This window comes from Spermophilus citellus, assembly GCF_964194105.1.
Source record: "Spermophilus citellus genome assembly, contig: SCAFFOLD_130, whole genome shotgun sequence".
NCBI lineage: Eukaryota > Metazoa > Chordata > Mammalia > Rodentia > Sciuridae > Spermophilus > Spermophilus citellus.
The window spans coordinates 536,945-681,123 of NW_027672818.1; the positions used below are offsets into that span (position 1 = coordinate 536,945).

General features: G+C 41.4%; 2 protein-coding genes and 2 pseudogenes across 4 annotated transcripts; 2 read left to right on the top strand and 2 right to left on the bottom strand.

Annotated features, from left to right (window-relative positions):
• Positions 1–4,830: 4,830 nt before the first annotated feature.
• LOC308640560 (rho-related GTP-binding protein RhoC-like) lies at positions 4,831–9,729 on the bottom strand (the record flags this gene model as incomplete). The annotated part of the gene is made up of 5 exons (XM_081312423.1): positions 9,486–9,729; positions 7,034–7,097; positions 6,267–6,516; positions 5,245–5,365; positions 4,831–4,979 (listed from the first exon to the last, which is right to left on the bottom strand). Exons 3-5 carry the CDS (start codon positions 6,420–6,422, stop codon positions 4,831–4,833), a joined length of 426 nt encoding a protein of 141 aa, XP_081168549.1. The 5' UTR covers positions 6,423–6,516; positions 7,034–7,097; positions 9,486–9,729.
• A 2,922-nt stretch (positions 9,730–12,651) lies between these two features.
• LOC308640561 (protein phosphatase 1J-like) lies at positions 12,652–73,484 on the bottom strand (annotated as a pseudogene). Its single transcript has 7 exons — positions 73,261–73,484; positions 14,720–14,804; positions 13,762–13,880; positions 13,498–13,561; positions 13,233–13,340; positions 12,938–13,089; positions 12,652–12,799 (listed from the first exon to the last, which is right to left on the bottom strand). The product of its transcript is annotated as a protein phosphatase 1J-like (transcript).
• A 120-nt stretch (positions 73,485–73,604) lies between these two features.
• Positions 73,605–92,802, top strand: LOC308640570 (amyloid protein-binding protein 2-like). The gene is made up of 3 exons (XM_081312428.1): positions 73,605–73,958; positions 92,380–92,468; positions 92,670–92,802. Exons 1-3 carry the CDS (start codon positions 73,821–73,823, stop codon positions 92,770–92,772), a joined length of 330 nt encoding a protein of 109 aa, XP_081168554.1. The 5' UTR covers positions 73,605–73,820; the 3' UTR covers positions 92,773–92,802.
• A 35,962-nt stretch (positions 92,803–128,764) lies between these two features.
• LOC308640566 (T-cell leukemia homeobox protein 1-like) lies at positions 128,765–134,255 on the top strand (annotated as a pseudogene). The gene is made up of 3 exons: positions 128,765–129,329; positions 131,457–131,658; positions 134,033–134,255. The product of its transcript is annotated as a T-cell leukemia homeobox protein 1-like (transcript).
• The last annotated feature ends 9,924 nt before the right edge of the window (positions 134,256–144,179 follow it).

The following is a 144,179-nucleotide window of genomic DNA, read 5'->3' on the forward strand; positions in this document are numbered from 1 at the left end:
CACTCAAGTGCAGTGCCTTGCCTCGCATCCTGTATCGTGACGATGGTGGACGAAGGGGGATAGCTGAGGCTGAACTGTGGCTGTATAGAAATATAACGACAAACAAGTTGGTAACACCCTAAAAGAAAGGCACGGGTAATCTGTGCAAGCCAGACTTGAGGTGAAATGCCATTACTCATACTAAGCCTTCAACCAGGAACCTTATCAGACCCAAACAGGTCAGGACGTTCCCACATGACCGTTATTGGCTGAATATGAAAACAGACACCACAAATCTTTCAAGGCCTTGTGAGCTCCTTCAAGGTCTTGTGAGCTGGCCTCTTTGACATGCACAAAAATCAGGGCTGGATCCAAGCCCTGGGGGCCGGGGGGAATCCGTGCCAGCAGTTCCCCCCCTTTTGTTTGTTGCACGTCAAAGGGAATCAAGTAGCCCCTGTCTTAGGTCGTTCACTGCCCCTACACTGCTTACCCGTCTTTGGGGAGGCCCCATTCCCCTGTCTTAGGTTGCAGTGCAAGCGTGAAAGTTGCCCGTCTCTGGGTACTACAAGATCAGCTTGTTGTTGCCAAGGCGTTCAGTGGTATCTATTCAGCCAGTCATTATTGGGTCTTTAATTGGTTCCGGTTCAACAAGGCATAGAGTAAAAATAAAGAAGAAAAAGGGGGCAAAAGGAGGAAGGCATGAAGCAGGGATCATTGTAGAAAAATCATCTTCGAATTGGTCGGAGACAAACTTCAGCAAGATCATCCTTGGTCTGCAGGCGTTGATAATGGATCTGTATTGGCTTAGAAGTCAGAATGTTAATTTGGTCTTTAATAAATTGTGTCATTCTCTTACCTAGGCAGGGGCCTACAGCAGCTATAAGGAGGAGACCGAAAAGCGGTCCCATTACAGTGGATATCAAAGGAGTTAACCATGGGGTATTTTTAAACCACTGTTCAAACCATCCTTGTTGTGCTTCAAACTCCTTTTGTCTTTTAGCCAATCTTTCCGTGACCTTTTCCATAGTTTCACGGATTACCCCAGTATGATCTACATAAAAACAACACTGTTCCTTTAAGGCTACACATAGTCCTCCTTCCCTTAGGAATAATAAATCTAGTCCCCTCCTATTTTGTAACACAACTTCTGAGAGGGAGGTGAGGGACTTTTCCAAAGCAGTAATTGACTTGGCCATGGCTGTTAAATCTTATAGCTGGGTAGAGAATAACATTTAAGATCTACAGTGGTATTAGAGGATAATTTAGACAGTATTACTACCCCTTCATAATAGGGCGGCCTGGAGGTCAAGCATAGCCAGCAATCTTGGGTCCTGTTAGGACTAGTGGCATTGAGAGCGAAAAAGGCTCCTTGGATCAAATCAAAAAGACGATCTCCAGTTCCAGGGTGTATGGGCCCAGGGGCACAATCAAAGGTTTGATAGCCCACAGTTATTGTTTGACCGCTGGGGGAAGATATTACTGCTGGGGCTATAGGCTGTTTGGGTCCAGATGGGGCCTTTTGATCTCCGAGCACCTGATTGGGTCCTATTAAACTTCCAGTAGGCTGTTCTGTGGTCAATTTAAGCCGAAAAAGCAGGCCAGGATTGTACTGTCCGGGGGTGCAAATACGCAGCCCCCAGAGATATCCTTAAGTCCAATCTGGCTGCTGTTTTCCATTGGAAGTAAACTGAATAGTAATATCTGATTCTCCCTCTATTGTTTGCCAGAAGTGGGTAACATCAGTTTGCCAGACATCATTGGTGTGTAAGCCTCTAGGATTAACACTTAGACTAGGGGAATGAATAAATGGAGCACACACTGGGCATAAGAAAACAATTTGTAGAGTCTGATCACGTGAGCACCCCGCACAGAAGCGTAAGGATTGTGCATTTAGATGGAATTTAGCATGGAGCTAAGGAGTTGATCCGTTTGTAATTGTTCCATGATAGTAAATTGTCTGCCAATATAAGGGGTTGCCTCAATAACTGAGGCTAAATTAGCAACATAGAGACTATCAGTATACACATCAAGTGGAATGGAATTGTATAATTTAAGGGCCATAATTAGAGCCTCAACTTCTGATATTTGGGCAGACAGTCTAGGAACAGGGTGTCGAATTACTTGAGATCCATCAAAAACAACAGCAAACCCTCCTTTTTGCTCCGTCTGTATAAACAGTTTGAGCTCCCGAAATAGGCATAGAATAGTTTATCTGGGTAACCTGCATGTCTTGTAGGGCCTTCTCTATCAGTCTTAATGATTGTAGAGCCTCAGGTGTGGGATTCTCTTGTAGGGCCTTCTCTATCAGTCTTAATGATTATAGAGCCTCAGGTGTGGGATTCCTGGCTGAGCTGGGGGAAGGGTCTCCTTGGAGGAGATCATACAGAGGCTTAAGTTCCTGGAAAGAGAGGAGTTGGCACTGTTGTCAAAGTCATAAACATACCTCTTAAGAGAGGGGGAAAGGAAGAAACCTTTAGCAACTTGACGTTTCTCCCAAGAATGATCCTGACAAGGCGTAAATGTTGGGGGGAAACCAAGATTAGGGGTACAGTAAGGAGAGGCCTTAAAATGAGTGGCATTATAAAGACTATTAGAAGAAGGAGGCACTGGGATTAGTACTTCGGAGATAATAGCCAAGGTAGTTATGTTTAAAGCAGAGCTATTTACGGGGGTTCCTGAGCCTGATTGTTCCCCTGAGGCTACTTAGCTCAATACAGCACTGAGAATGCTCCCTGAGACCTGACTGGACCGCAATGGGTCCTTCCAGTTAATCAAATTCTTGGTCTTAAGGCTAATACAATGAGCGTTCCCGAAGCCAAAACAAGAAACTCCTGTGAGATTAACTTGAGATTGATCAAAAATGCTTTCCACCTGAGTTAGTGTGAAGGCGGCATCCACTCCATAAGTGCGCACAGACTCTGCCAGGGTCTTCAATTTATCATCTTATGAGTTTAACATAGAAACCTGTGGAATCAAATTTTGTCTGAAAAAGATATCTTCCATTAGCATTTACAGGTAGGCATTTTTTTTTTTAAAAATACAGTTTCTGAGTAGCTCCGGTAGAAATCTGAAACGCAGCAGTACAGGTTAGTGGCTGGAAGGCGGGACTAGAAGTCCTGAGTGACTGTGGAGGAACCAATCGGTAGCCCCCAAGAGTGTGGGAGGTGGGACCAGGAAGCCGCTCTTCCGCCAGGCAGCCCATGGTTACCATGGTGATGCAAGCAACACGGAGTCCGTCGCTCACCCTCAGGGCAAAAGTTCCCCAAGATTTCCTAGCCGACCGCACCTTGCCTGATTTTGTTTGCATTTTTCCCCGCCTGGCCAAGCTCTTACTGCGGCAGCAGCCTGCTCTGTTTCTGGACCATCCCCGCACACTCCGGCTTCCGGGCCGGGGCGGGCTCCTGTTCCCTTTTCCCGGCTGCAGTGGGCGTCCCTGGGCATAGATCCCAGGGTCATAATTAATTTGCTGCTGCGGCACCCATGGCACAGCAACAGAAGGAACACAGAAAACGAAAGACACAGACGACAAAAAAAGAACACAGAAAACAAAAGTGAAAGTACACATAGCAGCTGCAATAAAATATGAGGCTCTCTCTTTCTTTGTAGAGGAGCTGACCCCGCTTTGGTCGCGGATCCCACTTACTGGGACTATCCCCGCTTTGGTCGCGGGTCCCACTTACCTGGGACTATCCCCGCTTTGGTCGCGGATCCCACTTACTGGGACTATCCCCGCTTTGGTCGCGGGTCCCACTTACCTGGGACTATCCGGTGCACCACCCCTGACGACTGAAAGTTCTGGTTCCCGGGTCTCGGCACCATTTGTCGCGTCCCCCTTGCCCGCAAGGAAGACGCAACACCGGGAATCTTCTTCCAGTCGTTTATTCTGGTTCTCGAGATCTCTTACACTCTACTCTCTTCTTCATCTTCTTTTTCTTCATCTTCTTTTCTCTCTCTCACCGAATGCTCCTACCAGCCTTAATAAAGTATCTCAAGCCCCAATGCGAAGCTGCCACGTGGAGCTTTCTCATAGGGTGTTAGAAAACCACGCACCAACTCTCCCAATTAAGGAGTTGTTTGTCACAAACCACAGCCGAGCCAGCGCCATCTTGTAATGGCGACCGCAGTCCGCAGAAACGGCTCACTACACAACAGTTGCAAAATTAAGGGACATTTTGGATTTTCACAACTTGGGAAAAGTGTTACTGGCATCTATCCTCTCCCACCTAGTCGCAGACCCTATGGTCCACATATGTTTTGCCTGAATGTGTGTTGGCTACCTCCTAAATGACTACTTTCTCCATCATCCCCCCAACCCATCCTCTGCCTGCTGTCCCCAGTTTAAAACCTTGCCTTATATAATTATCCTCTCAAGATAGTCTCTATTCCATACCCTGGCAGCTTCCTATAATGAACTCTTCCTCTGGTCAGTGGGCCACTTAGTGAGACCCTGAATAAGTCAGCTCCCTCACCCCCTAAGCCTTTCCATTGATGATGCCCTTCCTCCCCAGGTACACTGATGGCACAGTCTGCATACCCTAAGTGAAACATAAGCTGTCTCCCCGTGGACAAGGACTTCCTTATTCATTTTAGTAGCCCCAATTCCAAAGACAGAATAATAAACTGGAATAAATTAAAATGCCAAGTGACCTTGGACAAGTCGCCCACTTCATTCTATGATCATCTGATTTGATACTGAGGTTCCTTCTGGTTCTTAGCAGGGCACACACATGGGAGAGGAGGAGGTAGATATCACTCTGACTGCTTAACACAGGACAGTTGGCTGAAGAGAGAGCTCCTTTCTGCCCCAGACTGCAACCCCTCAGAGGGCACCTTCCTCCCCAGGGTTCCCCATCAGGCAGCCCCACCCACCTGCTTCATCTTGGACAGCTCTCTCCTGGTATGCTCATCTTGCCTCAAGTCCTTCTTATTCCCCACTAGGATGATGAGTGCATTGGGGCAGAAGTGCTTCACCTCCAGGGTCCACTTCTCAGGAATGTTTTCTGCACAGACATGTCCCAATAGGTACCTCAGTTTAAGCATGTGAGCACTGGTCTTCCTTCCCATAGCAGTCTAAGGCTGATGGTCTCCTTCATACCTCAAAACCCCGTCCCTTGTAGCATATCCTCCCCCAAGCCCTTCCAATCACCGGAGATGCCACAACAAAGGAGCCAGCAGAGCCTGTGTGGCCCTTGTGACTCCATCCCCACAGCCTCTGAAGATGGCTGACTCCAAAGCGTCTCCACCCTCTCTCTCCAAAGTCCTCACCCAGGCTGTCGGGGCTGTCAATGGAGAAGCACATGAGGATGACATCTGTGTCCAGATAGGAGAGAGGCCGAAGACATTTATAGTCTTCTTGCCCTGCTGTGTCCCACAAAGCCAGCTCCACCTGACAAATGGGCAATACATAGCTGACCCCAAGGGCCCCAACCTACTACCCAGAGATCCTCTCAAACCACTAGTCCTACTGTGTGCAAGGCACCATATTAATCACAGTCATAACAAACTCAACTGAGTTTTTCTTTAAAGTTCTAAGATGTAAACTGGGTATACTGCTGCATACCTATAAACCAGCAATGTGGGAGGCTGAGGCAGAAGAATCGCCAAGTTCAAGGCCATCCTGGGGAACTTAACAAGATGCTGTCTCAATTTGTTTAAAAAAGTAAAAAGGGCTGGGGATATAGTTCAGTGGCAAAGTGCTGCTGGGTTCAACCCCTAGTAACCCCTCTCCCACAAAAATCACTAAAATGTGTTTGATTTTTGTGATCTCAAATGAATTGCTATCATGAATGCCACTTTAATTCTCACATTCCTTTGGGGTAAGTCATGCCATCATCACCATTTTGTGGTGGTGGGGAGTTTAAACCCAGAAGCAAAGGGACTTGGCCCTGATTACACAGCGAGTATGTGGTAGAACCAGAGGATATATCCAGGTTTTCTTTGGGGTACTGGGGATTAACTCAGAACCTCACACATGCTGGGCAAGTACTCTACCAATAAGCCACACTCCAGCCCTTTTTATTTTAGATAGGGTCTGGATAAGTTACCCACACTGACCTCAAACTTGTGATAAATCTTCCTGCTTCAGCCTCCTGAGTAGCTGGCATGATGGGCATGTACCACCATATGTGACTATATCCAGGTTTTCTAAAAGTGCAGTTTCATTTCTCAAATTTTACTTGTTCCCACAGGAAAATAAAACAAAAATGTGAGTAAGTGGTAAGGAAGGACATACTACGTGACCAAGAACAGGGTTCCAAGGCAGGATAGGAAAGGGCTCTTGGCCTTACCTGCTTGCTGTCCACCTCAATGTCTGTAATATAGTTCTCAAAGACAGTAGGGAAGTAGACCTCTGGAAACTGATCCTTGCTGAAGACAATGAGGAGGCAGGTCTTTCCACAGGCACCATCCCCCACAATCACCAGCTTCTTTCTGATTGCAGCCATGGCCGGGGCTGGCAAACAAGAGGCAGTAGGGGTTTGGGGGAAAAAACTGGTAGTCCAAAAACTGCTCTGTGGCCTCCAAAACCTCTCCACAAACCTGGAAGAGAAAACAGAAAAGGGGGCTTGCTTCGGCACATTCTTGCCAAGCACCAATCCTGTAGGAAAGAGAGTTTAAGATTCCTAATTTCTGGGGCAGGGACAGGTCTTCTCCAATGGGTTAAAATATAGCAGTGGGAGGTGGAAGAACCCACTTGGGAACCAGAAAACATGACTTTCAACGTTATCCACTCAATTGGGGGGAAACATTCAGCAAGGTGTTCAGGAATGACTCCAGAAAAGCCAGCTTTTATCTGCTTTGCATATTGGAGTCATGAGACAGATTTCATTTGTAACAAGATTTGATACATTTAAGGTTTAATAATTGCTAAAGTGTAATCTAGAACAGATTGTCCCTTGGCTTGAGCCACGCCTGCCTAGTCAAAAACAAGGAGTCCCTCTACAAAACCAGATACTAGCATAACCACTTACTGGGTGGCTGATACATAAGAGAAGGAATATTTATAAAGCCCCAAGGTGCCCACACTTTGTTGGGTATTTTGACAAAAATTATTTACCTCAGTTTCCGGTGGCTTGTTAGGTGAATGGTGCACTTCCCATTTTGACCAACAAGGAAAATCTCTGAGGGTTAGATAATCAGAGTGTCAAGGACAGCACTCAAAGCAGGGCTATATGCCTCCAGAGTCTCTGCCTTTCTACATGTCACCTCAGAGGTGGAAATGAGGAGGAAAACCCAGACAGAGGACAGAGGCAGCAGCCAGCAGCTTCTCTGATCCACCCCACCTTGTCCCCAAAGCCGGGGTCACACAAAGGAGGCCCAGGCCAGGCAGTGCCCACAGTGCACATTCAGACAGCCTGCCTTCCTCCCCTCTTCCTCCTGGGCCTGGTGGCAACATTAGGTTACTCAGCCCCCAATAGGGGACAATGACTACACTGTAGGGAGTCACAAATCCACCACAGCAGAGGGACAGAATAATCCACTAGGGAATCACCTCCACCCACTCTGGAACAGCCCCTTCCTCCCTCTGTCGAGCTCACTTTTATGTCCTGCCCACCCCTCCCTGTGAATCAGGGCAAGAAGTCAGCTTCCCAGGGTTAACATGTGTCCCTCATCACCAACACACATGAAGGAGCAGCTCATCACACCTGCAGTTCATCACACCTTCATAGCTACCCTCACTTCCTCCTTCCCCAGGGAGGGGAGCCAAACTCCACCCAGCTAGATTCCCAGCCCTGCAGTCAGGGAGAAAGAGTGGGTGGGCTCTGGAGCTGAAATGAAATCTAGGCTGTTGGGAAGAGGGAGGGAGCTAGAGCTTGGGCTGGGAGAAGCCCCAAAAGAAATGACAAATGAGGACCAAGTCCCTCCACCAACTAGGCAGGGAGCACAGGGTATGGTAGGTAACCTGATATCTGCCTCAAACCTAGTTTTTCCTCAGTCCCACATCCTGTCATGCTGGGCTGAGCTCTTCTAGTCCCTGCATTCCACCACCTCACACCTGGGTCTGCTTTTTAGGAAGCAGAATACTCCAGCCCCAGGCTGTTTCTCTTCAACAGTGGGATGCTAGGCAGCCCCTCCCTCTCCTCCACTTACACCTTCAGAAAACTGGGATGTGGGGGAAGAGGACATGAGTCACTGAGAATTTATCAGAACCACTCTCCGGATCACAGAGGGGCTCTTGCTGATACCCCAAATGACAGGGAAGATGTGCCCTGCCAGCACATCCCTTTCCAAACAGGGGTTCATTGAAGTCTACCCAGGTGACTGACACTAGGATTTCTTCCAACTCCCCCACCTACTCCCATTAGTTCAACTTATGCAGCTGTGTAAACACGGGCTGGGGTAACTCCAACCCAGGGTAACTCCAACCCAGGCAGTGCGGATAGAGAACAATCACTACTGATCTACCAGTCACTTAGGCAAGAGTGCGCCACTGCCATCCCCCAGCAAGGCAACTGGCACCAGATGGTGGGAGGCAGAGGCCAGAACTTCAGAACAAGGACATGAATTAAGTGACCTGGAACCCCCAGCTCAGAAGACTTTCCCTCCAGGCTCTGGTTGGGCCAGAAGAGCAAGCAGCCCAGGCCAAGCCAGGACACAAGGCCCAAGGCCAAGATAGCATGAACAATAGTTCCCTGTGAGAGGAAACCCCAGAGGAACTGCCCCACTGACCCTAAAAGGGGCAACCAAACCCCACGCAGAGACTGAAGTGGAGCTGGAACGGAGCCTGGAACTTCTGGCGCCTCCCCTGAGACAAGATATGTGGGACACCTAGCTCATTCTCTTGATTTTCCCGAAGATCCAGTGGGCCTCCTACCTGGCTCACTTCCCCTGAAGTTTGGGAAAGACTCACTCTTCAATTGACACCTCTTCCTCAACTTTAAAGCCAGAACTGAGAGAACTCTGTGCCCCGAGCTCCCCAGCCGACACCCCTAAAATAAATCTTTAGCCTAGCTGGGGAGTGTGGAGGGTGGATTCCTTCACACACTCGCATGAACGAACACACAAACACACACGGGCTGGATCCTTCCCGGTCTCCCCTACCCCATGCCCCAAGCAGTTTCCAAGGACTGTGGAGGGCAGTGTTCAACCTCCACCTAACAGTGGCAGCCCCCAAGGGTCACACCGCGCCCTTATTCCCGCCATTCCACCGTCTGCGCCTGGAAGAACTCCCAGCCCATCCCCAGCACCCCAGGCCAGGTCCGCGCTGGGCCGTCTAGCCTGGGGCTAGCCAGGGCGTCTGGGCTGGGTTCCCTCGCCTAGGGAGATCAAGGCCGCTCCCTTGTTCCCTGGGGGGGGGGGGGGCTAGGGGAAACCGGGAGGGAAGGGAAAGGGCTCCGATCAGGGCCTCAGCAGGAGAGAGCCGCTGCCAGGCCGCTCCTGGGGCCCCTTGCTGCAGTCCGGGGAGGAGCCGAGCAGGCCGGACCCCAGCGCAGCCCGGACGCTGGAGAGGAGGAAAGTGTTCTCCTGGGAACTGGGACGCCCTTCTCCCCCTGCCCGGACCCCTGTACCTTCCGCTCTGTTGCCTCGAGTTGCGTGGCCGTTGCAGTAGGCTGAGACTGACCCTAGGAGCCGGGCCCCGCCCCCGCCCTCCTTCAGTCCTTGGCTCCGCTGGCCTCCGGCCCAGCCCCAGGCGGCCCAGGGTCGCCTCCGCTGTGGCGCGAGGATTGGGGGCGCCTGCCCTGGGCTGGGTGTGAGGCTGGAAGGAGAGTCGCTGCGAGCTGCCAGGACTGCAGAGGAGTGGGCGATGACCAGAGCGGGTGGGACCCCGGAGGACTAGGCCTCTGCCCCGCCTTCCAGCCCCTAGGGGCAGGTGGGCGTGGAGAAAGTTGAGAGGCGCTCAGGGTGGCGTCAGGAAGGGCCGCTGCTGCCCTCCCGCGGCCAAACAGCACCCGCTCCTGCCCCACCTGGGCGCTCGCGGGAGGCAGGACTGGGAAACCCGGGTGCCAGCGCGGGCGATGGAGTGGGACGTGGTGTGTGCAGAGGACCACTCTCTGCCACAGGAATCCTTGCGGACCTTCTGGGACCTGCAGACCCAGACCACCATTCTGCCTCATGTTCCCTTCCTTCCACTGCCTGGAATTTCCGAGTCAAATTCCTACCTACTTCTCCAAGGGTACTCTTGGAAGTGCTTCTGGATCCCCAACCAGGAATATAGTTCCCACTCCTATTGTATTATTGTGCCTTTAGTGACGCTTAGCCCCGTCTGATGTGTTACATACCGTATTTACCTATATGTAGATCTTTCTTGTAAAATGACTGAGGAGGTGGACAAAAAAGGAGGAAATCTATCAACATTTTATTGACTTGTATATTCTAGGAACTACATAACTCAACCTTTTAAATACTTGTCACAATTCTTTCGGGGGAAGTATACCCATCTCCTTTTGCCTGTAAGGAAACTGAGATTTGAAGACGCAGCTTAGCAAATGTTTGAGATTTTGGATAGCAATAATTCATACAGTCAGTCCTGTGTGACTACAATGCTGGTGCTGTCTTCTGATGACTACCGTGCTCCTCCAGTCTTCCCTTCCCCTCGTCTAGCACAGTGTGTGTCCCATGATTGATTTTTAAGAAATATTTGCCAAATGGATGCATGTTAGAAGTATTACAGACTTTAAAGATCTGAAGTACAGCCAACACATTTGGTAAATGAGCAAACTGAGTTCAAGAGCAGTTTGGTCCCCAGGCCTCTTAATCCACTCAATAGTTCACTCAGTATGAAGTGAGAGCTATGTGCTGAAGATTGATTTATGCCTTCAAATAATTTATAGTTTAAATGAGGAATACAGACAATCTCAAGATATCTAACGCTTAGGGAACCTGACTCTATATACATTAACTATTTCAGTCCTCACAATAACCTGATGGCCTAGTAGTGTTATCTCCATTTTACTGAGAAAACAAATGGGGGCTCAGAGAGATTACAGAGTTGATGTTGGGTCTGGTCCTAGAATTCAAACCAATGGACTCTAGAGACCTTGCTCTTAATTGCCATTCCCTATGGACAACTCTTGCAGGCGGCCATACAGGAGTCATTTGCTGTTGGGGGGTGGAGAGAATGCATTAGCTGTGGGATGCCCAGCCCTGAAGAACAAATGAAGTATTCAAATTAGGTTGATGTCTATATTTTAAATAACAAATTGAAGCTACTGCAGGCCTACAGAAGACAGTGATGGTGATGGAAGAAGAGGCTGGAGAAGGAAACAGAGACAGACCATGAAGGTCCTTATATGCCATGTCCAGGAGCTGACTGTGAATTTTGCTCAGGTACAGCAAGGAGCTGCTAGAGTTAGGAAACTAATATAATGAAAAAATAAGGAGGTGACAGTGGGAGTGAAGATATGTGGGAAAAGGTACACACACGGATGCATAAATGTATATATTCAACAATACAGTCATGCATCATTTAATGACAGGGATATAAGAAATGCATCATTAGGCAATTTTATTGTTGTGTAAACATCATAGAGTGTACTTACACAAACTGAGAAGGCATAGCCTACCACACACCAAGGCTATATGGTGTATACCATTGCCGCAGTCTTGGCTGGGCACAGAATCACGAGCCACCACACAGCTTTGTAGATTCAAACAGCAATTCTTTATTCCCGAACTCACACCGGCCTCCACACACGTTCTGGGGCAATCCCAGTTCTGCTGCCACCCAATTCACCTACTCCACGAGGCTTATTTCCTAAAAAATGCTCTCTGAATCTCACGAGAACTCCAAGGGAGCTCAGGTAGCAGGAACGCCCTATTTCCAGCAGCAATAATCCTCAACATCGAACTTCCCTAAAATCCAAGGTCTTAAACTGGGAACGCCTTAAACTTGTCTTAAACCGGGAACGCCCTAAACCCAAGGATTGGGATACTTCCTCAAACTGCAGGATACACCCTAATCCTGGATCCACCCTCGTCCTTGGGCAGGGTCACCTAACATGCAATGTCAACAGCGAAATTAACATGGGGTACGCTGGCAAGGAAATTTCCTACTTGGTAATGGCCCTCAGCATACCATCATAAATGCAGCTCATTGTCATCATATAGCACATGATGGTACTTAGTGACGATTAGCATGATGAAGAGGAAATTAAAGAGTTACCAACTCCAAGATTTCTAATATGAGCAGCCAAGCTGATGCCCTTTGAGAAGATGAAGTAGGAGAAGTAACATGCTGTGGGGAAAATAGTGGATTGAGGTGTGTTGAGGTGAAGTGTCAGTGGGCTTTCACGGAAATGTTTGGAAGATGATTGGTATGTATGAAACTAAAGCTCAGGAAAGATTTGGGAAGAGAGCCCAATTTGGAAGAAACATCAGCAGATGGATGAAGATACATAAGTGTCTGAGAACACTTAGGGCAAGTGAGTGGATTGAGGAGAGGAGAGGGCAGAAAGAAGAACCTGGAAAAAATTCATTTTTTGGGGGGGGGGCTGTCCTGATGTCCTTTCCATCACAGCACAGAACTTTTCCTTAACTTTTAGTTTCTAATCAAAGCAAATAAAGACACACACCTTTATCCATCGGGTTTATTTGCCAAAAGCTCTAATTCTGGGTCTAGTGGATATCCCTTTTTGGGTTAAACTGCCACTAAAGGGAGACAACTGCAGAATTTGGGCTGAGAGAGGGGTAAGCATGGAGAGGCTGGGTGGTGGTGGGAGGGATGGGTTGATCCCCTCAGGAGTAACTGCCCGGCCCTCCTAGGGGGATGACAAAGACCGAGATGTCATCCCCGGAGCCCAGCTTGTTGGTAGGGAGATGCCAGCCATGGTCCTGGGGGGTGCCCCGTGCCCCCAGGACCAGAGCATGGGCCAGAGCTGTATACCTGCCAGGAGCACATGTGCAGATTCATGTATAAGGGAAGATAGACACAGAGGCCCACATGGGGTCCCCAAGCATTGCTTCCCTTTGCCCTTTCCTTTGCCAGTGCCATCCCCTTACCATCATGTCATGCAACCCCTACCTGCTGGGGTCATTGGGTTCTTAGGCCGACAGCACCCTGTCCACACTGGCAGCTACCTCACAATCATTGGTGATATCCCATAGGCCATCTGTTCCCAGGACTAGCACATCGTCTGGGAAGTGCTCATACTGTGTCAGGTCATATACTTGAACCTGGTGGGGAAAGAGTATAGGGAGGATTGAGGTGTGGGGTTTGCTGGACAGGAAGCTTGGGAATAAAAGGACCCTGGATGAAAGCCAGCTTGAGACCCACAGAGGAGAGAAGGTATAGTTAAGGAGGGCCCCATACATCTCACCTCAGGGAAGCAGGAGAGGAAAGGCTTGATGGGCAGGGTGGCTCTGCAGATATTAAGGTTGTGGTCTCCCAATCCCTGGGTTACCCCAATAGTGGCCATCACTCGGGCCTGAGGGAAACATGGAGGGGGACAGCTATTTAGTCCTCTGCCAAGCTCTCTGAAACCACACAGCCCCCCCACACCTACCCTCAGGTAGAACCTCCACCTCTCTAGACAAATTGTGGTGGGTCCTCCTGCCCTCTCCCACCTCTACCATGGATTTTACCTTTTTGCCCTCTCTACAGACCAGAGGAAACCTGAAGTCCTCCAACTGGATCTTTTTGTAGGCCCTGGGGAGGGGGGGAGTAGAGGCATCACCTAGGCATCAAAGCCTTCTCTCTTCTAGGAGCTGGACACCCACACACAAACCCCTTAGAAGGGCCCCATCCCCCAACTCCCAGCCTGGCCCAGTCTTCAGCTTCCACCTTGCTACTGGTGAGGGACTGGTTGGGTTGCCATGGGAATGACCCAGCTCTGAGGGAAGTGTTACCAGCCAGTCATGTTCTGGTCCCGGTAGAGCATCCTCTGCCCCAGCTCCTTGGGCTGAGCTCTGCAGGAGAACTCAAGGTGGGTGAATTCACCACCCAGCAGCTCTGGTTTCAGGAAGCCCTGGGGTTGAGAATGGCCAGTCAGAGCAAAGGGCCAGGGGGTGTTACACTCACAACTACCCTAGTACAATATATAGATAATGTTAATTTTTTTCTTCTTTTGCAGTAATGGGGATTAAACTGAGGGGTGCTTTACCACTGAGCTACATCCCCAGCCCTTTTTAATTTTTATTCTGAGGCAGGGTCTTGCTAATTTTTTGAGGCTGTCATTGAACTTCTGCTCTTCCTGCCTCGGGCTCCTGAGTTGCAGGAATCACACGTGTGCCACACTGTATCTGGCTAGATGATATTTATTATAGCAGACCTTTAAGTAAAGATCCACATGCTACACCCTATTCTGATACACACATTAACTCAGTTACTCTTCAAAACAACCCATGGGGCAGGAACTATTACTACACAGAGAGGTTAAAGAATTGTCAAAGGTCACATAATTAGCAGAGAACAACAAACCAGGATTCAGTATCCAGGCAGTCCAGTTCCAGAGCCCAGGGGCCTTTTCTGTTCCCTCCCCCCACCTCTGATTTTACTTCCTTCCTCAGCTGGGGCCACGGTGGGTGCTGCAAACCATCTCAGGATCCTTCCTTTAGCATTATCCCCTGGGCTCAGCCCTGCACTCAAGAGCCCACACAGCCGCCTTCCCAAGAAGCTCCCAGTAGGGAGTGTTCTGTGTTTGGTGGTGGTGGTGGTGGTGGTGGTGGTGGTGGTGGTGTGTGTGTGTGAGAGAGAGAGAGAGACAGAGAGAGAGGGTAGGGTTGGGGGGATGTTCTCAGGGACAAGAGTGCTGAGAGGCACAAGAACCAGTAAACGATGTGGGTAGGAAGTTTGGTTCCTACTTACAAGCAGCTGAAAATGCTGGTGCTCAGTCTCTGAGGTAAACTCCCGGGACACTGGAATGATTTCACCATTCCAGACAATGATGGCCCTGCCCAGAGACAGAAAAGGCCTGGCTCTCCTCAGCCCCCTTCATGGATAATTACAGAGGGACCAGGCCTTCTGCTTAGGATTCCTTACCCAGGACTCCATCTTTCCTCTCCTTGTGGATATATCAGGCCTTTCTTTATATCTATGGTCCTCCAAGTTCCTTCAATCTTTAGGGTTTCTTTAAATATTTTATTTTTTTACAGTACTGGGGATTGAACCCAGGGCAGCTTTACCACTGAGCTATATCCCCAGCCGTTTTGATTTTATTTTGAGACCCAATTTATTATAGGGTCTCACTAAAGTTCTGAGGTTGATCTTGAGCTTGTGATCCTCCTGCCTCAGCCTCCTAAGCTTTTAGAAATGGTGCACTTCTCCAGGCCAAATGAGCTCAGTTGAGTTATAAATAATACCACAATAGCATTCTAAATGGAACACAGAATGATAACTCTATACTTTTATCCCCCAGTTAAAAATTACACCCTTGTTACTCACATAATATTTACCTCTTCATAACTGAAATAAAATTAAAGTCATTTCAAAAACAAAAGATATCATTTACATTTAACCTTATTTTAGCTGCTCCAGGATATTTGCAAATATATTTACTAATGTGGAATAGTTCATAAAAATAGTAGTTTTGTACAATAAACATTAAAGCTAGTAAATACAGAAACATCTAAAATTTGAAATTTCATAATTTGACATAGAATTTAGATATTTTAAGAGACTGTAATGGAAAAACAACAATTCTCAAACTAAAGTATTACCATAAAATTATTGAGAGTTTCTGCTTCCAGAACTGGTTATTACTTTGCACACACCATCTATTCTTCAATTAGATGAAGAGTAAATTTTTAGATTTTCATTACCTCTCATTTTTTTAGAATTTTTATTGGTTCTTTTCAGTTATACGTTAAAATAGAAGTTATATACTAGGATATAATTATAAAAGCAGATAATATAATTTGTTCTAATTCAGGACCTAGTACTTCCTTCTGTTCTTCTAATCTTTCTGCTATTTACTTATAGTTTTTTTTTAATTACTGTCACTTTTAGTGGAAAGACTCAAAGAATGGATATGCAAGCCCTTTTTAATACAAGTATTAAGATACAGATTCTAGATTTCTGGGCTGCCATAATTCCCAATATTACTTTAGTATAAATACAGAGCCATGGAAAGAAATAGAGAATATAGGTCTCCTCAAATGTTATGATACCAAAATATTAAGGGTCCAAGTGAAAACAGAAAAGTTATGTGCAATGTATATTATATATTCCAAACTAAAGGCACCAGGGAAATTCAACAATTCTGTAAAAATTTATTTAGGCATGAGTATTGTAAGTCATTTAAGAATGATTTAAAAACCACAGTAATGTAAACTGATACAAAAAAAATCTTTGAATAAATATTATATTTCCTCTCCATTTAGAAAGCTGTTTCTAATGCAGTTTTTCTGTCACTATGTATTTGAAAGCCCATTGTTACTTCCAGCCCCCACGATCCCCAAGTACTTGAGAGAACAGTGATACAAAAAGCATTTTTTATAAAAAATCAATATAATTCTTTAAAATGCATTCTTAGCAAATATTCATATAAAATGTAAGAAAAATATAGCTAAATTTTCAGCATTAACATCTTAAAACACAAAATTCAGAGCAAGAACATGAGGTTTTCTACAAAAGATCACTTTACCTCAATATGAGCTTCATAGCTGCCCCCCAACCTTTGCAAACAAGGAATCACCTGGGTGTGATTTTTTGATAGATCTTTAAAGCAAAAATGTATAAAAAATGGTGAATAGTTTTCTTTTTAAAACAAACTCTGTTTAAAGTTAATGTGTAACTTATTAAATGGTGTTTCTTGATTGATATAATTAAAATATGACCTCCACTTAAAAAAATAGCTTGTATTCACCTCTTTCTGCCTCTACTGCTGTGATTATATAAAATATTCAATGAAGTCACTCTTAGTTCCAATTCAGAGCAATAGCCAATACATCAGCAGAAACAGATAATAATTTATTATTTCAAATTGCCTGTCTTGAAGGCTGAGTTTAAAACCCAAGTAATGGCTGACATTTTTTTTTTCACCTGAACTGAAGCAAATCTATGATAACACAAGACAATATAACAAGATGCACAGTTCCATCTAGTGGATATCGAGGAGTCAAATACTAAGCAATGTTGTTCTTCAGTATGGAAATCACCAACAATAATACACTATTTATTCCCTCTACCCACAAACAGTGCACAGAGTTCTCTGGAACTTTAAAAAATTTTGAAAGTTAAAAAGTGTATATATAGGTTATTTAGAATAAGTTTGTCAGACACATTGAAATAAATTATAAAATTGATTTTTCCTGCATAGGTCCCACTTTATTCAGGTCCTCATAAACTAGCAAGCCCTTTAAAACCTTTACAGGCACTCAGACACTCAAGGGGAAAGACTGCCAGAAAAGCAGAGTCTTGGTATTTGTATCTCTGTTTCCCTATCTATTGTGTAAATATCCTCCTTGCTCTGGGAATCCATTTCCCAGTCCCTCATCTGCAAAACTCAGTGTAAGTCTCCAAACTTCAAATCTACTTCTTTTGAATATGCAGATTCCTGACACAATGTTAAACTAAATGGAGTCTCAATCATTGGCCTGTCTAAATACCTTTTCAACTACTCAACTGAAGCTTTGAAATAACTTTGCCTGCCAATCATTCCTGTGACTAGCACTACATGTATATTTTAAGGACATCAGCAATTTGGAAAGAAATTGAAGGTGAGATCCATCTATTCTCACAATTTCCACTGCCTGTTTCACTAGTCTCTAATACATTCTTGTATCATAGAGATGAAAACAGGCAAAATACAAGCTATTAGGACTTCCTATAAATTTTGTATTAATATGCCTTTATAGAGAACTTTTAATATTCTGTATCCTTCATTCCTGTTTTGTGCTCATCTAACTAATCATAAACCCCAAGATTTTGGTCTTTTTTAAACCCTTATTCCTACCCAACACAGTGTTTTTACTCTTGATGAATAGTTTTATTAGCCCTTTGCTTCATTAGTTAAATTTTGATCCTCTTCCACTGTGTTCACTTAAAAATTCTAGTCTTGTCCTCTTTAGTTGGGTTCTATAGTCAATCCGTAATCTACTATTTAAAAAATCACCTTAGAATGATAACCAGAAAATGTACTGAGCTCAGAATTAAGAAACTGGAGTTTAAATCTCATTGTTGTCATTGTTTGTACCCAGAAAACTCCCTTTAATTTATTTAAGTTTCAGGTTCATCCTCAAAACTATCATTTGGCCAGCATGTCAAACACATGCTGAAAGACTAGAAGGTTGCTAAAATTCGTTAAAATTCTGAAATTTCTGAACTTTTGATTCTGTCAATAGGAAAAAAAATATTCGATTGACAAAATAAAACAGAAACACTAAGAGAACAATGCAGAAAATAAAAATAGAAATTAAATAAAAGGTTATAATCATAAAAAAAGGAAAACAGTATAAAAGTAAAAGTCTTCATAAAATGGTTAGTGGTAGTAATTGAAGAGAAACTAACTAAAAATTCAGGAAGTAGAGAAATTAGAATGTCCTCTAAGGATTAATATAATTAATACAACGTTGTCTATATAATGTAATCTTAACTTCCAGAAAAATATTTTCTCTATAGCACTTTCCTGAACTTCTTGTTTATTAGAAACCATGAGGCCATAGCTCTGTGAGATTTTCCATAAAAGCTTTTGATATATTAAGAAAAAAACCTGATTACCAGTGGAACTGTCAATATCAGCACAAAATCTTGGACTATAACCTGGCTTATCAGGTAAAATATAAATCAGAATTAACACACAACTGCCTTTGACTTTCTAAATTGATGATACACAATTTGAAAGTTAAAATGTGAATATATATGTTATTTAGAATACATCTGTCAGACACATTGAAATTGAGTTTTCCTGTATAGGTCCCACTTGGTATCAACCTGTACAGTGGAACAACACAATGGAGTTTTCAGCCAGGTAAGACTACAGTATAAACACAGGCCTAAAACTTATTAATTACAAAAATATGGGACAAATAGTCAACCTCTATGAATGAAAGCTCTTTATTAGTAATTAACAGGTTATAATAGCACAGATACTTTAAAAGTGCTTATAAGACAACTTAAGTAAACAAGTGTTAACTGAATGTGGTATCTGTCCCAGACTAGAATACTCAACAAATCCTTCTACCTTCACTCTCCACTTAGTTAATAGACATTTTTAATTTAAAATCTATAAATTAATACCTTCTTAATGAGTCATCTTTAGAACTTGATTTCACTATTAAATAAAACAGTAAAATATATAATTAATCAAAAACAGAAATATAAAATATAAAAGTTTATGACTCTAATATTTTGTAATAAAATGTTCCTCCAGACCCATACTTGGAGAAATTTTTAGAATTAATATTAATTGTATTTCTGACAGGTAAGTAATGAATGCATTAACAACTCCTATGTCTCCCACTTTGTACTTATCAAATGTAAGAAAGAAACATGGGAATTATAAAATTTTAATACTTAAAAGTAAATCATTGTTTCTATAATCATAATCCTTACTAAAAGTTGCAAAAATGAAAGAAAACACTATTGTTGTAACATAAAGTAGCATAAATATATGTGTCAAACAAGGGGAGACATGATGGTGGATTAGCAGGAAGTGGCTTTTCTCACAGCTCCACCACATGGGACTCAGAGAGTGAGAAAACTGCTTCTCTGTGAGGTGGGTGATAAAAGCATGCCACTGATACTCAACATTGGAAAGAGAGCCTTGAAAACTGGGGAATTTGGGGTGTATCAGACAAAGATGAGAAACAGAGCTGGAGCTTAGGTTCTGATGTGAGTGGGGGAAATCAGTACATGAGGACAAAAAAGACAGAAAAGTGCTGCAGAGAAGGTGCTAGGGTTGTGGCTCAGTGGTAGAGTGTTTGCCTAGCATGCATGAGGCACTGGTTTCAATTCTCGGCACCATGTAAAAAAAAAAAAGATACTATGTCTACCTAAAACTATATAAATATATATATTAAGAAGAAGAAGCAAAGTGCTACAGACAGTCTTGGAATGCAGAATCTGGGACCAGAAGGTCAAGCTATTATACTCATTAAACTGTGGCATGAAAGTCACCCCCAGTCTGCCTGCTATGTACAGGGAGATATTTAAACATCTGCACCGAAGAGGCACCAACTCAGACTGGGAACTTAGATCCATATGTTGGGGCTCAGTTCGATACATAAATCTGGCAGACACCAGCCACAATACTTAAACTGATCCTAGCAAATCAGGAGAATTTCTGGCATGGACAGTATTTTTCCTGGGGGTAATGCAAGTCAGATAGGCCAAAGAGAGCCTGTCCTCCTCTCTTCCCTTGACACAGTTGTGCCCAAGATCAGTGGCAGTGGCTTCAAAATCTCAATGGGCAGGAGTGATGAGCTTGGCGCTTGAGGGCAGACCTCAGGAGGTCAGAAAGAACAGTACCCTGGAAAAACAGAACTGGTAAAGGACTGATTTCCCTGTCCCATGAATGTAACCCTAGGAAGAAGTGTAGGGTAAAGTCCTAGGTGTGCATTGATTTATTTATGCCCAGTAACTCCCCATGAAATGAAACACCTGGGCCAAAGACTGAACCTCATTGCCTCCCCTGAGAACATCTTGTAGAACCTAGCATGACCTGTACCCTGGGAGGTGGAGCTGACAGCACCTTTAACAGCTCCCCATATCATCCCATGGAGAATGGAAACTGAGAGATGGAAAGACACTTTGGAAGAGACAGCAAGCACATACTCTCAGTAACAATCCTGTTTTTTTTTTTCTTTTTAGTTTTCCTATGTGTACTGATGGATACATGAAGGATATTCATACACTTGCACATGTAAATATTTGTTTATTCTTTCTTATTTGTACTATTCTAAAACATAGATATTTTTCCTTACTCTATTGTTGAGGGTTAAAGTTTTCAATTACCATATTTTGGATTGACTTTGTATTCTGTTTCAAACTTTTTATTTCTTTTTGTTTCTATTTCTTTTCTCTTACAAACAAATTCCATTATTATATTTTACTCTTTATTTTTTTTTTACTTTTTTCCTTTTTTCTCATAAACAATACATTGTATATCACCTTTACTTCTGCCCTATTCACATCTTGAAATTGCTAATCCTCTTGTATCACCATTGCTTCTTTCTTCATAATCAACTCTATTTTTAATTTCTCCAAGCACTCTTGGTTTATAAAACTCCACACACCACCACCAATGCTAAAGCTACAATTAATACAATTGAAGCTTTAGAAAACACATATTCTTTTATTTTATGAAAGATATAATTCATGATTACTTACTGCTGTAACTGATATAAATTGATACATTTTTGTTTATTGTGCCAATTAACTTTGTGTGAAAATAAAAATTAAGTATACAATTTAGTTCTATATATTTTGTGCACAGCTGGTTGCAATTATTTGCCCCCCCCCAAATCTGAGAGCCACAGGATAGCTACAGGATCACTAGAAATGCACATAATAGAAGTTCTGTTGCTACAGATCCATTTAGATACATAAATAGACACACAAACAATATGAACAAGCAAGGGAACAAAGCATCCCAAACAAACCAGAATTACTCAAAAGCAGATTCCACAAAAAACACATTGAAGAAAATATCAGAGAAGGAATTTTGAAAGTTTATATGTCAAATGACCTTTGAGTAAAAGATAATGTAAAAAGTAAAATCAAAGAGAAGACACAAGAAGTAAAATATCAATAAGGAAATAGAAGTTCTAAAGAAAAATCAATCAGAAATTTTCAAAATACATAAATCAATAAACCAAATTAAAAATACAATGCAAAGCATCACCAATAGACTAGATGACTTGAAGGACAAATGTTCACATAATAAAGAAGTAGTGCATAATCTTGAAAATAAAGTTCCTCATGGAGAAAAGATGTTACCAGACCATGAACAGAATTTTATATATATATATATATATATATATATATATATATATATATATATATATGAAGAAAAGGCCAAATTTAATATTCATTGTGGTAGATGAAGGTATTGAATTTCAAAACAAAAAAAATGAACAATCATTTTAATGAAATAACAGAAAATTTCCAAGATCTTAAGAATGAAATGGAAAATCAAACACAGGAGGTATACACAACTCGAAATGTATAGAATTACAGCAGGCTCACTCCTATCCAAAATAGTATGAAAATTCCTAACATACAGAATAAGTATAGAATTTTAAAACCTGATAGTTAAAAATGATTGGTCATATTCAGAGGCAAACTGATCCAGATCTCAGCTGATTTTTCAACCCAGACCCTAAAAGTTAGGAGGTCTTGAAATAATATTTACTAAGCTCTGTAAGAAAATAGATTCTTGGGGCTGGGGATGTGGCTCAAGCGGTAGCGCGCTCACCTGGCATGCATGCAGCCCGGGTTCGATCCTCAGCACCACATACCAACAAAGATGTTGTGTCTTCCGAGGACTGAAAAAATAAATATTAAAAATTCTCTCTCTCACTCTCTCTCCTCTCTCACTCTCTCTTAAAAAAAAAGAAAAGAAAATAGATTCTACATAGAATACTAAATTAATTCAGATTTCAACATGAGATAAAAACATCCATAATAAACAAAAGTTTAAAAAATCACAAATAGAAATCTGGCATTATAAAACACAATAAATATTTTATTAAGAAAAAATAAAATATGCAAATAAAAACAAAAAGAAACTAAAATACAACTAAAAGAATAGTTAATCAAAGTAGAATCTATTTCAACTTGATAATAGAAAAAAAAACAAAATAACAGGAAACATAAATCATCTCTCAATAATAACACTGAATGTTAATGTACTCAATTCGTCAAATGACATGAACTGGCAGATTGAATTTTTTTTAAAAAAAAGAACCCAACAATAGCCTGTCTTCAAAAGACTCACTACTTAGGCAAATATATACACAGACTAATTGTGAAAGGGTGGGAAAAACATCATTCACATGGATCTTATAAACAAGGTGTTTCTATTTTCATATCAGATATAATGGACTTTGAGCAAAAGTTAATCAGAACAGATAAAAAAGTCCATTTTCATACTGCTTAATAGAGTAATACAACAGAAAGAAATAACAGTGGTAAATATATATGCTCCAAACTATGAAGCATTTAAGTAATCAAAGAGATTCTTCTCAATATCGAGAATCAAACAGATCACAACACAATAATATTGGGAACTTTAAGATATGTCTTTCATCACTAGAAAGATCATACCAACAAAAATTAAATATAGAACTAAAATTAAAATAAATAATTTAGACTTAACAGAAATGCACAGAATATTTTACTCATCAATGACTGAATACATTTTCTTCTTAGCTGCAGAGAGAACATTTTCCAAAATATACCATATTTTAGTACATAAAGCAACATTTCACAAGTTCCAAAAACAGAGCTAATACCTTGAACTCTGTCAGAACATAATGGAATAAAACTAGATATTAACAAGATGAAAATTTAAAAAAAACTAACACTAAGAGACTAAATTCACTATTGAATAATGAATAGATAGCTTAACAAATCAGAGTTTAAAAAAATTAAATGTAAATGAGAATAGTGATGCAATATTTAAAAACCTTTGGGGCACGATGAAGGCAGTTCTAAGAGATGTGTTTATAGCATTGAGCCCATACATTAAAAGAATAGAAAGTTACTGGGTAAAATCATCTAACATTATATCTTAAGGACCTAGAGAAAAACACTAAAATCATCAAAGAAAGAAACTAATAAAAATCAAAGATGAAATTGATAAAATCAAGATGTAAAAACTGAAAAAGAAATGAATCAATTTTTTTTAAATGAACAAAATTGATAAATATTAACCAAGCTATCAGAGAAAAAATGCAAAGTACCAAAATCTATGGTGAAAATGGAAATATCAGCACAGACACTACTGAAACAGAGCATAAATAGAAGCTATTATTCAAAATCAATACCCCAATAAGCTAGAAAATCTAAAAGACATCAGTAAATTCCAGGAGATATGAGCTACCCCAATTTAACCAGAAGTATATAGAAAATTTAAAGAGATCAATTTCAAATAAAGAGAACAAAAAAGTCATGAAGACCCTACCAACAAAGAAAAACCTAGCACCAGATGGATGCTCAGCCAATTTCTACTAAACCTTTAAAGAGAACTACCTATCCTCCTTAAATTGTTTCATGAAATTGAAAAAGAGGGAACTCTTCAAATTCGTTAAATGAAGCCTATCTCACAATGATACTAAGTCCAGATAAAGATACATCAAAAAAAAATTCAGACTAATATCCTTGATGAACATAGATGCAAAAATCCTCAATAAGATACTGATAAATCTTATACAAAAATATATTTTTTTAAAAAATAGTGCACCATGACCAAGTGGGTTTCATCCCAGGAATGCAACATTGATTCTACAAATGGAAATCAATAAATGTAATTCATCACACAAATAGACACAGAGATGAGAACACTTGATTATCAAAATAGATGCAACATCTATTTTTGACATAACACCCCATCCATTCATGCGTTAAACACTAGAAAAAACAGGAATGAAGGAATCATACCTCAACATTGTACAAGCTATACATGACAAACCCAAGGCCAACGTAATTATAAATGGAGAACAACTGCAGAATTTCTTCTAAAAACTGCAATGAGACAGGGATGCCCACTTTCACTACTTCTATTAGTACACAATGCAACTCTTAGGAAGTTCAAAATGTAGAGATAATACTCTGCAATCTATCGGATCATAATAGAATAAAACACCAGAATACCAAATTCACGACTGAATGATAAATAGAGAGCTGAACAAATAAGGTCCTTTAATCTCTAGCCAGAGTAATTTGGCAAAGGAATATATTTAAAGGGATATGAATAGGAAAGGAAGGGCTAAAACGAGCACTGTTTAAAGAGGACATGATTCTATATTTAGAAGATCCCCCCAAAAAAATACTCACTAGAAATCTTCTAGAACACAAAAGAATTCATCAAATTGCAGGATACAAAAATAACATTCATAAATTAACTTTATTTCTATACTCCAATAAAACATGAGCTAAACAAGAAATTAGGAAAATTATCCTATTCAAAATAGCATAAAAAAAACCACTTGGGAAAAAATCTAACAAAAACGGTAAAAGACCTCTACAATGAAAATTAGAGAACACTCAAGAAATAAATTGAAGGAGATCATAGGTGATGGAAATACTTCCCATGTTCTTGGATAGGCAGAATTAATATTGTCAAAATTACCATACTACCAAAAGTGCTATGAAAATTCAATGCAACTCCCTTCCAGAGCCCAAAGATGTTCTTCACAGAAACAGAAAAAACAATAATGAAATTTACTTAGATAAACAAGAGACCCAGAATACCCAAAACAATACCTATCAAGGAAAATGAAGCAGGAGGTATCACAATATCAGACTTTAAATTACACTACACAGCTATAAAGACAAAACAAATATGGTATTGGCAACAAAACAGGTAAGACCACCAATGAAACAGAAGACAGAGACAAACCCACATAAATACAGTTACCTTATACTAGACAAAGGCACAAATATCATATACTGGTGGAAAGGTAGCCTCTTCTAAAAATGGTGCTGAGAAAATTGGAAATCCATATGTAGCAGAATTAAATTGAAGGCTAATCCTCCCACCATGCACAAAAACTCAACTCAAAGTGGAACAATGACTTAGGTATTAGACCAGAATCCCTGCACTGGATAGAAGAATATGTAGCTGGGTTGAGTTTTTTGTGCATGTTGCCCTTCTCGGACTATTCCCTGAAGACCTTAAAAGAGCGTACTACAGGGATACTGCCACATTGATGTTCATAGCAGCACAATTCACAATAGCTAGACTGTGGAACCAGCCCAGATGCCCTTCAATAGATGAATGGATAAAAAAAAATGTGGCACTTATACACCATGGAGTATTACGCAGCACTAAAAAATGACAAAATCATGGAATTTGCAGGGAACTGGATGGCACTAGAGCAGATTATGCTTAGTGAAGCTAGCCAATCCCTAAAAAACAAATACCAAATGTCTTCTTTGATATAATGAGAGCAACTAAGAACAGAGCAGGAAGAAAAGATTAACATTAAACAGAGACATGAGATGGGAGGGAAAGGGAGAGAAAAGGGAAATTGCATGGAAATGAAGGGAGACCCTCATTGCTATACAAAATTACATATAAGAGGTTGTGAGGGGAATGGGAAAATAAACAAGGAGAGAAATGAATTACAGTAGATGGGGTAGAGAGAGAAGATGGGAGGGGATGGGGGATAGTAGGGGATAGGAAAGGTAGCAGAATACAACAGTCACTAATATGGCATTATGTAAATATGTGGATGTGTAACCAACGTGATTCTGCAATCTGCATTTGGGGTAAAAATTGGGAGTTCATAACCCACTTCAATCTAATGTATGAAATATGATATGTCAAGAGCTTTGTAATGTTGTGAACAACCAATAAAAAGAAAAGAAAAGAAAAAGAAAAAAGAAAAAAAAAGAAGAAGATGTAGGCCCAAAACTCCAACATATCAGCTCCGGAACTGACTTATTAATAAAATCTCAAAAGCACAAGAAGTTGTTGGTGGGCCTGACCTTGGATCTACATGGAGGAATGCTCATCTTTCTCATTGTGCAGCAGGGATGTCCTAACATACAACACTATGTTTTGGAAGAGAGTGTTGTCAGAACACTGGCAAGCACCATTTACCTGCTCCTTTGACAAGAAGTTACTCCCCAGTTGGTACAAGACAGTTGCTAGACTCTTGGTGGCAGGACTCCCATAATATTATATTTTGTATCCCCTCTGGCCTCTCATGACTGCTATATGTAAATTGGAACATAACCATTCTGAAAGCTATTTTTGATGCATAATATAGCAGAAACAATTATCTGCAACTGTCTTTGAAGGGGTTTCTGTATGACGTCAAGTTCCCAACTGTAGATGCTGAAAGGGCGGGCCCCTCAGCAGGAAGTAAAATCAGTTTTCAATAAATGGTGTTGCATCAAACTAAGAAGTTTCTTCACTGCAAAGACAAAAACCCAGGACGTGAAAAGAGAGCCAACAAAATAGGAAAAATAGCGTTGCCACCTGCACCTCAGAAAAAGCATTAACTGGGCTGGGGATGTGGCTCAAGCGGTAGCGCGCTCGCCTGGCATGCGTGCGGCCCGGGTTCGATCCTCAGCACCACATACCAACAAAGATGTTGTGTCCGCCGAGAACTAAAAATAAAAATAAAATAAAAAAAAAGAAAAAGCATTAACTTCCAGGATAGATAAATAATAATAATAATAACAACAACAACAACAACAAAAGCTTAAAACTAATGAAAACACAATCACCCACCACCACCCATTTAATAAATGAGCAAAGAAATTCAACAGGCACTTCACAGAAGAAATACAGATGGTCAACACATGTATGAAAAAAAATCTCCAGAAATTAGAGGAAAGCAGTAAACAGATCAGGGACAGAAAGCTTACAAAGACATTCCAGTGTAGGAGACAGCAAATATGCTAATCTCTTACTCCCAGCTACTTTTTCTATCTTATGTGTGGTACAAACAAAACTTTACCTCCGCTAGGAATACAAGTGTTGAAAGATGATGACCTTCAGAGTTTATGCACTCTTACCCATACCACATTGTCATAGGGAAATATAGAAAGAAGCACTAGGGAGGTAGCAGCAAGTTGTGATGTAGTAATAGCTGATAAGATAAAATATTTAAATAGGCCATGAACTCACTCATCCTTTCAGAATGAGCCAAACATTGTCTCTCCATAGAAGAGAAGAAATTCTTTCCCACTTCATTAAAACTATAAAACAAAACAAAATAATACAACAACAAACAAATAAACAAAAAACATGTGAATCTTGTGGCATTTACTCTGAGAGAATCTACTGGTAGGGCAGAGGAAAGAGCTAAGTAATAATGTATTGCATAGAATGAAGGAGCTCTGGCTTCAATCCCAACAGTGAAATAAATAATGATGATGATAATAACAATGATGGTGATGATGATGATGAGGAGGAGGAGGAGTACAAAAGAATTGTACTGTTAAAATTATGTAGACTGAGTTTATATTCACCACTCAAAAGAAGAGGAGTATTTCAATTAATGCATTCTATTCACATTCTAGTCTTACTTCACATGGCAAGTTAGATGTAAAAGACCTTTTGATGACAATTTTATTAACTATGACTTTTTTAAAAAATAATTTTTAGTTGTAGTTGGAAACAATGCCTTTATTTTATTTATTTTTATGTGGTGCTGAAGATCGAATCCAGTGTTTCTCATGTGCTAGCTGAGCACTATACTACTAAGCCACAACCCCAGCGCAAACTATGATTTCTTGAAACTTTTAAATTCCATAAAGAAGAGTTTATCTGGCCCCAGGAGAGCAGGATGGTCCATTTAGTACTGTGTTATACAATATGATGTCAATTTTCTCAATCCTCCTCATAAGTGGAAGATGTTTAGAGACTCCACACTTCTTCAGCATGCAATCTATATGCCCTCATGTCCTATACTGATTGGAAAAAAGTACTAAAAGTGGAAGACAACAGCTTTAAATATATCCCACTCACAGAGAATGTACCTCAATTTCATGATGTTATGGGTTCAATCACTGGCACCACAAAAGCACTGAGATCTATTTTTTAAATGTATTTTTCCCTTTTCTACTTAATTGTTACCTTAGTGATTCATGGACATTTATACATATTCATAATTTTTTTTCTTATTTGTAGTTTTTTTTTTATTTTTGGTACTGGGGATTTAACTTGGGGATACCCAACCACTGAACCACATCCCACTGCTTTGTATTTTATTGAGAGAAAGGGTTTCACTGTGTTGCTTAGCACCTAGCCATTGCTGAGGCTGGCTTTGAACTCACAATTCTCCTGTTTCAGCCTCCCAAGCTGCTGGGATTATAATTAAGTTTGTGCCACTGAGCCCAGAGATTTCTAGCATTTTTGAAGCAATTTATTTTTCATGGATCAGTATTTTGACCTACCAATAAATAAAAGTCCACAACTAGATAAATTCTCTGGCAATTCCTAGCAAACCCTTAAAGAAGAACTAACACCAAATACTCCTCAAATTATTCCATGAAATAGAAAAGGATGAAACACTTTCAAACTCATTCTATGAAGAAAGAATAACCCTGATACCAAACCCAAAGATACATCAAAGAAATAAAGCTTTGGATAAGTAACCCCAATGAATATACATGCATAAACTCTTAATGAAATACTGAAAAAAATCTACATACAAAAACATTAAAAACATAGTGCATCATGTTCAAGTGGGGTTCATCCCAGGGACACAAGGTTGGTTCAACCTATGGAAATTAAAACATAATTCATTAATAGGCTTAAAAAACATAACATAATTATCTCAATAGTTGAAGAAAGAGCATTTGACAGAATACAGCATCCATTTGTGTTCAAAATGGTAGAAAAACTAGGGATAATATGAATGTAACTGAACATTTTAAAAGCTCTATACAAAAAAACCCAAGACTAACATCATTCGAAATGGAAAAAAATGAAGCATTCTTTCTACAAACTAGAACAAGACAAGGGTGCCCTCTTTCACCACTTTATTCAACATATGAATATTGAAATTCTAACCAGAGCATTTTGGAAAAAGAAATTAAAGGAATATGAATAGGAAAATAAGAGATCAAAATATCCCTATTTGCTGAAAACAATATTTTGTATGTAGCCAACCCAAAACTACATTACAAATTTTTAAAACTCATAACCACACTCAGCATAGTAGCAGGATATAGAATTAACACTCATAAATCAATTATGGATCCTGTACACAAATTATGCATCAGCTGATGAATTACAATGGATTCAAAAATTTTTTTTAAAAATAAAATAATCAGGAAACAATCTAAGAAGTGAAAGACCTCTATTATGAAAATTACCAAACACTAAAGAAAGAAATTGAAGAAGACCGAAGAAGATGGAAGATTTCAAATGTTGATGGACTGGCATAATTAATGTTACCAGGGGCTGGAGATGTGGCTCAAGTGGTAGCACGCTCGCCTGGCATGCGTGCGGCCCAGGTTCGATCCTCAGCACCACATACCCACAAAGATGTTATGACCGCCGAGAACTAAAAAATAAATATTAAAAATTCTCTCACTCTCTCTCCTCTCTCACTCTCTCTTAAAAAAAAAGAAGGATGAAATTTGCATTTCTTTGCTTGCTAGAGATGGTGAGCATTTTTTTGTATATTTGTTGATTGATTGTATATCCTCTTATGAGAAGTGTCTGTTCAGGTTTTTGGCCCATTTTGTTGATTGGGTTATTGTGTGTGTGTGTGTGTTTATCTTTTTGTGTTCTTTGTATAACCTAGATATTAGAGCTCTATCTGATGTGTGAGGGGTAAAAATTTGTTCCCAGATGTAGGCTCCCTATTCACCTCACATATTATTTCTCTTGCTGAGGAAAAAAAAAACTTTTTAGTTTGAATTCATCCCATTTGTTAATTCTTGGTTCTATCTCTTTTGCTATAGGCATCTTATTGAGGAAGTTGGGGCCTAGCCCCATATGATAAAGATTAGGGCCTACTTTTTCTTCCATTAGATGCAGAGTCTCTGGTTTCATTCCTAGGTCCTTAATCCATTTTGAGTTAACTTTTGTGCATGGTGAGAGATAGCACTCAATTTCATTTTGTTACATATGGATTTCCAGTTTTCCCAACACCATTTGTTGAAGATGCTATCTTTTCTCCAGTGCATGCTTTTAGCACCTTTGTCTAATATGAGGTAGTTGTAATTTTGAGTCCTCTATCCTGAACCATTGGTCCACCAGTCTGTTTTGGTGCCAATATCATGCTGTTTTAGTTACTATTGCTTGTAGTATACTTTAAGATCTGGTATAGTGATAGCACCTGTTTCACTCTTCCTGCTTAGAATTGCTTTAGCTATTCTGGGTCTCTTATTTTTTCAGATGAATTTCATAATTGCTTTTTCTATTTCTGTGAGGAATGCCATTGGGATTTTGATCAGAATTTTATTGCTGGTGGGATTGCAAATTGGTGCAGCCAATTTGGAAAGCAGTATGGAGATTCCTTGGAAAACTGGGAATGGAACCACCATTTGACCCAGCTATTCCTCTTCTTGGACTATACCCAAAAGACATAAAAAAAACATACTACAGGGACTCAGCCACATCAATGTTTATAGTAGCACAATTCACAATAGCTAGACTGTGGAGCCAACCTAGATGCCTTTCAATGGATAAAAAATGTGGCATATATACACAATGAAATATTACTCAGCACTAAAAAATAATAAGATCATGGCATTTGCAGGGAAATGGATGGTATTAGAGCAGATTATGCTAAGTGAGTTTAGCCAATCCCCAAAAAATCAAATGCCAAAAATCTTCTCTGATATAAGGAGGATGACTCAAAATGGGGAAGAGAGGAAGAGCATGGGAAGAAGATTACCTCTATATAGGGAAGAGGGGTGGGAGGGAAAGGGAGGGAGAAAGGGAGTTGCATAGATGGTGGAAGGAGACCCTCATTGTTATACAGAATACATGTATGAAGATGTGAGAAAAAAAAGAATAGCACTACCTTAGATTAGGTAGAGAGAAGTGATGGGAAGGGAGGGGAGGGGTTGGGGAGATAGCAAAGATAGTGGAATGAAACAGACATTATTATTACCATGTGTATATATGTGAATGCATAACCAATGTGAATCTGCAACCTGTATACTCAGAAAAATGAGATATTGTATTCCATGTGATTCAAATGTATGATATGTCAAGGTCATTGCACTGTCATGTGTAACTAATTAAAACAAATAAAAAATTTAAAAAAAAGAATTGTAGTGCAAAAAATAATACATGCAAAATGGCATAAATTGACATAAACATACTTTATATTCATAGATAAAATTGTGCTTTATATGTGTAATAAGAATTCTAGTGCATTCCACTGTTATTGTGCATTTAAAAAATTATAAAATCAATAAAAATTTAAAAAACACAAAAAATGCTCAATATCTCTAGAAATTAGAAAATGCAAATTAAAACTACATTGATATTCCATTGTTGGCCTAGGCAAAATGGCAATTATCAATAATACAAGTAACAATAAATGCTGGAGAGAATGTGATTAAAAAGTTACACTCATACATTGCTAGTGAGACTGCAAATTGGTAAGCACTCTGGAAAACAGTGTGGAGATTCCTCTGAAAATTTGGAATGAAAACACCATTCAACCAGTTATCACCCCAGTTGATTCTTGATTTTATTTGTTGCAATTTAGAAGTCTTGTTGAGAAAATCAGTTCCTAAGCTGACATGATGGAGAGTTGTTTTATATATATATATATATATATAAAACCAAAGGACTTAAAATCGATATACTACAGTGACACAGCCACATCAATATCTACAGCAGCACAATTCACAATAGTTAAGCTAAGGAAACAACCTAGGTGCACTTCAACAGATGAAAGGTTAAAGAAAATGGGGTAGGTATACACAATGGAGTATTTCTCATCCACAAAGAAGGATGAAATTTATGGCAATTGCTGGTAAATGAATGGAATTTGAGACTATTATACCTAGCGAAATAAGCCAATACCAAAAAACAAAAGGCCCAATGTTCTCTCCGAACTTAAACAGAATAAGATATAGCCCATGTATGTACAAAATACACTATACAGTCATACATATCTAAGAAAAAAATAAAATAAAACCTGGTACTGAAAAAAAATTAAAAATAAGAACAGGGATAAAAAGCTTTAACCTAACACACACATTTAGTAATGGAAAGAAATGACTGAAATTCAGTGGTCTGGAAACCTTAAAGCAAGAATAGAAATAAACAAAGCAACTCTTACAGAATTATGTGGGTTTGAGATCTTCATTTATGCAGGTATAAAGTGTAGGTATCTCCCCTATATTTGCAGTCAGCATATTATTGACAAGTATGGAGGAACCACAACAGAAAATGCATTTCAGATACTCTACTGCCTATATCACTATTCCACTAACATGACTCCACTCTCACAACACTGACAAACAAAGTTGTTACTCAACAGACATAGGAAACTACAATAGAGACACAATTTTGAAAATAATTCAATATTACATTTTAACCAATAGCATAAGACACATCATCCAGGGAAAGCAATTTCCTAAGCAGACACTCAAATATATGTGGAAAAGATATATATCACTGAAGATGTACAAATTCCAATATAGAAATATAAGATAAAATGCAAGGTAGCATGACTGTTTCTTAGTGGATATACATCTAATGTTGATTAATATTGTAAAGTAAATATTTACACAATATTACCACTAGCAATGGCATAAGACAAGGCAATCTCTCCACAATTATCTGAAGCAGACACTTTAACACCACATTGAAGAAGCAGCTCAGCTATTTGTGTAGATTTATGTTCTACAGCAAACATGAGGGCAGTTCTAAAATAAGAGAGATAACTTCACTTTTAGGTATTTTAATAAATTTAGTTAAAAAGACATTGGAATACATTTTACCAATTTGATATCTAGCTTTATATTCACTAACAGAATATACATCTTGGAAGATCAAATATTTATCTTTCTAAATCATTTGTAAGTCTAAAAGGAACACAAACACATAAAAAAAATCACTTGTCCCAAAAGGGGAGAGTTACAAACTTAAAACCTTTTAATGAACATTAATTATGATGAGGTCATTCATCTGGAGTTGGCAAAGATTTAAATGAATAAAGCTCCATTTCCTTCCAAAGGTGATGAAATATATTGTACCTCCCAGTCAGCCAAAGGTCAAGGAGTAAAAAAGCTATTTGCAGGTATAACATAATGGTTATTATGTAGTAGCCCTGGTGATAATAATAATCATTGTTGCTTCAGTCATTCACTCTGAGAAGCATTTGCCAGGCATTAAATCAATGCTACATGTATTATCTTACAACCAGGTTTCAAGCATGTGTTACACTGTTTTTTCATTATAAATGTACAAAATTTGTCAAGACTAATTAACCCTCACTTAGGAAAAATCTGAAATCAATATTCTACAAATTAAGTAATTTAAATAAAATAGTCATCTGAAGGACAAAATAATTTTCAATGTCTATTTATACTCAACACAGCATTTCCAAAAGAAAACTATACCAGGAGAAGATAAAATAGTACAGAAATTTTTTAAAGTTCAATACTGAATAAAAGCACAAACTAAAAGTCCTTATTTTACAAAACTAACATGAAATCTGTAGCTAACACAAGATTATGTGATCAACAAAATTAAATAATAATCATCAGTCAATAATTATAAGGGCATGTGAATCATACTACGTACTCTTATTTGGTTGCTCAGTTTGAATAACAGCTTTTCTCCCTAATTTTAGTTTATGTTCATAAATTTCACTGTATTCCAATGATTATGTCATTACCATTAAGTTAATATTTTTAACTTGAGTGATTTTACTACAATATTAACCTTTTTCAAAAAAATAATAAAGTACTATACCTTCCCTTATCATCAACAGCATGTATGTTTGCTTTATTATTAATAAAAAAAATTCTACCATCATCTGTCTTTTTTTCTTGATGGCAAGTAAAATTGGTGTTTGGCCACTCTGAAAAACAACAAGTATAGTTTATTCACAAAATTACTACTTTTCAACTGAAGTTAACTTTATAAAATACTGTATGAACATAAACATATAATAATAATGTAAATTAAGAGTAGCCACCCTCTTCTCTTCCCATTCTGTTTCCATACGTGCTGCTCCTTCAATTTGAAATGCCTCTCCTCTGCCTATTGTGGCCATATGAACTCCAGTTATTTCCAAAACTGCTTCATACATTTACTGTTTCCATGGATCTTTGCCACTGTCAAGCATTCATCATGGCATCTTAGAGTTATGTAACAAGCACCCTCCTCAACGAAGAGCATCTTGAGGACATAAACTGTATTTTATATCCCAATAGCTCCATTTCCTAATACATATTAGAAAAAGATATAAGTATTATATTTCATTATCAAACCAAATTCTCAACTCACTAGTAGAGTGTATCAATCATATTCTGAAGAACATCTACTTTCTAGAAATATCAAGCTGCATAGAAAAGATTCCTTGTTTTACTGTTAGAGAAAATTTACACAACTGTGAATTGTATGTCCAGTAGTACAGAAATAGCCTTACCATTGCTTAACACATACTTGACACTGATTTTTCATATTAGATATTCACATGTGAACAATGAAGTTACAAGAATATATTTCTGAGAGCTTTCCAGTGACATGAAAGTTTTCTCCATGTTATACAAGTCCACTTGATTCTTTTCTATTTATGAAATCAGAATCCCAGATACCAATATAAGGAATTCCTGCTTCAAACTGATAGACTAAGAGTAAACTATGTTGCTTATTCATAATTGGTTCCTGCATCTTCTCTTGTTATAAGATAAAAGATATTTATCTTACGTGTCAGAAAGCTCAATACAAAAAATATATTATTTTTATGCAATTGGAGAAAATTTTGCCAACTTATCCACTGAAAGGGGATTAACAAAGGGAAATAACCAACTCAAAAAAATTAACACAAAGCTGGGATTATTATGCACATGTGAGGCCCTGGGTTTGATCCTCAGCAGCACATAAAATAATTAAAATCAATGTATTGTGTTCAACAACAATTAAAATATAAATATTTTTTAAAAACACAAAACAAACAAACAAAAAAACCCCACCCAGCCAATAATTGAGCAAAAGAACTAACAGAAATTTCTCAAAAGAAACACAAATGTCCTAAATATATATGAAAAACCCTTCTACATCTCTAGCAATTAGGTTAACAGAAATAAAAACTACACTAAGACTTTATCTTACTCCAGCCTCAATGGTAATTATCAATAACACAAACAGTAATACATACTGGTATGAATGTGGGGGGAAGGCACGATTTTACACTGTTGGTGGGACTACGTACTAGTACAACCACTCTGGAAAAGAGTTTGGAGATTCCCCAAATCTAAGAAGGGAACCACAACATGAACCAGCTATTCCAAAACAAAATTTGCCTAGTATAGAAATACAGTCACATTTGTGTTTACAGTAGCACAATTCACAAAAGAGTAAATTATGAAATCAACCCAGGTACCTGTGAATAGATGAAAGGATTAAGAAATTGTGGTACACATACATACAATGGAGTATTACTCAGCCATAAAAAATACAATATGTCAATTGTTGGTAAATGAGTTGGCATCCAAGAATATCATGCTAAGTAAAATAAGTCAAACTAAGAAACTCAAAGGTAAAATGTTTCATTTGTGGAAGCTGGAGTAAATTAAAGAAAAAGAAGGGAAGAACAGAATATCAAAAGATGTAAAGAAGATCATTAGTGTAGAAAAAGAAGATTGAGAGGCACAGAGGGAATGGGAAAGGGAAGGCAATGAAGAATGAAATCTTTAAAATTCATGTTATATGCATATATAAATACACCACAGGGAATTGCACCCTTATGTATAAGTAAAAAGAATCACCAAATATAAATAAATAGGTAAAGGGAGGTCCAGGAGAATAGGAGAGGGAGAATGGAGGAGGATGGGTAGAACAGGATGGAAATGAGGGAATAAGGACTCAACTGGAATTCCATGCATGTATGATTTTGGGGGGATGAACTCAACTACTATGTAAAACTATAAACTCTAATAAAAATAACATTGAATATGTATTCTCACTTGTAATGACAATTCTGGTAACATAATGCTTGCTTATTTACAAAATTCTTTTTACTCTCATCCACTTTAATTGCTACTTAAATTTACTTATAATTTTAGGCAAAATTTAATTCAGAAATTTTGTGTATCAACAATATTTATGCTGATCTACACAGATTACTTGTAGCATCATGAAAGACAATAAACATTTGCATTTCTAAGGAACAAAGCTGAAGACTGATACATAGTACAGCTGGCAAAATCCATGTGTTTTCTACTTCTAGCAATAATTTATCCATTCTAGCAATGAGTGACCTAATCAGCCTTTCAAAAATTCCAATGGGAACATGATTTTTATAGTATATAGAAAGAAAACTATTTAACTGTGAAATTCTAAATTCAAAAATTTAATCCCATTTGAAAGAGATTCATAATATATTATGTAGTCCGTATTCTTGTATATCAGTAGAAACCACCATGGAATCTTTATCACACTATATTAAAAAAGAGGAGTTGTGACCTCATTTATAGAGGCAGAGTAGGTGATCAGAGTAAGTGCTGCAGTTGCCAGTAGCAAACTGAAGAACATGTGTGTCCAACATGTGGGAGGCAATATGGAGGCAAACTAAATACACACATGAGCTACAAAAGAAGGAGGAATACAAGGAGAACTTCCAACATTTGCTAGTATTTTAATAAAAAGAAAATCTGCTTATAATCAGTATTTTTAACATACATTACTGTTAATCCTAAGAAACATTTCAAATATTTTGGAAAAATGGTGATTAAATTATATACTGTGTTTTTTGCTTCAATATCTGCATTGAATGAAAGCAGTTTTGTTGCCACTAATGTGTTCCTATAAAAGATAACCTAGTGGAGAGGAGTTTCACTCTTGTTGTTGTGAACATTTGGATTGGCACCATGTTCTAAAAGAATAATTGCACATTCCTCTCCCTCATATAGTAGGGCCTGTCGGTTTTAACCAAGAAATAGATTGTAAATTTTTGAAATCCCAAAAACATTTCACATTTTACTCATTAGCTATAACTAAATGGCATTAATCAATTTTTCTTCTAAGCATTTCATCAAATTCATATCCTGCAAATCCACTAGCTACATCTACCTTCATCAGTGGTGTGTTGCCATCACTGTCACACAAGTCAACATTACATTTCCTCTTCACCACCACTGATGGATTGCCATAGGCACAGGCATAATGTAGAGGGGTTCTATGCAAGTAAGAAGATTTGTTAGGAATTCATAAGGTATCTTTTGAAATATACAACTATTTATGCAATTATAAACATTAAATAGCTCATAATTCCTCTATTTTCTTCTGAAGAAGGTACAATATTTAGTAGCTGTCATTACTTATTAAATTAATGAATGATCAGCCTATGCAACTGACATTTTCTTCTTATTTCTTGTTTCTGATACTGCTGGGGATTGCACCCTGGGGCAATCAACTACTGAGTCATATCCTAAGCACATTTTTTTATTATATAAACAATTTTGATGCAGGGTCTCACTAAGTAGCCCACTGTGGTTTTAAACTTCCAATGCTCTTGCCTCAGCATCCTAAGTCACTGGAATCATGGGTATGTGCCACTGTGCCAGGTTCCATTGATTTTACTTATTTTTGTTTGCTTTGTTTTCATATTTCTGGGGATGGAACCCAGGCCTGAAGCATTCTAGGTAAGAAAGGGCTCTACCACAGAACCACCTCCCCCAAGCAGAGAAGCCCACTTGCCTAGAAATAAGATGGCCTTGAGATTTAGCTCATCTTCAGTTTGAATTCTACTTTAGGCTCTATGATGTACTATTTATCCCACAATCTTCCTATCCCTCAATTTCCTAAAAAAGTATGGATTAGAATGAGTATCTCCCAGGATACAAGCAGGATGCTTGATGGAGAAGCTATGTAAAACATCTGAAGAGTTTGTAGCACAAGCAACAGCTCCATAATTGGTAGCTATTATACTCAATACTATTGCTTTTTATTAACTAATAGTATTTCATTTAATAAATTAGTAGTATTGTAGTGATTTTTAGAAATATATTTTAAAAACTATGTATTTCAATGTGTCTAATATGATTTTTTTCTTATCATTTTGACAACACTGACAATGGATTCCCACTAATAATTTGGGCTGCATTACAACTATAATTGGCAGCATTTAATTTTTTCTTCATAAACAAAATAAGGAACCATCATTAATCATGATGCCTTTCCTTAAGTGTGACGTCAGACAAACAATAGATTTATGGCAGTTCTTATCACATGGATGGCATTTAAATTCAGTTTTAAAAGTATGATAGGTAAATTAGGCTGAATAATAACAGTGAAAGGCCAAACTTAAAGCAATCTTGATGCCAAAGGAAAAAGAACCCAAATGAATTAGTATGGTTAAATTATTTCAGTATTTATATTTATGGGATTTATATGAATCAGGTATTTTCAATGTTCAGTATTTAATACTGTGTCAATTTTTCACAAGGGACGTTTACAATTTCTTACCTCCATGAATACATGATTGAAAAGGAGGAAGAACTGTTTCATTTGAAATTGAGTCCTATCACTTCAGTTTTAATTAATTGGTCACACCTAGAAAGTTTTTATGTAAGAGTTCTCTGAGATAGTAGAATATGTCAAATACAAAATAGGTAGCTGTGCAGTTCTTGAGCATAAAAAACAACTTTAGTATTTTTAAGTGAAACTTTTATAAAGTAAAGCAATTCTTTTTCAGTAGTAATAATCTTTTATACTTGCTCTCTTCTATTCTCATCAGGGTGCAACCAAAACAAAATTATTAACCTATAATTGCATATGTAAAATAAAATATACATATATAAGAAATGTATGTGTAGTAATATCTACAATAGATGAAATGCACTGTAGGACATCTATATAGAAATGTACTAGAAGAAAACATAAATGCTTTCTTCATGTTGGCAAAGGCGTTCTAAAAAATAATGAATTTGAAAGAAGACTTCTTTTTTTCTACCTCTATTTTAAAAAATTTATTATGTTGATGATGATGACAATGTTATTGTTATTGTTGTGCTGGGGATTGCACCCTTACCCTTTGCTTTGCCATGCAAGAAGTGCTCTAACACTGAGCTACATTTCCAACCTTGGAATTCTAATTTAAATCAGATCAAATACTCTAATTTTACAGATGCTGAAGTGACAGTGACATATGAACATAGAAGAAGTATTTATGTCCTTGGCAAGAGAAGAAATTTAAGTTTAACAAATGAAATAAATTTCTCAGCTAAAATATTTTGAAGATAAAGTGTGGTGGTATTGTGCTGTTGATTATGGCTTGAGCGGTTTATTCCTCCTCAAATAGATGATTGGATGGTAACTTCTGTGCAACATTTAAAACTGTGCATGCCACTACCTACCAATTCCATTTTACTCTTCTTCCAGATACTTGAGTATTATTTTTATCCTGTTCCAGTCACTTATCTTTTGGCCATTGGCAAACAAGTAATTTGTGAAAATTAATAATGTATTTTGATACATAGAATGGCAAGTCTTTGTTCATTGCAAACATTTTCTTAGTGTCATCATGACCCTAAAGGACTGAGTGTGGAACTAAAATATGTACAGATATTTTTATTTGTTTTTTGTCAAATTGATAACCACAGAGAGAGCTCACATTTGTGGTCAATGTATTCTGATGTATTCTGAATATTCTGATGCACAAACCACAAGAAGGGCCTACATTTGATACTATTAATCCCTTCAGAACAGAGTAGGGCAAGGTACAGTAGGGCAGCAGCAGGCAGCTCTGTGCAGCCTAGGAACACTTTGTGTGCTGCTCCCTTGGCCCTGGTGACTGAGAGCCTGCACTGCCTGGATGGTCTCAACCAATGCTCTACTCTCCATGCTTGAACAGATACACAGTAATGGATAACTACAGGAAAGGGTACTGGAACAGTGGAATCAGCAATTTTAGAATTTTGTGCGAGAAGCTTTTGGCAGATGCTTTTTTACTTTAGTCTAAAGTGATGACAAAATTGAAAAAGCATGCTGTGTTTGGTGTTTTGGAAAGTGTGAAAGCTGCCAGTGAACTCTTGTGTCCTCTGTGGAAAGGTAGTTAAAGGTAGTTAACTTAATTAACTGAAGTTAATGAAGTATTTGCAGAAAATTCAGGGATTGTCAACACTGTTGTTATGAAGATGGTTGGATGATCAAAATGGCACCAAGTTATCCTAAGAATTTGATGAATTAGTGAGTGAAGCATGTGAGAAATAAGTAAAATCTTACTTTTAGAGGTGGAAGACACACCCCTAAATACACTAGTGTGAAGGAATTTTAAAAATAAAAAACAGAACAAAGAACATGGAGCCATCTTCCCAATTCAGAGTTCTTGTGAGGCCCTCAGGATACAACAGGTAATAGATTACATCTGAAAATTTTTCAATGCTTTTGAAAATGTGTACATTAAAAGCTGTTGTGTGTATTTATTTAAAAAAAAAATCAGTGACCTTATAGGGAAATTATAAGTGTCTGGGAAACCATTTGAAGTTTTGGTTTTGTTTAGCTGCCCATTAGAAGTCCTGGGTACTGAACTTCCAAGGTTTGCAGGTCCTGGATATTGAGGATTCCACAGGATATTAAAGTCAAATACTCTGGTGAAAGAAAAATTGGTATTCTTTCTGCTCTGCTCCTATTGACACAGCCTGGATGGTGCAGGCTTCAATTCCATCAGCCCATTGGTCCCTTACCCCTCAGTCCCTGGCCTCCCAGACCCTATTACCTATTTTTATGATCAGTGCTATCAACATGACATCCATGTTCCAGATAACGTTCAATTCTTTTCTGTTCACAATTTTTGGCAGCCTGGTGGATCTTCCCAAGAGGGTTATATCCGAAAAACTTGATTCCCAGGCTTATATAAACAAACTTTCTCCAGGCTCTCTCCATCCTGCAGACAATAAGGTAACAACCTCTGTCAAGTGGCCTACCAAATCAGCTCTGCCATTAGCTATCTGCCAACCAACTTGCAAAATAGTCGTTGCCAGGCGACACTGATAAACACAAGTGCACATTCCACAATCTGCTTGGCCCTAGGTGATTGGCTTCTGGAAGGTCCGCCCTCTGCACTGTGATCAGTGCCTGGCTATTCTGTACAGACCCCACCAAGACCCAGACTTCTCTGAGAACCCCCAAGATCCATACAGCGATTGAGATATCCCACCAGAATCAGGTGGGGCTCAATGGTGGGCAGGTGAGAACCGCCCACATCCAGACCTGGGTGGGCAGGACTCATCCTGCCTATGTCCACAGCAGGAAACAAATACTGCACTCTTCCTATTACTTTATTCAGTAAATGGCAGAAAAGGAGATCCCTGACTTAAGATGTCCATTAAAAAATAACTGTAAAAATTCAGGAATGCATTTAAGTTAAAGCAACAGATTAGAAGAAAACAACAGAATAACTGCACCAAAAGCAATTTTATTGTCACTCTGCTGCATCATCCAGTCCCTGACATAGCTCTGCTCAACACAAAGAGGGAGTAAGCAGCCCACCAGTTCCACTCATAAGCAAAAGGGGAATAGTGTAACAATCATCACCCTAGGCATTCCAGTGTAGTTCCAAAATGTACGGATTCAGTTTCTCCCAATCTAGATTGCTGAACAGAGACAAACAGATGAGCTATTTGGAGATGGCCTGAAACAAAGAATAAGTGGTGCAGCACACAGATCAACTTGCAGCAGAATAAATCATGGTCCCCTGTGACTACTTTGACCAGAATCCCCACAACCTCTGCACTGTCTCCTTCTGTAAACAACCCTAGCCTTCACTTCTGGTGTTCCCTCAGGGTTCGACATTACATACCTCAGGTGCTTGCTCCAAACAGACTCCAGTAGTTTTTGCCACTGAGGAAACCAACAACTACAGAGGAACCCTGCATCTTTCTCTACTACAAAAGCCTCAAAGGTGTTTGCATTCACAGTCTCCAAGCACCTGAACCACTACCTCTAGATTCTGCCTACCCAAGGTAACCTCAGCTATAGTTGCCACACATCCAGACCCAAGGTCCCCAAACAGCCTTTTCCTGTGCATAAGAACATGAAGGGCTGCAGCCCATACTGGAGGCACAATCCCATGTGATGGGTGTACACCTGCAGCCATATCCATGCACCCTGACAGATGTTGGATTGGCAGCTGCACATGCACAATACCACTTCCAACACCTGTCAAGAGCCACTGCTCACCATATTTAGCAGCCTCTGCCATTACATACACATGTGTCACCAGCTCTGTTTCATGGTGATATTAACATATGTAAGCACCCAGAGTCCCATTAACCGTCCCCACCACCATGTAGCTTTGCCTGAAGAGAGTTGTTATGAGCCACTGCACATGTTTCTCCTCAGCTCCACTCACAAAACAATAGTGCATGTTTACAGCCATTCTCAACACCTGCATGCCTGCCACCATACTTGAATTCACAGCTGAGGTTTGTAGCTTTATGCATCCATGATTAGGCCCCAGAGCTGTAGATACACAGCAGCCAGGCAAAGCTCTGCTTTTGGCTCCTTCCCTGAAGCCCTATATGTCTAAAATCAGATCTGATCTTACAGTTCTGTGCATGAACAAACTAGGTCCCACTTCATAAGTACTCTTTGCCAGCCCTGGCTTCTGTCCTTGGTCCTAGCTTTTCCTTACCACTTCTCTGCCCACACATATTCCTCTCAACATTTCACTTACCTGCAGCTGACACTGCACCAAAGTGTGCACACTGCCTGGCCTATATGTCTTTCATTTTTTCTAGTCTTCTCTGCATGGACCTAGAGGCACTATTGATGACCCAGCTAGTCCTTATAGCAACTCTATATTTCCCATAGCTCTAGCCACCAATGACTATGAAGATTCTCTGTCACCAACAGTTGTGCCTGCTAAAAGAGAAGCAATGCATCCCTCAACCTCAGAAAACAAAGTTGTTGCTCCATGCCACTAGACCAGTGCTATACTAGGTCAGCATGTCCTCCCATACTGCTCTGCAGGAAAAAGCCCTCCCATCCTGAAATATGTTCTTAAGTCTGGAAGAAGTAATGGTTTCTTCAAACGTGCATGCATCTTTCCAAGCTACTAGTGTCAAGAAGAATCAGAGAAACGTGGTAACACAAGGAACACAAAAAGTCTTCATTAAATGAATGGTCTAACAAAATTAGAGACCTTGATATAATGAAAATGGGAGCAGAACATAACAGTTGGATTAAAACAAAATCAGTTAAATGAAGAAAGTTTATACCAGGAGTCAACCCATTACACCCACCCTGATTCAGGCACAGATAACTTTCTATTCCTCTTAGAATAAATTTCAATATACTCACCATAGCCCACAGTAGCAATGACCAGGAACTGATCTCTGTAATCCTTTTTGTACCCTCCCTTGACCTTTCTCCCTCCCCTCAGGGCCTGTGGCATTATTTCATATCCCTGCACCTACTCCAGTGCCTCTGGTACCACCTTGCTCCCACTTTTCCTGCCATCACAGGATAATGAAGCCCTCACTTAGAAGCAAGCCATTCTTGGACCCGTGAACACTAAATGCCTAGTTCATATCCTTTACAGAGCCTTCTTCATTGTATTTATTGTACTTAATTTGTTTTACCCCTAAATATTCACTGAAATGAAGGAGACCAGACATACTATCTTGGACACTGGTCTAACCTACATAACTGACTTGCATTTTAGCCTCCAGGACTCAGTCAAATTTGCAAAATGAGTGAATAGATGCATGGAGACAGTCATGACCTCTGTTTCTCTAGGCTTTCAGGTCAGGACCTCCACATATGGCCCACATCAACCAGTATCCCTCAATCTCCCTTGACAAGCTTATTCATTGGCAAGAATAATTTTGGCAAGTCATTTTTAAGAGATAAGCACCATTCTCAGGTTCTCATACATGCTAAAGCACTCTACCACTAAGCCATATACCCAACACCTGGGTCAATGCTTTTAAACAAAATAAGATTACTATAAAAAGGTCTGGTGTTGGTGGGGGTTTGAGGTGACAATTGGAGGGAGCCACAGATGGAACACAGAGGTTTTTTTTTTTTTTTTTTTTTTTTTTTCGGCAGATGAAGGGCCTTGTGAGGACCACACTGCATACTCTGCACTGCTGACGTTTGGGGAAACCTTTCAGTACCATGCCCACCCAAAAAGAAAAACCTGCCAGCCTGGCTTCTTCAATTCTCTCTCCATGCACAAAAGTCAACTCAAAATGGATCAATGAGCTAGGAATCAGACTGGAGACTCTGCATCTAATAGAAGATAAAGTTGACCCTAATTTTCATCACCTGGGGGCAGGCCCCAAATTTCTTAATAAGACACCTATAGCACAAGAGTTAAAACCAAGAATCAACAAATGGGAGGAATTCAAACTAAAAAGTTTTTTCTCAGCAAGAGAAATAATATGTGAGGTGAATAGGGAGCCTACATCCTGGGAACAAATTTTTATCCCCCCCTTTCTCTGCTTCCTGATAACCATGTAAGCTGCTTTCCTCTGCCACACTCTTCCACCATGATGTCCTGCCTCACCTTGAGCCTTGAGGAATGGAGCCAGCCTTCTATGGACTAAGACCTCTGAAACCGAAAACTATGGCAGCTTGGTTCATGAAGAAATAGAAGAGCAGGCCTTTCAGTATAATAACAATGGGAACAGTGTCAGAACTATGTTAAAATGCAATTTATTAAAAGTACAGTTCACTCATTATATTGGCTTCCAATTCTGCTGGAACAATTTCTATGACCTTAGTGAACATAAAACAACAATAACATTATTTTACAGTTCTGGAATTCAAAGTCTGAAATGAGCCTTATGGAACTAAAATTAAGGTGTTGTGAGGGCTGCCTTTATATTCTGAAGATTCTAAAGGAGAGCCCAGTTCTATGCTCTTTCTGGCTTTCTACTGGAGGCTTTCTACATTTCTAGGCTCATGGTCCCCTACCAACTTCAAAACCAGAAGTCCTACAGCTCTGACCTTTGCTTCTGCCATCACATCTCCTTCTCCCTATTTTGTGCCTCCCTCTTTTATTTGCAAGATACTTACACTTGTCCACCTGGATAGTACTCCCATCTTGCTCACACATGTGAAGTCTCTTTTACTATGGAAAGCAACATGAAGTTAGCTTTAAAAGTGTTAGGAAACTGAGAATATGTTCAAGCATTTGGATTAGACAAACTGTGTGCTTCTGTATCCGATGCTGGATTAAATGAATATATCCCAAGAAATTCTCCAAGAAGTTAAGAGTAAAGTATAATCCCTGGAACCTGTAAATATGTCACACAACCTAAGAAAGGGATTTTGCAGACCTGAGGTGGGGACATTATCCTGGATTCCTGAAGTGTACCTATTGTAAGCACAGTATCTCAGGAAGTGGAAGAAGCATGTGCAAGAATCAAAAGGAAATACACCTGGAAGATTTCAGCTAAAGTGGTATCAGACTCAACCTTTCTTCAAGATGGTAGAAGGGATGCCATGAGCCAAAGACAGTGGGCAACCTCTAGAAGCTAGAAAAAGCAAGGAAACTGAATATTTTCCAGAACCTCCAGAGGGAGCCCTTTCCTGCTGACATCTTGACAGTTTCCCAGAACCATAAGACCAGAAATTGATGTTATTTTAATCCACTTCATTTGTGGAACACATTATGCCAGTAATAGAAAACTAATTCATATGAGGCAGAGTAATTAGAATGGTTAGTTTTGGTTTACATGATGATGGGGAGCAGTAAAATTATCTGTACTTTAAAGTGAACCATCTCTTCAGTGAGAGAGAACTCTAAAAATGAGAGTGCTATCAGGATGCTTTACTTTTTTTTTAATTTTCAAAGAATCAGAGGACTCATACTAGACAAATTTTGAAAGTAATTTACATTTATAGTATTATAAATTTCTAATAGCACCCAAATATTTTGAAATTTCAACTCAGTTGTTTGTCATACATGTGATTTGCAGCTCAGAAGATTGACCAAATCTTTCACATACAATTTCACAAACTGATGTTTTCCAGCATTTTAATAAATCATTATTCACCAATGAAAAGTCTTTGGAAATAAACCTTACTTATATATATATTTTTAAGTTCTCAACCTAGAAAATTCATCCTGCATCTGCCTGCTTCACTTTTGTTGACTTTGGAAACATTCTTGCTGATACTTGGTTACAATGATGATTACAGCAAGTATTCTCTCTGGCTTATTTGTTGTTTGCCTATGTATATTTTTTCCTACTGGACTCTTCATCACTCTGAAAGGGATGTCTTTTCTTTGAAAGTTTTGTATACATGTTGTGGAGAAGAAATGAAAAGAATCGATAGGAAACTTGATTTTAAGAAAAGTGGTCTAAAATTACATTGTAGGGGGGAAATGTGTCTCTTCAGAAAGTACTACTACTGTCTGAATCTCATTTTTTCCTTCTGGCTTACAACAAATATTTGTCTTTCAAGTCTCCACCATTATAATTCTCTGATTTTATAAACCACACATGGATTAGGAATAATGGACCATGACTACATACTCTAGGGATGGACAACCCAGAATTTAAAAATCTTTACCACATTCCAGGTGCCTTCAAAGCCAAACTGAATGCAGACATATGTTTTCATTTATTCCTTTATTTGCTTTTTTAAATTTTTTTTTTAACTTTCATGTTGTTCAGACACTTAGAGGGTCATTGGAAAGGGAAAGATAATAATATAAAATAACTGTTTAAGAGAATTCATGGGTCAATTAAGGTCTTTTTAAATTTGGCGTTGGTTCATATCTGGTCAGGTGGTTCCTACTCACAGCTACTCTTATCTGCACATATTCTAAAGTGAGTAACCATATGTAGATTCACTAGTTGTTTTCAGGCAATAACTTATGTTATCCACTCAGCCTATCCTCACAATGACTGAGAAATAAAAAACAAAGAGACTGACTCTTCATTTCACAAATTTAGTTTCTGAGTAGGGGGAATTGTGCAGGCTTGTACTACACTATCCATTTCATAAATAAATCAGTACAAGATCAAGCATTTCAATTTTTCCATTCAAAAATTGAGCTCTTTTCATTAGGATTATGGTTATTTCACACATGTTTTAAGTATTTTAAATGGAAGGGGCAGTTAGTTATCAAGGATGCAAAAAAGAAAAAATATGATGTATTGATTCAGTATTGTGTAAAACATTAAAAAAAATTTATCCCTCAAACATCAGATAGAGCTCTAATATCTTTTTTTTTTTTTTTTTTTTTTTTTTTTTTTAGTTATCGGCGGACACAACATCCTTGTTTGTATGTGGTGCTGAGGATTGAACCCGGGCTGCGCTGCATGCCAGACGGGTGTGCTACCGCTTGAGCCACATCCCCAGCCCTCTAATATCTTGAGTATACAAAGAACTCAAAAAATTAAGCAACAAAAAAGCAAATAACCCAATCAACAAATGGGCCAAGGACTTGAACAGAAATTTCTCAGAAGAGGATATACAATCAATCAACAAATACATGGCAAATGCTCACTATCTCTAGCAATCAGAGAAATGCAAATTAAAACTACTCTAAAATACCATCTCACTCCAATAAGAATGGCAGCCATTATGAAGTCAAACAACAATAAGTGCTGGTGAGGATGCGGGGGAAAAAGGTACACTCATACATTGCTGGTGGGACTGCAAATTGGTGCAGCCAATTTGGAAAGCAGTATGGAGATTCCTTGGAAAACTGGGAATGGAACCACCATTTGACCCAGCTATTTCCCTTCTCAGACTACACCCAAAAGACATAAAAAGAGTATACTACAGGGACACAGCCACATCAATGTTTATAGCAGCACAATTCATAATAGCTTGAATATGGAACCAATATCAATAGATGAATGGATTAAAATGTGGTATTTATACACAATGGAATATTACTCAGCACTAAAAAATAACAAGATCATGGCATTTGCAGGCAAATGGATGGAATAAGAGCAGATTATGCTAAGTGAAGTTAGCCAATCCCTAGAAAACAAATGTCAAATGTCTTCTCTGATGTAAGGGGGGTGACTTTTGATAGGGAGGAAGAGCATGAGAAGAAGACTATCACTAAATAGGGAAGAGAGGTGGGAGGGAAAAAGAGGGAGAAGGGGAATTGCATGGAAGATGGAAGGAGAACCTCATTGTTACACAGAATACACATATGATGTTGTGATGAGAAAAAGAAAAAAAAGTGTGTCACATTAGATTGGATAGAGAGAAAGGATGGGAGAGGAGGGGAGGAGTAGGGGGTACAGGAAGGGCAGCAGAATAGAATAGACAATATTATTGATGTATGTACATTCCATGTATGTATTATATGTCAAAATACATTCTGCTGTCATGTATGACTAAAAAAAAATTAAAATAAATCATATCGTTAAAAAAAGAACATATTTGTACTTTTAAAAATAAATAAAAAGAAAGCTAGAGAGAAAAAAATAAAATTCAGCAAATTAAGAGTTAATAAAATAAAATAAAATAAAGGAAACCAATTTGGTTTCTTTCTTCTTAAACCTCTCTTACCTGTATGCAATCTTCATGGTGTAAAAAGTGAAAACTCCAGTCTGAAGAGGGAGCCTGTTTTACAGTGGTTTGAAGCCAAACTCTGGGCCATGCAGTGTGGGCTTCAAGGCCTACCACCCACTTGCTGAGTGACCCTGGGCACTGTGCTGTCAGTTTTCCATTACTGTAAAAAAATACCTGAGAGAAGTCAATTTAAAAGAAGTAAGTTTAATTTTGGCTCACTGTTTTGGGGGTTTTACCTCATGAAAGACTGGTCCTATTGTTTGAGCCTGTGGCACCACATTGTGGAGGAAGCATATGGTAAAAGAGGCCCATTTGTCTCATAGCTAAGTGCAAGAGAGGAAGAGGAAGAGACCAGGGTTCCACAGTACACTTCAAGGGCAGGCCCCACCCTCAGGACACAAAGCCTCACACTAGGCTCTGCCCCATAAAGGTTCCACCATCTCCCAGTAGTGCCATTCTGGGGACCAAGTCTTTAACACATGGGTCTTTGGGGACCCAGACAATAGCAGTCATGTTACTTAACTGTGTTCAGTGGTCTCATCTATCCTAGAGAATAAAAAACCTCTTGGGGTAATTGTAATAAGAAGATGACAAAAACATAAAGTTTTCAGAACAGTTTAATAGAGTCATGCTTTATAAGTATAGCCATTATAATTTTATTCTCATCTAGAGGGCACTGATTGATTTTAAACTCCAATTTTATTATAACTCACACTGTGGGTAGGTCAGATATTTTATAATAGTCTGTAACCTGTGATAATATCTGGATGAGTACTTAATAGAGATGAACCAAAATGAGTTCCTCGAGAATGGAGACACTTGGGGGCAATCTGAAGCAGCAATCCTGGGATATCTCCAATTTCTCACAGTTATTAATTTAAAAAAACTGAACATTTACTTCTAGAATGTTCTATACACTGTACTAAAGTGCTAGAAACTCATTTAAAGGCTCCTAATATTGCATAATCTATTTGTGATTAATTTTATAATGCAAGATCCTGAGGGCCAGAAAGCTGGTTTCAAAGGCACTTGTGAGAAGGAGAATGTGCTTTGGCATAAGTCCAAACCAGAAGCAGAGGTGCTCTTTACTTTTGCCCATCTTTACATTCCTCCTCTTACCTAATACTTGCTCCTGGCCAGCCTCTAGTTGTATCAGGGATGAATGCTGACTCAAGCAGGTACCCTCAGATCCTCTCCACAGGAATTTGCAATAAAAGTAAGAGCAGGGTCAGTTTTTGCTGGTGGGTGTTTGAATGGAGGGGCTCCCACAGGGTGATGCATGGTGAATGGGACTTCAGGCAGGTCAGGGAGCAGAGAAGCTGTGAGTCAGAGGAGGAAGCTGTTTGCATAGAAACAAACCTATAGAAAAAGTCAAGAGTCCCTCATGGCTCATTTGGGTCTATCCCTGTCCCTAGCCAGCCCTTGGAAGCCCTTGGAACTGATGGCTGAGTCTTTATAGCAATGGATTTCTAGAGCCCATTAGCCCAGGTGCCATTTCTAAAGCATGATACTCCCTCAGAAGATGAGCCTTGTCTTCAGGAATAAGAAAATTCATGATTATCTTGTCATCTTGATCTATGTGCTCATCTTTTACTTTCTAAGGGAAACAAAATTTCAGGTGCTCTGTAAAAGCATCTGCTCTTGGACAACTGTCTTTTGATTCCAGAAAGGTTGAAGCAAATAAAGAATGTTCTATTACTTATACAACACTTAAAGTAGCTGACTGACCTGAATAATGCAGAAAGGTATGTAGGAAAATTAGAGAACACAGGATTCCAAGAGAGAAGTGTCCAAATCCTACCTCCTATTCCTGTGAATGCAGGGATATTGTTGAATTTGAGGGAGGAAGGGAAGAGGGAATGGGGAGGGAGAAAGAAAGAGAGACAGGGAGACATGGAAAGAGAGAGACTTAGAGACAGTAATAAGGGGGAAGACAGAAAACAGAAGCAAACCAATAAAGAAGGAGAAAGAGGAGAGAAAAGTGATGGGGAGAGACACAATAGAGACAAAGAGAAAAAGAAAGAAACAGATATATAGAGAAAGGGGGAGAGAAAGAGAGAATGTGCAGAACACTAACAACTCTGGGATTCTTTGAAGGGAACTCAGGGGTTCATGGTGCTATTTCAACTTTGATGGGTGACATTTCAAAGTAAAATGTATAAACCAAACAATGTGTCAATAAGGTAGTAGGGACATACATATGAAGACCCAGCTACAGTCATGGTTGCTGGATTTAGTAGATAAAAATAAGAGGCCCAGCCACATTTGAATTTCCAGGGATCATCCAACACCTTTTTGGTGGACCTTTGTCTGGAACACTTCAAGTCATTCGTTCACTGTCCTCAAGGCAGGAAGCCTTGCAGGGGACAAGTGGCCAGCCCAGGAGAGGCCCCATTCTGGCAACTCAGAATTAGGTCAAGGAGGCTCTGCAGAGGGCCAGTGAGTTCATATTCTTGGCCTTTCCCTGTGTAAGAAGTGTGCCTTCTCTTAATGGTAACCACAGTGCAAGGAACTTGGCCCAGAGGAGGGTGGGCCTTTAGGAGGCAGGGTCCCCACCTATGTGGAGTGTTGCTGCCTGCTGAGACACCATATATGACATGTAGAAAGCTTGTTTCCCACCCTGTACAAAAGGTAACCTTATTCTGAGGCCGGTTGGCCATTGCTAGTGGACACTCACTGGCTTTCTCCTCTCCCTTGCTTCTCAAAGAGGCCCTGAGTTTGAGGTACCAGATATGAGGTACCTGCTCAGGTATCAGACCCTGTGTGGGCCTCTGGAATAACTGGAAAAGGTTTCATTGATGGAGCTCACATGATTTGCTTTAGCAATGACCAGGGGCAACTCCTGAAAAGAAAGAAGGGAATCATCCAGAAGAGAGGAGGAAGAGAAGAGGTGGGGGGGCTGCTAAGGGAGGAGCTAGAGAAGGAGGGGCTCTGAGCAGAGGCTGTCTGGGTTCTGGGGTACAACAGGCTGGAGAGTTGCACCCTGTGTTCTTCAGGTCACCAGCTTCTTGCATTTTTGGAAGTCTCTGCAAATCACCCCTCACTTTCCCCAAGCATGCATGCAGCTGTGTGATCCCTTTCTCCATTTCCCCACTTGGAAGGCAGCCTCCAGTAGGGCTATGGATGCCTGTGAACTCACACCACCGTTTTCTCACTTGGGGCCCCTTTGACAGGCAGGCACACTTGGCTTCCAGATATTAATTCCTCTTTTATTGTTGCCATCATGGTGGAACCCTGGGGAAGAAGAACTTAAAACATAATATTTTTGCAGAAACACAGAAGAAGAGCATGTCCCAGCCACCTGCACGGCTCTAGTCTGAGCCCTCTTCCTTTCACCCCACCAACCAATGTGTCTGTGGCCTCCTGAGGGATCACTCAGCTTTCATCCTGGGGGTCCCATTGACTGAGCTGCAGCCTCAAGGCTAGTTTGTTTTGCACAAGGACAGGCCTCATTTGTACTCACTGCCAAAGGTTTTGCATTTGAAGAAAGGGAGAAGTAGGAGAGAATAAAAAGAGGGAAATAGGAGATAAACCTAAGAGAAACTGCAAAGTCCCCCAATGTGATAAATCAGACTGTCAACTCCTCCAGTCTCTGTAGCTCAACAGGTGGTGTCCCTGGAATACATACTGACTCTTTGTGCTGTACCAGGATTTGGGTGAGAGCAAGAAAATACTAGGAGCCAGGGTAATGGGGGCTGGGATTCTCAGTCATTAACATCTATAGTGTTTGAATACAATATTATTAAAAATCAAAATTACCAAAAAATAATCCATGATGGTCTATCAAAGCAGAATCAGCATCATGTACATGCCTGGAGCAAAAGAAAAAAGATCAAATAGATCTTGTCTGCCACACAGTCTAATGCAGTAAGGAAAAAATATTAGATGAACACAAATTGGGGGATAAGCTCAAAGATACTTGCCCAGTTCTCTTCCAGACTCAAGGGCATGATGGGCTTTATGATAAATAATGATGAAATATAATATTTGTAATGACACACTATCATAAAAGTTATTCAATACTTATGAATTTCTTATTTCTGGAATTTTTCAGAAAACACCTAGCTGACCCTGTGTAACTGAGCCCCCCAGGGAACTACAGAAATGTAGCTAAAAAGTGCTGTGTAGGAAATCTCAACCCCATTTATATAAGCTTTCTTTAAATCTATAGCTACTTAAAAATTTTTTAAAAAATCAAACATTTGATTAAATCACTTAGTTAAAAAAAAAGAAAAAAGGCAACCAGATACTCTCCTATAATCCCAGTGGCTTTGGAGGCAGAGGCAGGAGGATTGCAAGTTCAAAGCCAGCCTCAGCAAGGGTGAGGCACTAAGCAATTATGTGAGATCCTGTCTCTAAATAAAATAGAAAATATGACTGGGGTGTGCAGCTCAGCGATTGAATGCACTGAGTTCAATCTCTGTATCAAAAAAAAAAAAGAAGTTAATAAAAGAAAAACAGACAAAAGGAAATGGAAAAAAAAACATCAGAAGAAACTTTTCTCTTTTCTTTTTACTATGCCTGTGTTATATTGAGAGTACTTCTTGGAACTGAGGCAGCCTGGGCTATGATGGAGTTGAAATCTTGAGTTGGATCTTGGACCTTGTGGGAAGGAGGCCATGTGGAACAGCCAGGAGATTATGAGCAGATTCTTGGGTCTGAGAAGTACCACCAAAGGCAAAGTGTGTGCCTATAGCTACAAGGGTATTGCTTGCTGGATATCCCTTTATGACAGGGAATCTGACTAGGGGCTACTGGTGGGGGTGTAGACAGGGGAGTTCAGGGAAAGCTTTGCATTTGGCCTTGGAAGAGGGGAACTTCAAATATGTATCCAGGTGAGAAACCAGTGGAAAGTCTGATTAGGGTGACTCAATGTGGGCTCAGCCTGAGAGGCAAATCAGGAATCCCCAAAAATGATCTCTTAAAAGTGTGATGTTTTGATTATGAAGGTAAAATGATGTCCAGCACCTCCTTTTCAATGACACACAGGACTGGAACCTGGCTGAATCTCAGAGCTATGCTTTCTGAGCCTTGCACAACATTGTCTGTCTCCATGTGCAGACTTGCACACATGCATACATGTATACATACACACACACACACACACACACAAACACACACACACACACACCCTTTCCTCATGTGTCTTCAGCATTTCCCCTAAATGACTCATATCAACAGTTGAAATGCCACTTTTCTCAGTTAGAGAGGACCTTTTGTAGCCCTCAAGGACCCCTGGGTATATAGGTCTGTGTGTTCTCCTAAGTGTATGTACCTGGATGTGTGAGTGTGCACACACTTACATACCCACTTATCCACCATCACCCAGGCACATACTCACACTCTCTCATAGCAGTCACATGACCACTCCCATACCATGTGGGCACACACACACACACACACACACACACACACACACACACCACATGTACACAATTCCCTTCATATACACACAATCCCACATACATACACATAATCCCACACACTGACTTAATCCCCCCCACACACATGCACACATATCACACCTACTTGTACAAACCCCCACACTATCACACTTACCACACATGCACATGTACCACACATATTAGCACACACATGCATCACACACCTACACACACAATCCTTTCTGTGCTTTCACTTCGGCAAGGTTCTAAAATATTTTCATTACACAATGAAGAAACCTATGTCAAACCTGGGCAGTTTTCTGTGCATGAAACAGGCTTTGCCTTCCGAAGGGGGAACCCATGCTGGGTGCTTCAAAATGAATGCCACAGAGTCACCCTGTTGAGGTCCTGTGTTCTGGAACCACAGGTAGCCTAAAGTGGGAGATGGATTGCAGCCTCCCACATTTGAGGCATTGCCCTCTCTTGGCCAAGTGGGCTCTAATGGCTGGCTCACTGGTCTTTCCTGCTGACAGTCCCTGCCCCCTTATCTCTGAGAGTCCTGGCTGTGAGGCTGGTATGTCTGAGTCACCCTACATTCACTTCACTCTGCCGCCTTTGAAATTTAGCTCACTTATTAGCTGTCCTCTCTTTCTTCTAACTTGCCATTTTGTAAGCAAATCATCTCTGTTTATTAATGTTTGGGTGTTAGTATCAAGGTATTGGCAATCCTGCCTGTAGTATTGTTTCCAGCTAATTAAAATGCCCTAGGGAGCCTGCTGAAGATGGGAATGACAAAGGACAAAGAAGCCCAGAGGGTGTAGGCCCCTCTTTCTTGTTATGTAATGACCCATTCTCCCCTAATATAGAAACCAGACACTTCCTTTGCTGAGAGAGGAAAAATGACAAGAAAATAAATTTGCATTAAAGTCCACTTAAAACAACCTGTCTCTGACTCTGTTCTCTCTTGCAGCTCTCCAAGCCTGAGCAACAGCTCTGATGGGTGAGTCTGCCACCCCATTCTCTTCTCCTATCTGGGCAAGTGTGCAGCTGGCTGTGCTGAGGGGTAGTGACTGTGCAGAGCCAAGCCCCTGTGCAAAGCTGCATGCAAAGTCTACTGGTCTTGTCTGAGTCACACTCTGCAACCTTAGCTGGTGCTCTGGACCCATCAAATAAGGGAGCCCTCTCTGGTTCAGTGGGAGCCAGAGCTCTATGTGCAGTGTTGGATGACTGCCCCCCAGTGTCCTTGTGTGGGACATGAGTGCAAGGGTGACAAGGATTCTTATGCTGCCATTGCCAAGAGAAGGGCTCTGCTTGTAAAGGAAACTGGAGAGAAGCCCTGGAGAAGAATGTGAGTGAAGTCAAGTCAGAGGACTGGCCTTGCAGGAGCAAAATGCCCCATCACCTGTTGGGAAGTGCTGCCAGGTGTCAATAGCTGTGACTTCTTCTGTAGGACAAATGCTGTTGCATGTGTAGTGTGTGTTGTAGGGCTGGCTTGGGTCCCACTGAGGGGCCCTCTCATATGGTCTGTGCCTCATTGTGGTGGGGGATTCTACCTTGCAGGCAGCTGTCCTTGCAGGACCAATGGCTACATTTGCTGACCCTGGGGCCCACTGCTGGTCCACAGAGCTCCTGTGTGTGAATGGTATAAAGGTCCCTTCCCAGAGGCCTTCCCTAGGTGAGGATGCAAATTACTGTGCACACACACACACATCACCCCCAAAGTTCCTTCCAATCCCCATTCCCTTGTCCATTTTAAACTGCTATATGTGGACTTGCTTGGGTTTCTTTGCAACACGATGGCCTCAAGGAAATCAGGTACCACCAGCACAGCCAGGCTGATGCCACAGACCCTTGTGACTAGCCTCAGAAGTCTCACCTGAGCCATTAACCGGGTTCAAGGTAAGGGAGCATAGAGTCCACCCCTTGATGGCTGAAATATTAAAGTCACATTGTCATAGAATATGAGGGATAGGAGGGGCCATAGGGCTTCATTGGAAGATTTCATTTGTCCTGGTGGGAAACTGCAGGCAACTCCTACCCAAGAAATGGGTGGGATGGGGAGTCTCCAAGGAGTGTGACAAAGTGAGCACAAATCAATCAACAGACTTCCAGAATTCCTTCCACTGTGCCTGTTGGCTCAGAAAGGTCTCTGACACCTCTAGGTGCCACCACACTACCTTTGGTCTTGCTTAGCAACCAGCTTGCACATCTTTGGGACCCCCCAGGAGCTAATTGTCACTCCTTGCTCCAAACACTTAATCCACCCTACTGTGTGACCACTCAATATTTTACCCAACTGAATTTTTAAAACCTTTCTTCTTGTTTCCCTTTTTTTCCTCCCTCCCTCCATCCTATTAGAGGATTTCCTTGAATATGTAGGAGATCTGCATTCACAACAGAGAAAACAAAGAGCTGAGCTTTTTACAACTGTTCTTAACAAAAAGGGGGTGTCTGTGCCACTTGGGGGCTGTGCTGAGAGAAGGGCAGGCTGGTTTTTTGCAGGAGTGCCAAGGTAGGAACTGAGATGTCTTACCCCCAGTGACGAACATATATGACACTCATTACCCCTGGCTGAGCTCAGCTGTTACTATGCAGTGATGGGGAGGGGTGTGCAGGGGCCACAGGAAGGGATGGGCAGGGAGGGAAAGGGTCAGTGTCTGTCAGGAAGTGAGGAAGGGGACCTTGCACTTGGTCTAACAATAATCTAGAGCCGTTTTTTTTTTTTTTTTTTTTTTTTTTTTTACGTCTTCTAGACCCCAGGTGCATCCCTGGCATTTTGAAACATTTAGCCCACATTTTTTTCCAGTTTAAGGCTTCTGACATCATCTACTTTGTGACTTTTTTTCCATTTACTTTAGTTTTAGCAGCTTTATTGATATATAATTGCTACATAATAATGCATATTTTCAAAAGGTATGATTTAATACATTTTGACATAGAGGCACTCCTAAAACCATCACCATTATCAAAATTATGAACTTCTATGTCATCCCCAAATTCTCATGCTTCTCTGCATCTCCTGGCAATTGTTGATTTAATTTTTGTTGCTACATATTTATTCACCTTTCCTAAAACAAATTGAATGATACAGTTTATACTCTTTTTAGTCTGACCTTTTTATTTGTTTGTTTGTTTTGTTTTTACTCAATTATTTTTTAAAGATCTTTTTTGTTGGTAATGGAAATTAGTACAGATATTATGGAGAACAAAATGAAAGTTGTACAAAAAACTCCAAATAGGGACTAGGTTGTGGCTCAGTGGTAGAGCACTCACCTATTACGTGTGAAGCCCTGAGTTTGATCCTCAGGACCACATATAAATAAATAAATAAATAAAGGTATTGTGACCAACTACAACTAAAAAATAAATATATTTTTTTAAAAAATCCAAATAGGACTACCATATGATCCAGCAATTTTATTACTGAATATGTATTCAAAAGAAATAAAATGAGTAGGTCAAAGAGATACATATGTACATGCCCATGTTTATTGCAGCACTATTCACAATGGCCATAGTAGAAATCAATCTAAGTGATCCTCATCAGATCAGTGGATACAGAAAATGTGGTACAGATACACTATGGAATATTATTTAGTGATTAAAAATCAACTCCCAGGCTGGAGATGTGGCTCAAGCAGTAGCATGCTCACCTGGCATGTGTGGAGTCCTGGGTTCGATCCTCAGCACCACATAAAAATAAAATAAAGATGTTGTGTCCACCGAAAACTAAAAAATAAATATTAAAAAATTCTCTCTCTCTCTCTCTCTCTCTCTCTCTCTCTCTCTCTCTCTTAAAAAAAAAGAATATGTGAATGCAATCTATCATGTACACTGTTTTAAAAAAAAAAGAATCTTCCACGGAAGTGCCTTGTGTGTGTCCCTTTCTCTTACTGTGCTCTTGGGTGTGGACTACCCAGTCAACCTGCTGACAGTGGATGTCCTGAAGATAGACTCAGCCCCCTGAAACCTGACCCCTTGCCTCATTTGAATAGCTTCTCCTCAATAAAAGGAGTCAGCTTGTGTTCTTGCTCTCTCTCTTCCTGTGGACCCTTAAGGTCAGAGGAGCGACCCCAAAGAAAAAGGTATTTGTGTTTCTTGTATGGTTGTTTCGTGCAGCCCAATTAGCCCAGTTTTTTTTTTTAAAGAGAGAGTGAGAGAGGAGAGAGAGAGAGAGAGAGAGAGAGAGAGAGAGAGAGAGAGAGAGAGAGAGAGAGAATTTTTAATATTTATTTTTTAGTTCTCGGCGGACATAACATCTTTGTTGGTATGTGGTGCTGAGGATCGAACCCGGGCGGCACGCATGCCAGGCGAGCGCGCTACCGCTTGAGCCACATCCCCAGCCCCCCAATTAGCCCAGTTTAACTGGAGTGACCCCTGAGCCTTTTAGTCTCGAGAACAGAAACGCGGCACCAACCACTATCTGAATACAGGTTTTCATGTTTATCAAAATAGAATACAGTTGCTCACCCAACTGCTTTTTATTTTATTTATTTTATTTATTTTGATTCTAATTGGGACAGATTAGTAACATGCTTAGGTTTGAATCAATAAACTTTACCTGGAGAATGCCACATACTGATCAGCTTAGGTCTTGATCCCTAAAACAATTTTGTGTTAGTTAATCTATTGTTTCATAACAAATTACCCTAAAACTTAGTAGTTTACATAAAGAGTAATGAAATTACATCATTTGCAGGAAAATAGATGAAAGTTGAGAGCATTATGTTAAGCAGAATAAGCCAAACTCAGAAAGTCAAGGGTTATATGTTTTTCTCTTAGATGTGGAAGCCACAGAGGAAAAAAGAAAGGTTTTTTGTGTGGGGTTGGAAATCTCATGAAAATGGAAAGGAGACCAGTAGAAGAGAGGAAAGAGACCAGGGGGGAGAGATGATGGAAAGGAAAGGGAAATACTGGGGAACAATACTGACCCAATTATATTGTTAAATCATGTACATATATGAATATATAACAACAAATCCTGTTATTATGTGTAATTATAGTGCACCAATGAAATATATAGGGGGGGAAACTTAGTGGCTTAAAACAATAACAAATCTGTACTATCTCTTAGGATTTCTGTGGGCAGGAGCAGCTTTATCTGAGCAGTTTGGGTTCAGGATCTCTAATGAAGATGCAATCAAAATTTCATCTGGAGCCACCATGATCATGGCTAATTCTTCAGTTCTTCTTCACATGGTCCTCTCCAAAAGGTTGCTTGTCTGTCTTCACAACATGGTGGTAGGCTTCCCTCAGGGAGAATGACTAAAGAAAGGAGAACACTGAGTGGAAGATATGTCCCTGGAAGTCATGTAGCATAACTTCCACCATATTCTATCTTTTAGATGTAAGTCACAGTAAGAAAGAGAACTTCTCCTTCTGGGTAGTTTCAACCAAAGTTCCATAACAGATACCTCATTCTTATGATACCTCATTCTTATGATACATTATCTTTATAAACAAAATTAATTTAAAACCACAAAAATTTAAAGGTATTAATAATGGTTATCCTTGTACTCTTTCTAGTTTCCTATTTTCCCCAAATTTCGGTTTATGGGTGTGTTAGTCTGCTTTGCATTGCTGTGACAAAATACCATGGTAATGAACTTATAAGGAGGAAGACTTTATTTTGGCTCACAGTTTCAGAGATTCCAGTCCATGATTAGCTAGCTCCACTGCTTTTGAACCTCTGGTGAAGTAGAAACACATGGCAGGGAACACATGGTAAAGCAAAGCTACTCACTTTATGATGGCTAAGAAGCAGAGAGAGAGAGGGTTGGGGGGAAGGCACCAAGGCCCAGCATATCCTTCAAGGGCATGCCCCTCCTCTGCCTCCTCCAAGTAGGCCCCACTTCCTAAATTTTCTACCACCTACCAGTTGCACCATTGGCTGGGGACCATCCTTCAAGACCTGAACCATAACATTTTGACCCTGGCCCCTAAAGATTTATCTAACTCATAATTCAAAATACATTTAGTCCATCTTCAAGAGTTTCCAAAATCTGGATAGTTCCAGTGTTGCTGAAAAGTTCAAGTCCAAAGTTTCTTCTGAGACTCAAGGCAAACTCTTAGCTGTAAGCCCCCATAAAATCAAAAGTTATATACTTTCAAAATACAATGGCACAGGTAAAAATTTGCATTTCAAAAGGGAAAAAGGAAAATAGCAAAGAAGAAGCCCAGCAGGGCAAACATTAAATCCTGTAGCTCCATGTCTGGCATCTGGATCAGATGGAGCTACAGGATTGAGAGTGGCAAGATGTGAGCTCCAAAGAGTTTGGGTAACCCTGTCCCTATGACCTTGTTGACTGCAGTCCAAATGGTCCTTCTCTTGGGCTGGCAATGCTTGCTGCCTGTTACTTCCCTTGGCAGATGCAGATGTTTCACTTTCCTGGCATCTCCAACCTCCTGAGTCTCTATTTCAGATTTAGTTTCACTCTCACAGTGTCATACAGCACTCAGGGAATGCTTGGAGAGATTCCCTACCCTTTCACACAGTGCCTAGTCTCGGAGACTTTTCTTTGAAATCTGAGTGGAAGCCTCCATGACCCAGTAACTCTTACATTCTGCATGCTTGCAAAATCAGCACCATGTGTATGATGCCAAGGTCTACCACCAGTGGCTGGAGTACTTGGGCCCTTCTGGACCACAGCTGCAGGGGACTCTGAGTGCCTGGATGATTGAATACAGGAAATAAATCCTGGCAAATAATTCAAAAAACTAGGTGTCCCTGTGCAAACAGAGCACCCTGGGGATTTCTTCTCAAAGCAAAAATCTTTGAAAGGAGTTTACACTTTTACACTCTTGAGCCTGGCTTGGGTTGGGTCTTGCCAATTCCCGAGATGCCCTCAGGTATCTTTCCTATTGTTCCTGAGCCTTATTTTTTTTTAAGAGAGGGGGGGGAGAGAGAGAGAGAGAATTTTTTTTAATATTTATTTTTTAGTTTTCAGCAGACACAACATCTTTGTTGGTATGTGGTGCTGAGGATCAAACCTGGGCCGCACGCATGCCAGGCGAGCGTGCTACCGCTTGAGCCACATCCCCAGCCCCTGAGCCTTCTTTTTAATGGCACTAATCAACTGCAACTTTATTTTTTAATTTTTTAAAATATTTCTTCCTTTCTTTTTTTTAAGAGAGTGAGAGAGAGGGAGAGAGAGAGAGAGTTTTTTTAATATTTATTTTTTAGTATTTGGTGGACACAACATCTTTGTTTGTATGTGGTGCTGAGGATCGAACCCGGGCCACACGCATGCCAGGCAAGTGCGCTACCTCTTGAGCCACATCCCCAGCCCCTCAATTGCAACTTTAAACATAGCAATTTTCTGACGAAATTATAAGTTTTTCAAATCTTTCTGCTCTGCTTTTTGCTCCAGATTTGCACTGAAAAATCTCGCTAAACACAGCCAGTAATACCCATGGTGCTGTATGAATGCTCTGCTGTCTTGAAATTTCTTCTGCCAGATAAACTAGTCCATCACCTTTAAACTCAGCCTCACACAAAGTCTCAAGCCATTAACAAAATGTAGATAAAGTTCTCTGCCAGAATGTAAGCTTCTGGTCTTCCCAAGAGTGTCCTCATTTCCATCTGAAACTTTATGAGTACAGTATTTACTGTCCACATTCTTATCAGCATTTTGGTCTTCTGGGCTCCCACTGGAATCACCCACTGAGCTGTGCTTATAGCCTTCTAGGGATTTTCTAACAAATTTCCCCCAAATTTTTCCAAATTGCTCCTGCAAATCAATTCTAAAGGCTTCTGAACAACATCATCAGTTATAGTCATAGCAATGAACCCACTTCTTGGTACCAATTTGCTGTGCCAGTCAGCTTTGCATCACTATGACAAAATACCTGGGATAATCAACTCAGAAGGAGGAAAGACTGATTTCAGCTCATGGCTTCAAAAGTCTCAGTCAATGGTTGACTGGCTCCACTGCTTTGGGGCCTGTGGGGAGGCAGTACATCATGACAGGGAGCATGTGGCAAAGCAAAGCTACTCACCTTATGGCATCCATGAGAGAAAGAGAGACACAGAGAGAGGAAGGATCTGGGGTCCAATAGACCTTTCAAGTGTATTCCCCCCAAAGACCTACTTCCTCCCACTTTCTAAAGTTTCTACCACCTCCCAGTAGCACGATCAGCTGAAACCATCATTCAGAAAATGAGCCTTTGAGGGACATTTAAGATCCATACCAATACAATGGGCATGTACTATTTTCATAATCAGAAATAAGAATAACTCTCATTTTATAAAAGATAAGATTCACTATGAGGGCTGGGGGTGTGGCTCAACTGGTAGCGCGCTCGCCTGGAGTGCGTGCGGCCCGGGTTCGATCCTCAGCACCACATACAAACAAAGATGTTGTGTCCGCCGAGAACTAAAAAATAAATATTAAAAATAAAATTCTCTTCTCTCTCTCTCTCTCTCTCTCTCTATCTCTTTAAAAAAAAAAGATTCACCATGATAAGTATGGAACAGGATAGCTTTCTAAAATAATAGATTAAAAAGAACTCTATTGGGCTGGGTTATGGCTCAGTGGTAGAGCGCTCATCTAGCACATGCGAGACCCTGGGTTCAATCCTCAGCAGCACATAAAAATAAATAAATAAATAAATAAAGGCATTGTATCCAACCACAACTAAAAAAAAAAAAAAAAAAAAACTCTATCTAGCCAAAGTCAGGGGCTTTTCCAGGAAAAAAAGAAAAGAAGCAGGGACTGGGGTTGTGGCTCAGAAGTAGAGCACTTGCCTCACACGTGCGAGACCCTGGGTTCGATCCTCAGCACTACATAAAAATAAATAAGTAAAATAAAGATATTGTGTCCAACTACAACTAAAAAAATAAATATTTTAAAAAAAGCAAATTGCTGGGATTACTATCATGTGTCACCGTGCCTGGCTACCTGATATTTATTCTTAGTTTATTATCCCTTTTCTATTTGATGTATTCATGGTGAACAGTTATATTGCTTTGTCCTCCCTTGGACTAAGATGGACATGTGACCCCAGATATCCAGTCAGACTCTCTATCCCTAGAACCTGAATCTCCAAGTCACATAATCCAAAAACATCAAAAAATTGTTGGGGGCTGGGGATGTGGCTCAAGCCTGGCATGCACGGGGCGCTGGGTTCAATCCTCAGCACCATAGAAAAATAAAATAAAGATGCTGTGTGCACCGAAAACTGAAAAATAAATATTAAGAATTCTCTCTCTCTCTCTCAAAAAAAAAAAAAAGTTGGGACACAAGCCTGTAATCCCAGCAGCTCAGGAGGCTGAGGCAGGAGGATCATGAGTTAAAGCTAGCCTTAGCAACGGTGAGGTGCTGAGCAACTCAGTGAAACCCAGTCTCTAAATAAAATACAAAATAGGCTGGGGATGTGGCTTAGTGGCTGAATGCCCCTGAGTTCAATCCCTGGTACCCTCCCCGGCCCCCCCAAAAATTGTTGAAGCAGTTTCATCCTCCTAGTGGTCAGCATCTGCATGTTGGTCAATGTCCTATTTAGCCCTTGGGCAAGGTGCCTGTCTACATGCCCATCACTGCCCTGATTTCCTTGTTACTGGGGATTGAACTCAGGGGTGCTTTACTGCTGAGCTATATCCTCACCCCTTTTTATTTTGAAACAGGGTCTTGCTAGTGAAGCCAGATTTAAAGTTAGGTAGTCAGTGTAGTTAGGTAAATCGGGTCTAATATCGAGTAAGAACTAAAATGGAGGCCATGTTTAGAATGAATTCCGGGGAAAAGTTAAACAACTCATGGAATGTTAATGAAGTCCAGGAAACAGCCCCCAACAGATTTGAAGATAGCCCATCCCCAAGAAATGTTAATGAACAGCAAACTTGAAGATGCTGACTCGGAAGTGCCCAGATTACTTCTTTGGCCCACTTGTGTCCCACCCCTCGGGACTTCCCACCTACATTCCATCACCGAAAACTATAAAATGGAGAGACAACCGCACTTCCATGGATTCCATCTCTTGGGTCCCCTTCTTCCTCCGGGAGAAGTCTTTTCTGCTGTCCTTTCATAAACTTCTAATTTTCCACTCTGACCTTGCCTCAGCGTGCTTCTCTGGTGTTATTCTTCAACATTGGGGAAGCAAGGACTCCTGACCAGTCAAAAGTGGTAACACTAGTTTGCTAGTTTGCTGAGGGTCTCACAAAGAAGTTGCTGAGGCTGTCCTCAAATTGATTTCCTCCTGCCTCAGCCCAAGTCACTTTGATTATAGGCATGTAGAACTTTTTGAGAAATAGATTTCTCTCTCCTCTCTCAAGGGCACTGTTATAGTAGAACTGTTAGCCAGTGGCCTGTTCTGGAAGACAGTATAAAGTCCTTGCACACATAGAAGTCATTCTGTTGTTCTAAGCAACTCTTGGATTGCCCAAAGCACTTCATAGATGCTAGTTACCCTCAGGTATTCAAAAGAGTTATTCTATTACTCCTGTATCATACTGGAGGCTCTGAGATTTTGTTTAAGAAGCAAATTGCTGGGATTACAATCTTGTGTCACCATGCCTGGCTACCTGATATTTATTCTTAGTTTATTATCCCTTTTCTATTTGATGTATTCATGGTGAACAGTTATAGTGCTTTGTCCTCCCTAGGACTAAGATGCACATGTGACCCCCAGCCTGGGCATGTCAGACAGCTGTTCTCATTTAGGGTTCTTATTTCTGGACTTTTCCTATGAAAGTGGACCCTATGTCCTGGAACTGCTCAAATCTTTTATTTTTTTTCTCCCCTTCTTTACTCTAGGATCCATGTTGGGGTTGGGAAGATGGAACTGTTGGTAAAGGGACAGGGTGCAGGGTACGTTCTCCATAATCAAGTTTCTACTCTGGGCTTTCCTTTCTTTTCCTTGCTCCTTTCCAGGGAAACTGGCTAGTCTAAGGAATAGGGAAGCTCTATTTATCCAGTCAGTCCCACATCTACTGTATGGTCTTTGGTATGAGCTCTTTTTCCCTTCAGAGCCTAGACTTTTAAAATGCAAAAACAAAGAAGGCTCCTTGTTTCTCTTTTCTGTGCCCTCTGATTTAAAACAAATAGGCACAGAACCACACTAGCTGCTGCCTCCATGGGTGGGGGGAAGGGCTGCACAGTAACATCCGCTCATATATATTTTTTAAATTTTATTTATTTTTTAGTTTTTTCGGTGGACACAACATCTTTGTATGTGGTGCTGAGGATCGAACCCGGACCACATGCATGCCAGGCGAGCGCGCTACCACTTGAGCCACATCTCCAGCCCATCCGCTCATATTTTAAAACTGATATCTTAACACATAAACGAGCTCTATAAATATCCATATGCATACATTTACTTGAATATGTGAGGAAACATCTATAAATCAAGTGGAAACTTGAACATTTTTAATTGCTTTTATTTTTTAAAAACTTGAAGATTTTTAAGACTCTAAAATGTTTACCTAAGCATTTTTCCAACGTGACTGGTGTCTTAGACTCTGTATTTAGTATACCTTTCTATTGGGCTAGTTCATTACTCTACTGTGATTTTTTTGTGAAATGCAAAAATATTTTACCACCACTTCACACCCATTAAGATTAGGGTGACCATTTGTGTGTGTGTGTGTGTGTGTGTGTGTGTGTGTGTGTGTGTGTAAAGAAACAAGCATTGGCCAGGATGTGGAGAAACTGGAATCCTTCTGCATTGCCTGTGGGAATGTATGATGGTGCAGATGCTGTGGAAAATAGTTTGGCAGTTCCACAAAAAGTTAAACATAGAATTACCATATGGTCCAGCAATTTTACTCCTGGGTATATTCCCCAAAGAATTTAAAATAGGGTTGCAGACAAATACTTGTACATTTATGTTCGTAACAGTGTTATTCACATCTTCCAAAAGGTAGAAAAAAAACAAATGTTCATCAATAGATGAATGAATAAACAAAATGTGGTATGTACATACCGTGGAATATTATTAAGCCTTAAAAAGAAATGCAAGTTTGACACCTTCTACAACATGGAGAAGCTAAAAAATATGCTAATAAAAACAAGCCAGAACCCAAAGGACAAATATTGTATGATTCTACTATATTAGGTACCTAGAATAAGCAGAGTCAGAGACAGAAAGTAAAAAGTTAGTTGCCAGAGCCTGGGGGTTTGGGGGACAGGAGAATGGGGAGTTAGTGATTTGTACTTATAGAATTTTTTATTGGAACAATGAAAAATTTCTGGAAATGGATAATGGTAATGGTTGTACAACATTGTGAATATACTTAATGCCAATGAATTGCACATTTAAAAATGGTTAGCCTGGGCTGGGGATGTGGCTCAAGTGGTAGCGCGCTCGCCTGGCATGCGTGTGGCCCGGGTTCGATCCTCAGCACCACATACAAAACAAAGATGTTGTGTCTGCCGAGAACTAAAAAATAAATATTAAAATTCTCTCTCTCTCTCTCTCTCTCTCTCTCTCTCTCCCTCTCTCACTCTTTCTTTTTTTTTTTTAAAGAGAGAGTGAGAGAGGGGAGAGAGAGAGAGAGAGAGAGAGAGAGAGAGAGAGAGAGAGAGAATTTTTAATATTTATTTTTTAGTTCTCAGCGGACACAACATCTTTGTTGGTATGTGGTGCTGAGGATCGAACCCGGGCCGCACGCATGCCAGGCGAGCGCACTACCGCTTGAGCCACATCCCTAGCCCTCTCTCACTCTTTCTTTAAAAAAATAAAAATAAAAATAAAAATGGTTAGCCAGGAGCAGTGGTGGCGCATACCTGTAATTCTAGTGACTTCAGAGGCTGAGGTAGGAGGATGGCAAGTTTGAGGTCAGTCTCAGCAACTTTGTGAGGCCCTGTCTCAAATTAAAAAGTAAAACGGGGCTGGGGCTGGGGCTCAGTGGTAGACTGCTTGCTTAGCATGTGCCAGGCACTGGGTTTGTTCCTCAGCACCACATAAAAATAAATAAATAAAATAAAGGCATTATATACATCTACTATCAAAAAAAATTAAATAAAATTATAAAAAAGTAAAAAGGACTAGGAATATATCTCAGTGGTAAAGCACACATGGACTCAATCTTCAGTAATATCATCATCATCATCATCATCTGGTTAAAATGGGGGCTAGAAGTGTAGTTCAATGGTAGGGTCTTACCTATTATGTTCAAAGCCCTTATTTTGATTCCCAGCACTGGAAAAAATGGTTAAAATGGCAAATTATATGTTATCTATATCATACCACAATTTTTCAAAAGTATTTTAAGGAGTGTTTTTGAAAGTTTGAGTTGTAAAGAAAGTGTTGTTGTTTGTTTATTTTGGTGGTAGTGGGGATTAAACCCAGAGGCACTCTACCACTGTGTTATATCTCCAGCCTAGGAAGTAAATATTTTTTTTTAAGAGAGAGGGGAGAGAGAGGGGAGAGAGAGGGGAGAGAGAGAGAGAGAGAGAGAGAGAATTTTTTTAATATTTATTTTTCAGTTTTTGGCGGACACAACATCTTTGTATGTGGTGCAGAGGATCAAACTCGGGCCACACGCATGCCAGGCGAGAGTTCCACCGCTTGAGCCACATCCCCAGCCCGGAAGTAAATATTATGTGATATGACAACCATGTGTTCCCCCCACCCCTGTAAAGAAAATGAGGAGGGACTATTCATTTATTACTCCAATTATTGAATGTTCACCCTGTAATCTGTTCTTGGCTTGGTACTTGAAATGTATTATATAGTTGTGTTCTCAATATGCTTATTGGACAGGTGGGGAAATATGGCATACAGATATATTGTTATAATAATTAAATTATAATGTAAGTTATTATTACAAGATATATTAGATGGCAGATTATAATGCCTGAACTTTTTCTTCTTTTTCTAATTATACATTCTTCCTCTCTTATCTATCATCAGTAATTATCAACTATATTTTTCTAGTCTTGAAATTTTTCTCAAATCTGCTTGCGTATTTATAGACCCAAACTTCAGTATGTTTTTAAGCTCAGTAAAAGCCTTACCATATATATTTTTAAAATATTCTTTTAGTTATAGATTGACATAATACCTTTATTCTATTAATTTATTTTTATGTAGTGCTAAGGATTGAATCCAGTGCCTCACATATGCTAGGCAAGCACTCTACCACTGAGCCACAACCCCAACCCTATGTTTTCTTTTAAATTAAAAATTCAAGGTTTGGATCATTTGAAATATTTTTAATTAAAATGTTTGGTGGGAGGTTGGAGGTATATGATATCACTTAGGAAAATAGTATTCCCATCAGATAGCACAAGAGTTATTACTATTATATAATTATATCATATTGCCTGTAGTTTACTTGTTTTTATTTTCTATCTCAGTGAAAAAGTTAGTTTTTCACTGTCACAAATGAAGAACTATGAGTTTGATTCACAATTTTCCCAGGTATTCTGATAGATTTCCCAAGAAATTTTAACCAGGTATGATATAAAGGTAAATGAAAATGAACCCACTTATGATTGCTCAAGTAAATATGTTCCAGTGTTATCTTCCTGAGAACTTCATTGCAACTAAAAATACTGTGAGAATTGACCTACTTGGAGCTGCATTATTACATCCAAACCCAAGTCATTATCTTATCCATGGAAATTCCTACAATATCCTGGGAAAACTCTATCACAGTATTTTGACTCTGCATTGTTATTGGTTGTGTGTCTATCTTTCCAAGAATGATTCTTAAGCCTTACATTGGACCAACACTGTCACCACAAATTTAAAACCCACTCAGTCCTTTTATACCCATTATTTCAGAATGTCAGGATAAGAATGCAGTATGTATTCCAGGTGGGCTTCCTCAAAACAAAGACTGGCAAATCATAGGGTATATTTTCCATTGCTTTGTAGGTCCAAATGGGGATAGTATATATGTTAATGAAGACATGGAGATAAAACAAAAACAAAAACAAAAAATGACAACAACAACAACAAACAATGAGAAAAAACCTATCAGGTAACTTAACTATCTTGATTATGGAATGCCACATCTAAGCAGGGTGAATTTAAAGAAGTCAAAACAACATGAACAGTAACTATGAACATGTCCATGAATCTTTAAGCAGATATAGGGATGAGGGTTGAAATTAAGCTGGATTTCCTCTCTGTATTGTTTCTTCCACATGACCAAAGCTTGTTGACAAAGACTTTCTCTGATCTTTGTTGGCTGCAAGTTACATGGATCATTTTTCTTATATGATTTGTGATGCCTTAGGTACACCTGGAAGACCCTATTTAGGAGATCCATGTGACCGTTAGTCTGGGGTTGTTAATGTGTGGGTATTGAATATAATTCATAGACTTAGGTTTGAAGGACTCTGAAAAAGACTCTTCAGATTTAAGACAAATATCATTGTCTCCATTTTGATATCCCATGGCTCAACCTTTTAGTGTGACAGAATGACCATTGGAAAGTTAAGAAACCACAGGCAAAGAACTATATTATTTTCATGAATAAAATAATATGCTTAGTAATATATATACAGACTTGAGAGGGAACAGTTTCATTATGGAGTTTAAGGTGATGTTTTTTTTTTTAATATTTGTTTAGCTGTCAGTGGACCTTTATTTATTTGTATGTGGTGCTGGGAATCAAACCCAGTGCTTCACACATGCTGGGCAAGTGCTCTACTAGAGAGGTACAATCCCAGCCCAGGTTATGGGTTTCTAGAAACTTTAGGGGACTGGATAACTGGGGTGTTCCTTTTTTCTACTATGGCATAATAAATGACCTCAACCTTAGTGATGAATGAACAAGTATTTTATAATGTCCCTGTGGGTCAGGAATTCAGATGGAGCACAGTAGGGATGTTTGTGTCAGCTCCATAATGCCCTCATCTGGAAAAACTGAGGGTGACAAAAATGTCTTAGAATTGGAATTATTCAGAGATTCTTTGTTCAAAACATCTGGTAGCTGGGCCAGAATGATTCTGAGACTATGGACCAATGCTTCCATGTAGCCTTCCATTTGGCTTGTGTTGCCTCAGTGGATGGTGGCCTTAGGATACTCAGTATTTTTTACATGGTGCCTTAGGGATCAGAGTATTTCAGAAAACAAGGTGAACTCTTCTTGGCCATTCACATCTAATTCCAGCAGTCATGCAGCATCATTTCTGCTGCACTCCATTAGTCAATACAGTCAGAACCCCTCAGATTCAAGTGGAAGTATTTAGGCTCCATTTCTCAATGATGGCAGCTTCAAAGAAACTGCCATTTAAAATCACAATGGATATCATAGCCTCTTATGGTCCTCAGGAATCCTTTTGGACCAGGGACATGTCCTCATATATATCTGTATCATGCAAGGGTCTCCTGCCAAATTTGAAGATACCAGGAGGAATTTAGTGGACTGTGCAAGTGCGTAACACAAAGTTCCTTTGTGCACAAAAATATATAGAAAGCCATGACAGGGGGCTGGGGTTGTGGCTCAGTGGCAGTTGATGGTTGTGGCTCACTCGCACATGTGAGGCACTGGGTTCAATCTTCAGCACTACATAAATTTAAGTAAACAAAATAAAGATATTGTGTCCATTTATAACTAAAAAATAATAAAAAATAAATTTTAAAAAAGCCATGACAGCTTAATAGTTTAGCAGGCCTCTTGTGTATTCTTTACTTCTGGAGCTGGGAATACATAATTCTAAATCTTCTGGTTCTCTCTGCTAGTCATAGATTATCGCTATCTTCCTTCCTTTTTCTTTCTTTTTTCTTTTTTATTTGTATGTGGTGCTGGAGATTGAACCCAGAGGTGCCTTAACCACTGAGCCACATCTCCAACCTCATTTTATTTTGAGACAGGATCTCACTAAGCTGCTTAGGGCCTCACTAAGTTGCCGAGGCTGGCTTTGAACCTACAATCCTCCTGCCTCAGCCTCCTGAGCCATTGTATTATAGGCATGTGCCACCATGCCTGGCTTCTTTTTCTTTCTTTCTTTTTTTTTTTTTTTTGAGGTAGTGTCTCCTTACTCCTGGGTTCAAATGATCCTCCTGCCCAGCCTACCCAGTACCTGGGACTACAAGCATGAACCACCACACCTAACTTGTCATGTTTCTGACACACAAGTCTGATTCTTTTACTTCCATATTGTCTCCAAGATAAAGTCCAAGGCCACTTGCAGCATAATAAGCCCTTTTTTGATCTGGTCCTGACCACCAGAAACTCAGATTCTCTGCTGTAGTTCAAAATATGAACAACAGCACAGTATAACGACTGAGTTCAAATCTGAGCTCTGGCAGACCTAATTTTCTGGAGTGCAAAGGACAACCTTTCTTCCATCAGTTGAGGACTGTCTACAATAAAAATGGCCTAATTTCTACTGATGTCTCATTTCACCAGTTCTCAAGGGTCTAAGCCTCCAGATGGATTCTAATTCAGAAGTCAATTCTCCCCTTTGACCCTTGACCCTCCATATAGATGCCAGTCTAATAGTCCCGACTCATTTAACCCTCAAGATAAATTGTTTCTCAGTGGCCTCATCATTTTGGCTGGTCTGTCTCATCTTGTCCAGTGTCTCTAAGTCCATCTCACCCATTTTAATAACTCTCAGTCTCAAAGCAGTGAAGAAAGGATTAAGAGGCCCATTGTTCACAATGTCTCTCTCTCTCTCTCTTTTTTTCTCTCTCTTTCATTTATATTTAAAAACTACTTGTTTATCTGAAATTAAAAAGTAATTTGGCATTTATAATTTTTTTCTTGCTACATTTGCCAACCATCGTTTTTAGGTTCATAAAATTAGGATTATAAAGTAAGAACTAGTATAGACTGAAGACTAAATGTGTTTCTTTTTTTTTTTTTTTTTGGTACTGGGGATTGGACCCAGGGGTGCTATACCACTGAGTTATATGCCGCTTTCCCGTGGCCACAGCCCCCCATCTTTTTTGAGACAGGGTCTCTCATTAAATTGCCCAGGCTGGCCTCCAAATTGTAATCTTCCAGCTTTAGTCTCCAGAGTAGCTGGGATTACAGGCCTGTGCTATGGCATGGCATATTTCTTTCTTTCACTAAGTTATCTAACCACTGTTATTAACTGAAATACCTGGGTGAAGGGTAAATTTAAAGAACCCCATCCATTTCCTTTACAGCTAAATATCAGGTTATTATTACTGCTGTCTTCAGTATTTACATTGTTATAGAGTGACTATGAGATAGTGTCATCCACAGCAATGGCAATAATTTCCTTGTTAAATACCTACAACAGAAAGATGTTGCAAGTTCTTCAAATCACAGACTTATAAAATTAAACTACATTAATAGCAGACGTTCAGGCGGAGGAAGGAAAGCAGCTGAAACAAGGACTCCCATTTATTCGATAATCCTTTAAAGTCGGACTGCTAATCCTGGAAGAAGATTGAAATATTAATTTCTATCATTAAGTCCTCTCATAGACACGAATGAGCCTTTTTAAAAATCTTACCACTACAGTTGTCTTTGTGTCAGCCATAATCAGGCTAATCTTTCTACCCAATTCTTCTAGAGCGACTCCTATTCTTTTTTTATTTTTGTAAATTTTATTTGGATTAAGAAGAGTGATAAAAGTTCCAACGGGGCGAATAGGTCATACAATCAAAAGCAATCCCTTCCCTCATAATCTCTAGTTCCTGGACAGCGGTTTCTTAACTTGGGTTTAGGACTTTGGCTAAGGAAGGATTTCGATTTGTGAATTCCCTGAATGCATAATTTTCAACGTATGGATTACTGTGTACTTTTCTAGGGAGAGGATCCAAACTTTTACCTGAAACTCAAAAGGATCAGCGTCCAAGAAACCCGATACAGAATTTTGCTGAAGGACTCGAGTGATTCAGAATGGAGGGTTGAAAACTTGTAATAGTTTATCCCGGGGCAGAGTCTCGCATCTACCCTCATCCCAGGCCCCTCAAAAAGTAGGATGTGTGTGGGAGGGACGTCGCTCTTTCTTCCCAAGTTTTCCGCCTGCCGCATTCCTTCCTTCCAGCGCATCGGCGTGGCGCTGACGTCATGACGCCGCACACGCAGTCCCGCCCCTGCAGAGATCGGCGCTGGGACGGAACCCGGGTTCCTCTCAAACCCGGAATGTGAGGCTTCGGCCCGTTTGTCTGCTGCTCCCTGTCCCGCTCTCTACCCGCGCCTGCGTCTGCTGCCGCTTCCCTGCAGCTCGCCCCCTAGGAGCCAGGGCTGCCGTGCCCTTCTACCGTGTGCCCGCGTGGCTGCCACCGCCCCTCCGAATCCTCCGGGGCCGCAGAGGAGTTCGCTACGGAGGGAGGCGGGGGCCTTCGGGAGGAGGAGGCGGAGGAGGCGGAGGAGGAGGGAAGGAAGATGGCGGCCGTGGAACTAGAGTGGATCCCAGAGACTCTGTACAACACCGCCATCTCCGCTGTCGTGGACAACTACATCCGCTCCCGCCGAGACATCCGCTCCTTGCCCGAGAACATCCAGTTCGATGTTTACTATAAGGTACGGACCGCTGGCTGCTCCGGGCTCTCCTGCCGCAACCTCTGGAGCCGCACCCCCTTCCACGTCTGCGAACCCCCGCAGTTAACCCCTCACCCCTCTTAGCGGGCTAGCAGCCCAGACGTCTGGTGCGGTATCCACGATTCCAATACAGGAAACACCCTCTCTTCTCATTCTCTCTCTCCTAAACTTTAGGGCCTTGATGTTTCTTCCTAATGAGTGTTACCCCATTTTGTTGTTCCCTTCTACACAGTGGCCCCCTGGAGTAGGCCTTTTGCGTGGACTTCCTCTGTTGCGCCTCTGTCCCATCCTTCTCTTCTATATTTTCCATTCTGTTCTTTCAGTTAAGTATCAGCAGCAGCTGGAGTTTTTGCTCTGCTCCTTCCCATCCCTTCCACTTTCTCACCCCATTGCCCTTCTTTCCCAAGTATCCCCCCCACCCCCACCCCCTCCTCGCGTTGCTTCCTTTCTTCTTTTTGATCCCAATTGGAAGGGAGTTGGGTATTGGAAATAGTCTGTGTGCTTTATTTGCATGTACTTTAAAGCTCCGAATTTTTTGGTTGACATTTGGTGTTGAATTGGGGATTTTATTAATATGAGAGTGTTGATCCACTCTTTAAAAAGGAAGGGGTGAAGTTTCCTGAAAGAAAAAAAAAATTTAGAAATTTAAATTATGTATTTGAAAGTTGCAATCGTGCAGCATTCCTATGTCGCTCCCCCTCAAAAATCTCTGAACAAAAAGTCTCCAAGGAGTTTCAAGGGTAAGTGTTCTTAGACAATTTTTGCAGTGTTTTCAGAGGGAGGAGAACTTTATGAACTCGGAGCCTCCCTTTTCCTCTGCCCCTCCACATTTGAATGTGAACACTGGATTTATTATTCAGTGCTTGCCTTGCATCAGCATGGATAACCCCTAGTCACCAGTAGCTGCCTCGCAAAATGTAACTAGAAGTAGGATAGGATTTATTTTTTTAAATCTTAAATACTTCTTCTTGATTATACTTCTTGATTTGTAAATTGGCTGGAACAGTGTAAACTGATATCTAACAGATGTGTATGTTCATGTATGTGTATGGTGTGTTATGGGAGTTTTATTGGGAAGATTGCCTTCTTTCTCCACCCTCGGAATATTTTTTCAGGATTAGCAGCTGGCATACTGCATTCTGCTAAATCCAGTCTCTTTGTCCTAATTTTAACAATTAAAATGTGTCCCCCCCATTATTTGGAAAAGGTTAATTTTGGCTATGCATATTATTATCTTTGGATTTAGAGGAAAACTTCCCTCCTTTCAAATTCCTTGATACATTGGTTTACTTTTGTATATAGGTAAGGAAATTCTGTTCATTTAAGGTAAATTCTTCCCCAAGGACAAATTAGATCTTTCTCATACTGGACAACTGCAGTTTTGTGAGTGCTGTCTCTGTCCATTTTATTAAATCATGTGTAATCTGGTACACTTTTTAGAGGAAATCACTGGGAATTTATTTTTGCTATTTGAATTTCTTCAAAATATTTGGGCATTTTTAGTAACTTTTACTTTTAATTGAAGGTTTTCCTTTGAAGATTATTATTAGCTGGTATGAACAGATGGTGCTTTGCCACATTTTCTGTCTCACATAGTTCACAAAGTTTTGAAATTGCTTCTTTTTGGTACGCTTTTACTCCTTTAAAAAAAAAACATATAAGAGGAAAGGAGGAGTAGGAGAAAAATTATATAAGTGGAAGAAACGATTTATAGTAGAGGGGGTGGAGAGAGAGAAGGGGAGGGGAAGGGAGGGGAGGGGAGGGGGGATAGTGGAGAATGGGATAGACAGCAGAATCCATCAGTCACTAGAAAGGCAATTTGTAAATCAATGGAAATGTAACTGATGTGACACAGCAATCTGTATACGGGGTAAAAATGGGAGTTCATAACCCACTTGAATCAATCTGTGAAATATGGTATATTAAGAACTTTGTAATGTTTTGAACAACCAACAATAAAATAATAAAAATTAAAAAAAAATATTAAAAAAAAAACCCAACAACAACAACTGGGGATTGAACGCAGGGTGCTTTACCACTATCCTCTACAGTCCTTTGTATTTTTTTAGACAGGGTTTTGCTAAATTGCCTAAATTGGCCTTGAAGTTGCTATACGATTACAGGCTAGTCCCTGGGATTACAGGCGTGCACTTCCATGCCAGTCACACTTTACTCCTTACTGGTTGTATATTATTGTGAATATGGTACTGTGCTAAAGTGAAGGAAGGTATTTGATATGTGCCTGGAACTGTGTTAAGTGTTTTGACCTATATTGTCTTAGCCTCACAATTAAACTGTGTGAAGTAGAGTATGACCCTGTTTTATAGGTGAGAAAGTTAAGTAATTGAGTCAGGTTCTCAAATCTAGGGCTTAGTTTCTGAGTACTTTGCTTTTTTGCTTGGAAAGAATTTGTATCTTCAGGTAGTAGTTTATTTTATTTTTTTTAAAACTCTTTTTTTTTTAATATTTATTTATTCTTTTAGTTTTCGGCAGACACAACATCTTTGTATGTGGTGCTGAGGATCGAACCCGGGCCGCACGCATGCCAGGCGAGCGCGCTACCGCTTGAGCCACATCCCCAGCCCTAGTAGTTTATTTTAATGGAACATATTATAGAACTAATTTTTTATGAACACCTATAGAAATACAGAGAAAGTCAATCAGTATTCCATTCTTTTTTTACTATTATTATTTTTTAAAATTTTGAGTCAGGGTCTCACTGAGTTGCTTAGGGCCTCACTAATTTGCCAAGGGTGATCTCTAACTTGATGCCTTAACCTTCCAAGTCACTGGGATTACAGGCCTGCACCACTATTCCCAGCTCAGGATTCCATTCTTTAATGGAGATATAAGAAGGATATTTAAATACAGTACTCACACATAAAACATTTTTTAAGCACTTTAAGTCCACACATAAATATAGATACTCATTCCCTGCCCAACTTGTAGAAGTTTTAGAAAATGAATTGTTTACAGTTTTCTCCACTTAAGAGCCAAAGAAAAAATCAGATCTCTTCTATAATCCCTAGTTTCATCAGTAGGCATAGTCATAGACAAAATACCGTAGTATTTTTGGAATAAAAAATTTCCATATGTTCAGGTCTGGGGTTGTGGCTCAGTGGTAAAATGCTTGGCTACATGTGTGAGGCACTGGGTTCAATTCTCAGTACCACATATAAATAAATGAAATAAAGGTCCATTGATAAATTAAAAATATTTTTTAAAATTTCCCTCTGGGGGGGAATATCCTCGTGTGTGTGTGTTTTTTTTTTGTTTTTGTTTTTGTTTTTTAGTTGTAGATGGACACAGTACCTTTATTTTATTTATTTATTTTATGTGGTGCTCAGAATCAAGCCAAGTACCTCATTTGTGCAAGGCAAGCGCTCCACCTCAGACCCACAATTCCAACCCCCCTATTTTTTTTTTAATATTGTATTCTTAAGTTTTAGGTGGACACAATATCTTTATTTTACATTTATGTGGTGCTGAGGATCGAACATGCAGTGCCTCTTGCATGCTAGGCGGGCACTCTACCACTTAGCCACAACTCCAGGCCCCCCCCCCCATATTTTTTTAAAAGTACATTTTTTTTAATATTTATTTTTTGGTTGTAGTTGGACACAAAGGTATTGTACCTTTATTTTTTAATTTTTTTTATGTGGTGCTGAGGATCAAACCCAGGGCCTCACACATGCTAGGCTAGCGCTCTACCACTGAGCCATAACCCCAGGCCTGAAAATATTTTCAGTTGTAGATGGACACAATACCGTTATTTATTTTTACATGGTGCTGAGGATCAAACCCAGTGCCTCACACATGCTAGGCAAGTGCTCTACCACTAAGCTATCCCAACCCCTCCCTATGTTCTTGATTGGTGTATTCCAATGTCACTATATTAATTTTGGTCAGTAGTTTCAGATGAAGGCATAGTAGCAAAATACTAGTAGAAAAGGCTGTGCAATGAATAGAAGGTCAAGAAATAAGAATGTTGACTGCTCCTGAAGAAGGGAAGGGAGAGAGATAAAAAGAGTGAGAGATTGAATATACTAGTTAGGCAGAAAATAGGTTAAGGAGCAGAAGCATTAAATAATGAGTCTTGGACCTTTTTGGTCTTTCCTCTTTCATCATTCATAAATTAAGGAATTAGTCTTAATTTGACATTGGGGAAAGAAATACATCTTTTCTCTGAGAACAGAAGGAAAGAGTTAACAACCAGGGTATAGAGGTAAGTTTGCAAAAAATGATTGTCACAAATTTGGAGGTATCATACTATGTACCAAAATGAATTCCACATGAATTGAAAGATTTAAATATGGCTATTGAGGACTGGGGATGTGGCTCAAGCGGTAGCGCGCTTGCCTGGCATGCGTGCTGCCCGGGTTCGATCCCCAGCACCACATACCAACAAAGATGTTGTGTCCACCAAAAACTGAAAAATAAATATTAAAATTCTCTCTCTCTCTCTCAAAAATAAATAAATAAATAGATAGATAGATATGGCTATTGAAACCTTGGAAGTGTTAGAATAAATTATTGGGTCAGTATATTTTACAGTGGGAAATGGCTGAAATGTCTTCTTGAAAGTTTTTTTTTTTTTTTTTTTTTTTTGGTACCAGGATTGAACCCAGGGGCATTTAACCACTGATCTACATTCCAGCCTTTTTAATTTTTTGGGACAGGGTTTTGCTAAGTCATTGAGGCTGGGATTACAGTCGTGTACCACTGTGCCCAGCTTTGAAACAAATTGTTTTTAAGGTAATTTACAAATTATAGAAATGTAAAACATTTTTCAAAATTTATAAAGAGGTGAATACCTCTGCTACTTATCTTGCCAACATTGTACTGCCATCTTGGCATGGAGAAGACTTTTCTAAGCATGAAACCAAAAACCAGGAGGGGAAAATAAAATTGATACTTTTTAATACATTTTTTTAAAAATAGGTGGGATTTAATAGGTAAAAGACAGCTTTCCTAATACAGAAAGATCAAATCAGTATGAAAAAGGCAAACTACCTCATGTCCAAAGAACTTGAACTGGCTAGCTTATATGAGGAAAAATGCTCAGTAATCATCAAAGGATGCACAACTGAAATGCAGATTCAAATATCAGATCAAGCCAAGGCAGTCAAGAAGATGAAAGAACAAAATCTGTGGGACTTACACCACCAAATACCTAGCAGTAATACTTTTAAAAGTATGAAAAAAAGATTAAGATAGTATAGTATTGGCAGCAGTGAAACAAAAATAGTTCAGAAAAAGACTGATATGTAGACTGTCACTTGCTTTATGATAAAAGAGACATAGTACAATGGGGAAAGGAAGGTCAAAGAAATGGTGTTGGTCAGTTTGGTATCTGTGAGGAGAGAAAAGGTATCTTAATCTTACCTCACACCATATACAAAAATCATTTCCAAATGAATTGCTGATATAAATGTGAAAAATAAAATAGTTTTGAGTTTGTTTTTGTTTTTCTTGTTGTTTTTAAACCAGGGATTGAATCCAGGAATGCTTAACCACTAAACCACATCCCCAGCCCTTTTTTATTTTAAGACAGGGTCTTGTTAAGTTGCTTAGGCTCACCAAGTTGCTGAGGCTAACTTTGAACTTGTGATCCTCCTTCATCACCCTCTTGAGGAGCTGGGATTACAGGCATGCGCCACCATACCTGGCTAATAGTTTTATAAGAAAAAATTTTCTATTATGTCATCAGAGATTTATTAAATGGAATACAAATCAGCTAACTGTAAAGAAAGTTTTTTTTTAAATGACTATATTAAAATCCAAAACATCTGTTCATCAAAAGATACCTTAAGAGAGTGAAAAGCCAAACCACAGAATGGTGGAAGATATTTGCAGTACATATATCTGACAGGAGCCATATGCATCTAAAGAAATACAAATTAATAGCAAAGAAAAATAACTCATTTTCTAAAAAAGGTTTTTTTTTTTTTAAATAATGAAAGAACTTTAATAGGCATTCAAAAAAGAGAATATTCAAAGGCCAATTAGTTACTTAGTCTCATTTCATCTTCAGGGAAGTATTTTTTCACCATACACTCATCAAAATGATTACACGAGAAAGAAAAAAAATTGTTGATATGGAACAATAAAACTTGTATAGTGTTAGTAGGAGTGTAAATTGATATGTCATTTTGGATAATTAACATTACTAAAACTGAAAGTATATGCCTGTATATATACATCCTATAATTCATTAATTCCACTTAAAGATATACATACGCAGAAATTTTCATAGCAAAATTTCATAATAACCAAAAAGTGGAAATTTTCCAAATTCTCATCAATAGGAGAATTAATAAATTATGGAATAGTCATATTATACAGTGAAAATGAATGAACAACTACTTGAAATAAGATAGATGAGTTTCACAAATGTTAGCAGGTAAAATAAATCAATCACAGTACAGTAGTCTCTCTTTATCTGAGATTTCACTTTCTGTGGTTTTTGTTACCTGTGATCTGCCATGATCTAAAAATATTAAATGGAAAATTCCAAAAGTAAACAATTCATAAATTTTAAATAGTTTGCTGTTCTGAATAGTACAGTGAAATCTCTCCATGTCCAGCTTCGTCCTATTGTATGTGAATTACCTCATAGACCAGTGTATCCATGTTGTATATGCTACCTTTGAGGCACTTAGTAGTTATCCCAGTTTTCAAATAGAATACCCCATATGACAATGCTTATGTTCAAGTAACCTTTATCTTATTTAATAAAAGCCCCCAAACACAGGAGTAGTGATGAAAGGAGGCACCCAGGTATAAAACATGAAGGACAGATTAATTTGTACTATGTGGCAGTTCTACAGGACATGTGGAGACAAAACATTGTGTGTGCGTGTGTGTGTGTGGGGGGGGGTAACAATCACAATTATTAATGGGATGTTTGTGATTGCCGGGCACTGTACAACGTCTCAAAACCTTAGAATCAGATGAACATCAACACTCATTTCCTGTTCCATATTTTTGCACATTTTTATCACAGCAATAACTGAAAACAGCTTCTTAAAGATATCAGTGAAAGTAAGGGTAACAGTCTGAGTTGGTACAGCGTGATACAGATGTTGAATATTATTTCTCTCAGATTAAAAATGTCCTACAGTGCACCAAGGTACCTTGTTGCATCGTTTGGAAACTGTGAGTATATGTATACTTTATGATTCCATTTATAGACTCTCAAAAGCAGCCAAAATTAAGGTGTTGGAAGTTAGGAGAGGTTACCCTGGTAGAACAGTGACTATCTAGGACAATGAGGGGAGGCCTTGGGGATTCTGATCTGGATACTGTGTATTTACTTTGTGAAAATTTATTAAACTTTGAGTTTAAAATTTGAGTTGTGTACTCTTTTGTATTTGTGTTGGGCTTAAAGAAAAATATTTTAAAAATAGTATTCAGTATTCACCTATCAGATTGTCAAGGTTTAAAAATTCAAATCACTCATACACTTTAATCCACAATACCATTTAGAGAATTTTCCTGTAGAAATGTTTGTTGAGTGTACAGAAAATGCTACTGATGTTTATTTAATGCAGCAGAAATCAAAGACAACTATATTCTAATCAATTAGAAATGGAATATTGTATTGTAGGCATTAATTATGAGGATTCTATACTTTGTATACAACCAGAGATATGAAAAATTGTGTTCTATATGTGTAATATGAACTATAATGCATTCTGCTGTCATATATAACAAATTAGAATAAAAATTTTTGAAAAATGAGAATTCTGTATATCCTGGACTAGAGATGCCAGAGCACAGAGCAGTTGGGGAAAATAGTAATTTACTTGTTGTAAAGTAATATGAAAGCATAATCTGCTATGTGTTTTTAATATGTATGTTACTCTGCTGAAAAATCAAGAGGAACACAAGAAAATTTTAATATTTACTCAAGTATAGGATTGCAGTCATTTTTAGAAATGTGTGTATATATACTTTTAAAATATATTTTTCTAATACTTGGATTTTTTGGGGGCCGTATATTAACTTTGGTAAGCAGAAAAAAATGTATTTAAAGAAAGAAAGTAGAAGGTGGGTGCTCTGGCATGTGCCTGTAACCCCAGCAATTCAAGAGGCTGAGACAGGAAGATCACAGTTTGAGGCCAGTCTCAGCACTTTAGCGAGACCCTGTTTTAAAATAAAAAATAAAACAGACTAATGATGTAACTCAAGGGTAAAGAGCCCCTGGATTCAATCCCCAGTACCAAAAAAGAAAAGTAGAATTTTTAATAGTAAAATATCTTGGGGCTGGGGATGTAGCTCAATGATAGAGCATGTCTTAATCTGCAGGAGGCCCTGGATTCAATATTGGGAGGAGGGAGGTCAGTTATCTTGGACACAAAGTTGTACTAAGAGGGAAATAGCCTGACTACTGATTTTTTTAAAGTCAGAATGAATGAGAACTAAGTCCTTTAAAAATAGGTAATTTATCTAATATTTAATTCATTAGCTAGCCAAATAAAGAAACATATGAGAAAGCTAAAAATTAGGAAGGTGAAAGAAAGAAAGCTAAAATTAGGAAGGGCAAACAACTATTGATACAATAGGAAGGAGAAAAATAGCTTTTTAAATTGTGGAATAGCTTTTTTTTTTTTTAATTTTCTTTTCTTTAGTTGTAGATGAACACAGTACCTTTAGTTTGTTTTTTTATTTGTTTTTATGAGTTGCCGAGGATCTAACCCAGTGCCTCACATGTGTGAGGCAAGCGTTCTGCCACTGAGCCACAACCCCAGTCCATAAATTGTGGAATAGCTTTTTAAAATGTAAAATAACTTATTTAATACCATGCTAATCAGACAGAAATTGTGTTTTAGGAAAAAAATTAACTTACTGAAATTTATGGATAAAATAAATAAAAATTATTTATTGAAATTATGTTTGTAGGGCTGGGGCAATAGCTCAGTGGCAGAACGCTTGCCTAGCATATGTGAGGCACTTAGCACTACATAAAAATAAGAAAAGGCATGCTGTCCATCTACTACTAGTACAACAACACAACAACAAAGAATTGTTTGTAAGAAAATACAAATGGCCTGAGAGAGAACATTCGGAGGTTAGATCACAAGAATAAAAGAATCTTGTAAGTGAAGATAACATGCTTATTAAAATATTACTTTATGGGGCTGGGGTGGTGGCTCAGTGGTAGAGCGCTCGCCTAGCATGCATGAGGCACTGGGTTCGATCCTCGGCACCACATAAAAACAAACTAATGTGTCCACCTAAAACTAAAAGATACATAAATAAATAAATATTAAAAAAATATTACTTTATTATAAAGATAAAGGGTATTTTGTAAGGCTTTAAAGAAAAATGTTGATGGAAAAAATTTTAGTATATACCAGGGTAGAGAAGAATAATGAATTCTTATTTATCCACCACAGAGCTTAAAAAGATTATCAGTTCTTAGCCAGTCTTGTCACTGAATCTATTTTTTCACCCTTTTCCCCCTTTCTTGTGTTTGTAAGTAAATCTAGACACCATATCATTTCATCTGTAAATATTTTGATATCCATTATACTATTATGCCTGAGAAAGCTTAATGGTGATTCCTTAATTTATTAAATATCCAGTCATTGTTCAAATTTTTAGTTGACTCAGATGTCAAATTTGTATGTATTTTTCAGTTTACTTGTTTGGATAAGGATCCAGGTAAGTTCCACACCTTAAGCGGTTAGTATATCTGTCTATCTTTTGGTTTCTTTTGCGATACTAGGGAATGAACATAGGGTCTTGCACATGCTAGGCAATTGCTCTACAATGGGGCTTCAGTTGTGGCCCTCTTTTTTTTTTTTAATTGTGAGACAGGGTTTTGCTAAATTGCTCAAACTGGCCTCAAACTTGTGATCCTCATATCTTAGCCTCCAAATAGCTGGGATTATAGGTGTGCACCATCTAGCCCAATTGCTATATTGCTGAAGTTTCTCTTTATATTTCACTTTTTTGTTTTGTCTTCTTAGCAATTCATTTTTTGAAGAAATAGGTTCCTTTGTCCTATAAACTCTGCAGTTTCCCACAATCTAAACTTCACTGATGAATATATAAAACATTTTCATTACTCCTCAATACCTGGCGTTTTTGCATTTGTCTGTGATGACTTTATGGGTTTCATTGGTTTCTGACCAGCTGTTAATTCCAGTTTCTGCATTTATTGTTGGTAAATCATCTAGATAATATGAATTTTTGCTGCATACTCATATGAGTCTTAATCTGTAGGCTTCAGTTTCTCATGGGGGACTTTTTGCTCCTGTCTTTGGGCAGGCAATTAATTTTTAGGTTCCTTTGCTTATAGAATATGCTACGTGAACTCTTTTCTGATCTTTGCTATTCTAGCATGAAGTCATTCAGAGGTATAAAGTATTCTATTTCTTTCTTCCCAGCTGTTTTCAAGTTTATATTTTCTTAATTTTTGGCAACTGTGGGATTTCTAGGCTTGAAACACAGCTGTTTATACAAAACTTATTTTGTGACATACATATTCTGTATTTTCCTATTTGAAAAGGACTAGAAGGTTTGTCTGTGTTTGTTCTATTCATCATATATCTAGAAGTTTTACTCCCATTCCTCTGCAAAACTCAACTGAATTTCTTTCTTGAAGAATGTATTTTATTTGTGTTCCTTCAGCTCTCTGGCTACTTTCATCATTATTTTGTGAACTTCATTTTTCTATTCGATAGATTATCTAATTTTTTTAGATCAGGGAGTAGTTTTACTGACTTTATTGCTGTGGTGATTATAGTCACCACTATTAAAACTTAGCATAGTACCTTGTGCAGATGTTCCTGATATTTATGAAGTTAATAAAAATGGTGGGGGCGGGGCTGGGGATATAGCTTAGTTGGTAGAGTGCTGGCCTCACACGCACAAGGCCCTGGATTTAATCCCCAGCACCACAAAATAAATAAATAAAAATGGCGGTGGGGTGTGTTTAGTCCAGTGGCTGCCACTTGAGCCACATCCCCAGCCCCTAGAATTTATTCTTGATTTTATTTTTTTTATAGGGGCTACTTGGAATTTAACCCAGGGACGCTTTACCACTGAGCCACATCCCCAGCCCTTTTTATTTTTTATTTTGAGGCAGGGTCTCACTAAGTTGCCTGGGACTTCATTAAGCTGCTCAAGCTGCCCTTGGACTTGCTGTCCTCCTGCCTCAGCTTCCTGAGTTGCTGAGATTACAGGCATGTGTCATTGTGCCTGGCTCCAAATTTTTGTCTTTAAGTTTATACCAGTTGGGCATGGTGGCACACACCTGTAATCCCAGTAAGTCAGGAGTCTGAGGCAGGAGGATCATAAGTTCAAAGCCAGCCTCAGCAGTTTAGCGAGACCCTCAAAATAAAAAATTAAAAGGGGCTGAGGATGTAGCTCAGTAGTTAAGTGCCCCTTGGTTATATCCCCAGTATAAAAACAAACAAACAAAAAACAAGTGTATAAGTTTTGGTGTGGAGACAATAGAAATTGTATGTGAGCTGGGCTTGTTGACACATGCCTATCATACCAGCTACTTGGGAGGCTGAGGATAGGAGAATCCCAAATTCAAAGCCAGCTTGAGTAAATTAGTGACATCTCGTCTCACAATAAAGAATTAAAAGAACTGGGGATGTAGCTTAGTGGTACAGTGTGCCTGTCTTCAGGCCTCGGTATTGTAAAAGAAAAAAAATGTATGCATTTGGAGTATTTCCCTTTATGTCAGATTTACCAACTTCTGGATTGTATCAATAAATAGAATAATAGTACTAATATGTGGTTGACTAATTATAAATTTCAGATTAGAAATTGTCTTGCATTTTTTGTTGTTTCTTCTGAGTGCCAGCCAAAGGAGATAACTACTAATTTGGATTATTCATTCTGAAAATAATGAATGCATATCTATTGCTAGGCATTGTGCTAGGTTCTGGGGATATTATAGTAGTGATTATGCCCACTTCATAGAGTAGTGTGTAATGGAGTGACACATTTAACAAATATCCACTTAAGTGAATGCATGTTGCTATTATGAAGGGAAAGCACAGTGTGTTGTGGGAAAGTATAACAGGAGACAGTTTAGATTGGGGAGTCAGGGAAAGGTCTGAGAAAGTGAAATATTAGTTGAGATAATTTGAATTACAAATTAACAGGCAAAGAATCATGGTAAGGAGATAGAAGTCATGAGCTAAAAGAAACCTAAGGTGGCAGGAATACAGAAGAAAGCGAAAGAACAATAGAAGGTGAGGTCAGAAAGATGGGTGGGGGTGAGACAAGTTATAGGAACTTATTGGTCAAAGATTTTGGACTTGTTCAAGTGTGTTAGGGTGCCATTGAAGGGCATTTATTTGTTTCTTTTGCAGTACTGGGGATTGAGCCCAGGGCCTCACACATGCTAGGCAAGCACTGTACCACTGAGATACATCCCCACCCTTTTTCTTCTTTATTTATTTTTAAATTGAATTTGAGACAGGGTCTCGATAAGTTGCCTAGGCTGGCTTTGAACTTGTATTCCTCCTGCCTCAATTCCCTAACCTCATTCTCTGAGATTACAGGCATGTGCCACTGCACCCAACTCATTAAAAGGTTTTACTTAAAAAAAAAAAAATTGGGGAGTACTGGGAATTGAACTCAGGCCATTTACCACTGAGCTACATACCCCAATCCTTTTAATTTTATTTTTGAAATAGTCTAAATTGCTGAGGCTGGTCTTGAACTTGAGATCTCTCTATCTCAGCCTTCAAAGTTACTAGGATCATTGGAAGGTACCTGACTAATTAAAAGGTTTTAAACAGGGGAATGACATGGTATGATTTACTTTTTACAAAGATAGTTGTGGCTACTGTGTGGGCAGTTGACTAAAGGGGAACAGGCTGAGGCAGGAGGATTGCAAGTTTAAGGTAGTTTAGCAAGCCCCTGTTTCAAAATTTTAAAAAAGGATTCAGGATGTACTTCAGTGGTAAGCTCCCCTGGATTTAATCCCCAATACTGCAAAAATAAATAATACTAAAGTAAAAATTAAAGAATATTAATGCAGAGTCCAGTTCTACTAAACCTTTGTAGTAATTCAGGTTAAAGATGATGATAACGGTGGAGGTGAAAGTTTTTAGATAGTAATACTATACCGTTGATATAAACATTTTATTAACTATTATGCATATAAAACATAGGTACACAATTTAAAAACCAAAATAAAAATATATTAACTCAAACGTTTTGGGAACTTGTTCAGTTTTTGTGTTATCATGGTCATTTTAATTGATAATAATCTTTCATTTTTGAAAGTCTTTTTTTCCAATGATTCAGTGACTTGCAAACAGTTACAAACATGTGAGATGCATGAGTTTCCATATGTGTGTGCGTGCATGTGGGCACCTATGTGACTTCAGTTTTTTTGGACTCAATTTCTTGAATGCCTTTTTCTAAATCTTTCTGGTTTTTGTTGTTGTTGTTAGGAATTAAACAGATTACTTTGTTAATTAATTTGTTAATTTGCTGTTAAGATTATGCTGTTTACTCTTAATTTGTGGTAATTTTGAAATGAGTTGGGAAGCAGTTATGCCAGCTGAAAATGTTCGGAGATTTTTATTTCCACCTTTATCTCCCAAGGGGTTCTCTGGATTTTGGGCTGTCTTGCATTGCTGTGGGAATAGTTGCTTTAATTTTCTTTCAAAATTTTTATTTTAGATCCTGGAAACCTTTGCTTCTAAAAACATCACTAGGCAGTTCATTTTTTTATTAGACCCCTTTGTGTATTAATGAAAATAACTCTTACACATATATTATTAATATTTTATGTAGTATTGTTGAATTTTAATAGTGTTTTATATTCGTGAACATTTTAGGTTTTTATACAGTCAGTTTCCTTGATGTATGTTTGGTTGTTACTGAGGATTGAACCCAGGGGAACTTAACCATTAAGCCACATCCCCAGCACATTTTATATTTTATTTTGAGATAGGGTATTGCTAAGTTGCTTAGGGCCTCACTAAGTTGCTGAGGCTGTCTCTGACCTCCCGATCCTTCTGCCTCAGCCTCCCAGACTACTTACAGGCGTGTGCTACCAGGCCTAGCTTCCTTGATGATTTTTATTTGTGATATAATCAGTGTTATTTTGTTTTGTAAATTTTTTTAAAGTTGTTGATGGACCTTTGTTTTATTCATTTATTTATGTGGTGCTGAGAATTTAACCCGACATGCTAGGTAAGCGCTCTACTACTGAGCCACAATCCCAGCCCATAATCAGTGTTTAAAAGAAGTAATATTAGAACTGGGGGTGTGGCTTAGTGGTAGAGCACTTTTAATATTTTTAATTTTTTTTAAATATACTTTTAGTTATAGATGAACATGATATCTTAGTTTCACCTTTTTTTTTTTAATGTGGTGCTGAGGATCAAACCCAGTGCCTCACACATCTTACACATGCGAGGCAAGTGCTCAACAACTGAGCTACAATCCCAGCTCTGAATTTTTTTTTTTTTTACATTTAAAATTTTGATAAATCTGGTATATACTTTATCAGGTAGGTATTTTTGTTTTCCCTTTTATGTGCTGCTATTAACTATTTTTCTTTTAGCAATTAAAATGCCTTTGTCATGTTGTTACATATACTAAAGTATGTTTTATTTGTTTCTCTATCTGGTGGCAGGTATTACTACATCTAGACTACTTCTAGGAATAAGGAATAATTTGACTTTTATTTTTCTTAAGCTAGAAATACTCAAAATAACCTTTCCATAGCTTTATTACTCTGTAGATACAGAATATAAAGATCAGAATAATGAACTAAAATAAGTCTATTTTTAAAAATCAGATATAAGGATCATTACTAGAACCTAGAACCTCAGTTTCCCCTTCTCTATGTTAATCTTTAGGTCTAATATTAAAAGATTTAAAATCTCCCATTTTATGTTTTCTTAATTTTCATTATTTCAAGAGGCAGTTTATTGTAAGGTATTAAGAATATGGATGTAGGAACAGACCGCCAGAGGTCAGATTCCTGAATTGCTTTCTTTGGTGGCAGTGGGGATTGAACCCAGGGTGCTGTACCACTGAGCTACATTCCCAGCCCCTTAAAAAAAAGAAAAGAACAAGAAGTGTGTGTGTGTGTGTGTGTGTGTGTGTGTGTGTGACATTTATTTATTTATTTTAAATTTTGAGACAGGGCCCAGGTTGGCCTTGAATTTGTGATCGTCTTGCCTTAGCTTCTCTAGTGCCTGGGATTACAGGAAAGTGCCACAGTGCCTTGCCTAACATTTCTTAATTGTATGATTTTGAGCGTGTTATTTAACTTCGTATGCTTCAGTTTCCACGTCTGTAAAAGGACAAAATGACTGACTTATGAAAAGCACTGAGAACAGTCCTTGTCTCATATAAGACTTCTATAAGAATTAGGGGCTGGGATTGTGGCTTGGTGGTAGAGCACTTGCCTAGCACGTGTGAGGCCCTGGGTTCAATTCTCAACACCACATATAAATAAATAAAATAAATGTCCATTGCCAACTAAAATAATAATAATAATAATAATAATTAAGTGCGATTTAGTTGTTGAATCAAACCCAGGGCCTCACACATTCTAGGCAAGCTCTCCACCACTGAGCTATAACCCCAGCTCTAGATGCTGTTTTTATACGAGATTGTTATTAAAAAAAAAAAAAAAACCTTTAGGTCATACATTGTATTAATTTGCACTTATTGGTTAAATTTGGTAAGGATGAAGCAATTAAACTTAAATAAAAAAATTATTATCCTCTTCCCACAATTTAAATGTGAACCCATTTTTACCTAGAAAATTTAAATTTCAGTATATAGAAATGTTGGTGCTTGTAATAGGAAATATTTTGAAACTGTAACTAAGGCAGCAATTATCCTAAATTCTATTTTCAAATCTCAATTAGTAGAATGGACCAATTTTCAGTCATCAAAGCGATATTGTAAGTCATAGAACACATAACATTGAATTTATGTATTTTCAACTAGTGAATACAGGCAAAATGGTTATATAACTTGTTTTCATTTTTTCTGTCTTATAAAAGAAATTCTAAGCCTAATGTTGGGTAATGATGAGTCAGTCATTTTGGTAAGAAGCTTAAGCTTTTTAACCTTAGTGTTTTTGGAATATGTATATTTATCTTTTTTTTAATATTTATTTTTTAGTTGTAGTTGAACACAATACCTCTGTTTCACTTACTTATTTTTATGTGGTGCTGAGGATTGAACCCAGGGTCATACACTGCAAGGCTATCACTGTACTGTTGAGCTACAACCCCGGCCCTTTTTTTAAAAAAAGAATTTCTGTTTTAGTTGTAGGTGGACACAATATCTTTGATTTGTTTATTTTTTTATGTGGTGCTGAGGATCGAACCCAGTGCCTCATACATGGTAGGCAAGCGCTCTACTACTGAGCCACAACCCCAGCCCCTGTATATTTATCTTGATAACTATATTTGTGGTTCTGCCCCAAATCAGAAGATTATCACATTATGTAGCTTACAAATAAGAATTTGGTTGTAAATTCTCAGTTTTATTTTCCTTGAGTTATTCTGTATTGGTTAATAGGAAAATATTACAATGACTGATTAATAGTTTTATGAGGCTTATTTTTCTGTAGCAGAAAACAATAATCCCCCCAAATAGTAAATCTTTCCTCATGAAGTTTTTTAAGGTACCAGGGATTGAATTCAGGGGCACTTGACCACTGAGCCACATCCCCAGCCCCTTTTTGTATTTTATTTAGAGACAGGGTCTCACTGAGTTGCTTGGTGCCTCACCATTGCTGAGGCTGGCTTTGAACTCTTGATCCTCCTGTCTCAGCCTCCCGAGCTGCTGGGATTACAGGCATGTGCTACCGTGCCCTGCTCCTCATGAAGGTTTTAATGTTAATATAAATTATCTAACCATTATGTGAATTTAATCACATGATAATCTGTCCCTTCTTTCCTCCAGCAATTGTCATGGAATTTTTTTATAGCAGTCATTATGAACTCTTTCTAAAGTCCCATGTTATTTATATAGCATATGTAAATTCAAAAGTATTTGTTACAGGGTCTGGAGGGTGTATTTGTCTCTTTTTGACCATGTGCATGTATTATTTGAGAGAAAAAATTTTAAGATATTTTTAGAAATATTCTTTAAAATAACAATTCTGAAAAATCAATGTATAAATGAGTTGGACAGTTAGAAATCCTGCCATACTCCTAGGGTACTGGTGAAGATATCATGTCCAGAAGTTAACTAAGGTTCTTTAGATGGTTATAAGAACTTCTAGTGGAGCATATTGACAGCTGTGTTTTCTGGACACTGTCTTTACTATTATTTTATTTTATTTTTCTTGGGGATTGAACTCAGGGCCTTGTACAATGCTAGACACAAGCTGTACCACTGAGTCACATCCCCAGCCCCGCCCCCCTTTTTTATAATTTAACTGTCCAATTTTGATAAACCCAATTTGTCTCATTATCCCAGTATGGAACACCTAAAAAACCTTAATTGAACAATAAATATTAACCTATTTTAATGCACTTGTATTGTTGAAATATTCACAGAATTAAAAACTTGGACTTGATGGATTAAGGAAAAAAGTTATGGTTTTAAGTTTCTTGAATAATGGGCTTATGTTTAATGTTATTATATTAAATATCATAATATATAATATTATATAAATTTGGGGAGGTATCAGGGATTGAACTTAGGGGTACTCAACCACTGAGCTGCATCCCCAGCCCTATTTTGTATTTATTTAGAGACAGGGTCTCACTGAGTTGTATAGTTCCTCACCATTGCTGAGGCTGGCTTTGTACTCATGATCCTCCTGCCTCTGCCTCCCAAGCCACTGGGATTTCAGGCGTGGGCCAATATAAAATATTATTATATGGCACTTAGTAATGCTTACCATGTTTTAGGTACTACTACAATGTTTTGGTGTTTGTTTGTTTTTTAATGAGGTATTGGGGATTGAACTCAGGTTCTTGGGCAAGATGGAAAACTCCTGAACTACTTCCCTAGCCTGTGTTTTCCAAATATTAATTCTTTTTTAAAATTTATTTCATTTATTTTTTTAGTTGTAGATGGACACAATACCTTTATTTATTTATGCGGTGCTGAGGATCGAATCCAGTGCCTCACATGTGTGAGGCAAGCATTCTGCCACTGAGCTATAGCTTCAGCCCTCCAAATATTGATTCTTAACATTTACATAAAATTAGTGAATTGTTATTATATGAATTGTGGGAATTTGTTAAATTAGTATTCCATTTTTCTTATTGTAAGCGTCTTTCCTGATAGTATTTTGTAATTATTGTGACTTTAAATCTTACTCATTAAAACCACAAATATTAACTTTATCAATGTAATTAAAAGTAGAAATTAAAATTAAATTTAAAAATTAAATTTAAAAATTTTAAATCATTTTTCATTTTTATTTCAGCTTTACCAACAGGGACGCTTATGTCAACTGGGCAGTGAATTTTGTGAGTTGGAAGTTTTTGCTAAAGTATTGAGAGCTTTGGATAAAAGGTAAATTTTTTTAAGAAAATTACTGTAAAATATGCATAACATAAAATTTACCATTTAACAGTTTTTAAGTATACAATTCACTGACAATGAGTATATTCACCTTGTTGTGCAACCATCAACACTATCCATTTTCAGAAAATTTTCGTCATCCCTAATGAAAACTCTGTTCCCATTAAATAACTCCCCATTCCCTTCTTTCAGCCCTGAAGCTGCCATTCTACTTTCTGTCTATGTGAGTTTGCTGTTTCAGGTACCTCATATAAGTAGGATCCTGTATTTGTTCATTTGTTTTTGCCTTATTTGATTTAGCATATGTTTTTAAGGTTCATTTGTGTTGTAACGGACATGACTTTAGAAATGCAAAAATGTTCACTGCACATCATAATAAATAAAAGAAATTAGTAATCTCATTTTTTAAATAATTTATAGAATAAGAAACATATTGAGACAACTTAAGAATTGTCCCACAATGATACCATTTACTGCAATGTGACACAGGTAGGGTGACCCTCACTAACACTGGTATTACACCATTTGGATCTTTCAGTTAGGTAAGCTACATAAACTCTTTCCTTTGTTGGTGACCCACCCTAAAATATTTTGTGATACTCATGGAAAACAGATATCCAGTCTCTGATTCTATTTTAGCAGCAGAAAATAAACTAAGAAAGGGAAGTATTAGTATAAATTTTATTTTACAGGCAAGAGAACTGAGACACAGGAATATTAAGTAACTTGTCCAAGGTCACACAGAATAATAAAAAATCCAGGATTAGCTATGGAGTTTAGCATCTGCTCTCTCACTTCTATATGATAACACACACTCTACAAGCCAGCAACTGAGAACTTGAACACAGTTCTTGTTTTATTTGTTTCTGTTGTGCACACACATACCCATACTCTGTCTGTCTGTCTGTATGTCTGTCTGTCTGTCTGTCTGTCTCTCTCTCTCTCTCTCTCTCTCTCTCTCTCTCTCTGTATGTGTGTGTGTATGTGTGTGTGTATCTTTTTTTCTCCATGTCTCGGATCCCAGAGCAAGAACTTCTGATGAATCCAACTGGCTTTTCTTTACACTTTCTCCAAAAGATATGAAGTCAGGTGTTTTTACTTCTGAAACAAACCAGAACTAAATTGCCAGATAAAAGTTCACTTCTGCATAAAATTTACTTGTGAGACAAAGCATGAGCTACACTCTTCAAGGAATTCCCAAAACTCTTTCTTTCAAGATAAACATTGATTATTTATCTGCTGGGGAAGATTGTATTTTGCAGATGATTGGTCATACAAATTTGCATTTCATCCTACAAGCTCTTCCTACACTGCTGGGCTGATCTCCCAGATTAAGAAGAGAGGAAGTCCCACTCTCACACCATGGTGAACTGCCCTGACCCATGCAAGGAAAATTGTGCTGTGCGACTTTCAAGGGAGACCAAAAAGGGCAATATGGCTTCTGCCTGGCTTTCTGGGGTGCATGTTCTTAAAACCAAGCCACTTTGTTGTAAGGAAGCTCAGTTCAAAGGAGAATCCTAAAGCAGGAATTTTACCCCAAACAAAACAGCCAGTATGGACCCTAAGAGAATGGCCTCCATGTAGCCCCTGCCTCTGCTTTAAGTCCCTGGAAGTGGTGCCCAGCACCAAGGAGCAGAAATGAGCTGCCTTCTGCTCCCTGACACAATTCTTGGCCCATGGGAAATGTAAATGGTGACAAGGGATGACTGTCCTAAGCTGCTAAGTGTGGGAACTTTGTAGGGAGCACTAAATACTAAAACAGGGGTGTCTTATATCCAGTCCAAGTTTTTGCTGCCCTGTGTAGTTGGCCTCAGTGTCACTGGATGTGGGTTTCTCATGCATGTTTCTGGTTTCCTCCTTTTAAAACACATCCTTTTATGCCCCCTTCACTATCCTGTGATGAAATTCATAGATGATAAATACATAGATCATCAATTATATAGATAGATATCACACATACACACACACACGCACACACACACACACACACACACACACATATACATTATTTATACACATGGCTGTAATATGGAGAAGTAGAAGAAAGATAATTCATAATAGAACAACAAAATTGAACACAGCACTATGTGATGGATTCTCTTGCAATGTAGAATATTATTCATAAAAATTACTATTATGAGATTTTTGCATAATAACAGATCTTATGGGGAATGAGGTAAGTAGGAGAATGCTCAACACCTATATAATTTTTAAGTAATTTATTACATAATAAATGGCAAACTATTAAACTTCTGCTGTGGTTTAAAACATTTTAAATTCTTAGATGAGGAAATACACACACATATTGTATTTCCCTTGAAAAGTGCATGACTGTTGGGGGTGGTGTCATTTTGGAAAAGGGCTGGATGGAAGGGCTATTTCTCAGAGGATCCCCTGCCTCCATACCAGAATGGTCCTGGCCTGTTTGTGTCTTCTCACTGCTTTAAGTGGAAATTCAACTGTACAGAGTGAGACTTGTCATCTTCAATCCATTTCAAGAGATTTTTGTTTGCAGATAATGGTAATTTTTATTGTATTGTTGTTTTCAAATTCATTCCTCCAATGTGCAATGTGGATTCCTGCTAGTGTCACCCTTTTGCAATATCATGTGACCTACATTGAAGGTTTTCCTTTGACATTCAGACTTGGATTCTTCTGCAGTGGATATATCTATCAAGAGCTTCCAACCTTCAAGAAACCAAACAGCACACTCATAAGGGTTCACACTTAAGTGAGCTGGGCAGGAGGTGTACACCTAATTATTTGTACCTTCTTTAGTTAAGTTTGGACTTGAATCAAGAGAAGAAAATAAGTGTTCAAATGAAAATTTTTGTTTCTATATTTGACATTTTGAAATAACACACACACACACACAATCATTTTTAGTCTAGGCTGATGACATGGGTGTTAGTTTATGACTCAAGTATCACAATTAGTTTTGTCATCAGGAATGTGATTTTCTGAAATAATGGACCACTTTTGGTGAAGGTCTAAGCAAAACAGAAAACAAGTTCCCCCTCTTACACAACAGATGTATTCTGGGAAATGTTGATGCATTTTTAAACCCATGTAAAATATTTGTTGTATTTACATGTGAAGAATTGGGTTATAAGCTCAGGTCACTAGAGGCAGTTTTCTCCATCTATGTGAAAATTCAAATGGATATTCAAAATTCTTGTGAGATGAGAGAATTTATTTTGAAGGTGTAACTATGGCAACTTTGTTTTCTTCTTTACAAATGCCAAAGTTGTTAGGAACAATTGTTACAACAGCCACCCAACCCCATGTTTTATTCTTTGATGGCTGACTCACAATGCAAATTGAATTCCTAACCTCATAACCTGGCATTTTAATAGTGAGAATAGTGAGAAGGGATGGGATTTGGAAGATAGAAATGAGGACATAGGAACAGATGAAAAGAAGCTAGGGACCTCAAATCCTTAAATTCTACTGACATTTTCATTGACAATTGTGTAGGAAAGGTTAGCAAGGCCTGAAGACCACTCTCTTTAGAAAGGGATGCTGATGATGTTGACCTTTGGTGGGCTTCTGGGAACTTGGATTTGAGGATGTTTCCCTCATTCTGTAAATAACAAAGGTGTCTCATGCCACTTCCTAGCCTGTTCATGCAAACAAGTTGGTTTCTGCTGAGATGGGTTTTCCTTCTGAGTTTTGGTGTGTGCTAGACAGAGTGTTTGACAGAGACACTGATAAAGACCCTGATAACAAGCCTCTTCTCCCCAGTAGATGATGTTTGGCATATGTTGTTAGAACTGTGTGCTGAAGGAGGTAGGTTCACCCTGTGTGACTCCATGGGGAAAGAATTCTTGGAAGCTTATATGTGGCTTCCTCTAGGCTCTGCCCCTATAACTTTTTCCTTTGTTGACTTTGCTTTATATCTGTTTGAAGCAAGATATCAGCAGTGAGTGTAACTATATACAGAACCCTGTGAATTGTCCTGGGCCATCAGTAAGTGAATGTCCCCAAAATAACAGTAGATATGTCTTATTCCCTTCATCTGAGATTATCCCTTTTGTCTGAAGACAATCCCTCCTGAGATTGTGGCCCTGTAGGCACTGTTGATTCTCCTCAAGACACATAGACCTATAACTGGGCTCAAGTCCCAGCAGGCCCTAAAGGACGAGGTCCAAGACATGGTATACAATGTGTGCAGCTTCTTGTTGACACTAACAGGAACCTGGGAATATACGAATGGATCTTAAGGGCAAAGCATTAAGGTGAAAGCAACATAAAATTTGTTCAGTCTGAATTCATTTATCTAGGCTCGCTAATAGGGTGTGGGCTATTCTTTATTTGGGCTAAAGGACTTTAATATTTTGGATGGTTGATTTAAACATGGATGTTAAATAACATTCAATAAAGTTACAGAAGAAAGAGGCTTCCTGAATCACCTTAGAGAAAGCTCAAACATTTTGGACTGATTGTTGGGATCCTGGACATTGAGGATACCCCTGGTGAGAGAAAAGAAGAAAGTATTGCAGAAAATTTAGTGAAATTGTGTTCCACAGTCATGTGTAAAACAGAATTCATAAGCCACACACCTGGATATATATAGCTAAGGAAATTTCCAAGAAAGTGTTAAAGGCACAGCTTGATTTCTTCTATTTGTGGTATAATGTTATAGAAGAGAGAAGAATTATTGAAGGTCTCAGCCTTTCCAGATGATAAAAGAAAATGTGGCAATCAGAATTTGATGGTAGAAGTGTGACATAGAGGATGTGGCTGTTTACCTCTTTGTTGAAACCCTGGAAAGCTTAAATGTCTATGTAAACAACTCTCCAAGAGATTAAATTGTTGCTCACAGATCAAGCAAGAGGACCTCTGGGAAGCTTGAGGACATTGTCTTTCAGCCCTTTTGCAGAAGCCAAAGATAGAAGGGATTATGAGTAAAAGATTGTTGTGTGCAAACTGTTGTCTAATGGAGTAAAATCCAGTAAAAATGCACTTCAGACCCATAAGCCTCTTAAAAGAATTTATCAGCAGAAATACTGCCCCATCTTGTAATAAATGGAATATATACACTAATTCTTCCTTATCTGTGGTTTTGCTGTTTATGGTTTCAGTTACTCAAAGTAAATTGCAATCCCAAAATAATAAATGAAAGATTTAAAAATAAGCAATTCATAAATTTTAAATCATGCACCATTCTCAATGGCATGATGAAATGTCTCACTCTGCCCTACAGGGTGATAATCATCCCTTTGTTCAGAGGGTACATGCTGTATATGCTACCCATCCATTAGTCACTCGGTAACTATGTCTATTATTAGATAATATGACATGTGATCTAATCCTTATGTTCAAGTAACCCTTATTTTATTTTATAATGGCCATGAATGCAAGGGTAGTTCAAGTAAACCTTATTTTATTTTATAGTGGCCCTGAATGCAAAGGTAGCAATGCTGACCCTTCAGATATGCTAAATAAGAGTGGTGAATTGCCTCTTAATTGAAAGAGTAAAGATGTTTTAGAGATAACAAGGCACTGAGAGAGGCAGAGAGGCCATATTCAAATAACTTTTAGTGTAGTATACAGTTACACTTGTTCTAGATTGTTATTAACTGGTGGTATTCATCTTCTATTGTGCCTAATTTATAAATTAACCTTTATCATAGACGTACGTTCCTAGGAAAAAACATAGTGTATATACAGGATTCTTTTCTATCTGGTTTCATTCTAATCAGAAAACTAAAAGATAAAATTGTTCATCATCAAACCCATTATTCTTTTGTGAAAACTGAAGTGTGACTCTAAGATCTGAATCAAGAAACCATAAATTGAAGAAGAAAGCCTAGAGCTACCCATATAGAGATTCTTAGGCCCTGAAACCTTCTTGACTTTGCCCAACTGGTTTTTGAAACTGATTTGGACAGGTGACTCCCTTTTACCTTCCATCTCCCCCATATTTGTACTGGAATATCTGTAGCTTTTATAATCTTCACCACTGTGTTGAGAATATTGGAGGCATGCACTTCACCTCTAATTTTGTAGGTTCACAGGTGGAGAGACACTGTGACCTAGGAGTTGTACTAATGGATTATACTCAGGAGCTTTAGCCACATTTGATTTTGATGATTAAGTAATGAGTTTTGGACTGTTGAGAGGATAAACTTCAATGAGATTTTTAACTTTAATTTATGTGGTTCTAGGAAGAGACCATTGGAAACCCAGGGAGAAGGTGGATATAATTGCAGGTTAAGGGGAACAAGTAGATATTAGTAACACTGAAGGCATGTAACCTGCATAAGCCTAATCTAATCACACAGGCCTTTAAAGTAGACCTTTATTTGCTAATAGAAACAGAAATATTTCAAATATGAGAATAAAATCAAGGTCATATTCCTGACTTTGAAAATAGAGGAGATCAGAAGGCAAGGAATGTCAATTGTCTTTCAGGGTCCTGAGTTTTCCCTGACTGATAACTGATGAGGAAAGGTTTAGGGACATCAGTTATGCAATAACAAGGAATAGAATTCTTCTACTGAATTGCATAAGTTCAGAAGTATCCTCTTACTTAAAGCTTCCATTTAGGAGGCTTGTTCGGCCAAATTTTATTTTAACCTGTGAGACACCAAGTAAAGATCCCACATGAATCTCCCTGAACTTCTGACTTACAGACCTGTGAGAGAGTAAATAGATGTTGTTTGAAGTCATTAAGTTGATGGCAGTATTTGTTATATGACAGTAGAAATGGAATATACCCTGAAAGCCCAATGAGTAATTCTATTTACCATAAAAAATTATTTTGTTCAACACTTACTATATTGAAGACACCATGAAAGAAATGTAGGGTATATAACAAAAATAATAATGAGCAAATAGTTTTGTAGTACTTCTATAAAGTGAGCTTATAGTTTTGGAGTACTTCTAAGCACTTTGATGACTTTATGTGAATTATCCCATTTAATCTCCCCATTTATGAAAGAGATTAGAAAAATAAAGATCAAAGATAAATTGTCCAAGGTTTATTCATTTAAAAAGGCAGATATTAAGCATACCCTTATATTTCCATGTTCTTTGGAACAGTGCCAATGTTGAATATTTAGTTCTCTTGTTTACAAATTGCATTTACAACAAATACAAATGTCAAAGAATGTGCTTGTGTTTGGGTTCAGACAGCATAGTCCTCTTAACCTGCATCACCTCTGCTGCATTTATTGGACAAATCAGCCAGACTCTGGCCAACACATTGCAGGTGAACCCATGGATTGGATACATTCTTGGGGCCATATTTGGAAAATACAGTCTATTAAGCAGGCCAAGTGAGGAAAATTATTTTTTTAATAGCAACAATATTCTCGGGTTGTGAGAGTTAAACACTCTCTGAGATAGAATGCAGAGGGACAATTCATAGGAGATCTGACACTCAAGGCAGCCTCTGGGTCCAGTGCAATCAGTAAATTGAGGGTTTCTTTAATAAATGTCACAGGTATTATGTCTGCATGTGGCCCATAGAAGACACAGAGCCCAAGAGATGACCAGACAGCATCCTTTATAGAAGGTTGCTGGGGTGCACATTGGAGCTTGTTTCTGTTATCTGCTGCTGAGTAATGAGCAAACTAAACACTTAATAGCTTAAAGCTCAAGCTTTTGTGGGTCTGGCCTTGGAAAGAATTAGGCTGGGAGGGTTCATCTCTGCTCCACCTGGTTGAGACTGGAAGATCCACTTTCAGGTTGGCTTCTCCTTCCCACATCTTGTGACTTGGCACTGCCCCTTGTGATTCAGTCCATGTGTGGCACTCTCAGTGGAGCCCAGACTACTCACAGCACCATGATGTCTTACTTAATTAATAGTTCCAAGCTTCCTAAAAACAGGGAGGAAGGTCTGCTATCTAGGTAAGAACTACACAGAGAAGTGACATGCCATCTTCTCTGCTGCATCCTGTTGGAGAAAGCAGCGAGAGAGTCTGCCCATAATATTGCAGGTGAGCCCGTGGAATGGGTATATCCTTGGGGACATCTTTGGAGAATATACTCTATTACACATGCCAATGGAGAAAAATTCTTTCTTCAGTACCAACAATATGTTTGGGTTCTGGGAGTTAGACATTCCCTGAAATAAGTTGCAGGGGGACAGTTCAGACATTGTGATCCTGAGGACCAGGCATCCTCCCACAGGTTTTCCTACCTTGGGAGTCCACAGAGGGGCAGGCAGGTCATGGTGAAGTGTGTGGTCCTGGCCCACCCTGGGACTTCACACATCTATCAGGATGCCCAGCATATCCTGAGCTAACAATCCAACCTTTCTTGCACTGGCCATAGGCCTGTCACTGCCAGTCACTGTGCCATATGTGTCATCAGGCAAGCAAGTGAAAAATTCTGCACACCTTTCAGCTGGGGACATTTCCAGTGGCTATTTTTTGCAAAATCACAAAATAGTTAGTGGCTGTGGAGGTCTTTCAATGACTCAGTTTTCCACACTTGTCATCAAACTGCAGTACAATGAGTGAAAAATGTAAGTCGTTCATAAACAACTCTTCACGCATAAAATAATAAAGGGCCGATGTCTGGTGCTGTTTCTTCTGCACAACTCATATCAGATGACATAAATTTCCATAAACCACCTAGGTTGATGAGGCTGGTTGGAACACAGCATGACAAATATGCCATGGTCTTGAACAGCTGTTGAAATTCTTCTGCCCCTGACATAGGACACAGGAAAAGCCTCTGTCTCAGGAAGTGGGGGACAGGTAAGGAAATGGCCAAACCATCACTTATCAAATCACTTTGCTAAATCAGAGTCCTTATCAGGTTGTTTGTGCCAGAAAGAAAGTGAATTCCATGGAAATCGGGTGAGCCCATTGCATAGGGAACTAACTTTCAATTTCAGAATGAAGCCAGAGGTTCTGGAAGGACATCTAAGAAGTGGGGGCTCCTCTGGCATCACAAACTGCTGGGTGTGCTCATGGGGATGTCAGGCAGCCCTCTGCATGGTGGCACACAGGTAGCCAACTCAGACCATTGTGCTGTCATTCAAGGTATTGGTCAGGATTTAGGGCCACAAGCTGCCCAATAAGATGCCCCTGCCAAAACTCTTCTTCTTTCCTTCCATATTCTGCTGTGGAGAAAAAAGAAGACAAGATGCAGAGGAAGCCAAGCCTAGATGCCTACTGCCACAGTGTGCCTTGCAGGAGAATCCTACCAGCAAGAGGCGAGCCAAGATTCTCCATCCTATCCACAGACCAGGGATCAGGATGGCTTCCCAAGATGGAGTATTTAGGCTGACGAACTTCATTGAAAAGAAAAATTGGGCCTGTTAAAAAATTTTGATTGACCTGTTTAAAAAATTATTTGTAGGTGGGCATAATGCCTTTTATTTGTTTTGTTTATTTTTAGTGGTGCTGAGGATTGAACCCAGTGTCTCACACATGCTAGGCTCTTCTACTGAGCCACAACCCCAGTGCCTTAATTGACCTTTCCCCCCCTGTAATTCAACATATTTATGTTTAGATGTGTTCATTCTAGAAACTCTTTCCTTAAAATTAATAACGTGCCTACTTAATGTTTTTTCCTACGAATTTTTCCTCCAGGTCATCCCAGTGCTAAATTGTTGTGCACAAATTGTAGCCTCTGAAAGGACACCTGTGGTCTGGGCTGGACCTGCCCAACCATGCCATGGTTCTTCATTCAGAACTTAGGCCCCTGTCTATCAGGCTTTGGGAGCACCTGGTCTATCCTTGGCCAATGAGACCTGTATTTGTTGCCACTAGTGTTACATCCTCCCAGGATTCTGTGTGCATGTGTGTTTGTGTATGGTGTATGTGGTATCTGTGTGTATATGAGTGTTTATTTATCTAAACATAAACATGTATATATCTGTGTGTGGTGTGTGTTGGTGTGGTATGAGTGTGGTTTATTTGGTTGAGTTGTTTTTGTGTGCATGGTGTTTGTGTGTGTCTCTGTGTATGTCTCTGTGTTGTATTTTTATGTATATGTGTTTGTGTGTCTATATGTGTGTGGTGTGTGTCTCTGTGTATGTGCAGTGTGTGTGTATCATATGGAGGTTTTTGTATGTATCTGTGTGGGGCAGTATCTCTGTTAAACAGGTGTCTCTATTTGGGAGGCTGGGGAAGGAGGATATTGAGTTCAAGGTCATCCTATACACTTTTTGAGAGCCTGTCTCAAAACAACAACTATAAAAAAATACAAAGGGACAGAGCTATAGCTCAGTGGGAGAATGTCCCAGTTTACATTCCTGATATTGGGGATGGGGAAAACACACAAGTGTCTTCCATTACTCTGATCTTATATTAATAACATTTCTCTTGATATGGAGAAAAAAATTATCATTAATCACCTTGATCATCACCTTCACCTATCCATCCCTGACCACAGGACTGGATTCCTGGCTGATGCATCAGCAGTAGCTCACCCTTATGCAGTGGATCCAGGAGGTAATACCCCCACCTCTGATTTAAAGCAGCCACCCCTGCTCTGCTCTAGATGTCACCATTATCACAGACACCAGAAAGCTGTGAATGCCATTCCTCCCACCCTTGAAGCCCACACAGGCAAATTTTTGCAAATGCCAGTTCCCCCCTTTATATTGAAACATCTGTGTTTCTTGCACTGATCAGACAGACCCCTGACTCTCTCAGCAGCAAGACTTTGCATGGGAAAGATTCTAGGAGATTCCAGCTCAGACTATGTGCTGGAAGTGGCAGCCACTTCAGCCCTGTAGGTGCTTGTTCAATGGAACCTGGACCCATGCTGAGACTACAGCTCCTCTTTTAGGCAGGGCCTGCCCCTGCCCTCCAGGAGAGCCAGTTCACAGCAGCCAGTTCACAGACTCTCCAAGTCTCCCAAGTAAGCCACAGCAGCCCTGTAATTTCACACACCAAGGAAAGTTTCAGATGTCAGTAGATACAACTGCAAAGGTCCCAGGGTGGCTTAAATCCCTGCCATGCCAAGTTCCCTCCATGGTTGACAGGCAGGGAATTCTTCCCAGGTCTTGGTCACTACTTCAGGACACTGAAGATTCTTGAAGAGGCTTTCTTGAAGCCAGAGTAGGCTTCAATAGGAAAGAAAATATTGTTTGGGTTCTGGGAATTAGACACTCTCTGAAATAAATAAACAATATCGGACTATTCTTCTTCCTTGCCTGAGAGTGACATTAGAATCTGGGTGTCACTTCCTCTTTACCTATTCTCAGCTCTTGGAAAGCACCCAACTAAGTCCTCAAAGGTCACAAGATGCTCAAGAGATGCCCTCAGCAACCCCCCTGGCAGCTCCTCCAACCATTGAGCAGACCAGCATGCAGAAGACATTCCAGTAAGGTGTATGGGTTCCTGTGAATGGACAGAGCACGGCTAAGCTGCCTTGGGCAGCTATGGCATTCCATGATGTTTTTTAAGCATGCCATAATAGCATTTGCATTTGCACAAAATTTTACAGCTTATAAAGCCTATTCAGGTGTATTTTATATTTTAAATCTAGAAACAACCATCTTTCTGCGATAGCTGTTATTATGAAATCCTTGTTTTACAAAAGAAAAGTCATAGCTTAGAAAACGATAGCAAGTAGAGGAAAAAGAGGCCAACCCAGACTTTTTTTGTAGAATACTACTGGTCCTCGGGCCTAGTGAGCCATTAGAAAAAGTCAGGGCCTTGAATGCTGGTGCTCAGGCCTTGTTCCTGAGAGGCCAGCATAATTTTTTTAGGTCAGGATCCAGGAAGTGAGGCTTGCAGCCCTCCAGGCTCATATAGTCATAATTTGTCAGGGCCCAAACTTTAGGGGCCTGGAGCCACATGGGGCCCTGTTTTATGCAATTGAGGGTCAGAGGCAAATCTGAGTTCTGATAGGATGGTTTCTGCCTTAGATTTTGGCCAAGTGCTGTTAAACTGGTGTTTCAAGTGCTAGGTCATTGAATGCTTGCCAGAGTAGCCTTTAAAGGTGAGCCAGAATTTTAAGCTAAGTGATGAGTATCTTTTATTTGTCTCTACTGATAGAAAAACCAGCACTCTTTATTTTGCCATTAAATATGATCATCTTTCTGTAGGTTCCAATATTCCATGTGTGAACAGGCAATTGGTAGTAGGGAAGTTCAGGGCCATTACCCGCCATATTAGCTCAGCACATTGGGGAACAGAGCTGGGACCTTGTCCTTGTTCTTATCCCTCACTCCCATGTTGGCAGAGTTGAGCACACAGGGGTCTAAGGTGTCAGGTTAGACCTAAGCAGGGCATCAGGAGGCCATGATCAGCGTGAGATGATGCTCCAAAGAATCTCAGTGGACAGAGGAGTCCAGATTTTGCATGGGAAAGACTCTAGGAGATTCCAGCTCAGATAACAGCAGAATTTCCATCCTTGGACAGCTTCCTGAATGTTCAACAAAGAGCAACACTAAAGGTAGTTTTAGCCTGAAGCGACTGACTCACAAAAATGGGCCTGGAGATATGCTCATGTGTTTACAGGGCTGGGCCCAACATGTCATGTGCCCATCACATGTGACCTTCATGTCTCAAATCCAGGTGGTCAATATAGTGGGTGGTGGGCTTTGCTGACCTGAATGGTTGGCAGTGACTTAGCTCCACATTAACACAATTTTTTTTCTACAAACATACATGCCACAAGTCTATGTGTTCTCAAACTTACCTTTCATTATCTCTTAAAAGTCCCTGTGGCTGAGCTTGTGATGTAGCTCAGTGGTAAAACACTGCCTAGCATGCATTAGGACCTGAGTTCCAGCCCCAGCACTGACAATTAAAACTAAAATGTGCCTGTGGATAATTTCAATACTAGACATAGGGAAGTTGGAGAGAAGAAATATGGCAGATAGAATTTATTACTTTTGGACACTTTATTCAAAAAATGTAACTGTCTTGGGGCTGGAGTTGTGATTCTGTGGTTGAACACTTGCCTCGCACACAGGAGGCACTGGGTTCAATCCTCAGAACCAAATAAATATAAATAAATAAGATAAAGATATTGTGTCCATCTAAAACCCAACTAAGTTTTACATTTTTAAAAAATGTAACTGTCTTATTAGGTCCCTTCATGCTGGGAGCCTATGCAAGCACCAGGCCCTGAGGATTATATTGTAGTAGCTCCCTGGGGAATCTATTATGCCAATGAACAGTATGATGAAGAAAAATTGGGTGTTAGAAAGAGTGGGTTTTACAGGAGAAGTGTATAGAAGGAGAAGGAGAAGAAAAAGGAGAATGGGAGGAACGGAGAGATGATGAAATTATAGAGAAAAGGAAGAAGGGGAGGGAGCTGTAATTGGACATAGGTGGTGGTACAAAGAGATGGAAGTGCCAGAAATGAAAGGAATCACCTCCTGGGGACATGCTCCATAGGCTGCAGCAGAGACACTGTTGTATCTGCAGACTGTGGTTGAAATACCTCACTTCTACTCAACTATGTGGTCATGTGAATATGTGACCCAGAAAGAGACAGCTGAGAGCCCCTCATCTGAACATCTGTAGCCATACTATAACCCACCCACAGTTGGAGTCTGTCATGGCATGACAGAGCTCCTGGGGATGAGCCTAAGTTGTCCCTGAGGTTCTACCCCGTTAGGTGCATTCGGATTCCCAGGATCCCCAGTTCAGCCAGCAAGGAGTTCAACCACTTTGCGGCATCACATCATAGGTCAGGCTTCCTGAGGGAAGCTGGGAGTCCGGACAGAGTTGGGGTTGTCCAGATGTGTCCATGTGGGTACATATCACTCACCCAGGACAATCCTTCTGTACCGTGTTGATTCCAGACCCCTTATAAGGTTATCTGAGGCTTCCATTCAACTTTTTCAATCTGGTCCTGACAGAGTGGACCCAAGGGCCCTCCCTAATAAATCCCTGCCAGATCCCTTCTCCCACAGTCTGCTTCCCAGAGGACCAGCCTGCCACAAGGGTCTCTCCAGCCATTTGGAGGTGAACCTAATGTAGAAGCACCTACTGTGTGTTGTACCCTGTGTGTTTTGGTGCATGTGATGTGTATGTTGCAGTAGGAATCTACTGCTCTGGGGTCAGGGGCATGAACACTAATTGACACTGATAGTTACAGCCCAGTGTCGCTAGGATGCTAACATTAGTCTGTGAAGGCCTCTTGTTCCCTCCCCTCCTACACCTTAATTAAAAAAAAAACAACAAACAAACAAACAAACAAAAAAGCCAAGTCTCTGTCCCCAGTGATCCCAAGTCAACAGGGAGCAGGGAGTGGGGCGGGGTAGCAGGGAACGTGTGTCATCAGGTGGAACCCAAACACCCAATGCAGTTCCTAGTTCATGGCATTCAGTTATATAAGTGAGGGTGGGGATATGGGTGGCCAGAGAAGGTTGTGGCCCACACCCTGGTCTTGGGAATAACAGCTCTGTGAGGTGACCTTGGGGATAAACAGTGTGATATAAACCAAAGGACTTTTGCCCTGCTGTTCCCACCTGCATGGCCCCTGCCTCCAGAGTGGCTGGCCAGCACCACAGCTTCTGCTGTTCCCTCCCTCTGCTCCCCTGGGCTCAGTGGAGTGAGGCTGGGAAAAGCTGACCTTAATAAGTGCCTGACAGGGGTATTTTCTAGAGTTCCCTCTTCCTCACATACTTTAGCTACAAGTGTCCAGTGTAATCTCCAAAATGGCTATGGGCAAGGTCTCCAGTGGTTTCATGTAAAAAAAAAATGTCTCTATGACCCAAGTTGGGTGAAGGGGAGACAAACATTACCAGGAGGTGGGAGAAGAGGAGAAAGAGGAAAAGGAGGATGAGAAGAGAGGAGAAACCATGACACCAAGTCCCTAAGATAGAGGTGGGCAGGCCTGACCAGGGGACCCTTCTCCATGGCAGGAAGGAGTCTTGCAGTGCCTGCGGCTGAAGGGCTGGTAGGCAATTGGAATTCGCAGCTCAGAACATCAGTGCTACACTTCAGAATCCCACTAGGTGGAAGCCAACACTCAGGCAAAGCAGGTCCCGCCACCCAGGAGCAGTAAATGAAGCCACTGTCTCTTCAGTTAAGTGCAATATTTTTTTTACAAAACAGTGAAAGATGGCAACTGCATGCACTATTGGATTCCAATAAGTGGAGAAATAAAATATTGAGTGAGTCATATGAAAAGTAAGATGTTGGCACATGACTGCTGTATTCAGGGAAACAGTTTCCATTATTATTATTATTATTGCATTACAATTCTTAATACACATTTATACCACAATTTATCATATCTCTGATTGTATATAAGGTATGTTGACACCAAATTCACATCTTCATACATGTATTTTTTATAATGATGAGGGAATAGCATGTATGAGGGAAGGGAAACAGTTTCTAATCTTTGACAGGACAGTACTGGCCTGTGACACGATTAAAATGGGTTTATTCACTCTTTTACAAGATGCACTCAACACATTTGCATGTCTGCTAGTTTAACATTAAGAGATGGTCATTTTGAGGTCCTTGATCACCAGAGATGGAAGTCAGAAGTCCTGAGTTGAAAACTGTATCCAGGCTGGTTGGCCTTCAGACCTGAAAAATTCTCAGCCCTCTTAACTGGAGCACGAACACTCCAGGCTTTTGATTAAGGGAAAGTGTGAAAACAAAGTCATTACCTCACTCATTACTTAATCTATAAGAGTTGGAGGATTCAGTCACACTGAATGAGAGTCCAAGGAATCCAGAAAACAGGTGGGGGTTGAGAGCATGGATCCTGTAACCACTTTCCCAGAGCTCCCCTTCACCTCCACCAGGAACTTCCAGCGGTACTCCAGGCCATGTCAGGTCAGCTCATGCCTCTCCTTGATTTCTAGACATGAATCAAAGCCAAGGCAGAGCCACTTTCTTGACACATCCAAAAAGATTTTTGAGAAATGGCAAGAAGAGTGGCACTTTTAGGGAGGTGCAAATTCACTTTTACACATGTATTCTCTTGCCTCCTCCCAGTTAACTGACAGACAGGCCTAAATACAGCACCAATTAGAGAAAGGGTTTTATTTGGGGAAACCACTGTGAGAATGTTGGTCTTTCAACATTTCAAGCAACCACCATGGCTGTTCTGGGCCATTTCCCTCACTTGCCCTGGGAGAATCCACTTTGACTCCAATGAATTTGGATAATGCTCCACAACAGTGTCCACACATGGGGCTTTTTCTCTGACTGCCGGGTTCACTGGTGCAGGGGTCCAGGGGTGGGCATGGGAGCTACAACACACAGCTGCTCTAGTGATGCCCTTGCATAAATTTTCCTCCTGTCCTCATGACCATGTGCCTGTTGGCCTTGAAGTCTTAGCTCCATAGGGAGGGTGCCTCCATCAGGAGACACAACAATGGCTATGGAGACTAAAAGTTAGGGTGATACCAGGCCATTTGGACCCCTCATGCATCTGAGTCCAAAGGCTAAGCAGAAAGTTATGGTATTGGCTTGGGGGGTTGATCCAACTACCAATGAGAAATTAACCTAGGATCAGACAATGGAAATAGGGAAGGGTAGGTGTGGAGATTCTCTAAGGCATCTCTCAGTAGCACCATGTCCTGGGATTAAGGTCAATGAAAGTAAAACCCAGACTCCCAGGAAGGAAAGTGTATATCACCCCCCAGGCAGAGAATCATGACCAGCCAAAGTGCTTGCATACAGCATGGGGAATGCAGGTAGTGGAAAAATATGTTAGGAATGTCAGCGATGATGAGAGGCCAGTCTCAGAACTGGGAACTGCAGGGGTCATGATCATTTCCTATTTTGTTTAGAGTACAACACTTATGTGTGTATAACTTGTAGTAAGCAAACATTTTGGTTGTCTTTGCTTTTATTTTTCTATCATGTAACATGCAATTTTTTGACTGTATAACAGCATTTAAGTCCTGGTAACTTTCCAGCATACAATTTTAAGTGATGGGACATATAAGATGAGTGTGAATAGCACTCCAGGATTTTTTCATCTTTTTGACAAAGGAGATCAATAAGTTTTGGGTTGTATGATGTTAGACTGAATGACGACTTTGGTATTGTGGACCTGGATATCAATTATTACTTAAGGACAGGGATAGAGGTGTCAAATTGACAAATGCTAGACTCATGCTGGTTATTTTTATGTGTCAGCCCTTCTGCAAAAAGAAGGTACCTAAATATCTAGTAGACCATTATTTCCAGGTGTTTGTGAGGAGGATGTTCCTTGAGGTTAGCATTTTCTTTGGTAGACTGAGTAGATACTCCCACTGATGCTTTGAAGGTCCAGTCTGTTAACACTTCAGTCTGTTGGGTCAGAGCATCCAATCTATTGAGGGTCTGAATAGAACAGAGAGGTGGAGGAGAGGTGAGGTGCCTCTCTCAGCCCAGCTGGAACATCATCTTCCCTTTACCTCAGACACTGCAGAGCTTCGGGTACTGAAGTCTTTGATTCAATTTGGGATGTACACCAATGGCTCTGTGGTTCTCATGTCTTTGGATTAGGACTGAATTATGCCACTGGTTTCTCCAGGTCCCGGGTTTGCAGATGGCAAATCAACGATTTTTCCACAATCATGAGTGAATCCTGAAATTTCTCCTCCCCTACGTCTTTTTATAAATCCCATGAGTTGTGTTTCTCTGAAAACCCTGACTAATATTTGTATATTCACTGTAGATGAGATGACATAATCCTTCTAGAACACTGGGCTCCTCTTGAGTCACAAGTTCCCTAAGAATAATTGGATAATTGGACAAATTTAATGAAAGAAAAAATGTATTCTTTTGCAGATAAAGCAGCATTGTGGAGTTAATAGCACTACTTTGGAGAAAGGAAATGGTATAACTACTTTAAAGAACAACCTGGCAGTTTATAATTCACATTTCTATGAACCCCACTAAGCACTAACAGAAATGAAAAGCTGTGTTCACCCACAAGCTGTACGCAAATGTGGCTTTATTTTCTATAGCCTCAAACTGAAAATAATACAAATATACTTCAGTTAGTAAAGAGATTAAAAAAACAGCCTTTAAAATATGGAAAAATAAATAAAAGAAACAAATACCCACACATGAAAAGGAACCAAATATTACATACATAACATGGCTGAATCTCAAATGCATTTGTTAAGTAAGAAAAGCCAGAATGAAAGAATACAAATTATATGTTCCAATAAATAATGGTTTTCAAAAAGGTACAATTGTAAGGGATAAAAACTAGACACCAGGTTGAAGGAACTTTGGGTAAAAAAGGAGGTATTTTACTCCAATCAGAATGACAAATATCAAGAATGCAAGCAACAACAAGTGTTTGTGAGGATGAGGGGAAAACATTACACTCATGTATTGCTGGTGGAATTGCAAATTGGTGCCAACCACTCTGGAAAGCAGTATGGAGATTCCTTAGAAAACTTGAAATGGAACCACTATTTGACCCTGTTACCCACTCCTTGGTTTATACCCAAAGGATTTAAAAATCAGCTTACTACAGTGACACAACCACAACAATGTTTATAGCAGCTCTATTCACAATTATTGAACTATGGAACCAACCTAGATGCCCTTCAACAGATGAAAAGGTGGTAGACATACACTATCAAATATTACTCAGTCTTACAGAAAAATGAAATTATGGTATTTGCAGGTAAGATGGAACTAAGAACACCATGCCAAGTGAAATAAGCCAATCCTCCCCAAACCAAAGGCTTAATGTTTTGTCTGATAAGAGGGTGCTGATCCACAGTGGGGTTGGAGGTTGGTAAGGAAGAATGAAAGAACTTTGTTTTTTTAATGCAAAGACAACATTTATTATATTTCTGGGTGAAATTCTTATAAATTTTCTGGGTCTAATCTTGAATCATTCAAGGTCAGATAGGTGAAATTATATAGACAGATTACAATTTTTTTATGTTTAAACAATTTATTCCATATTTTTCAGCAAGGGATAGGGAAGAAAAGAAGGCTGAGCATAAATTATTATCATATATTTTATCTGAGGAATCTATAAACAACTTTGCCATGGAAATATTATTTACCTAAATAAAATAGCATTTCTTTGAAAAATAAATGCATAACTCAAATGCTAGAAGTTCCATTAAGTTTGTTCCCCAACTGTGTCCTCACATCCAATGATAAGACTGGTTTAATGAGGTGTTTAATTTATTAAATAAGTGATATTTAACCTTTGTGTTTTTCTTTTTTTATTTTAATTCTCAATGGAATTTTTTTTCATTTCTTACATGACAATAGTGGGATGCGTTACAATCATAATTATCTAAAAAGCACAATTTTTCGTAATTCTGCATACAAAGTATGTTCACACCAAATTATGCCATTATACTTGAGCTCTCTTATTTTTTTTGCATTACAATTCTTTTTTTTTAATTTTTTATTGGTTGTTCACAACATTACAAAGCTCTTGACATATCATATTTCATACATTAGATTGAAGTGGGTTATGAACCCCCAATTTTACCCCAAATGCAGATTGCAGAATCACATCGGTTACACATCCACAATTTTACATAATGCCCTATTAGTAATTGTTGTATTCTGCTACCTTTCCTATCCCCTACTATCCCCCCTCCCCTCCCCTCCCAACTTCTCTCTCTACCCCATCTACTGTAGTTCATTTCTCTCCTTGTTTATTTTCCCATTCCCCTCACAACCTCTTATATGTAATTTTGTATAGCAATGAGGGTCTCCCTCCATTTCCATGCAATTTCCCTTTTCTCTCCCTTTCCCTCCCATCTCATGTCTCTGTTTAAAGTTAATCTTTTCTTCCTGCTCTCCCTCCCTACTCTGTTCATAGTTGATCTCATTATATCAAAGAAGACATTTGGTATTTGTTTTTTAGGGATTGGCTAGCTTCACTAAGCATAATCTGCTCTAGTGCCATCCATTTCCCTGAAAATTCTATGATTTTGTCATTTTTTATTGCTGCATAGTACTCCATTGTGTATAGATGCCACATTTTTTTTTATCCATTCATCTATTGAAGGGCATCTGGGTTGGTTCCACAGTCTAGCTATTGTGAATTGTGCTGCTATGAACATCGATGTGGCAGTATCCCTGTAGCATGCTTTTTTAAGGTCTTCAGGGAATAGTCCGAGAAGGGCAATAGCTGGGTCAAATGGTGGTTCCATTCCCAGCTTTCCCAGGAATCTCCAAACTGCTTTCCAAATTGGCCGCACCAATTTGCAGTCCCACCAGCAATGTACAAGTGTACCCTTTTCTCCACATCCTCGCCAGCACTTGTTGTTGTTTGACTTCATAGTGGCTGCCAATCTTACTGGGGTGAGATGGTATCTTAGTGTGGTTTTGATTTGCATTTCTCTGACTACTAGAGATGGAGAGCATTTTTTCATGTACTTGTTGATTGATTGTATATCCTCCTCTGAGAAGTGTCTGTTCAGGTCCTTGGCCCATTTGTTGATTGGGTTATTTGTTATCTTATTGTCTAATTTTTTGAGTTCTTTGTATACTCTGGATATTAGGGCTCTATCTGAGGTGTGAGGAGTAAAAATTTGTTCCCAGGATGTAGGCTCCCTATTTACCTCTCTTATTGTTTCTTTTGCTGAGAAAAAACTTTTAAGTTTAATTAAGTCCCATTTGTTGATTCTAGTTGTTAACTCTTGTGCTATGGGTGTCCTATTAAGGAATTTGGAGCCCGACCCCACAATCTGTAGGTCGGAGCCAACTTTTTCTTCTATCAGACGCAGAGTTTCTGATTTGATATCAAGCTCCTTGATCCATTTTGAGTTAACTTTTGTGCATGGCGAGAGAAAGGGATTCAGTTTCATTTTGTTGCATATGGATTTCCAGTTTTCCCAACACCATTTGTTAAAGATGCTATCCTTCCTCCATTGCATGCTTATAGCCCCTTTATCAAATATAAGATAGTTGTAGCTTTGTGGATTAGTCTCTGTGTCCTCTATTTTATACCATTGGTCCACCCGTCTGTTTTGGTACCAGTACCATGCTGTTTTTGTCACTATTGCTCTGTAATATAGTTTGAAATCTGGTATTGCTATACCGCCTGATTCACACTTTCTGCTTAGAATTGCTTTTGCTATTCTGGGTCTTTTATTTTTCCATATGAATTTCATGATTGCTTTATCTATTTCTACAAGAAATGCCGTTGGGATTTTGATTGGCATTGCATTAAATCTATAGAGAACTTTTGGTAATATCGCCATTTTGATGATGTTACTTCTGCCTATCCATGAACAGGGTATATTTTTCCATCTTCTAAGATCTTCTTCTACTTCTCTCTTTAGGGTTCTGTAGTTTTCATTGTATAAATATTTCACCTCTTTTGTTAGGTTGATTCCCAAGTATTTTATTTTTTTTTTGAGGATATTGTGAATGGAGTGTTTTTCCTCATTTCCATTTCAGAAGTTTTGTCGCTGATATACAGAAATGCCTTTGATTTATGCATGTTGATTTTATATCCTGCCACTTTGCTGAATTCATTTATTAGTTCTAGTAGTTTCTTTGTAGACCCATTTGGGTCTTCTAGGTATAGAATCATGTCATCTGCAAATAGTGATAATTTAAGTTCTTCTTTTCCAATTTTTATGCCTTTAATTTCTTTCGTCTGTCTAATTTCTCTGGCCAGTGTTTCGAGAACTATATTGAGTAGAAGTGGAGATAAAGGGCATCCCTGTCTTGTTCCGGATTTTAGAGGGAATGCCTTCAACTTTTGTCCATTCAGAATAATGCTAGCCTGAGGCTTAGCATAGATAGCTTTTACAATGTCAAGGTAAGTTCCTGTTATCCCTAGTTTTTCTAATGTTTTGAACATAAAGGGATGCTGTACTTTGTCAAATGCTTTCTCTGCATCTATCGAGATGATCATATGGTTCTTATCTTTAAGTCTATTGATGTGGTGAATAACATTTATTGATTTCCGTATGTTGAACCATCCTTGCATCCCAGGGATGAATCCTACTTGATCATGGTGCACTATTTTTTTGATGTGTTTTTGTATTCGATTTGCCAGAATTTTATTGAGGATTTTTTGCATCTAGGTTCATTAGAGATATTGGTCTGTAGTTTTCTTTCTTTGAGGTGTCTTTGTCTGGTTTCGGAATCAGGGTGATGTTGGCCTCATAGAATGAATTTGGAAGAGCTCCCTCTTTTTCTATTTCCTGAAATAACTTGAAAAGTATTGGTATTAATTCTTCTTTAAAGGTTTTGTAAAACTCCGCTGTATACCCATCCGGTCCTGGACTTTTCTTGGTTGGTAGTCTTTTGATGGTTTCTTCAATTTCATCCATTGAAATTGGTCTGTTCAGATTGTGTGTATCCTCCTGACTCAGTCTGGGCATATCATATGACTTAAGAAATTTATCGATGTCTTCACTATCCTCTATTTTATTGGAATATAGGTTTTCAAAATAATTTCTGATTGTCTTCTGTATTTCTGTAGCATCTGTTGTGATATTGCCTTTTTCATCCCGTATGTTAGTAATTTGAGTTCTCTCTCTTCTTCTCTTCGTTAGCATGGCTAAAGGTCTGTCGATCTTATTTATTTTTTCGAAGAACCAACTTTTAGTTTTGTTAATTTTTTCAATAGTTTCTTTTGTTTCAATTTCATTGATTTCTGCTCTGATTTTAATTATTTCTTGCCTTCTGCTACATTTGCTGTTGTTTTGCTCTTCCTTTTCTAGGGCTTTGAGTTGGAGTGTGAGCTCATTTATTTGTTGGTTTCTTCTTTTTTTGAGGAATGACCACCAGGCGATGAATTTTCCTCTTAAAACTGCTTTCATTGTGTCCCATAGATTCCGATATGTTGTGTCTGTATTTTCGTTTATCTCTAAGAATTTTTTGATTTCCTCCTTTATGTCTTCTGTAACCCATTGATCATTCAGTAATATATTGTTCATTTTCCATGTGATGTAGGATTTTTTCTTCCTTCTTTTGTCATTGATTTCCAGTTTCATTCCATTATGATCAGATAAAATACATGGTATTATCTCCACTCCTTTATATTTACTGAGGGTTGCCATATGGCATAATATATGGTCTATTTTTGAGAAGGATCCATGTGCTGCTGAGAAAAAAGTATAGCCATTTGATGATGGTTGATATATTCTATATAAGTCAGTTAAGTCTAGGTTATTGATTGTGGTATTGAGATCTATAGTTTCTTTATTCAACTTTTGTTTGGAGGATCTGTCCAATGGTGAGAGTGGTGTGTTGAAGTCTCCCATAATTATTGTGTTGTGGTCTATTTGATTCTTGAATTTGAGAAGAATTTTTTTTATGAATGTCGCAGCACCATTATTTGGTGCGTAAATATTGATAATTGTTATGTCTTGTTGGTGAATGGTTCCTTTTAACAGTATATAATGACCTTCTTTATCCCTTTTGATTAACTTAGTCTTGAAGTCGATTTTATTCGATATGAGGATGGCCACCCCTGCTTGCTTGCGAGGACCGTGTGCGTGGTATATTTTTTCCCATCCTTTCACCTTTAGCCTGTGTATGTCTTTTCCAATCAGATGTGTCTCCTGGAGGCAGCATATTGTTGGGTTTGTTTTTTTAATCCATGATACCAGCCTATGTCGCTTTATTGGAGAGTTTAAGCCATTAACATTCAGAGTTACTATTGATATATGGTTTGAACTTCCATCCATGATTGATTGTTTATCCTTTTTAAAAAAAAAAAAAAAATTTAGTTTGTTTCACCATGGTTGTCTTTCCCCTCGCCCTCTGTCTTTACTGAGGCACTTCCCACTGATGGTTTTGGTTATTGTTTTTGATTTCTTCTTCATGTAGTGTTTTGCTCAAAATGCTTTGCAATGCTGGTTTTCTGGCTGCAAATTCTTTTAACTTTTGTTTATCATGAAAGATTTTTATTTCGTTGTCATACCTGAAGCTTAATTTTGCTGGATACAGGATTCTTGGTTGGCATCCATTGTCTTTCAGTGTTTGAAATACATTGTTCCATGACCTTCTTGCTTTCAGTGTCTGTGCTGAAAAATCCGTTGTTAACCGTATTGGTTTACCCCTAAATGTAATCTGTCTCCTTTCCCTTGTAGCTTTTAATATTTTCTCTTTGTTCTGTATATTGGATATCTTCATAACAATGTGTCTTGGCGTTGGTCTACTGTGATTTTGTGTGCTCGGTGTCCTGTATGCATCTTCAATTTGTATATCTGTTTCCTTTTTTATTTCTGGGAAGTTTTCTGTAATTATTTCATCCAGCAGGTTACTCATTCCCTTGGTTTGAATCTCTGTACCTTCTTCTATCCCGATGACTCGTAAGTTTGGTTTCTTCATGTTATCCCATAACTCTTGGATGTTTGTCTCGTGATTTTTTACCAGCCTTTCTGAGTTGGCTAGACTCTTTTCAAGATGGTATATTTTGTCTTCATTATCTGACGTTCTGGTTTCTACTTGCTCCACTCTGTTAGTGATACTCTCAATTGAGTTTTTAATTTGGTTTATCGTTTCCTTCATTTCTAGAATTATTGTTTGATTATTTTTTATAATCTCTATCTCCTGATAGAGATGCTTAACTTCTTCTTTTATCTGTTTATGAAATTCATTCTGAATGTGTTCTTTCGCTGCTTGAATTTGCTGTCTTGTATCCTCCTTAAGGTTCCATTCCATCTGTCTAAGGTGTTCCTTGAGTTCTTTATATGACCATTTTTCTGATGACTCCACGTCCTCCTGAATATTTAGGCTGTCCTGCATTGTTTGTAGTCCTTTTCTTCCTTGTTTTTTGAAGCTGCTCATGTTACTTCCTGTTCTGTTTGACTGCTGGGTTACTGTTTACTCCTATAAATTAATTTGATGTTTGGGAGGAAAGGTATTTGAAGGGAAGGGGTGAAGTCACTAAAGAGAATGAGAGTAGGCAGGTAGAATTCAAGGAAAGGGGGGATAAGAGAAATGAAAAGACTAAAGAAGAAAAAAAATAGGAACTAAAAAAGAAAAAAAAATTAAAAAAATAATAATAATAATTAAAAAAAACTAATTAAAAAAATTAAATTAAAATTAGTAGCAAAAAAAAATTTTTTAAAATATTTTGTTAAAAAAAATTAATTAAACAACAAGAAAGAAAAAATGAAACTGAAAGAAAAACCCAAATCTAAAAAAAAAAAAAAAAAAGAGAAAAGAAAAAAAAAAAAACCCTAATAAATGCCGTGTTAGAGTTTGATTAACTTCTCTTCCAGTAGGTGGCACTTTGTCCACCAGGCCAAGTTTCTCCTGTCGATACGCGGGAACCAATCACTGTGCAGCAGCTCCTCCCAGACTGGGCGAGTCTCCAATCCTGAGTGTCTAGGGCCTCCTCTTGTGTCTAGTCACTTCCCACTTTTTCTCTAGCCAGGCCCCTCTCACCACAATACTGGCTACAAGCCAGGTCTGCTGCTCCCGGGATCCCTGTTTTCATGAACGACTGGGCACACTCTTCCAGTTTGCCATTCCCTCAGACCCTAAGTTTGTAGAGCTTGAGGCTGAGAATCCTCAGCGGATTTTACTTGCCCTCCTGTATCCACTTCCCCGTAGCTGGTGCAAGAGACCTCAGCAGTCAGCCCTGGTGGGAGCGGTAGATCCGCGCCGCGGGGACCCGCACCACCTCTGATTCCCTCGGGCTGGCTGTAGCACTCGTGGGAGAGCTGGGAGGGGCCCTTGCGGGAGAGCTGGGAGTGGCCCTTAAGGTTTTCCCGATGTGTGGAGAGGGAAGGCTGTGGGATCACACACCTGTAGCTGTCAGTTTCAACGAAGTTATCTCCTCCACAGCAGTCTGATGACGTTGTTTCCCTTTGCTGGGCTACCAATGCAACGGGTGGGTCCTTACTGTCTCTCCCAAGCCCCGTTTCAAACCTGTGGCCACTACTTATGAAGGCTCGGTAGGCATTTACCTTCCTATGATGAGAAGGGCTGACCAGTTGTTTCAGCCGGATGGATTAATGCCGAGTCATAGCTGTTTGTCTGCGGGAAGCAGGTGACCGGGAGTTTGAATTCAGCGGATCAGGGCTCAGTGCGTGTTCTCGGTTCACTTGGATTTTAAATTGTCTCTCATCTTATCAGCTGTTTCATTTACTTCGGCAGCTCATTCGCGCGGTGAAGAGTCTGCTCTATGATGCTCTGTGGGAGGCGGTGTCAGCAGCGGCGGCGGCAGCGGCCTTCGGGACCCCCGGAGAGGGGGTGCGGGTTGGGGGAGGGGAGGCGGCGCCTCGGGCCGCGGGGGCCGGGTACCGGACACGCGGGAGAGCGGGCGGGGTGGGGGAAAGAAATTGAAATCTAGATTTAGAGACTGAGCTTGGGAGGAGAGACAGCTGGGGAGAAGCAAGGCGGAGAGGCGGAGAGGAGAAGGAGATGGGGCCGATAGAGCCGTGTACCTGGGGCTGCAGCCTTACTGTTCGCGCTGAAGTCGTGATGGATTCCCTCCACCTTGGCTCATGACTTGATGTTTTCAATCACAGGCCTAGGCTCCGTCCCAGGCATCGGCTCCGCGGGGCTCTGGCGGTGCGGGCCTGGCAGTGGCGAAACCACACTCAGCCGCCCAGGGACCTCGGGGGTGCTCGAGCGGCGGGCGCCGCGGACTGCTCCCATTACATTTCTTAATACACTTTATTTTTTATTGGTTGTTCACAACATTACAAAGCTCTTGACATATCATATTTCATACATTAGATTGAAGTGGGTTATGAACCCCCAATTTTACCCCAAATGCAGATTGCAGAATCACATCGGTTACACATCCACAATTTTACATAATGCCCTATTAGTAATTGTTGTATTCTGCTACCTTTCCTATCCCCTACTATCCCCCCTCCCCTCCCCTCCCATCTTCTCTCTCTACCCCATCTACTGTAATTCATTTCTCTCCTTGTTTATTTTCCCATTCCCCTCACAACCTCTTATATGTAATTTTGTATAGCAATGAGGGTCTCCCTTAATTTCCATGCAATTTCCCTTTTCTCTCCCTTTCCCTCCCATCTCATGTCTCTGTTTAATGTTACTCTTTTCTTCCTACTCTTCCTCCCTGCTCTGTTCATAGTTGATCTCATTATATCAAAGAAGACATTTGGTATTTGTTTTTTAGGGATTGGCTAGCTTCACTAAGCATAATCTGCTCTAGTGCCATCCATTTCCCTGCAAATTCTATGATTTTGTCATTTTTTATTGCTGCATAGTACTCCATTGTGTATAGATGCCACATTTTTTTTATCCATTCATCTATTGAAGGGCATCTGGGTTGGTTCCACAGTCTAGCTATTGTGAATTGTGCTGCTATGAACATCGATGTGGAAGTATCCCTGTAGCATGCTTTTTTAAGGTCTTCAGGGAATAGTCCGAGAAGGGCAATAGCAGGGTCAAATGGTGGTTCCATTCCCAGCTTTCCCAGGAATCTCCAAACTGCTTTCCAAATTGGCCGCACCAATTTGCAGTCCCACCAGCAATGTACAAGTGTACCCTTTTCTCCACATCCTCGCCAGCACTTGTTGTTGTTTGACTTCATATTGGCTGCCAAGACAGATTACAATTTATTATATATACTTCAAACTTTATTGCAATTTTAACTTGCATTCTTAGCAGTTTGAATTATTCAGTATTTTATATCAAGTTTTTTGAAATGACTTTTTTGTTTTATCTTTTTTTCTGCAATATAAACTATTAACTGCACTGAAATTTATGTAAGCAAATTTACCCTCTTAAAACTTGTCCCATGAGATAGCACACCTAATGCATACTTTCAAGCCGGTCCCAGGTCTCCTGCTTCCTCGTGGAGGAGGCAGGACTGTAAAGTTACCCTATGGGACTCAAAAGTATGGTCTTGTGACTATGCTGCCTATACACCCTGGTCTCCTGAATACCTTAAATATCCTGGCTCTTGAGTAGAGCTTACCAGCCTGGGAAGTCTCACTCCTATCAAGATTGAGTAGGTGAATGTCAGCATCGAAGGACAAAATGGGACTTTGGTCTGCACCAATGTGCTTCAGTTCAGAAACAGAATAGACACACAGACGTGCTTTCTGTCCCAGGTGTTACAGGCTACCTCAGACAGAGGAATTATTTCCCAATTACATATGAGGGCCTTCCTGTGAGTTGGAGGGGGATAGCTCTGTGACCCCAAAATCAAAGCACCATTATACTGAGCCAAATATCTTGGTGCATGTCTATAATCCCAGTGATAGGGTTGGGGTTGTGGCAAGAGGGTGGCAAGTTTGAGCCAACTTGGGCAACCTAGCAAGAGCCCAACTCAAAGTAAAAACATAAAAAGGGTCAGGGGTGTAGCTCAGTGGTAAAGTGTCTTGGGTTCAACCCCCAGGACAGAGGACAAGAGGAGAGCTCTACTAGTACTGAAACAGAATATACTACAGAGAATACCAAAAGTAGAAGACCAGCTGAATAAAAAATGTTGGGCTTCTCTGCTATCCAGGACAGTGGATGGCAAGGAAGTGGGGAAAGGAATCACACTGTCAACTGCTAGAGATTGGGGCTTGGGGTGAAGTGACCCCAAATCTAAGCTTGACAAGAGGGCAGATCCTAGCCAGGCACTTACTAAGGGATCCACGGCATTGCCAGAGTTCAAACCCAGCTCCTTGGCATTAGGGCTACTGTGGCCCTCAGAAGTGGGACTTTCATCTCCTGACATACCCCAATTATGCCTAAGTACACACAGCTCCACATTCCCACCCTGCACACAGTACACTTACCATGCACACAGGCCCCACCGCATTGTGCAGGGCTTAGAGCTCTGGATCCCCTGGCACATTCACGCAGACCGCTGGGCATGCAGACTCGCCAGATATTCCATGCCACACTCACTAAGGCACCCAACTCTGATTCCTACCAGCAGCCTTTCTCTCCTTTCCCCCTAGATCTTTCTCCTTTTGCTGCCCTAGATCCCTCAGATTAGAGCGGAGAAGAGGCACCGGAACTCGGGGCAGCTGAGGGAGAAGGATGGGCGGAGGAGGGCTGAGGCCCCTCCCCATGTCAGCTCCCTCACCGCAGTCCCATTAATCACAGCGTCGCAGTCCAGTTTGGGACCCCGAGAGCCCAGAACCGAGCGCAGCCTGCGGGACAATGGATTATTTCCGGGGGGGAGGCCTCCTCGGGCCGGGGCTCAGGAGGCGGCGCCTCCTTCCCTCAACCCGTCCCTCGGCACCCAACAAGCGCCTGCAGCGGCCGGGGACCGGTGGCAAAGCGGACGGGGGTGGCGCGCGGGTGGCAGGACTAGGCCGACCTAATTCAATTAGTTGGACCGCCGCCGCCGCCACGGTGCAACTCTGGGCCCGCCGGGGCTCTGTCTCTGGGCAGCTGCTCTTTGTGCGCGGAGTCCATGCATATGGATTCTATCCCTCCCCCTTTGGCGCTCCCCAACCCCGCTTCTGGCACCTGCGGCTCGCCGTGTTCCCCACCCCCCGGAAAGTTGGGAAAGTGTGTGGTGGCCTGTGTGCTCAGTGTGGCCATTGAAGTGTGAGATGGAGAGAGATGCAGCGGTTTTTAAAACTCTGAGCTGGATGGTCGTGCGGAAGTGCGTGCACCTGTGGGTGTGTGAGCGGGTGTATAGTGACCCGCCAGGGTGTGTGCACTAAGGGAGAAGGTTTGGTTTTGTTTAATATCAATCTATGCTGCAGGGCCTGTGGGTGCAGTTGGGTGCATCTAGGGGGTACCTGTGTATGGACACCTGAAGGACTTGTGGGCACCTGTGGGGATCGCACGCCTGTGTTTGCAAGTTAGGGGTGAGTGCGGGTCTGTGTATCTGCGCCAACACAGAATCTGGAAAGCCTGGGGTGTTCCGATTTGTCTGTATGTCACCATTTGTGTGTATGCTGTTTCCTTGTGCATTCAGGACACCGTGTGAGGTACATTACCCCACTACTAACTACCGTCATCAGCAGCTGGGTCTCCTGGGCCGAGTCCGTTACCCCCTCACCTCCCTGGGTGCTTTTTTGATGGAAGAGGAACTTGAGTTAATTTCAAAGTGGACTCCAACTCAATTCATTTATTCCAAGAACACTCCCTAGATCCACCAGGGCCCCCTCATTCTACGCTGCAGGGTTTTCCACTCCCAGCACAGCTTGGTAATGGCTCAGCCAGCGCCAGGGGCTGCCGACTTGCAAACTGAGTCCTGATCACCCTGGAAATAACCAGACCTGCCCACGCCAAGGAAGCCCAAGCACCTAGGGGCTCTTGGAGGTCTTCATCAGCTCTTCCCCTGAGGCCAAATCTACCCTCCCAGAGGGGTCGAGGAAATGAGAATCTGGCCACTGCTGGGTCTTGGCTCAGCTAGGAAGCTTGCCTTATTCATCTCTTTTCCAGCTCGAAGTTGGGGAGCCCGAAACTGGAGGAGATCCAGACTACTAGTCCCCAGTTTCCAGTCCGACGCAATACAGGAAGTAGGATGGTTCCTGGAGGATGATGGTGGCCCTGGGAAGCTCTGCAGGCCTGGCCTGGAGCTGGCTTGAGCTCTCTACATTGGTTTTCTCCACATCTCAGTTGGGGAGGATCGGATAGGATGCCCTCTGGTGCCTAAAATTCTGCACACTGGGGTACAGACTCATGTGGCCAGCAGAGTAGAACCCAGGATAGTGCCCAGGGTAGACACCAAGGATTGGAGAAGTTGAGGCCAGCCCACAGAGGCTCTGAGTCCTAGGCTGAGCTTTCCTCCTGGAGCCAAAGGTTGGACAGCTAAATACCATGCCCAGGGATCTATTTGGGAGCTATCTGGGAGCAGAGGTGGTGGGCAAGGCCATCAGGTATTCCCTGCCCTGAGCTTTCTCAGCACAAAGCCTGTCGGATCCTTTCTGGAGTTCTGACATCCTGAGAGGAGACTTAGCATCAAAGATATCCTTATCAAAGGCATTTTTGTTATAGTCTGGGGTCATGTGCCTGTAATCCCAGCTACTTGGGAGGCTGAGGCTCCTAGACCCTGTCTCAAAATAAAATAAAAAGGTCTGGGGATGTAGCATAGGGTGGAGTGCTTGCCAAGCTTGTGTAAAGCCTTGGGTTCAATCTCCAGTGTGTGTGTGGTGGGGGCAGGGATATTTTGTCCAGATGGAGTGCTGAATCGTGGGATTTGAGAGTCTCTGGGCCTTCCTTGAAAGGGAGTTTTTCAGAGAGAGACTGGAGACCTTAGCTTGATGCCTGGGGTGGTGGAGCCTATAGCTTCCTTTGGAATAAGAATCCAAGCAGGGGCTGGATTGTGACTCAGTGGTAGAGAGCTTGCCTAGTATGTTTGAGGCACTGGGTTCGATTCTCAGCATCACATAAAAATAAGTAAATAAAATAAAGGTCCATCAACAACTAATAAAAATATATTTAAAAAAATACAAACCCCCAAGGGTCCTGCCATGGACCACTGCATGTTACACATCCCCTTACATATTTCTTTCTTTGCAGGATATCCATTAGGCATCCCTGTCTCACCACTCCCCACAGACCCACATATGGCCATTTCCCTGACAACTATATTAGAATATAAGACATCCTCCCAGACACACACACACACACACACACACACACACACACACCATTATTACACTAATATTTTCACACATATGTGCACAGCACAGAGGAACATTTATAGAAACCAGCACTCACATGCTGTTGTAGAAAACACACATTCACTTATATTCTCACACATACCTCATGGGAAAAACCCAGTTGTAGAAACAACCCAAACTCCTTCTCTCCTCCAACAATCTTACCAACATGTGTTTCACTTGCAGTTGTATCTCAACAGCCCAACACAGTGCCTGATATGTAATAGACACTCAATAAATATTCATGGAATAATTTTAAAAATTATTCCTTAAAGACATGCTCAGGACATCTGCGCAGCCCTCTCAACCCTCACTGTCACATGTACTTTCACATCCGTCTTTCCCCTTGTAGATATACAGTCCCATGAACAAAGTAATTAAGTTACCACATATACCCCTAAGCTAAAGGACAACCCCTGGCCCAAGGGTCTCTCCCAGAGGGGGGAGGGAGCTGTGTGGGATCCAAAGAGGCTTCCCCCTGGGACCTTCCCCGTCCTTCTCTCCACCCCCCAGCTCTGGCCTCAGCCCCAGCTGCTCCCCCTTTAATTGGAGACACTTCTTTATTCAGCTGGTGAGGGGGAGATGGTGTTGGGGGACAGGAGTTACCAGGTGGCCTCAGGACTGGAGAAAACGGTCTGCACTCACCTAGGCTCAAGAGTGCAAGATAGTCCTGCAAGGCAAGAGCCAGGGTGAGTGTTGAGGAAGCAGCTTGTGATAGTGGAGTCCCAAAGCAGTGCTGAAGTCTAGTCTCTGCCCCTGCCTAACTTTCAGTACCTTGAGGTTTTCTCATCTGTAAACTGAAGATAACAAAAACACAGAATTATTGGAGGGTGAAAAGAAAAATAATTACTGTGATTGAAGGCAACTAGGACATCTCAGTGCTTTGTGAGTCCTGCTTCCTTCCCAGCCCTCCTCTTCCCTAGCAGTACCTCTCTGCAAGGAATGCTAAGTACAGTGGAAACACAGAACCTGCACCAAATAAACACAAGCTCTGTGTCACTGTCCTTCCCCCACTTTAGAAGACTTTCCGTCCTGCAGTATGGTGCTCAGGTAACAGCACTTCCAGGAGATGCAGTAAAGGCAAGAACCCAACAAATTCTAACCCCTTTGTCTTATCTTTCTAGGCAAGGACCAAAAAGGTAGCCCTGGTCCTCAATAACTATCCCATTGGAGGACTGAGGTCAAGTGGAGTCACAGAACTACCTCAGAAGTGGATTGGGATAAAAGTTTACTTAGATAAGAAGGTAAGGAAGGGGGAGGGCAGAGGAAAGCCAGGCTATCCCTCAGGTGCTAGATTTTGATGAGAAGAGCTGGACAATCTTAGTTGATCACTAGGAGCTGTGACCTCTGCCAACCTGGGCCAGCAAGGGCAAAGTTTCCTCCCTGGCACCCTGGACAACTGGTGCTAGATCTGAGGAGTTTAAGAGGTGAGTCAGGCAGATGCCAAAGGGTTGGAAGAGACAGGGTTGGAAGGTCAGAACCTGGAAAGGTACATTTCTGGAGGGAGAAGAAGAGAGGAAGAGGAGAATATTAGGAAAACTCAAGTACTTTCATATACTGGCCAGAAGGTGGCAAAGAGAAGTTGTTCTGAAGCTAATCTAGAAGTATAGGATTTTAACTGCAGTAGGCAGAAAGAACTGTGGTTAGAAAAGGAGTAAATCCATTGGGATTCAACCTCAAAGGCACTATGGCGCCTTTCCCATGATTTTTTTCAATCTCCTACAGGAGGAAATAGTTCAGTTTTGGGGATTCAGATCAATCCTTTTCTGCTTACAGAAACTTGGGCAGGTTTGTTCACCTCACTGAGTCTCAGTTTTCATTTCTTTCCTTTCTTCCTTTGTTAGGGATTGAATCCAGGGTTTCACACATGGTAGGCCAGTACTCTAGCACTGAGTACACTCCAAGTCCCTTTTTAAAAAATTTTTAAGAAGGAAATATAATTCATGCACCACAGGATTCAGCCTTTAATATGTACAATTCAGCATTTCTTAGTATATTCACAAAATTGTGCAACATTTAGCACTATCTAATGGAATCTTTTCATCATTCCAAAACAAAACTTGGTACCCATTGGCAGTCACTTCCCTGTCCCTCTCCTCCCAACCTCTGGCAACCACAAATCTACTTTCTACCTGTATGAATTTGTCTATGTTGGAAATTTCATTTAAATGGAATCATATGGCCTTTTGTGCCTGGCTTCTTTCACTTAGTATAATGCTTCCTAGGTTCATCTTTGTTGTAGCATGAACCAGCACTTTCTTTTTTATTTCTTTTTAGGGTGGAATGATGTTCCATTGAATGAATATGTCACATTTTGTTTATACATTCATTATTTGATGGGCATTTGAGTTGTTTACACTTTCTGGTTGTTATGAATAATTATTGCCATGAAATTTCATTCAGTTTTATTAACTATAAAAAAGTGGACATATATATTAACTTCACAGGATTACTATGAGTCTTAAGTAAGATGTGTGATGTGGTACCAGGCACATAGTAGTTATTCAGTAAACATTTGTGTTCCTTCAAGATAAGACCCAGGAAAGAGACTCATTTAGATTTAAACAACTTCCAAATAAGTTTTGGAACCTTCTGGGTTGTGTATAATACCTGGATTGGGGGAGGGGTGTAACAGAACTACTAAAGGAGTGGACCTTCCTTCTCATAGCTTTGTTTAGTGTTAAAAAACAACTACTAACAAATATCTGGCTATGTCTCAAGGGGGCCTTTGTCCCCTTGGCTGGAGATCAGAGTTTTCCCCCATGTAGATCAGCTTCCAGCCAGCAGCCAGGTTTCTAGGCTAACCTACAAAATCAAGGCCAGTCTAGTTCTTCCATCTTGATCTATACCAACTTAGCCTCTCCAGTCCTCCCATCTGTAAAGTTGGAATAATATTCATCTCAAAGGGTTGCTGTCAAGTTTATATAGTTCTATATAATACTTACTAACATCTGGCTTATTTATTTATTTACAGTACTGATGATAGAACCCAGGGGCACTATCCCACTGAGCTATGTTCCCAGCCTCCCCCACTTTTTTAAAATTATGAGACAAGGTCTCTCTAAGTTGCCCACACTAGTTGAATTTGCTGTCCTCCTTCCTCAGCCTCCCAAGTACTTACAGATTACAGCCCTGTGTGTTGCACTTGACCTATCTTCTTTGTTTATTGTCTGACCCCCCTCCATAGAATGTAATCTCTATGAAGTCAGAAACCTTGTTTGGTTCATTGCTGTGTCTCCAGTACCTAGACCAGTGCAAGGCACATAGTAAGTACTCAATACATATTTGTTGACTAAAGATCCACTCATTCATTATTCACCAAGATTAACATATTTTATTGATTTGGTCTGAATTGGCTGGGGGACACAGATGAGTAAACCACTTCCTGCCTTCAAGAAGATCTTTTCAAGTGGAAGTGATGGACATGACCAAAACAAATAGATTACAGTGAGACTTGAATGGTAGAATGTGAGCCTTCACATTCTAGCATCTTACCTGGTAGAGATAAACCCTCCCAGAAGGTTGAATCTGAATGGGACCTCCCTTTCTCAGAGCTTCCCTCCTAGGAGGGAGCAGATCTTTCCCGACTGGAGAGGGGAAAGAGAGGAAGCAGAAAAAGGGAGTTTCCTCCTTCTCTCTTGGGCTCTCAGCCAGGCAGCCACAGACAAAGCTTTGAAAAGGCCTAAATTTGTCCTGGATGCACTTCCCTGATCCTAGTCCCACCAACCCCAGCCCCCACTGCCTTAAGCCCTTAGGTCTCCTGCCCTGAGACTCCAAAAGTAACAAAATAATTCCTTCTTCTCACTGCAGTTTAAAGGCTTCTTGCTTGGAATAGCCAGCCTGGGCTAGGTGCTAGGTGGAAAGTAAAACAAACTGGTTGGATTCATTCAAACACAGTGGAGATTGCTTCTTGAAGAATGTGTTTATTTAAATGGAAAGGGGTATCTTGAGGATGAAGCACCCCAGCAGCAAGCCCTGAACCAACTTGTACCTGCCTTTCAGGAAGTCTTACCTTCCTTAATTTCTCTAAAGGGGCTGAGTTGGTTTCACTGCTGCTTTTTATAACAATATGTAGCTAGCTGTTCATGGGCCCTGTTTTAAAGAAGGACAAGTCTGAACTCCCTCCTGCCTCAGGGCCTGGGCTCCATACCTGGGAGAAGACAAGTCTTCTACCTTCTAACAAGACGGACTTGAAGTTGGAGTAAATCGCCTGGTTGAGTGACAGGTGTTTCCCAGCTGAGCCCTTGGGGAGATTCTCCAGTTGGGCAGGACACCCGTCCCCAGAGGCTTGGTGGGCTGGACTTCTTTGGCCCAGTCCAAAAATGAGGGGGCGGCTCCTTCCAGGAGAGGCAAAGGACTCTCACTTCTTCCTCCTTGGGTCTGTCTGTCTGTCCATTCTTGGGAATGGCCACTTCCTGTTCCTTTTCTTTCTCATTCTAAGTCTCTCCTCATTGTCCCCCTCTTCCCTCTCTACAGGAACTACTCAAAGCCTTAGTCTCTGTCCCTCTGTCTCTGGCTCTTGCATCTGTCTGGGCTCCTGGCCTCCTCTCCCCCTCCCCCGCGCTGTCATTCACCCCGCTCCTCTCAGCGTACAGCCAATGGAGAGACCCGGCTCGAGGCTCGCTAGCACAGGGCTTTTTCGCCCGGTGATTGATGTACCAGAGTCAACAGCGAGCAAGCAGCCGGAGAGGGGAAGGAGAAGCCACAGAAGGGAAGAATACGGAGCCCCTTCTCTCTCTCCCCTCCCCCCTACTTTAGCCCTTCTGCGCACTTCGTCTTCAAGTCTCCAGCGCAGCCAGGAGCCACTGTTGCCTCCGCGCCCCCCTGCTTGCTGCCCCCCATAACCAAGAGCAGCAAGCACCCGCCGCCCGGGCCCCACCGTGGGGCCGGGGTCAGCATGGAGCATCTGGGTCCGCACCACCTCCACCCGGGCCACGCGGAGCCCATCAGCTTCGGCATTGACCAGATCCTCAACAGCCCGGACCAAGGCGGCTGCATGGGGCCGGCCTCTCGCCTCCAGGACGGAGAATACGGCCTTGGCTGTTTGGTCGGAGGCGCTTACACTTTTGGCGGCGGGGGCTCCGCAGCCGGGGCCGGGGCCGGGGCCGGGGGCGCGGGGGCCTATGGCGCTGGCGGCCCGGGCGGCCCCTGCGGTCCCGCAAGCAGCAGCGGCGCCTGCAGCATGGGCCCGCTGGCCGGCTCCTACAATGTGAACATGGCCTTGGTGGGCGGCCCTGGTCCGGGCGGCGGCGGCGGCGGCGGGGGGGCGCTGAGCGCTGCCGGGGTGATCCGGGTGCCAGCTCACAGGCCGCTAGCTGGAGCCGTGGCCCACCCCCAACCCCTGGCTACTGGCTTGCCCACTGTGCCCTCTGTGCCTGCCGTGCCGGGTGTCAACAACCTCACCGGCCTCACCTTCCCCTAGATGGAGAGTAACCGCAGATACACAAAGGACAGGTTCACAGGTGAGTCCGGCCCGCGCGCTCCCCGCCTGGCCGTGGCTCGGGCTCTGCACTACCCCTTCCCTGCTTGGTGGCTCCCTGAACACCCCTCTGAGTGCCAGGTTGCCCAGCTCCTCTCCTCGCTTTTGCCAAGTTCAGCGGTCCGCCGAATTCTATGTTCCCAGAATCGCTGTGCTCCAAGAGTTCTCGCAGCCTGGGTCCCTCCAACTCTCCTGCAGGACCCCTGCTCCAAGAAGCAATCCTTGGTCCCCTCTCTTGGGATCCCGGGGTCCAGTCAGGTAGAGGAAAGAGGCTGTAGATTCAAGACTATCTTCTATAAACATTCGAGGCTCAGGGATCTCAGAGAAAGGGGTGCGATGTGAACAAAGTGTTTCTTTCGCCCTGGCTGCGATTTTCTGACCGAGGCTGGGACCCCCACAGTTAGATGCAAGAACGGGTTTCCCACCTCTGCCCCGCCATACACACACCAAGTTCCCGTGCCCATTGTGCTGTCAGGCCCGGCAGAGCTGGCAGGTCCTTGTCGGAGAGTAGACTTTCTCCTCTCGGTGGCAGCGAGGGGCTGAGTCGCCCGAGACAGCTTGCTCTTCATTTTCTTTCTGTCCCGGCTGGGCGTCCTCGCCAGGGCCCAACTCTGTTGTCTCCGGGATGAATAATGCATCCATGGCTGGAGGACGACTCTTGGGATGATTACTGCACTAGGTGGCGGCTGGCTCCTGCCCTCTCAGCTCCTTCCTTGGCTCGTCCCGGGTCCCTCCGCTCCCGCTTCCGCTCTGGGCACTCAGCTCGGACTCTGGGGCGGCCCGTTCCCCAGGCCCTTACTTCCCATTCCCTGAATCTGAGAACATGATCCTCCCGCAGGACAGATCCCCAAACACCACTGGGAAACTGCCTCGAATTGAACTCTGTTCCTGGTCTGGGCCTTAGAGAGGGGACGTAGGACAACCAGGCCTCTGCTGGCTGCAGCTGGGACTCCCAGCCCAGCTCCAGGGCCCAACTATGAAAGTGTGTGTGTGTGTGTGTGGGTGGGTGGGTGGGTGTGGGTGTACACACGTGTGCAAAGACATTGGTAGAAGAATTTTATAGCTAAACGTGGCTAGATAATCCCAAGGAATTCCAGGCCCTCTATGAAGCACAGAGACTGCATTTGGAGCTTCTGACCAGATTCTGGGACTGTGGCAGAAGCCTGTGTGTGTGTGTGTGGGGGGGGGTCAGAAGCAGAACAGCTGCTGCATTGTGGGCCTCCAGGAAGAACCTTCACTCATGGGGCCCCAATGCTCCAACTCAGGTGATCTCAGGCAGGCCTGAGTAGGCAGAGCCTTGTGCCCACCTCATTCCCCTAACCAGACTAGGTCAGTGTTGAAGGCTCTGAAGGAACCTCCAACTAGGACCCCACTCTCCTGGATATACATATATTAGGATCCTGGGACAGGGAGACCACTGTTTTGTGTGTGTGTGTGTGTGTGTGTGTGTGTGTGTGTGTGTGTGTCTATACACTCAGCACAGGGCTTACTCTGGGGAGCCACAGTCCATCCTAGTCTTGTGTTGGGACTGAAAGAGGTTCTGAGGGAGTATATGACTATGGCCTCCTATTGCCTTGTGTCCTGTGTGCTTGTGCTGTGTCTGTGCTTGTATGGGTGTATACATCCTCCTGTTTGTGTGCACAGATCTGTAAGCTCACACCTGGTATATGCTATGTCTGTGAAGGGCTGTGAAGGCAGCTCAGGTCAGGCACCTTGATTACCCTCTGCCTCTTAGTGCTGGCCTGCTTTTCTGAGGTTGGAGGCCAGGGGCTGTGACCTTTAGGTCTCCTTACACTGACCCTGGGTGGGAGGAAGGGAGCAAGGAGGCCACTGGGCTTGGGGAGCCCCCGGCTAGGGAGGCCTAGGCTGTGGTGGCTTCCGAGGAGGCGTCAGCCTGGCGGGCGGAAGGGTGCCCTTTCCCGTGGCGGGCTTGGAGCTGAGGGTTGCTGGGAGGATCGTGGTCTTGCTTTTAGGGGTCCAGCCACTGCGCTCGCTGACTCGCGTGGTGTCGGGCCTGGGACGCCTCCTGACGCTCTGCCGCTTGCCTCTGCCGTCTGTCTGTCTCCCGCTCCAGTGGCCCTCTCACCCTTCACTATAACACGCCGTATAGGTCACCCCTACCAGAACCGGACGCCCCCCAAGAAGAAGAAGCCACGCACGTCCTTCACGCGCCTGCAGATCTGCGAGTTGGAGAAGCGTTTCCACCGCCAGAAGTACTTAGCCTCCGCGGAGCGCGCAGCTTTGGCCAAGGCGCTCAAAATTACCAACGCTCAGGTCAAAACCTGGTTCCAGAACCGGCGGACGAAGTGGAGGTGAGCACGTAGGGAAGGCCTGCCCGCGGGCGGCACAGTTTCTGGCTGCTTTTGGCTTACTCGCTGGCTCTCTTTGGGCAGACTCCCTCTGCTCGCTGGTTTCTGATCGGTTCGGTGGAGCGGGCTTCTGCAAGGCTCGTGGGGAGCTAGAAGCAATCAAGACCAATAGCCAGGTGGGACTGGAGACACTTAGCTCTATTTTACCGGTGGCTTCAGGACTTTCTGAACTGTGCCGATGTAGATGCGGCTGGTCTCCGCCGCTAGGGCAAACAGGCGTGTTAGTCTACTGTGTATCTGGGACCTCTGGGCTCAGTGAATCCTCAGAGGCTTTTTGATTGTGCAAATTCTCATTTACCGGGGAAACCTCTTCTGTCCCAGAGACATGGAAGCAGAAACGGGCCTCATCTTGTTTCTGCGCTCCATCCGGACTCCCGGCAGGGAGACTGGGGCCCCAGAACGCAGGCTGGGCCCTTCTGATTGCCTCCTCCCCACCGGGTTCCCTACCGTGGGAGGAAAAAAATCAATCCGCGCCGGGTGTGACTAGGTTTCGTGGGTCCCACTGAAAGGGGGATCAATTAGGAGCAGATGGGTGTGTGAGAAAAAGACATTTTCCTTTCTCCTGTCACACACTACAATTACACTTACTACACGTTTTTTTATTTTTTTCACATGCTATACGCCAACCCCTCTCGTTTTCGTTCTTCTCTCTCCCCTACTTTTGCGGACACTAAGCGTCCCCCTCACGCCTAAGTAGCCTTATTCCCTGCAGACACTGTAACATTCTCCAGATACACCCTCTTGCACCCCGCATTCTCGGGTCCAAACGCATTGTCGCGAGTTCGAACGCTCAAGCTCTGGGTGGTGGTGGAGGGGGGAGCGCAAGAGTCTGGGCAAAGTCGTTGGAGGCGGCGGCGCCGGGCTGGGCGGGCCTCGGGGAGAGAGGAAGGAATTGGAGTTTCCTCTTTTTCTGAACGAAGGCGAGGAATCTGCTAGGGATTCCGCCTTGGGGCCACAAAGGAAGCCCGGCCCGCGAGTCTACCGCCCCCCCCCATCAACATTCCTGCCTCTGGGGAAGGGGTGGGGGACTCAGCTTCAACCCTTTGAAAACTGGTAAAAGAGGGAGCTTGGGCTAGCTAGGAGGGGTCGCTGGTATTTTCAAGGCCTACTAAGGATTGTAGACTAAGGGAGGGGAAGAAGCCAGGCAACCCCCTCACACACACATCAAACTAGAGTGGGGACACAGAAAGGCAGCGACAAGCAAAGAGAAAAAATGAAACACAAAGGAGAGGGACAAAGATAGATTCCCCACTCCAAGAGAAAAAGGGAGCATGGCAGGCAGCCTAAGGAAATCTTATGTACAATAAAGTAAAGCATTGGATGATTAAAATCGCCATTTTCGTTTCAAAGAAATTCCTTTAATTCAAAGAAAACGAAGGGGGATGAAAAAAAAAACAATAGACAAAACACAGAGTGAATGAAGAGAAACATTTGGGTGCAGTTTAAAACGCAGGAACCAAGGGGAAGAAAGAGGCAGAAAGATACACCGAATGAAAAGTCCAGAAGGGGCGGCGCGAGGAGGCTAGCGGCGGCCGCTGGAAGAAGCCCTCGCTGGCTTCGCGCGGCTTCATCGATCACCTACAAATTGCTTCTGGAGGCCCCGGGGACTCCCATTAGGTCTGTCCACCTTAGAGACAGACGTTCGATCTCAGTTGACAGAGTGGAGGGGCGGCATTAAATGGAATAAGTGAGTCATCGCCTCCCAAGACTGCCTCTGAGGAAGCTGGTGGGTCCGGCGGGAGCCCGGGGCAGGGCACAGGGCTTGGTGCACGAGGTCTGAGCCCTGGGGGAGGTTCAGAGAAAGGAGAGAAGAGAGGTCTAAACGCTGGTCTTTGCCTCTGTGTACTCGTGGGGAGGTGAGGCTCTTTGGGTTTGAGGGGGCTCCAGGTCTCCCATACTGGTGGGGAGAGACGACCTGCCAACCTACTCCTAGCTAAGGGGGTGAGGGTGTGGGCGCTGCGCTCAGATGGGAGGCCCAGCAGTTCAGGCCTAGCGGACATACCCAAGTTCCTCCGGGAGATACAGCTCCATCCACTTTTGGGTTTCCCAGTCTCCCCCCACCCCGTGGCACTGGGGATTGAACCCAGGGCCTATGCATGCGAGGCAAGCACTCTACCAACTGGGCTGTATTCCCAGCCCTTATCAGAATCAAGACACTCAAGTAGTTGGAATGTGTTAAAACAGCCTAAATTGGAATTGGGGGCTGCAAACAGGAGCCATGTTCACCGAAGCTATCTCCCGGGAGCGCGCTCGGAACCCTCGCACGCGCGGGAGCCGGGTTGGTGCCCTGGCGGGTAACAGCTTGTTCTCGGTACAGGCGACAGACCGCGGAGGAGCGTGAGGCCGAAAGGCAGCAGGCAAACCGCATCCTCCTGCAGCTGCAGCAGGAGGCCTTCCAGAAGAGCCTGGCGCAGCCGCTGCCGGCTGACCCACTGTGTGTACACAACTCGTCGCTCTTCGCCCTGCAGAACCTGCAGCCTTGGTCTGACGACTCCACCAAGATCACTAGCGTCACATCTGTGGCATCGGCGTGCGAGTGAGCCTGCACGCTTCACTCTGGGGGACCCCAGGCCGAGTTAAGGGCCTCTGAGGCCTCAGAGCCAGGACTCTCCCCCACCCCTCCCTGCCTGGGACTGCACGTGGGAGGGGAAATCTGCTCCCCTTGCACCGGCCCCTAACGCTCCTGCAAACACTGTTCCGGTCTTAAGTGGAAGAAAAGAGCGCTGGGGACAGGGATGGAGGCCCCTTCCCAGAAGCCTATGCGATCCCCTAGGTCACGTCCTCTGGAAATGTTCAGAGTCCTCTCAGTGTTCCTTCATTTCATTTCATTTCAATTTTAACATGGCATGGAGAGAGACAGGGAGATGGGTTTGGACGCAAGAGCTTCTGGGATCTCCAGATCTCTGAATTTGCCCTGGGAAACCCCTCTCTGTCCCACTCCTCATCATACACTTGAATAACTATAGGCCCACATAGAGGTGATGTCACTATCCCTCCAGGTACCACCCAAGAACCATACATGAAGACCTAAGGCATGCACACAAAGGGTCATAGCCTTCACACTGTTGACCCTCACTATTAGGTACAGGCCAAGGGTTGCCCAGATTCATCCTGAATAGCATGGCTCTCTCTCAAAGACACACAAAGCTACAGACACACAGTGACACACCATTCCACACACAACAGCCTCACTGGGCCTACTGGGCCCCCAACCTCACATCCCAGCTTCACCCAGGTACTCACAGACAGGTTTTCACACAAACTCAGCCCATTTCTCCAGATCCTGTTTGTAGGGGGGTTTAAGTTATGCACTTAATAAGGTGTTTTCTGTGTAACATTTTATAAAGTGCTTGTGTAATTTATGTGGAAAAAAATAATAAAACCCTCCGGATCCGGAGTCAGGGCTGCCTGCTCCTTGCTGAGCTGCGCATCTTGCAGCTACTTGGGTTTGGTGAGAGCTAGGGCTTCAGAGGCAGCTTCTGGTACCTGTACCTAAAGGATATATGGGTGGAAAGACCCTCAGACTCTGGAGAGAGAAAAGGAGGAGGACAAACTGAAAGAAGGTAGAGCTGAGGAGAGGCAGCTTCTCCTGGGATTGTTATATTTGAAAGGATGTGGATATCTTGGAGTGTGAGAGTTGTGTGTGTGTGTGTGTGTGTGTGTATGTGTGCATTCTGTGTTTGTGGTAGTATGGGCAATTAGAACATTACTGATGGGGAATGTTTGTGATGGTGTCTACATGTGTAAATGTGTTTGAAATTCTTGTATGTAAATACTTGTTTCTTCTGAAGTTGTGAATTGAAACTATCATTGTATGCATAGGCTTGAAGTTGTGTGTGTGTAATCATGTTAAAGTGTGACTGTTGGAGCTGGGGATGTGGCTCAAGCGGTAGCGCGCTCGCCTGGCATGCGTGCGGCCCAGGTTCGATCCTCAGCACCACATACAAACAAAGATGTTGTGTCTGCCGAGAACTAAAAAATAAATATTAAAAATTCTCTCTCTCTCTCTCTCTCTCTCTCTCTCTCTCTCTCTCTCTTTAAAAAAAAGTGTGACTGTCTTTTGGGGTAATTGTGTGATCACCCTTTTTGTGATTGTATATGAATTGTGTTAGTGTTTTTGAGAGTACATATTAGTTTCTCTTTGTGAATCTACTTTTGTGTTAAATATACGGTTTTTGATTGTGTATCATCTTTAATTGTATGAATGTAACTGTGAGATATAGTCATGTGTGAGCCATGTGTTTGAATGGTACAGTATGTACTTGTGACAGTTTGTAACTGGGGGACTGCATATAGTGGAGATGTGGATCATTGTGGGAGATTGTCCTGGTGGGTGAGTGGGTGTAATTGTGCATTGATGGTGTATGTGGTGGTGGGAGTCTAAGATGTATGCATGGATAATTTCTGGGGAGACCATTATCTGTTGGGAGTTCAGGGTCTCTGTGCTCATCCTAGCAAGCTGTAGAGACTGGAGCATTTCAAATCAGGAATTAGAGCCAGGACTTTCTCTGATGCTGTAAGTAGGACTTTCAGGCTCCCAGGACTAGTCTGGCTTATGAGAAGTTGGAAGAAGTATCTTTCTGAAAACCTCTAGGGTGCCCCAGATCCTTCTGATCTGAACATCAGTTACAGAATACCCCCCTCCCCATATCATTTAGTCCCTGAACTTCCAGACCAATTGCAAACAATTGACTCGGATCTGCTTTTCTGGAGAAGATGGGTGGTGGTGTGTCTGGGGAACTCATTAGCCTAGGGACTGTAGAAGTAGGGAGATAAGAGGATTTTTCTTTGGGATAGGAAAGTGAGAGAACTTTGCAGTTGGAAACTAGAAGTATGGGGCAGGGGCAGGACTGCAGAGCTGTGTGCAATATGATTGAAGATGGAGGGAGCGACCAAAACCATCAGAGCTACTGTCTCACATCCCTGCCCTGGCAGCCATGGAGGGTTGCAATACAGGGACAAAGGGCACAGTAATCTCCCACTCAGGGAAGCCCAAGGGAAGTTTTGGTTGGGTGGGGCGTAGTTTTGTTAATCCACACCCTCATTCATGCACCTCCTTGGATCTCAGCAAAGGAGGGTTCTGGGTCCAAATACTGGCCAGATTTAAGGCTTCCTGGGGGTTTAGGACTCTCCCTGGCAAAGTGTGGATTAGTGGGAGGGGGTGGTCTGGCTGCAGTTCTGGTCCTGTAGTGGGTCTCCAGAACTCACCCGCTGCAGCGCTCAGTACAAAATGGAGCAAAATCCGGAAATGGCCTCCCAGGACTACAAAATTCTCCTTGGGTAGATGTGGCTGCGCCCTTTGCTCGTGGCATGACTGTAGCCTCCAAGTCCAGGCCTTCTTCGCAGAATGCGGTTTCTTTCCTCCATTTACATTTTTCGGAATCGGTGTCTCCCGCAGTAAAATCTTGAAGCCATACCAAAGCCGCCAGACTTCAGGCAAGATCGGACCGCTATTCCAGAGACCACCCCCCCAAAAGCTGTTATGTCCGGAAGTCCTTGGATATTTCTTGACCACAGACTGTCCAACCGTGGAGGAGCTTGGGGTAGAGGTGGGGAGCGACTGCTGTCCCAAACACAACACCCCAAACAGGCTCCAAAACCCGTACTTTTCACCGCCATTCTCACCCTCTTTTAGAGACAAAGCGAGCAACGTTGGGCACCACCCCCATCTTCACGAACAGCCTAATACTCATAACTGCGTTGGCAGATCTAGGCCTGGAACTCCTAGCCCGGTGTTCTCTGACCCTGCCCAGCTGGCCCAGGACTGGAGAAAAACAGGCATTTTGCATGTCAGGTTCATCCCAGGCAATGGGACCCAGGACGCTCAGAGCGGGCAACTTCCGAGTTACCTAGATACCTGCCTGCCTGCTCCCGCCGCTCTCTTTGCCGCCTGCGGTCCTGGATTAGGCGTTCTTCCAGGACACCTCAGACACTGAACCCCGGGCTAGGTCTCCGGGAGGTGTCAGACTCCCGGAGGCGTTGGAATTATTGGCGCCGAGGGACCGGGCAAGACTGACTCCTCGCTCTCCGCTCTCAGTCAGAATTCGTTGGACGAATCTCAATGAATCCCGCGTCAGCCGAGTGCTGCTGCAACGGAAAAAGGTGGGAACGCTGGCTCTGCCTGTGAGTTGAGAGGGAGCTTGAACACCGTGTCCGGAGTGTGCCAGAAATCGGAACCGAGGGGCTTCAAGGGTCAGAGTCATGGTCAACTGCTCCAAGTAGAAAGCTCAAAATGCCTGGTCTTTCATGGTGCCTATGGGAAATAATAGGTCTTTGATCAAAAATAGAAAAGGAATAAATCATCTGAATAATTGTATGCAGAGGTGCCAGAGAGGAAAAGAAGAATTAACAAACCTGTCTGGGCAGAGACCCTCCCCCCACCCCCGTTTTTTCTTGTCTTGAGAAAGGTTACTGCCCTGACCAAATACACGCAGCCAGTGAGCCCTGAGCAGCGGCTCAGACCTGGGGCAGCCCATACTCATGGTTCAGTGGATGGTGACCTGCCGCCCAAGAACCCAGGAAAGGCTGGGGTCCCAGAGGCTCTGTGCTGTGAGGTGGGTGGCACATAAAAAATCTGGCTCAACCTGTTGACTATAATAGAGGTTTTGTGTCACCAGATCTGTGTTTGGGGGTGGTGGTGGCTGCGGGGAGATAGACACTGACTAAATACTGCCTGCCTGCTCCATGGCTTCCCTAGTGAGGAAGCAGGTGTGGGGTTTGCTATGGGTCCAAGAATAAGAGGGGTGCCCTCTTTGTTGTATCAGTGACATGCAGGTGGGCAAGGTAGGTTGCAGACTCAAGAGACAACTCAGTAAGCCCCTCCCTATGGGCTATGCAGAACAGGAGCAGCTGGGACTCCAGTGGCCATGCTGTGGAAAACTGGGAGGTTGTGGCCCCAGGGCTACTCTGAGGGCCCCTCAGCTCAGTTGCTGGAAGAGATCCTCTCCCTTAAGCTGTGCTCCTCTTGCTCCCTTCACATCCACTTTAACAAACTTCTCCATTCCCAGGGCTCTGTGCAAATCTGTCCCCCTTCAGCTCAGTTTTGAATCCCACCGGCAGGGAGCTGCCTCCATGTTCCAAACTTGGCTCAAAATGAGTCCAGTGCTACTGGCTCCAGTTCAACACTGACTTGATTGACCAGGGAGGCCTCAGGTACCACCCACCTGCACCTTCCTCTGGATTTCTTGTCTTGGGGAAACCAATAGGAACAGTCTGGGGATCCAGATCAGGTTTCCAAAAAGCTCAGAGCAGACTGGGAAGGTGGAATTTGCCATGGTTAGGGTAGAGTGGAGGATGAGTGAGAAAGGTGGGTGCAGAGAGCCTGGGGTACCCCAGTTGTGCTGACAGGTAGGTATAAACAACCTCACACTCACAGCCTGCATTGCTGTGTAGGACCTCATGTACTTCCTCTAACTATGCAACAGCCAGAGTATCCAATGTCACACAAGGGGAGGTATAGGTGTGTGGTGCCAGGCATACACAAGTGCACACACAACCTTCACTGCTGGAGCCTGTGGTTACCTCTCACAAGCTCACACCTGTCACTGCCTGTCACTGCCTGGCCAATTCCTGTTGGCAGTTACCCCATGGGCACCCCTCCTTTCTTCGCCCTCCCCTCCTCCCCCAGCCCTGATGGAGGAGGGTCTAACTGAGCGCCTAGAGGGCCTGGGGGTGGGAACGTCCTCTATTCACACTTCAGCTTCCAGTCCAACAGCTCTGGCCCGGACAGACCCCTTGGTCGGTGGTTGGGCTTGGGGACCCCCAGCAACAATCAGAAGGTCCTGCGACCACTGGCCCTCTTCAAAGCCTGAGGAAATCCGGCCTCCTTGCGTGAGAAGGTTGGGAGGGGTGTAAGGGAAGGTGGGGGTGCGAGGCCACCACTGCGGAATGCTTCAGAAGGGGAGGCTTTGCTAGGAGCTGCCGTGCCCCTCCGGTTTTCGGCCCTGTGGTCCCAGAGCTTATATATTTTCGGTTGCTGAGTGAGGGTGTAGCTGCAGGACCCAAAGGCTGGAGGCAGTGTTGGCGGCTCAGCCGCGCACAAGTGGGAACCGGACAAGGCCACCCCGCAGAAAACCCGGACAGGTGAGTTCCGGGCGCCCTCTAGGGGCCTCGCATAGAGAGGCGCCTCGAGCCAAGGCCAGGGAGCTTGGGCTGTCGCTGCCCTTTCCAACACAGGGCTGGCTGCTGCTAGTGCAGGGGAAAATAATACTACTAATAAGCAATATTACTGAGCGCTTGCTGTGTCCCAGGCACTGAGCTAGACTTTAAAAATTCTATCCATTGCTAACCACTGCTCTATTAGGCAGCTGGTATTTTTATTCCTACTTTAACAGGCAAGGGAAATTCAAGTTCAGAGACGTTCTGCAATTTGCCTAAGAGCATCAACTGGGACTAGCATTGCAATCTAGCGATCTAACCCTAGAGCCAGGGTCTTTGAGAAGGGTACTTAAGTGCTGCCATGCCGTGGGTTTGGGAGGATTGGAGGTGAGACCCCACCAATCTCCCGTTAGGGCTTGGCTTTGTGGAGGGAGCTGTCATTCAGTCCAGTGGTGAGCCAGAGTGTTTGTCCTCTAGAGCTCTGGGAAACTCCCTTCCAGTTCAATGCAGTCTGCTGGACAACCCCTACCCCTACACACTTCTCTGACTTTGCCAGGCCTGAGAGTCCACCTCCTCCCCGCCAACACCTACAATAGCCCATCCTCTGGGCCTTCCCAGACAGGCCTTCCTCCTTCCAGGAGTCCCTGGGATTAGAAGGGGGCTGCATTTACTTCCACCCCTTTCCCTTCCTCCTCTGGATCAGCTGGGGTGGGAGGTCTCAAACTAACAGTTAAAAATAGAAGCAAATGAATGACACTTTATTAGACAAAGGAATTAAGAAACAGGATGAAAAATCCTTCCTCTCCTTTCCATCTGCTCAGTCAAAAGCCTGTAGCTGGGGGAGGCTCTGGCCTGCAAGGTGGCAGAGTGAGCTGGGTGGGTAGGAGGCTGAGATCCAAAAGGTCAGAGAGTTACTAGTTTTTCTGTTTGTTTAGTAATCTTTTAGTGAATGGATTCAATCAAAATGTTTTTTAAAAAGAGACTGGCCTTCTCTTTTTCTCTTCTTCTCAGGATGGTTGAGGAGGTGGAGGTGAAGAGGTATCTCTAGGAAGTTCTTTTATTTCCAATAAAATTATCTTCAATTATTCACAAATAGCCCCTGGAAGTGTTTTATAGTTTAATGTGTGCTTGAATCACCAGGGATCTTGTTAAAGACCCATGCATAAAATCTGGGGTGGGGCCTAAGACTCTGCATGTCAGACAAGATTCGTAATGCTGATGCTTCTGCCAGCATCCAGGCCTTGACCTGCCATTCTTGCTCTGAGTTCTAATCCTGGATGTCAAAGCATTTGCTAAAAGTGGCCTACAGTGTTGCCTATTTGCTCAGGGTTTCCTTCTTCCCCATTTTATGACAAATGAAAAAAGTAGGGCTGGGGATGTGGCTCAACTGGTAGCGCACTTGCCTGGAGTGCGTGCGGCCTGGGTTCGATCCTCAGCACCACATACCAACAAAGATTTTGTGTCCGCCGAGAACTAAAAAATAAATATTAAAAATAAAATTCTCTTCTCTCTCTCTCTCTCTCTCTCTCTCTGTTAAAAAAAAAGAAAAGAAAAAAGTAGAGACACATTGATACTCCTTCTATTAGGATTTATTTATTTATTTTGCAGTGCTGAGGATCAAACTCCAGGGTCTCACACATGCTAGGCAAGGGATCTACCAGTGGGATACAAGCCCCTGGTAGAATATTTTTAAAATGCACATCTCAGCATGCCATGGGACTCACCACTTCCTGTTGATAGATTATGTCCTGCTACTTTCCTTATTACCTGCATGGCCCCTCTGATCTGGGTTCCCTCTTTTGCACCTGCTATCTTTCTGAAGCCCTCTTTCATTCCCAGGCAGCTGTTTAAGTGTCTTTGGACATGAGCCTAGGTGTTGAGCCTTGTTTCTCTGCTGTCTAACCTCAGGCAAGTTAATTAAGTTTTAGAAGTTTGCAATTTCCTTGTTCATATTATAGGTCCAACCCTTCTCTGGATTACTGAGGGGATTAAGGAGATAACTCAGGTAAAAGTGTTTGGCTCTTCAAAGGTACTCCAGGAATGATGAAAAGTGCCCTAGGGTGGTGAGACCTGAGTTTTCTATAATTGGGGCTAGTTGGAGTGGGTGGGTGGGAGGGGTGAATCACACCCTTCCCCCCTCATTTCCAGACCTTTGATTTCCAGGAGAAATCCAATGGCTGCTTTAGCAGTCTTGCTCCACAATTAGATTAGATTCACAGGTGACCAACTCTTCATGGGGCAGGAGGGTGTGGTGAGAACTGATTGCCAAATGCAGTGGACAGAGACCTGAGGGAAGGGGCCTTGGTGAGGCTCCAGTCCCTGACAGGGGTAGGGCCACCATGCATACACCCCTCCATGAATTCTTGTGAAATTGCAGCTCTGTCTGCAGCTCTGCCTCTCAGGCTGACCTGATGTTCCACTCATGGAAACAGTTGTGCTCCATTGTCTACACATTTACACCCTTATTTTTAAAAAGAATCCTTGACTGCAAATGGTGGGAGCTGTATACTCTCACCATTTACCTCTAGCCCAGGGAAAACCGAGTTCACATGCATTCATGCACCTGTTCCCATTTTGAGAACAGATGGTTTCACAACCACAGACTTCAACTTCTAACACTTTCCAGCCCCAGGCCCAAGGTCACACTCTTCCTGATGGACCAGCACATGGATAGAAATATTACTGTCCTGGGGTGAATTCTGCAGGGGTGAGGGCAGAAGAAAAGGGAAGGAGGAGGTTTATTAACTCCACCCCAAAGCCTCAAAATTTCCAGTGCCTGCACACCAGCCAGCCTAGTGGGAGTGGCTTCTCTCTTAGCATAAAAAAGGTGGAGGGCAGGCTAGGGTATTTGAGGAAAAAAAAAAAGCAGATCTTCCAAAGACCTGGAGTTTTTAGTTGCACAACTGTTGCCCCCTCCACACAAAATCCCAGCTTCCTTTCTTGTCACAGGGTGTCACTGCCTGCTGGAGCCAAACACAGGGGCTCCCAGGGCTCCAAAGAACTCCTGCCTGCAAAAGGGCACCTGCATGGTAATGCCTTAGGATGCCATGGCTGGAAACAGCCTAGGGCTGAGAAACACTGAGAACTGGCTTGTGGGAATATCAGGCTTATTTGTGCCCAGGCCTCTTGTGAGCTGGCAGAAAAACTCAAGAGGGATGGTTAGGGAAAGATGCAGAAGCACCCTATCACAGAGGTCAGTCATCAGGACCCCCAGAAAACAGGGGACACTAGAAAGCACCCAATGACAGTTTGCATTTCATCAGAAATGTGAACAGGGAGAGAAACTGCTCTGATTTTGAAGCCTGCCCCCGTTCAAAGGATCCGGAAGCTGACTGCTAGCTAGTTCCGAGGGAAGAGACACCTTGAGACACCTTGCACCATTATCCTCCAAAACCTATTCCCCTGGGGTGTCGTGGGGGTAGGCTGACCAGGAAAATAAAGTGCCGCCTGGTAGAATCTGCTTGGGTCTGATCAGTTCTCAAACTCTCGGGCCAGGTGTGGTGCGACACGAAGTGCGCGGTCGCTGCAGCGGCTGGAGAAATCGGCCAAACCTGGTTCTTTCCCCACCGGTGGCTCTTCCGGCTCCGGCCAAGGGGACCCTAGAGCGCCAGCTGCGAGCGAATCCAGCGCTCTCCGGGCTGCAGAGGGTGGCTGGAGAAAAGGCGGCCTGAGAAGCGTCGCCCTCGTTCTGCTCCAGGAATCTACAGGACATTTCTCAGGCCCCAGCGAGGTCTGCCGTCTGGTTTGTCGGTGGATTTCATCCCTTTCTGGACCCAAGACGCGGACCCGGGTCTCAGGAACGCCGGGCCTTCGCGGCTTCAGTAGGGGTGGGCCAGGGCGCGGCGCCGTTTTTCCTGCGGGCTCCAGGATTCTCCCGGCCGGTGAACGCAGGGACTGCACGGAGGCCGCCCCAGGGCTCCGAGGCCAGCGCCCAGGGTGCCAGGCCCTTCCTGGCTCAACCTGGGCCCGCTGCAGTCAAGGGTTCGCTCGTGCGGGTGGCGGGACAGCGACGGCGATGGCGACCAGGCATCAAACTGCACCCAGATCCCAACTCGCCCCGAAGCATTTGAAAGGTAAGGCCTGGAAGCCACATGGGGAGCCTGGTCCTTGGGGTCGGGATTTAGCTTTTGGTCTGGGAGGAGAGGGGTGCAGAATTTCAAGGCGAGAACCTGGAAGGAGAAAGGCTCACCTTCTCGTGGCTCTTCCCGAGCAACACCCGAGCTTCCTCTCTAGTCCTATCAGCATCCTGGCCCCTGTGGGTCTCCAGGAGAACGTAGGAAGGGCATTGCCCTACTACAGAGGTGACCCAGGACCTGCCAGCTTTACTTCATCCCTCCTTGAACTCTCCCACACTTGGCCCCGCCCGG

Coding starts and splice junctions, on each gene's coding strand:
- LOC308640570 (XM_081312428.1), top strand. CDS start 73,821: ATGGCGGCCGTGGAACTAGAGTGGATCCCAGAGACTCTGTACAACACC. Junction 73,959..92,379: donor AGTTCGATGTTTACTATAAG/GTACGGACCGCT, acceptor TTTTTATTTCAG/CTTTACCAACAGGGACGCTT. Junction 92,469..92,669: donor TTGAGAGCTTTGGATAAAAG/GTAAATTTTTTT, acceptor CCCTTCTTTCAG/CCCTGAAGCTGCCATTCTAC.